Source organism: Medicago truncatula, chromosome 7 (genome assembly GCF_003473485.1).
Source record: "Medicago truncatula cultivar Jemalong A17 chromosome 7, MtrunA17r5.0-ANR, whole genome shotgun sequence".
Taxonomy (NCBI): Eukaryota; Viridiplantae; Streptophyta; class Magnoliopsida; order Fabales; family Fabaceae; genus Medicago; species Medicago truncatula.
In genome coordinates, this window is record NC_053048.1 from 36,213,958 (window position 1) to 36,357,267 (window position 143,310).

Genomic DNA, 143,310 nt, shown 5'->3' on the forward strand with positions numbered 1-143,310 from the left:
ATAGTGACTGTTCAGTAAATCCGAAATCTTGACTTTTTAAAAACGGAGTAATACGTGATCCGTTTCAAAAAACTGAAGACAAAATATATTAGGAAATTTCAAAATAATTCAGTACATAGTCATCGATTTTGACTGCCCACTTTTTATCAATTTATAATGCAATTTTTTCATACTCCCTCCGTCCCATATTATATCAACCAGTTGATTTTGTCACGTATGTCAATGCATAAATGAGTTTAAGAAAATAATCCTAATAAATCAAATATAAAAATACATGATTTGATTTTAAATTAAATATTTAGTAGTAAGTAATTAAATAAAAGTAACAATAGTAAAGGATACAATTTTGTTCAATTTAAATTTTACCAAAATAAATATTGGTCTTCATTCAACAAAAAAAAAACAAGAAGAAGCAGACAGAGATATGTACGGTAGTGAAATATAAAAGAAATAATTAATGTATATTACAACCCCTAAAAAAATCAATGTATATCACAATTTGATTTGATTAATTTTTTAACGTAATCTTGTCAATTTTTGAGGAAAAAGGAGATGCTCCTCAAAGAGAAATTTATAATGCAGACAATGATTTGCCATTTTTTATAATTGATTGTGCGACGGCTAATTGGGACAGCACCTTGGACTCTACTTAGATTCGATGGCCAATACCAAATGCATTGAACTTAACCATATTAGTTACTACCAACTTTTTTTTACTGGTGCAGTATCTTGGAGAAAATATACTCTTAATTTATCCATGTTTTTTTTATCATGAGTAGTAATAGAGTCGGGTCAGATTTTGGTTCCATATTTACACGCAAAACAATTGTGATCCAGACAATCTAATCATAAATTCATAGAAAAGATCCACTCTTATTCTAACTTATTTTACATGCAATTTACTTTCAACCATAGTCAATTTTATAAAATCAATTTTATAAAATCAAATTTTATTACCACTTAAAACCTTTTTGGTGGCTTTTTCAGCTAATATTGGTGTAACTTCTTTTATGTTGAAATTTATGTTATGTTATTGAAGTTGTTCATGCTAGAGGCCGGATAAATTTATGACTTGAGTGTGACTCCCTCCTCATCGTTCTAGCTTTTTACTAATGTAAATTTGCTTTGATTCCTTCAAAGCTTAAGGTTAAATAGAAAAATTGTATTCATATAATTAAGAATTTCCGTTTTAGATTTTATGATATTTACAAAGAGGAGAATACTTTTGTAGACAGACTAACCCATGTTGGCTTCTTTGTTGATGATTTAGTCTTATGGAATCACTTACTTAGTTGTTATAAAAAATAAAAAAAAATTAAAGACAGTGTTGACTTACTTTCTTATCGTTTTTGTTTATCTTGTTTTGATGAGTTTGGTTTATGTCAGCCCACCTTTGTTTTCTTTTTTCATTTTAATAATATATTTAAAGAGATCGTATAGGATTATGATGAATTTTGTCAAAAAAAAAAAAAAAAGGAATTATAATGCATTGTAGTGTCAACATAGTTTCGGTCGACATGTCACCGCGATGCAACTATCTCCAATTTTATAAAAAAAAAAAAAAAAAGAAGTTATTTTAAATTATTAACATGAGACTAATTTTAGTATATTTTTTATTTTTTTTGGTAATAAAGAGGGCCAGATGCCTTAATTAATTGTAGTCCTATAATAGAAGTTCTATATTTCCTTTAACAAATGGAAAGAAAGAAGCCGCCTTCAATCTACTTCCTAAAATCGAAACACAACTTTAATGATAATTATTGTTACTGCCTAAAATATGTTTTTCTTTGTTGGAGAAAAGGTGTTTTTATGTTCTTTTCAAATGAGAAATCCAATCTGTCACAATTTTAAAATGTGGAAAAGCTAAAAGGGATACGACAAAATCTTTATTATAAACATTTGCCTTAATTTTTTTGAAGAGTACATGTGGTATCTTCACATTCTTCATCTTATTTAATGCTTTCTTATCATCCAATCAAATTGAATTATGACTCATTCATTTTTTTATTAGCCAATCAAGATGAATCATGACTCATTTAGTTTTCATCAACCAATCAAAATTGATCATGCCTTATTTTTTCCCTATATATAGACAATTTGTTTTTCATTATTTTCATTTGTCTCTTCCCCCATAATTTTTGTTTTGTTTTGTAATAACAATTATTTTATGTGTTTTAAAAGCATATAAGTTTAATCATTTGGTTGTAGATTATAGGATTGATTTTCTTTTTTATTTGTATCTAATTGTTAATTGTTGATGCTACTTTTTCAGGGTCCCATTGGAGAGCATGTGTCTACATTCTACGACTTCAAGACGTTCAACATCAACAATATAATTTTTAGTCAAGACAATGTTTTTTATTTGATATAAAATCAAGATGTTAGAGTTTAGATATCTTAGGTTGATCGAATATTTTTAATGAATTGATATGTCGAAAAACTAATCTCAATAAATTGATTTAGTCTTTATCTATATTTATTTTATGAACTTTTGTCTTCCCCAAGGATATATTACACATGAACTTTTATTTGATGTATTCTAATTGATACTTTTAAACACATCTCCGGACATGTTAAACATCATCCTAAAGGTTGCATACAATTGGTTCAAATCATCTAATTTGGACAAACCTTTTCTTATAAGAAGACATGTTAACTTCATCATATTTTACTATGACGGATTTTCACTTAACATAGTTTCTTCAATATAATGTTTCAAAAGCTTCAATCAACAATTGTTCAATAATCATGGTTTATTTTTTATTTCTTTTGACAATATAGGACATAATCCTTTAAGTGTCATTTCATCTCATTTATTTGACAATCAATATATGACTTTTTTTCTCCTTTGATTTGTCAATTAGATAGTTACTATTAAATAATTTTTTCAAGGACTATTAAAAATATTGTTGATTTCGCTATCTACACTGTATTATAAATAACATCCATTTGCAAGCAATTCCACGCATAATTTCAATAAAAAATTGTATTCTTCTCAATCTTTTGTCTCAATGTCGTGTCTTTTTTCTTTTTGTTTTCTTTTTTTCTTTCTAAGTTTCACGTATTTGGTATTATTAAAAAGTCAAAATGAATTATATTAACACGAAAATTTCATATATTTGTAAACTTAATAATTTTATATAGTTCATAAATATTCTTTTTTTCCTTTTATTAAGGATAATAATGATAAAGCAATTTAAGAATAATTAATATGTCATTTAATTTAAATTAGAATGAATTCATAAAGGTTAAAATGTCTCATTTAAATTTAGAATAAAATGACCTCATTTGATGGATGAGAAGGAAAAAGAAAACAAATTAAATAACAGCGTTAATTATAACCCTTAATTAAAGGAAACAATTAAACCAAAAAAAGATGAAAATAAACAAATATTGAAGTATATTATATCAAATAAATGAAAGATGTTTAAAATTCAAAAAGTTCAATTTTTATATCCGTATTAAAAAACTGAATTATTTGAATCTTTTAACTTTTTTTATTAATGTATTACCTTCATTTCTTTTGAGTAACTATTTAATTTACAAACAAAAAAATTTGTCAATAATTTTGAAATATTATATTTTTATAATTTATAATAATTATGGTTTATGCGTCATTTTAATTGGATTAATCCTATAAATATCAAATTGTGTTGTCTAATAGGCCAAACATTTTTTTAAAGAGGTCAACCAAAAAATTAAAATGTTCTTTAAATAATATCCTTAATTGTAGCCATTAATAAAAATATTTTTTGTTTTTTGGGAATATTTCATGAATTTGAAAAAATTATTGTTAAATTTTCAAAAAAAAAAATCTCTAAATTTCAAGTACTTTAATTTGAATAATTTAACATATTTTATTTTTTTGTGATTTTTTTTCATTTTAAATTGATGTGGTCATTTAAATTAAAATGATTCTATTAAAGGTCTCATTTATTGGATTAGAGGAAAAGAAATGTTATTTAAATGATATCATTATATGGTAACATCTTTTGATTCACTATTTTTGCTATTAGTACTAATAATAGCATTCATAATCAAGGTTGGCTCAACTAATAATGAGTTGACTCAATCTTATGGGCGATGATTCAATTCCCGCTACTAGCGTGATAATCTCTTTGACAGGGGATCTCTGGGTAACTTTGTAAGTGTCCACTGAGTCATGTGACGTATCCTGACCTTGATGCGTTCTCCAGAATATAACTCACCTAAATATTTTATAACAAAAAAAAAACACAATTTTGTTTAAATTGTAGATACCGACAGTAGTCGTTAAAAAGCCTCAATTTTTTTATTAAAAATTAAAGTTTGTTCGGCGTATTCTAAAATATTTTTTTTAAAGAAATCTTTATCTTAATTGAGCATCGAATGCTATTTTTTCGATCAAACATTCCATATTTATCGGTGCACCATCTCCTCTTAATGATTTTGTTTTCAATGTTGCTGTAAATGTGTAATAATCGACCACATTCAAAATCAATAATAAACTCAATTAAGACACATACTTATTACAATTAATTATTTTTAGGGATTATATTACTATAAACTTGAACAAAGAAATTCACTACACCTTTACACCAAAATCGCAATCACTTATATCGTAGTAGTTCATATATAAAAGTTCATATTAAAATAAGATATTTATAGGCAAATTGTACACATTTTTAAACGACACACCAATTTTTTAAGCTTAATTATATTCTTTATTCTTTATAGTGTAAGTTTTTTTTTTTTGAAGGGGATTTATAGTGTAAGTTTAATTGTTACAAACGACACTCCCACAAATCTTATCCTCCTTCATCTTACCATTAATGTGATTTAAAAAAAAAAAGGATCATAAGACACATGTTATTTTTTTTCCTTAGTATCATTAATTGCATCCACATATCAACACAAATTTAGTTTCTTACTTTGATCATCTTAATTTTTCATAGCATATCACGTTGAATCAATTTTTCTTATTTTACGGTCAATTTTTTTAGTGGATCAAATCAATTTATTTTGGTTATTTGAGACGTTTGATTGTTTCATACGAAGAAAAACTATAAAAGATTGATGCAAGTGATGATGAATCAAAAGTACACATGTCAATTTAAAATTCTAATAACGAGCATTAATATCTTTTCCATCTCATAAAAATATGTACACATGTGATCCATATTTCAAGTCAATGTACATGTAATCATGTCTGTGTTGCACGACAATCTCTGTTAATCTGCTACCGTAATGGTTGTTTTTAATTCTACCTTATTCAATGCCAAAAAAATCATATAGTTAAAATCATACATATTATGAGTATTTAAAAAATTCATAATAAAAAATTAATATTTGCATCTTTATAATAAACAAATTACTTGGACAATTTTTCACGTAAACATGGTACTCCTTATTTCTAAAACAAATGACTTGCACAGTTTTTTAAGTGCAAATGGTACTCTTGATTTCTAATGAGCATTAAATTCTACTCCACCTCATAAAATATATTCCTATCTCCGTTTCTTTTTAATTATCACATTTTGACATTTTACACAAACCAGGACAATCAACAATTGATACTACTTTTTATGCCATAAGCTATACTTTTACTATAATGACCTTATTCATTTAATATCTTATTTCATATATTTCTCTCTCCGCAATAAATAACGAAGAACAATATTGATAAAACAACATTTAATGTTGCATTGAACTTTGAAAGTGACAGTTAAATAGGAATAAAATTTTTCTCAAAAAGTGACAGTTAAATAGGAATAAAATTTTTCTTAAATAAATAATTAAGGTAATAAATTATCACTTTTATAGAGATGAAGAAAAATTCTGGAGACCGTGTTCAAAAATTATGTAAATTAAAAGATGTGATGTTAATGAAAGAAAATGTCAACTCTATTATGTTTATCCCCTGTAAAAAAAAAAACTATGTTATGTTTAAGAAAGGAAAATGTCTTTTATTGATATTCCAAAAAGAAAATGATATTTATTGTGACGGAGCTTTCAGAATTAATTATAATTTAACTCAATCTAACCAATTTGCATCATTAGACAATTAAAATAAAAGTTTCTCATACGGAGTCTTTGAGTCATGACATAGTCACCTTTTAATATTTAAATCAATTATAGTGTAACATGTGTCCTATTTATATAGATCAGATTTTACCGTTTAGTTTATTTGTATAGTATTTTTTTTCAAATTGTAATTTACTTCTATCAGCATTGATTTTTTTACAAAATAACAAAAAAGATGGTTTGCTTATTTTTTTACTACTATAGATATTTTTTTCCAAATGTATTATACAAATAAGTAAACAAATCAAATTTTATGACTTTGTCATCTTTTAATATGTAAACCAATGTCCCCGTAAACAAAGCTTTGTTGGCAGAGACAATGCATTGTTATATGCAGTAGACACCTCAGTTGTTCATATTATCTATATTTGACCAAAAAGTAAGGTGTGTAAAGGTCGCTCTAAAAAAATGTAAATGTCAAATAAATAAATCAATATTATAAAATCGTGGTTTTTGTTTCTAAGTTGATATGTATGAATGAATGAACATTAAAATATTGTATTGTTTTTCATTTATTACATCATGAATAAAATGAATGGTTATTTTGATTATGATGTCTTTGACTATAAAATATTGGTTTTTGCTCCCATACTTTTCACAAATGAAATAAGAGAATTAGGTAAAGAAATGACAATGTAACAATAACAGAAAATAGAATTTTAGAGAAAACTTTCAACAATAAACCCTCCGATCAATAATATAAGCAAAAATCCACATTTTAGATATATTCAATTAATGATGTATGTGGTCTTTATTATATGTCACATACATAATTAATTAAATGTATCTAAAAAATGGATTTTTGCTTATATTAATGACCGGAGAGTTTATTGTTGAAAGTTTTCTCTAAAATTCTATTTTCTGTTATTGTACATTGTCATTTCTTTACCTAATTCTCTTATTTCGTTTGGTTATTGTTTTTCTTTGATTTAAGTAGGAACTGCCCATATTTTTCATTTCTCTATTATCTACACTTCATTTACATTTTAACTTATAACCACTGCTTATTTTGACTTATATTTTTATTTAGCTTTATTATAGAAAATTTCATCTCCATCATGTGTTCCCTTAATTGTTTTTGAATCACCAGTAATTGATATAGTACTTAATATTGTGGTTTATGTCATTTTGTTGCATTCATTGATTTAGTGATTATTTTTTAGTGAGGAAATCATGGATACTACACGTGATCAACCACATATACCCCTTGATTAACCAAATATACTCCCTTAACCAAATCTATTTTTGAGAAGATGATACAAGGTTATAGATATGTATAGTTACTATCATTAGTCACTGAGAAATACATTATTAAGTGAATGAAATAGTACTTTATTATCGGTTCTTTCTTTCTTTTCTTTTTTCAATTTATGTATGAGGGCAAAGTAAGTTTTTGCACACCTTGATTTTGTAATTTGTTACCAATCTATGTTTGACTTTGAGTTTTCAATCTAAGAAAGATAATGCATACATTTTTAATCTTTTTGTGCCACTAATGCTAATGTTAAGCCTCTTTTTGTACAAGTGAAGTAGCGTAAACAAATACAATAGTGCATTAAACATCCTCTTAAAAAATGCACTGGACATTGTTTGTTGCGATGCATTCTATAATTTGGACTTTATTGTTTCATGAGTAACAAATATTATGTTGATGGGAACCTCTTTCATCGAATACCTACGTAAAATAAAATAAGCAATTTCAAAATCTTCATTTAAATTGATTCATTGAATTTATTTACATGCATTAAACCAAACCATATTACAGTTGTAATTATAATCAAAATTGATACTATTGTTGATAAATTTTATTAGATCATAGAGTTGAAGATCAAAATAGATTTTTATAGTAAAAAGTTAGGATAATGGGAAATTACTATTTTTAATAACAATGTCGTTGATTGTCATTTTTCTGTTACATTATATATTAATCGTCATTTTACAATTCTTAAATAATGAATTTATAGTCAAATTTATACTACTGCATTGACACTTCATGAACAAAAACTAGAACCGATGTACGCTATTTTCTTTTTCGGTTAAATCAACATTTTTTTGGGTGAATTCCTATATCTATATCTATGTATTTATGATAAACATTTGTCTTAATTCAAATCAAAAGTATATGCAACATATTCACATTCCCCATCTCAATTAATGCATTTTTTTTTTATTTAATTTCTTATATAGATAGAAAAATTTCAAAAAAATGATATACCTAAAGAAAATCAGCAAACTGTATTGGCTACAATTAGATTATTCTATATCTCATTTCCATTTATGTGAAAATAAATTACTGACATAACTTCCATGTTTATTTTTCCACATATACTTCCAAAAATTTATTTTTCTACTCAAATTAAAATAATTAGTCTTATAAACAAACTTTAAAATTAGTAATCAGTACTTAACTAATAACAACCGATTTATAGAGAAATTTTTTGCTCCACTTATTCATTTCACCTTTCTGGTATTTTTTCCTTCGGTTTTCGGTTTTGATAGGAAAATATTGATTATTAGTAGGTTGTTCGGGGAGGGAAAATGTTAGTTTTCATGGATCAAACGTGGAACTTGTGACTTTAATATTTTTTATTTGAAATAATAACCATTATTTTCTTTATTTGCCTTTCTACATATTTCATCTACTGAAGACAATTTTTTTTCCGTACACGCCCATCAAATTATTTTCCTAATTTAACAATCATTAAGATGTCTAATAACCATTCATTTTGTCGACCCAGCATAACAAATTAACATTTTTCATGGTTATATCACAGCAAAAGACCAAATGCGAAGTAATTTAAAATAATTTGTGTATATTTAATAAAAAAAATTAAGCAAATGTAATTCAAAAACCAACAAATTAGTCCATCACAAAGTTCGGAGCTCTCAGGGAGTCTACAATTGGTTGGTCATTGTATTTAGCTAAGAGAAACCCCGTTAATTAGACTGGCAACACATCTTCATCCAAAAACTTAACACATTTGATTTATTGGTCATCTCACTTATATGTCGCTCAATATGTACTATTCTATCTAATAAAGAATTTTAAATTACATATAACACATTTACACCTCTCCCTTAAATGTGAGATTCTTTGTGTTTATGATTTGGTGAAATATCTGAATAAGGTGTCGTAGGTACAAATGGTAAAAAAAAAAAGGGTTGGTGGCGGTTTCATAGAAGGATGTTTTTGTTCTTTTCTTTTATAAGAAAAGAGAAAGAAAATTAGAAAAGAAAATAAAATGAAAAAGGAATTTGAACATTCAAGAAATGATAAGGGAAAAGAGTGAGTTACTGATAATTTATGGATTTGTTGATGGAGTTGTAGATTGTTGGATAATTATGATACCAAAATATAAGACTCATTAAACAAACGTGACATCAAATTCAAATGTCTAATAAAGATGTATTTTGTTGACTCTACATAACACATATTTTGTCAAATTTCATATTGACATCACATTTTCATTTAAATTCTTTATGTACATGTATATGATCATCTCACCTATATGTGAGTCAACTTACTTATATGTTTTTCAACATCTACTCTTCATACACTATTATTTTAACTCACTTGAAACACTAACATCTCTCTATTAAGTGTCGAACTCTTCGTGGTCGTGATCCACCAACAAGCAGTGGCGGAGCCAGAAAAAAAAGCTCGGGTCGGCCACTAAAATTAATTACAATATATAAACACAAATTAAAGTTGTAATTAACATTAAGTACGAAGTCGAAATGACAGAGTTAGTATGGATACTTAAATAATTACATATTTAACAACTACTATAAATTATGAAACTTTTTTTGTACATTACAACTGTTAACAGAGAATTTTCAGTTGACAGGACAATGTACGGGAGATTTGAAACTCATGCAAAATCGAAGGTGTATAAGTCTCCGCTAACATGCCAAGTATAAGCATCACAAAAATCACGTATGCCACTTTTAAAACCGTGGAAAACTATAACCGTTGAAAAATAGTTTAAAGTCTCACAAAATAGACCTATAATTCAATTATTTAAATTTTTCGGATGGGCCACTACACCACTTTGCGGGAATTTGGATCTGTCGAAACCTAAAACCAACACAAAATTGAATAAAATCTTGCAAAATATACCTATTATCGTTAATTTTTTAAATTTTTCGGGTGGGCTGTGGCCCACCCTAGCCCATGAAGGGCTCCGCCGCTGCCACCAAGAGCCAATTATGCTGCCCCACAATGTTAAACCGGGACATCATACACCTGTTGGGCCTTAGGGAGCCAACAGTGTGGATTGACACATTTGAGAAAGAACAACCACATAATTAAGAGTGATACCACATCTTCATCCACAATTTTAAGACTTAAGTATGTATTAATATTGAGCTTTAAATGAAATTTGATACATCACAATATCATTTCCCTTAAGTATGACGAAATTCTAGCCCGTGCTTGGCACGGGTGTCCATACTAGTATGAATAAAATATAAAACGTAAGTTTAGTATATTTTATTAAATTTAATTTGTCATCCAATCAAATTACATCTCTGCAGATATATATTTTTTAAAAAATAATCTCTACAAATATTTATGTGGTGAGATTTGATGTGATGCGGATATAAAATTAATCAATATTTTCGCTTCAAAAATAATTAGGAAATGACGAAACCCATTATAAATCTATTCATATAATAGACGTCATAATTTTTTTTTTAATAGGATATCCTATGCGCGTGCAACTGCGAAAATTAATTGCAAGACTAATCCACTTATATAAATAGTGGTCCCAATTCTAAATCTCGATTATGGCGTCGGTCTCGTAATATTAGCAATTGTTATGAGTTGAGTTAAGATGTGTGGACAAACTGGTTTATATTTTATTTTCTATAGAAGATTAGTATATTATATTAGCTAATGTAATATATAAATATAACTAATTTAAATGTGATTAACTTTCACACAGTCCTTCAAAAAATAAACTTTCGCACAGTAATAATGTAATTTTTCTTACGTATTTATCAAATCAAATCACAGACTAAACAGTTCCAATTTCCAAACATATTTTAAAAACTAATCTAAACAAAGAGATATTATTGTGTAATTTGACTTTTATAAAAAAGTTCCAATTTCCAAACATATTTTAAAAACTAATCTAAACAAAGAGACTAAACAGTTCCAATTTCCAAACATATTTTCCAAACATATTTCTAAAAAAGTTTTATAATTTGACCTTTATAAATTAAATTCAATTTTAATTCTAAGACGGTTCATAGAATATATGTATAGTAAGGACACCAGAAATGGGATCACCACCTAATTTCTAGATTCTTGCATTGCAAGTGGGAGGAAAAAAAAAATAGTAACATATTGATATTAGTCTATATAAGTAGCACACAGTCTTAGATATTCAATCCAAATTCTCCTTCTTCTTCTTCTTCAATGGCTTCTCTAATGAGTTTCCTCAAGAGAACCTCTTCTTCATCATCATCATCATTAGCAGTTGCATGCCAGCATCCAATGATGATGAGGAGATTGATGACAACAACAGCAACCAGTGCTGATTCTTCATCTTTTGCTCAGAGAATCAGAGATTTGCCTAAAGATCTTCCTGGTACCAACATCAAAAAACATGTTTCACAGGTACATAAAACATGTTTTTTCATTACAAATACTTTGTTTCTTAATTGGTGACTGTGATGCTGTAACTGTTTTGCATTGGCTGGCTTTCTTGTTTCTAGTGTTCACTCATATCATGCCACGTGTATGGCCAAAATATTTCTCTATCCAACTTCATTACCCAAAATTCAAGAAATTTTTTTGTACAGATGCTAGTAGATCTAAATGATTATATCATAATTTTGTTTTAGCAAAATTTTAAAGTTATTATGTATCCAATTTTGTTGATGTTCTGCTACATGTTATGTTAATAGAATCATTAGATGTATACAAAAGGAAATGTTAAAAGAGAATTTAATTTCAGCTTTTACTGAACTTTTTCTGTCAGTTCACTTTTTATCAAAAGGAACCAAAGTTTGAAGAACAAACATTTTATGAAATAATAATCAATGTTTCTATTTTTGTTTTTTAAACCTTTTTTTTATTGGAGTATATTTTCACTTGTTCAATGAAAATCTGAATTAGAACAATTTATTTTTCAGCTTATTGGTAGGACCCCACTGGTTTATCTTAACAAAGTAACTGAAGGATGTGGAGCTTATATTGCTGTTAAGCAAGAGATGATGCAGCCTACTGCTAGCATCAAAGACAGGTTACCTTGTCACCTTTCTATTTCAATTTCCTTTTCTTGATTCCACTTTAAATTTGACCAATCAAGTAAATCACATGAATTAAGTTGCTGTAGTTGTGATAAATTTGCTGATAATTGATATTGTTTTATAAGTTTACTCTTCGTGAGCGATAATTAGTTTAAGTTTTCATCATAGTATTTATTGTTGTAAAAATATGTAACATAATTACGTGTATGTTGGTAAAGAAATAACCGATGCAATTTGAAAGGTCTTAAAAAATGTACAAGAAAAAATCTCAAGAAGTAGGGACGAGTTCAAGTTTGTAACATTAACTTTTGTGAATTTCTTTTATTTCGACAGACCGGCACTTGCTATGATGGAAGATGCTGAGAAAAAGAATTTGATTACTCCTGGAAAGGTTAGTTGAATCGAATCATGCCATGTTACCAATTTTGCTCGCTTGTTTACATATAGATTGATGCTGATTCATGTTTGTGTTAATTGATGGTGTAGACAATTCTGATAGAGCCGACATCAGGCAACATGGGTATCAGTTTGGCATTTATGGCTGCCATGAAGGGATATAAGATGGTTTTGACTATGCCATCTTACACAAGCTTGGAAAGAAGGGTTTGCATGAGAGCATTTGGAGCTGAATTGATTCTCACTGATCCAACGAAAGGAATGGGAGGAACAGTGAAAAAGGCTTATGACCTTTTGGAGTCCACACCAAATGCTTTTATGCTACAACAATTTTCCAACCCAGCCAATACTAAGGTAAGGTTAACATAACTTGAATTAGTACTATTTATGTTCGAAACAGGGTTGTTAGATAGTAGCTATGACGGTGCTATGACGCTATATTTCGGTCTTCCGTCAACTAGTGACTAGAGTGGTGCTATGGTACTATTGCGTATCAGAATTTGAGCCAACTACTATTTTTCGCGATCTGCGGTTGACAACACTGATTTGAAATCTTTGAATAAGAAAAAACATCTATGAAACTATGCTTATGCTGTACTTGTGTTTATGCATAACCTACTTTAAAATGGGCAAACAGGTGCATTTCGAAACAACAGGTCCTGAGATATGGGAGGATACAAATGGACAAGTTGACATATTTGTTATGGGAATAGGTAGCGGAGGCACGGTTTCCGGGGTCGGACAATATCTTAAATCACAAAACCCTAATGTTAAGGTGATTTTCTCCTAAAATTACAATTCATATTACTAACTAAAAAGTGTTCTGTTAGATAATTTCATTGAATCCTTTTAAAAAATTTCAATCTTATTAGATATATGGAGTGGAGCCATCTGAAAGTAATGTGCTGAATGGTGGTAAACCCGGTAAGCATCATTTTGTTTCTTTGATATTATTTCACTTTTTTATGTGATAAAATTTGTACAAGTCTCTTACTGCAAAATCGGATGTTGTCCATATACAGGTCCTCATCAAATAACTGGAAATGGTGTTGGATTCAAACCAGACATATTGGACATGGATGTGATGGAAAAAGTCCTAGAAGTAAGTATATGTATATGTATTACGTTTTGCGACATAGAGATTCAGCTTGAAAGCCTTGTGTTTATCCTAACTGCCACAAACTTATGTTGTTGTAGGTTAGCAGTGAAGATGCAGTTAACATGGCTAGAACATTGGCCTTGAAAGAAGGACTCATGGTAATCTTCAAATGACAGTTTTGTACACTTTTTGAAACACAAAATGCATGAGAAACTTCAATTTGACCATGATTTTCACCTTAATATTGAATTGCATGTGAAAGTTTGATATTTTAACTATTTTTTCTTCTAATTTTTCTAGGTTGGTATATCGTCTGGAGCAAACACAGTCGCAGCACTCAGATTGGCTAGTCTTCCTGAGAACAAAGGCAAACTTATTGTGGTAAGAACAATTTTCCTTAAAATATGCAAGCAAATGACACTTCTGTCTTTTTTATCGTAATTGAATTTGAGACGCTGTAAATAAAAATATGCTTCGCACTGTGATTTTAGGCATCAAATTTCTCTATTTTTGTTGCTAATGTGATGACTTGAATTTCAGACTGTTCATCCAAGTTTCGGGGAGCGATACCTGTCATCTGTCTTGTTCCAAGACCTTCGGACAGAAGCTGAGAACATGCAGCCAGTCTCGGTCGATTAATGTCTTCCATGAGTTCTCATACAACTAGAAAGCTTTGTTGTGGAGTTACATGGATCAACTTGGTTGTTGATATTGTAACAAAAAATTGTGATGTTCAGCTTACAGTTCTTCCATATAAAAAAATTGTCAGTCAAAGCTATGTTTTTCACACATCTTATAAAAGTTCTTGTCTTACTGCTTTGTAATGTTCTGTTTGGTTTTAAATTGAAGTATATAATTTTTATGTAACCAAAATATGTTCTAAAATTTAAATACCGAATTTATGAGTATGATGTAAATTGTGTCTTCTTTTGGCACATGGTGTGTGCTCTCAAATTTCTTCTTTAAAGTAGACCAATCCAAGTGGCATGCATTGTCAAATTTCTATCTAAAGGATATTTAGGTGCATACGGCATTTTGATTTTAATGCTATATTCAGTGACTATGATTTTAATATAGTTATTTATTTTAATCATCGTTAGTTTGTGGTTTCCCTAAAGTCTTCCTTCTCAAAAAATAATATTGGGCTAAATTAGATTCATTAGAATGTTATTGATTAATTCAAATTATGAAATTGTTATGTAAAATGACTAAACATGAGTTGTTTATCGGTTAAAATGAGTTGTTATTGACACGTAGGCTGAACTCATCATCATTTTGGCCTAAAATTGTATAAGACTAATATGAGTAACAAAAGTAAAGTTAAGGGATTAGAACAGAACAACAAATAGTTATAAATGAAAGTTAAACCACATAACAAGTCAATGGATCAAATATGAAATTTAGCCTAACTTTTATAGTGGAGAAAAATATTAGACGCATAATTTATATTTGTGTATACTTACGATTCTTATAATACAACTCTAAAAGAAATCTTATGATACAAATTTTATTTTTACTGCATTTTTTTAAAATATTTTTTTGCTTCTTGTATGTCACAAGTTTTATTAATTTAATTTTTGTTAAAAAAAAATTTATATGGTATTTATGTAATATTTTATATATGAACGGTCAAAATAATTTTAATTAAATGTCTCTAGATTAAAAAGTATAACCTAAAAATTTAAAAATATTAGAGAACAAAATTAATTACTTTATTTAAATTAATCACTTTAAAAAGCAAGAGAAATTATGACAAAAGAAATTAAATAATTGCTCTAAAATATAAAAGAAATCATGAGGGAAGAATTTCAATTAATGAATGGATTCAATTGCTTTGTCCAAACAAAGAAAAAATTATAAATGAAGGGAATTCAATTACTTGATTCAAACAACAAATTTTGGCAATGAAAGAAATTAAATGAAATTTCAATTTTTTGGATTTTCCAATTACCTCAAGAGAGAGTGTGTAATCACTTGAGTGAACCAATGAAAGTTAATTCTCTCTTCAATCGATATTTTTTTATATAAGGCTAGAGCAAAATGACTTGTAAGGAATAGAGGACGTCTCAACTAGAGCTGTCAAAACGGGTCGGCCCGTTTAGCCCGAATAAATATAGGGTTTGGGCCTAAAATATTGAGCTAGAATTTTAATAGGGCTTTTTAGTCCGGCCCTTAAAAATTCGGTACCCGTTAGGGCTAGCCCGAATGGGCCGCGGGTAGCCCGTTAGCCCGCATAACAAAAAAAAAACTATAAATTATATATATTTTTCAAATAATTATTTACTTAGTTGATTATCAAAGTAAAAAACAAAAGTGAAAATTCAATGAATTAACACAAATATAAATGTAATATAAAATTATATTTATTCATTTCGTTATTTATAGTTTTAAAGATCGAATATATAAATATCTATAACCATAACATATCTAATTTATTTAAAATCATTTTTCGCGTCGTTTTAGTTTACGACGTTTGTACGAAAATGTTTACAATTTACTTTTGTGCTAGACATTATTTAAACATATTAAAAATATTATTTATAAAAAAAATTATAGTAGTGTTTTATAGTATTTTTTTAAAATAAAATATATATATATATATATATATATATATATATATATAATTTTTAATACGGGCTGGCCCGTTTAGCCCGCGGCCCGTGTAGGGCCGGGCTCGAGTAGTATATTTCAAGCCCGTTTTGTCAACCGGGAGCGGGTCGGGCCGCCCGTTTTGAAAGCTCTAGTCTCAACGAAGTTGAAACCCCACTCTAAGCCTACGTTTGTCAAATGCTTATATATATTATTAAAAAAAAAAAACATAAAAATTGGGGGGGACATAAAACCTAACCCAGTGAATCCAAGTGTGTCAACCCTAAAGGGAAATACAGCCAAGAACAACAATACACTCAATTCAAACCTAGTCAACTTTAACAAACGATGTTTGCCAGCACCAACCGGATCTATAAGTTGGTGAATGAACCGACTGTCAAAACAGAGCGGATCATGTACCATCAACTTCATGCGCCATCCGCAACAAGCATTATCGACTCTTTCGAGTCCAAAACAATCTGAACTCCAACAAAACGGATTTAAGACTCATATAGGTTGACAAGCATCAGACCAAAAAGATTCTTCACTTCTCAATACGTCGAATGAATTGACCTCCATCACGATCAAATTCACGTTCCACCACCCCCTGTTAGCAACTTACAGCAGGCATCAACGCCCTTTCAAGCTTAACAATTATGAACCATAGCAAAGATCGTTCCTTTGTAACAACACTGGTAAATGAAATTGTCCGCCAACATGAAAACAACCCAATTTCATGTACAAAACCACTTACTGCGACAAAAACCACAACAAGTTTATGGCCACGAATCAACCTGAAGCAGGCCACGATCACAAAGACATCGCCCTTTAGAGCATTACAGTTCAAATCACAACCCAATAGATAAGGACAATTTTCGACAACCGCAACCACCACAGACTGGCCGCATCAGTTTTCGAGACCATCGTGGGGGCGCCGGCGGTGGTTTAAGATAACAGATCTGCAACAATCTAGGGCGATTGCATAACCAGTAAAAGGCGGAGGACCAACCCTTGAAGGGTTTCAAAAAATTCATGTTCTCCTAGATCCGGAAGATTGGAAGAAGAGCTAATCTGAGAAGTTGAAACAGAGCCGCCTGCGGCGGTGAAAGGCCACCAGAAGTACTCAATCTGAATGGCACCTATGGACGTGTGGAGGTGGTGCGACAGTGAGATCGATCATGTTTTTTCTCTCTCACCACAAATTGAAACCACCTTTCTAATTCCAGGTTTAGGATTGATTACAATGAAAGAACAAGCATTCAAGAAAAGGAATAGAAATCGTGAATTGAGTAGAAATCAGAACATTATGTGTTGTTGTTGTTATGTTGTTGATATTATGTTGCTGAGTTTAAAATTCTAACAACAAGCATTGATCTTTATGAATGAAGAGAGAACTGGAAGAAAAGGAAAATTTGTTCTTGTTGGGCTTTTTATGAATGTTGTTGTTGGATTGGGGTTGAACGTTGTTGTTTTGGTTGAAAAATAAATAAGAAACAATTCAATTATTATTAATTAATTTAAAAAATATTTAAAAAATAATGAAATGCCACGTATTTGCCACATGGATGAGTTGGTACCGTCAGCAAGTGACACATAAGCAAAACTGAGCCCAACTCATCTAGAAGGTGGAGTCAGGGACCATTTTAAAAAATAACTTTTTTTGCAAGGACGCATTTCAAAAATAAAAATTACAAGTACCAAAAGCCAAATGCGAGATATTTGCAAGGACCAATCATATATTTAAACCTATTTTATATGTACAAAATACATATATTAGTTTTCTTCAACACAACCATTCTCAAAAGTATTTTAGGGTTCTAGCCTCCCAGATCCCCACAATAGCCGCAGCCGTGAAAACTCATCTGATAGTTTTTTTTGTGGCTTTAGCACACAATCGACTAATCAATTGGGTCGAAGCATCACATTTATCGACAACATTGCGAACCATCCTTGATTGATAGCTTGACCAGATTGTTTTGTCATATTGTGTTGGCCGATCGAAGATTCAAATATTCGAGTTCTCCCCGATCCGGTAATCCTTGCCTTCATTTAATAATTTCTTGAATGTCTTTAAGTTTTTTGGTTGTTTTATCTATCTTCTACATTTGTGTTTGTTGTGATGAAATAAAACAATTGTGTTGAAGTGTCACACTCGTGGACAACATTGTGAACCATCCTTGATCGATAGCATGAGCGGATCGTTGTGTCATATAACTTTGTGGGTCGATCAAAGATTCAGATATTTGAGTCTTCCCAGATCCGATAATCATTTATTTTCATTTAATAATTTATTGAATGTCTTTACATTTTTTGGTTGTTTTGTTTGTCTTCTAGATCTGTGTTTGTTGTGATTAAATAAAACAATTGTCTTCTACATATAATTTTTTTTTTTTTTAATTTCGGCAAAAGATTTAGTTACAATACTATAGCTTGCACACCACCGAAGGACAATGAGTTATTTACTTTAAGAGCATTACATAATATTTAAAAGGAACAATTTATACAAATTAAATTTTATTATTAAAAAAATACAATTTAAATTTTACAATCTTGATCATTTGAAAAAAAAAACATGATAACATATATGAAGTAAGATATTGACAATATAAGAAGGGAACTAAGTTATGTTATGAATGATTTCGGAAACAGTTCGTTGCATGGACGATTTCAGAAATTAATTATGTTTGATCGTCTAATTAAAAAGTTATCTTGATTCATCCATCAAGAGAGAGAGTTAATCTGTGTTTTTAGTTTTTTGAAAGGTTGTGTTTTTAGTTTGTTGTTGACTATTAAAAAATATGTAAAATAAATAAGAGTAAGAAAGATTAATCTTCTATAATACGACGAATCAGCGACTATAAAAATTAGGTGGCATTTAGGGTGGGTGAGGGAAAGAATTTCTCACCATGGAAAAGTAAATTTTAAAAATAAACCCTTAAATATTATTTAGGAGCAAAACGCAGACAAAGTAAGAAAAAGTGTAAGATTCGCAAAGTTTTTTTTTTTTGGAGGTAAAAATCTACACAAGTTATGCCACCGAAATTTACTCTTCATTTCTCTCTATAAATTGATTTTTTTTGCAAACTCAGATTCCATAAACATGTATATTGTCTTTTTTGCTGGATTTTATTTGGAGTGATGGGTATGAAAGGATATTGAGGAATATGCTTCATATGATGATGATGATGTTGTTTCCACACTCTTGATGATGTTGAACAATCTAGTTGATTTTTTTTTTGGAAGAAATTTAGTGTAGTGTTGAGGCTCAATGATAAAATTGTGCTCTCTATTTGTTGTTGTTGGTAGTGTTTGGTGGTGGTGGTTGTAGTGGGTGAGTGAGTGAGTAGAGACATAGAGGGAAGAGAGAAAGATGATGGAAGATGATGTAAAAATAATCTAATGTTGAGAGACTATGATATTATTATGATTCTTTTTTATCTAATAGTTAAAAAATATCTTTCTGAAAATTCTTTCACTCACCCATCCTAAATGACACTTGAAAAGTCATTTGAAATTCAATTAATAAACCACGTGTGTTTGAAAAATTGTGTCCTATACCTTGATGTTGACGTTGTCATAGTCAGATCGAACTCTGTTGACTTCCTGTGTTGACTCTATCAACTTTCATTCCATTAGTAATATTTTTTCCTTTGCTTGCTCCTATGCGATTTCTTCCACTAAGGCTATGACATCACACTAGTTTTCCTATAAGCACCTCAATAATTCTTGGGAAATACTATATGACCCTATATTAGCATCAAATCTACTACTGTGCCACTTTTTCATTCTTGCTCTCTCTAATTCTTTCATTGATTTTGCTCCAATAATAGAGTACAAGTATGTCTAATTTATATATCTTGATTATTTGGTTTTAAAAAATCTGGATTATTTTGTATGGATTTGGAACCAAATATATTATTGTGAAGTAATGTCAATTGTCACATCACATGCATGCTAAAAAAATCAATGTTGCTAAAGCATGTGGTCTTGAAAACTGAATCAGAAGAAACAAACAATAATCATTGAATAGACTTGGTGATGGTGATGGTGATTGTGATAGAAATAGTATAATTCTAGGTAGGACAGGGGGTTTGCAAATATTAGGAAAACCATAAAATAGATCAAATAAAAAAATAGTTTTCCTTTTTATTTTATAAAATTGCAAAAACGGCAGTTTTTTTTTTTTTTTTTTTTGAGAAAGTAATATCATCGTACATAAATTTTCCTCCCTTCAATTTTTCTACACACATTTGGTTATTGATTTTTACTGTAATTAGCTTTAAAAAAAATTCCCAGCAAAGTAGCACTTTTGTTGTAGTATTCATTAGCTGTTTATTCATAATTATCATAGAGAAATTTAATTGTTTTGAAAGGAGATAATTTTCCCTTTATGTGATGTTATTTGTGCAAAAAGTAAGATAAAACAAAGAGGGAAAGAATCATCCCAGTGCCACTGTTTTGAAGTTATGCAAACCACCATTTTGTACGGCTCATCCAATCATCAAAATTCAGTAAAAAAATCACCAAAAAATACAAATTGTTAAGAGAATCCATTATAACAAACCTAAGTATATAGAGTAAATTATAATATATATTTGTTTCATCTTCAATTGAGTCCCACCAATGAACAATAAAATTAATTTGAATTAATTGATCATTGTGTTAGAAGTTCATTCTTCGAGTCATGAGGTACAAAGTTTGGCTCAGAGAAAAATATATATATAAAACCTCAAAAACTTATATAAAATATTTGAATAACTTATATTCTAAGAAAATTACATTATAGCGTCAATGTATACTATACAAATTAAATTTTTAAAATATTTATGAATAAGATCAAACGTTTTTATTAATCTGATGGTTATGATAACATATAGAAATTAAATTTAATCAATAAAACCTAAAAAAAAAAGAGAAAAAATTGTACGAGTAAAAAAAAATTCTCATATATTAAATATCACGGTAATTATTTTTTACCGGTAATAAAGTTTCATAAAAGTTTGGATATGTAATTTTCATAACAAAGAGGGGTAAATCTTAATTACTACTTTAGGTAAATCTTTAACCGAAATTTGTAGCTGAATTTCATGGCCTCGTACATAAACAACAACACAGATCACTGAAAAAAAGATGAAGTAAGAAAACCCTTTTCTTCACCCAATCTCAGAACCAAAAAAAGAAACATTTTTGGTGAAGAAAAACGAAAATTGAAAAAAAAATTGCCCCTTAGGGTTTGACTGTGAAATTGCGAAATCGCGTGTGAAATAATCGTTTCCGTCAAATTCGGTGAAAGATTCTTCCTCAATTGCACCCGAAAGTCGCGGTTTTGGATTCTAGAGAGAGAAAAAGCTGGTGTCAGTGTCAGAAGTTAGAGAGAGAAAATGAAAATGAGGGTTGTTGTCATGAATTTTTGAATTTTGTGATCAGAGGGAAAAAAATGTGTTTTTTATTGAAATTAAGAGAGATTCTAAGGTTATTGCATTTATGGGTGATTTTAATTTGTTCAAAGTTTGAATTTTTAATTTTACAGTGGGAGTGATCTCAATTTTGGTGAATTTTGGTAATGTAGGTGGTGAATTTTGTGTGACTTAATGCAATCTAACGGCGGCGCCGGCGATGGGCCTGGCCGGAACTCGGCGGGGCGGGCAGCGTCGACGTCGTCAGCGGCTGCGTCGCCGACTTCTTCGTCTTCGGCGGCTTCCCACATGGGATTGGACTCATTGCAGCAGCAACAGCAGATGATAGGTGGTTCTAGACAGGTGTGGATTTTGAATTGTTTGAGCTGAATTTCTGTGATAATTTTGGTAGAATGTGAGTTACTGTGATGACAAATTCTTCTGCATGTTGTTCTGGTAATTCAGTTGTGTCAGTATTTTGGATCACATGATTGGCTTTGGAAAAGAGAATGTTATGCATTTATTTTAATACATATTGGTTGGTAGGGTTTTTGTATTTTTGTATTTTTTTTGAACCTATTGTTTTATAGGTATTGATACTATGGAAATTGATGGAATCATTAAACAGAACTTGGAAATAATTGGTTGGAATTTTAGTTCTAGACTACCTTTTAATCACACTCAGCAGTTTGCACCCTTCTGTTGACTTCAAATTTCTTAGGAATTTACTTGATCTTTGGTTTTAATTTCTGTTCATATCTGATGTTATATTATAGGCAAGTATAACTATTCTGCTTATTTTATTTTATTTTTCTGCATTTTTAAGGAATTTCCTTTTTGAAGTCTTGTAACATCAGGGTAATAAAACTTGGGTTTGTGTTTGAGTTTAATGAACTCCTTTTTTTAGTCTCTCTCTCTCTGCAGGTGCTATTGTTGACATTTTAATACACTGTTCAATTTTGGATTTTGGATCCCCATTTTCCTTTTATTTATCTCTTAAGTATATAGGTTGGACACCATTGATTAGTTGTGAATTGTAACCAAACAAGACATTCTTGCAATTTGCTAAAGTGTTGTTTCGTCATCTTGTGTGAATTGTCAATTCGTCTTAATTGTTTTTGCTGCTTCTGTCTTCTGTTACTTTCTGTAATTATTAGTAAAAATGTTTGATGCCAATAATTGAGATCGTCTGTTTCTTGTTTGACTCATAGTTTTCTATCAAATGCAGTCTTCTCAATATGGTGTGATCATTAATACATTGCTGATTTCTGTATGTTCTGTAGGTTTTAGGAACCAAATTAGCTTCTGTTATAATTGAAAGTATTTGTCAACTTGTGTTTGTCTTGAGATCTACGAAACTTGCACTGCGCTCTAAGTTATAGTAATAGTAATTTTATGGTTTTTTTTTTTGCAACCTTGAATCTTATTACTTTTTCTGTGGAATGATGACATTTTCTCAACTGGTATATATATACAGTCATTTCAACAGCAACTGCTTAGAAAATCTGAAGGGAGTGAAGCGGTGCTGGCGTATCAAGCAGGGCATCAAGGATTATTTGGGAATAACAATTACTCATCTTCCACTGCCATGCAATTGCCTCCGCAGTCTCGAAATTTTTTTGCTTTAGCTCAGCATGGACCTAACCAGGGTCAAGGCATTGAGCAGCAGAGGCTAAATCCTGTCCGACAGGCGTACTCTCAGTATGCTCTCCAGAGTTTTCAACAAAGACCTGCTTTGGCAATGCAGTCTCAGCAGCAACCTAAAATGGAGATGTTAGGCCCCACATCTGTTAAGGATCAAGAAATGCGAATGGGAAATTTTAAGTTGCAGGACCTTATGTCTATGCAGGCAGTGAATCATGGCCAAGGATCGTCATCTTCTAGGAATTCATCTGAACATTTTTCACATGGTGAAAAGCGGGTAGAGCAAGGACAGCAGCTAGCTTCTGATAAGAAGAATGAAGGAAAGTCCTCAACTCAGGGACTAGGCATTGGACACTTGATGCCCGGGAATAATATAAGGCCTGTGCAAGCACTGCCGACTCAACAGAGCATCCCAATTGCTATGAACAATCAGATTGCAACCTCTGATCAACTCCGAGCTATGCAGGCATGGGCACATGAACGGAATATTGATCTATCACAACCTGCAAATGCTAACTTTGCGGCTCAGCTCAACTTGATGCAAACAAGGATGGTTCAACAATCAAAGGAAAGTGGTGCTCAGTCATCTTCTGTCCCAGTTTCAAAGCAGCAGGCTACTTCTCCGGCAGTTTCAAGTGAGGGCTCTGCTCATGCTAATTCATCTACTGATGTTTCTGCACTGGTAGGTTCTGTGAAAGCCAGGCAGACAGCTCCACCCAGCCATTTGGGCTTACCCATCAATGCTGGTGTGGCTGGAAACTCCAGTGACACGGCAGTGCAGCAATTCAGTCTTCATGGTAGAGATGCTCAAGGATCTTTGAAGCAATTGATTGTAGGTGTAAATGGAATGCCTTCTATGCATCCACAACAGTCTTCTGCAAACAAGAGCTTAGGCGCAGATAGTTCTTTGAATGCAAAAGCTTCATCATCTAGATCTGATCCAGAACCTGCAAAAATGCAGTATGTCAGGCAATTAAGCCAACATGCTTCCCTGGATGGAGGGTCGACAAAGGAAGTGGGCTCTGGAAATTACGCCAAACCTCAAGGGGGACCATCTCAGATGCCTCAAAAACTAAATGGCTTTACCAAAAATCAGCTTCATGTTCTTAAAGCACAAATACTAGCATTTAGGCGGCTGAAGGTTAATCTCTGCCTTAATTTTTATCCCTTTATTTCTCAATGTCTATGGTTGTCTTCTGCTGCTTGCCTACTTTTTGTTTTTATATAAGCCCAGTGAAGATATACTCCATAACATCTGATCCTTTGCAAAAAAACTATATAATATAATATATGACCCTTTGCAAAAAAAAAAAAAAAAACTATACAATATTATATCTGATGACAATTGTGCTCAATAATATTCTTTTTCTGTTGGTTGATAGAAAGGTGATGGTATACTTCCCCAAGAACTTCTTGAGGCCATTAGTCCACCACCTCTTGATTTGCATGTGCAGCAGCCAATTCACTCTGCAGGAGCACAGAATCAAGATAAATCTATGGGAAATAGTGTGACAGAACAACCAAGGCAGAACGAACCCAAGGCCAAGGATTCACAACCCATCGTATCTTTTGATGGAAATTCTTCAGAGCAGGAAACTTTTGTAAGAGATCAAAAGTCAACTGGAGCAGAAGTTCATATGCAAGCTATGCTTCCTGTGACAAAGGTCTCTGCTGGAAAGGAAGACCAGCAATCCGCTGGATTCTCTGCTAAGTCAGACAAGAAAAGTGAACATGTGATTAACAGAGCTCCTGTTATAAATGATTTGGCATTAGATAAGGGAAAGGCTGTCGCTTCCCAGGCTTTGGTAACTGACACTGCACAGATTAATAAACCTGCACAGTCAAGCACTGTTGTTGGCCTGCCAAAGGATGCAGGACCCGCAAAAAAATATTATGGGCCCCTATTTGATTTTCCTTTCTTCACTAGGAAACAAGATTCCTTTGGATCATCAATGATGGCAAACAACAACAACAATTTGTCTCTGGCATATGATGTAAAAGAGCTTCTTTATGAGGAAGGCACAGAAGTCTTTAACAAGAGAAGAACTGAGAATTTAAAGAAGATTGAAGGATTACTTGCGGTAAACTTAGAGAGGAAAAGAATTAGGCCAGATCTTGTGTTGAAGTTGCAAATTGAAGAGAAAAAGCTTCGCCTTTTAGATCTCCAGGCACGTTTAAGAGGTGAGATTGATCAACAGCAACAGGAGATAATGGCAATGCCAGACAGGCCATATCGCAAGTTTGTTAAGCTGTGTGAACGTCAGCGTGTGGAACTCGCTAGACAAGTGCAGACATCTCAGAAAGCTTTAAGGGAGAAGCAACTGAAATCTATATTCCAATGGCGCAAGAAGCTTCTTGAAGTTCACTGGGCCATTCGTGATGCTCGTACTGCTCGCAATAGAGGGGTGGCCAAATATCACGAGAAGATGTTGAAAGAATTCTCAAAAAATAAGGATGATGACAGGAATAAGAGAATGGAAGCCTTAAAAAACAATGATGTTGACAGATATAGGGAGATGTTGCTGGAGCAACAGACTAGCCTTCCAGGGGATGCTGCGGAGAGATACAATGTACTTTCAACTTTCTTAACCCAGACTGAAGAGTATCTACAAAAATTAGGAAGTAAGATAACTTCTGCCAAAAATCAACAGGAAGTAGAGGAGTCGGCAAAAGCCGCAGCAGCTGCTGCACGATTGCAGGTATGGTTCATTTCTCTCCCCTCTCCCTAAAATTTTAAAAGAAAAGGAAAACTCCTATGGCCTGGGAGAAAACTTTTACATTTGAGTGCCTTTTGATTTCTTTTTCCTTACCATTCATTTTTTAACTTTCTATTATAGATGTTTTCTAATGTAAGATTTATAATGTCTTTCTGAAATCATGTATTTATCATTGATCCATTATTTATTTTATGATTAAAGGGTCTTTCTGAAGAAGAAGTCAGAGCTGCAGCAGCTTGTGCTGGAGAGGAAGTGATGATTAGAAATCGTTTTATGGAGATGAATGCTCCAAAAGATGGCTCGTCTTCTGTCAGCAAGTGAGTTTTATTCAATTTTTGTGTATCTCTAGTTTTGGGCTTTCGGCACAAGAATTCTTGTGGTCAGGTTTATTGTAGTACTGGCTTTTGGCTTGGAATTTACCAATACCTTTTTATAATTTTTTAGTGTTGCACTATTGTTTATCTAAATGTAATTTTTTAAAACATTTTATTTTTTATATAATTAATATGTCTGATGCCTACTGGTGACAATCATTGGCCAAATACCAGGTATTACAACCTTGCTCATGCCGTGAATGAAAAAGTTTTAAGGCAACCATCGATGTTGCGGGCTGGAACACTGAGAGAGTATCAGCTCGTAGGTTTCTCCAGTTAGTGAAGTTGTTTGTAATTTCTTATCGTCTGAGTAAGTTTTTAAGTATATGGCATGTTATTTTTGAAGGTTGGATTGCAATGGATGCTTTCTTTGTATAACAACAAATTAAATGGAATTTTGGCTGATGAGATGGGTCTTGGCAAAACAGTCCAGGTTAGTCTAATGTTTTGCTGTGTCCGCCTCCCTTAAAATTGGAGTGACCTCTATTAAGTGTTTTTTGAACCGAGTGTTTTTTACACTTAATATTGAAATTCATTATGTCTTACGTGGAAGATGCAGCTGTCAACTAAAATATTTCTTCCTTGACCAGGTTATGGCGTTAATTGCCTACTTAATGGAATTTAAAGGAAACTATGGCCCACATCTTATAATAGTTCCAAATGCTGTTTTGGTTAACTGGAAGGTGAGCTTCAACTCATTTGTTTCAACGATATTCCTTTTCTTTGTGATTAAGTGTGCCTTTAACCCAGAAAATTGTATTGACCATGCAGAGTGAATTGCATACATGGTTACCATCGGTGTCATGCATTTTTTATGTTGGATCGAAGGATCATCGGTCAAAATTATTTTCTCAAGTAAGTATGCCACAACGTATTGATGTATACTGTTGAGAGTAATTCAATCAGCGCTAAGTGTTTTTTTTTTTTTTGCAGGAGGTTATGGCTATGAAATTTAATGTCCTTGTGACTACTTATGAGTTCATCATGTATGACCGTTCAAAGCTTTCTAAAATTGATTGGAGGTATGTCATAATTGATGAAGCTCAGAGAATGAAGGATAGAGAGTCAGTTTTAGCTCGTGATCTTGATAGATATCGGTGTCACAGACGCCTGCTTCTGACAGGAACACCTTTACAGGTCTGTTCTGTTCTGCTTTGATATGATATGCACTGTTGCTGTGATTTCCTTTAAACTCAGATAATGTTTTATAGCCCAACTGAACCAATCATTACCATATCTTAAAATTTCAAGGTTTCTGTTATGTTGTGCAGCTTGTTCTTCCCTCGATAACTAATAGCAATATTTAAATCATTCATGTCTTCACCATATAGCTTAAGTTTTTTATGGAGAATTGGTTCTTGACACATGATATCAAATCCTTTATTGCCAAGGGGTCATACGATTGACATTTTGCTACTTCTGTTCTTCTAAATAAAGTTTCAGCACTAAATAGAATGGGCCTGTGTATTGTCCACATTTGATGTCCAAAGAGCTCTTCTGCGAGCGGTCGTATCAAAGATATTTGTTGGTTCTTTTTTGAGTGAGAGGAGTAAAAACTTAAATCATCCACATAAGGCCAGACTCAGCTTTTGCCGAGCTCAAGTCCTAGTCTTGCCATGCCTGCCTGATTGCTGATGCAAAGATGTAGTTTGAGGCTTTTAGCCAATTAGTAGTTCTTATGGTTTGTTTGGTTACGGTCAGATGTTACTTCAATGAATAATGTCAATGAAGATTATTGAAGCTTGAGTGACACTTTAATTATAAATAATCTCGAAACAGGTTTCCTGTTGTCACCATGAGTTTGGGGTCAAATATGCATATCATATTATGGGAATGACAATTGTAGCTGTTTAGTTGTTACTGGAATGTAGTCAAAGCGCTCTGGCTAGTAATTCGTAATTTTGATGACTCTTTAAAATATGTAGTAAATGTTTAAAATATTAACTCTTGTTCTATATCTTAATTTCATGTATATGTCATTTTGCCGATCAATTGATTAGAGGTTTTTTGTGATGTTCATATCTTGATGAAATTGTTAATGGTTTAATTTTCTCTGCAGAATGATTTGAAGGAGCTTTGGTCACTTTTAAATCTACTTCTTCCTGAGGTTTTTGACAATAAGAAAGCCTTCAATGATTGGTTCTCGAAACCATTTCAAAAGGAAGATCCCAACCAAAATGCAGAGAATGATTGGCTTGAAACAGAGAAGAAAGTTATCATTATCCATCGGCTTCATCAGATTCTTGAGCCTTTCATGCTCAGGCGTCGTGTTGAAGAGGTTGAAGGCTCGCTACCACCAAAGGTTTGACTACGACTCTTAACCTTTTACTCTACAGTGTGGCATAATTCTGTTTTTTTTAATGAACGGAATAATCCTGATACCAGTGCTGCATTGCAGGTATCTATAGTTTTACGGTGTAGAATGTCAGCCTTCCAGAGTGCCATTTATGACTGGATTAAATCCACTGGAACTCTTCGTCTTAATCCTGAGGAGGAGCAAAGTCGGATGGAAAAAAGTCCACTCTACCAGGCAAAGCAGTATAAAACTTTAAATAACAGATGCATGGAGCTGCGTAAAACTTGCAACCATCCATTGCTTAATTACCCATTCTTTAGTGATTTATCTAAAGATTTTATGGTAAAATGTTGTGGGAAATTGTGGATGCTGGATAGAATTCTCATAAAACTTCAAAGAACAGGACATCGAGTTCTTCTGTTTAGTACCATGACAAAACTCCTAGACATATTGGAAGAGTACCTGCAATGGCGAAGACTTGTTTACAGAAGAATTGATGGGACAACAGCTTTGGAAGACCGCGAATCAGCTATAGTGGACTTCAATAGCCCTAATTCAGACTGTTTCATCTTCCTTCTTAGTATTCGGGCTGCTGGGAGAGGCCTTAACCTTCAGTCAGCTGACACAGTTGTTATTTATGACCCCGACCCAAACCCTAAAAATGAGGAGCAGGCTGTGGCCAGAGCTCATCGCATTGGACAAAAAAGAGAAGTCAAAGTCATCTACATGGAAGCTGTTGTTGACAAAATCTCTAGTCATCAGAAGGAGGATGAAATGAGAATTGGAGGCACTATTGATATGGAGGATGAGCTTGCAGGTAAGGATCGATATATAGGATCCATTGAGAGCCTCATAAGGAGCAATATTCAGCAATATAAGATAGATATGGCTGATGAGGTTATTAATGCTGGACGTTTTGATCAAAGGACAACACATGAAGAGAGACGTTTGACTTTGGAGACATTATTGCATGATGAAGAAAGGTGCCAAGAAACTGTCCACGATGTTCCTTCGTTGCAGGAGGTAAATCGCATGATTGCTAGGAATGAAGAGGAAGTTGAATTGTTTGATCAAATGGATGAAGAAGAGGATTGGCTTGAGGAGATGACTCGGTATGATCAGGTACCTGATTGGATTCGAGCCAGTACAAGAGAAGTGAATGCTGCTATTGCTGCTTCATCAAAAAGACCATCAAAGAAGAATGCTTTATCGGGTGGTAATGTTGTCTTGGACTCCACTGAAATTGGTTCTGAAAGGAGAAGGGGACGACCAAAGGGAAAAAAGAATCCAAGTTATAAAGAGTTGGAAGATTCCTCTGAAGAAATATCTGAAGACAGAAATGAAGATTCTGCACATGATGAAGGGGAGATAGGAGAGTTTGAAGATGATGGGTATAGTGGGGCTGGTATAGCGCAACCCGTAGATAAAGATAAGTTGGATGATGTTACTCCTTCTGATGCTGAATATGAATGTCCCAGGTCTTCTTCAGAAAGTGCTAGAAATAATAATGTGGTTGAAGGTGGTTCCTCAGCATCATCCGCAGGCGTTCAAAGATTGACACAAGCAGTGTCGCCATCAGTTTCTTCTCAGAAATTTGCTTCCCTGTCTGCGCTGGATGCCAAGCCAAGTTCGATCTCAAAAAAGATGGTACATGGCTTCATTTTGTATTTTGAATATTTTATTCTTTTGCCAGGTGGTTTTTATTCTATTGCATTCTTGTTAATATCTTCTGATAAAATTTACCAGGGAGATGAGTTAGAGGAAGGGGAAATTGCAGTATCTGGTGAATCTCACATGTATCATCAACAGTCGGGAAGTTGGATTCATGATCGTGATGAAGGTGAGGAAGAACAAGTTTTGCAGAAACCCAAGATTAAACGTAAACGTAGTCTTCGTGTTCGGCCTCGTCACACCATGGAAAAGCCTGAGGATAAGTCTGGCAGTGAGATGGCATCTCTTCAACGTGGACAATCATTTCTTTTACCAGACAAAAAATATCCATTGCAATCAAGGATCAACCAAGAATCAAAAACATTTGGAGATTCCAGTTCCAACAAGCATGACAAGAATGAACCAATATTAAAAAATAAGCGAAATTTACCTGCAAGGAAAGTAGCTAATGCATCCAAATTACATGTCTCACCGAAGTCCAGTCGTTTGAATTGCACATCCGCTCCTTCAGAAGACAATGATGAGCACTCTAGAGAAAGATTGAAGGGGAAGCCTAACAATTTACGTGGATCTTCAGCTCATGTCACTAATATGACTGAAATTATCCAGAGACGGGTATGCATATCATTAAGTAATCAATGTTGTGTTTACTTTTTTTCAATTATCTTATTTTTTCCTGAATAGAATTGATCTTATTGAATGTTTTTAAGGACTTCCAACAGAAACCCTTACTAATCTTACACAAAATTATAATAAAATATAAATATATTTGAAATAAGTTGTTTGGGCATCTGATCACAGGTTTCTTTACCACATGGTCACGTAACCCTGACAATATTACTTAATTTGCTCTGTTTTTTCACCAAAACTTTCTGTTGGCTGTGCAAACTGTAATCTCGCCTTCTTTTTGTTAACCTTTATGTTGAATAATCTATTTGGATATGTTTCCTGTCATTGTTTGTTTGCCTGCTCACTAAGTGGAAGTATACAAACTCATATAACTTTTGTACTTGCAGTGCAAAAGTGTAATTAGCAAGCTCCAAAGGAGAATAGACAAGGAAGGCCATCAAATTGTACCTTTGCTGACAGATTTATGGAAGAGGATTGAGAATTCTGGGTTCGCTGGTGGTTCTGGGAACAATCTCTTGGATTTAAGAAAGATTGACCAGCGAATCAATAGATTGGAGTACAGTGGAGTAATGGAGTTTGTTTTTGATGTGCAATTCATGTTGAAGAGTGCAATGCAGTTCTATGGGTACTCGTACGAGGTCAGATTTCTTATCATTGTTCTAAGTGGCTTTTCCAGAAACATAAACTGATTAATTGTACTTTGCATGATTAAGGTGGCTGTCGAATGAAATTGATAATGACCCTAGGATTGTTTATATATGGTCTCTATTTTTGCAAAGGTTAAAATTTGAGTGATCATTATTTACAGGTAAGAACTGAAGCAAGGAAAGTTCATGATCTCTTCTTTGACATCTTGAAAACCACATTTTCCGACATTGACTTCGGAGAAGCGAAAAGTGCACTTTCCTTTACTAGTCAAATTTCTGCCAATGCTGGAGCATCCTCAAAGCAAGCGACTGTTTTTCCAAGTAAGAGGAAGAGAGGGAAAAATGATATGGAGACTGATCCAACCCCTACACAAAAGCCACTGCAACGTGGATCCACTTCCAACAGCGAAAGTGGCAGGATCAAAGTCCAATTGCCTCAGAAGGCATCAAGAACTGGAAGTGGTAGCGGCAGTGCCAGGGAGCAACTTCAACAGGATAGTCCTTCACTGCTTACTCACCCAGGTGACCTAGTTGTATGCAAGAAGAAAAGGAATGAGAGGGGGGATAAATCATCGGTGAAGCATAGGATCGGTTCAGCTGGTCCTGTTTCACCACCTAAGATTGTTGTTCATACTGTACTTGCTGAGAGAAGTCCAACTCCAGGGTCAGGTTCTACCCCTAGGGCTGGCCATGCACATACATCAAATGGGTCTGGCGGGTCAGTTGGATGGGCGAACCCCGTGAAGCGGATGAGAACAGATTCAGGGAAAAGGAGACCAAGCCATATGTAGATTTTTTCAAGTGATACAAAGGATGGTATATAATTGGCAACATTGCTGTTAGTTTCAGGAAGGAAAAGAAAATTAGTGGCCCTTATTATCCATTGATAGAGTTGTTCAGCCTAAACTGTTAATAATATAGAGTTAGGTCCTCCTGTGTATTTTAGAGCTACCTTCAATGGGGTTATATTACAGGCGATTAAATTTTTTCATTGGGTATATGCTGCATCTTGCAGGAACTGATTTTACCTTAGACATGTCTGCTGAATCTCTTGTGTATAGTGAGTGACTTGCTGGTTCATATTAGTCCATTCAAGATTTCAAGGATTAATAATTAGTTTCTACATGGTATTGTTTTCCCCCCATTGACAACAAATCCTTCCAAATTATTGTTATAGATAGTAAAGTTATGAATTTTTCATTTGAACCAACCGAAAATTAATTTACTATGGATTATATACTCTGAAAGTTTATTTATTTTTTATACAATTGAAAAGGGGAGGGATATATTGACTCCAAGAGTAACTCTAAAGAGTTACTCCACATCCTCGCCCTCCATTTTATCAAAGTTTAATGGACTAGATTTAAGTCTTACTAATAATCATGTGATCTCATCTACCTAATCATTCACACAATATTAATTACGATTGTTTTTTTTAAAGAATATTAATTACGATTATGATTTCCTTCTTTTGACTCTAAATATTAATAATCATCCCCTAAAAAACATATTAATGATTAGGTGATGAGATTTTTGGTTCTAACTTTCTCCTTTTTCAATGTTAACTTACGACACTCGACTATTATCAGCAATTCACAAGTTAAATCATGTCTAAAAACATCTTCAACAAAGAAAAAAAATGTCTAACAAAATTAAATCTATGACAATTCAACTTCACGATTGAAATATACAAACGTCTAACTAAAAATTTAAAATCCAATGATCAATCAATACACTTGTCAAAAAGAATAAAATCAATACTAAGCATTTCTAAAAAGGATCTATGGATAATCCAAAAAAAAAACTATGGAAGCATCTACTCCTTCTAAATAATAAGGGGTATTAGGAAAAATATATGTAATTTGAATTGTGAATCTTGAAATAGTTGCAGGATATTTTTATTTTTTAAAAAAAAAAAATTCAATGAACAAGTCGAAGAAGAGAGGAGTTTGAAACTCCTCAATATTCAATGAACATTTTTATTTTTATTTTGAATACTCCTCTATATTCTCAAGTACAAACTGATAGTTTGCTCTGGAAGGTCGAGAAGAATGGTTGTTACTCGGTCAAAAGTGCTTATCGCGTTTGTGTTGAAGATGTTGTAAATAATGCTCATCTGCGGAAACCAGGGTATTGGAGTGGTATATGGAGATTGAAGGTACCCCCAAGAGTGAAGAAATTAGTATGGAGAGTGTGTAGAGAATGCTTTCCTACAAGGGTAAGGTTGATAAGCAGAGGAGTAAATTGCCCATCAGCCTGTGTTAAGTGTGAGGATCCACATGAAGATTGCTACCACATATTTTTTCATTGCAGGACCGCCATAGATGTTTGGAACACTGCAAATGTCTGGCATTTGATTGCACCATCCCTGAGTCAGTTTGATAATGCACCAGACATTATATTCAACCTATTGCAAAAATTGTCAGCAAGTCAAATGGAGAGTATTGTTACAATAATGTGGAGTATATGGAAATCTCGCAATCTAAAGTTGTGGCAACAGGTGTCAGAGTCGTCAGTCACAATTCTGGAAAGAGCAAAACATCTCCTAGAAGGATGGAGGAAAGCGAACCACAAGCAGGGCCTTTTAGGCCAAGTTCACTCACCTACAAACTCAAGACCCCAAACTCATGATAGTCAGAATACGGACAACAGGTATGGTAACATCCGATGGAGGAAGCCAAAGAGTGGAAGACTCAAATGCAATGTTGATGCCTCTTTTTCTACATCCAGCAATAAAGTAGGTATTGGTATGTGCATTCGCGATTCGGAAGGAAATCACGTCCGGTCAAAAACCATGTGGTTTTCACCACTGTGTCCAGTTAACATTGGAGAAGCTTTAGGACTTTATCATGCAACTCGGTGGATCAATGAACTTCAGCTCACAAATGTTGATTTTGAGGTAGATTCGAAAACAATAGCTGATTATTTCAACAAAGCAAGAGGAGATAACACCGAATTTGGGTCCATTATGGAGAATACTATCCAGTTTTGTAATATCTTTTTAACAAACTCTCATGTCGAGTTTACTAGGAGGCAAGCAAATGAGGTTGCTCATGAATTAGCTAAGGCAGCCACATTAGGTCCTAGCTTCCACATCTTTGATGAAAGTCCAACATGTATTTCTGATTTAATTTTTAATGAAATGATATAAGTTTATTTTCCCTCAAAAAAAAAAAAAAAGAGTTTGAAAAAATAAAATAAAATTAGAGATTATGTTTTTTGTACCAATAATCAATTGTGTTTATAAAAAGGAAATATTGATCAAGTCAAAAGTAGAAAACCATAATTAATACTGCGAGAATTGTTAAAGTAAATGAGGTCACATGATTGGTAATAAAAATTAAATCTAGTCCATTAAATTTTAATAAAATGGAGGGTGACGATGTGGAGTAACTCTTTAGAGTTACTTTTGGAGTCTATATATATATATATATATATATATATATCAAGTAAAACGATATTAAGGGGTGTAACATTATACCGGTGTAATTTGATATATATATATATATATATATATAAGCCTACTCATGATCCAAACAAGTCGAGTTATATATATATAGTTCAAGTTTAGCTCATTTAATTAACGAACTTAATTTACAGCTGAAGTTCAACCAACTCATTTGGTTAATGAATCAAGTTCAACGAGTTAATTGTTATGTTTCGAACTATTTTCGGGTTAGCTCGATACATTGTCAACCTTACTTCTTTTATTTCATAAAATGAGTAAGATTTATAGAACTATAGTTAAAAGTAACTTAATGGGCTCTGATAAATTAAAATGACACATAATATTATTGACAATGCTATTGAGCAAATTCAAAGTTACGACATGTTGGTTGGTGTGGGAATCATTTCAATTCTAATTTATATTGGTTGGTTGAAGTTTTTGCGTTTTGGATCTTGTTTGGTTCTTTTGCGACCTGGTGGATTCAAATGTATAGAACTGGCTCCGTTGTGCCGGTGGATTTGGGGTCGCTTAGGTAAGTGGTGGTGCCACCACCACACTACCTTGTTGGTGGTGGTGATGTCTCAAACCGATTTGTGATTTGGCACCAGCAGTGGTTTGATCGATGTATGGGTGTTCTCTCGCTCATAGATATGGTATTATAGGTTCCATCTCAACACGAATAGTTACACTACCATTGTCAGTCTTATCCACGTAATTCGTTCAGTTTGACTCCAGTCTATTTGGCTCAAAAGAGTAGCGTGACACATAATATTATTGACAATGCTACTGAGCAAATTCAAAGTTACGATTGTTGGTTGGTGTGGGAATCAATTTCGATTCTAATTTATATTGGTTGGTTGAAGTTTTTGCGTTTTGGATCTTGTTTGGTTCTTTTGCGATCTGGTGGGTTCAAATGTATAGAACTGGCTCCGTTGTGCCGGTGGATTTGGGGTCGCTTAGGTAAGTGGTGGTGCCACCACCACACTACCTTGTTGTTGGTGGTGTTGTCTCAAACCGATTTGTGATTTGGCACCAGCAGTGGTTTGATCGATGTATGGATGTTCTATCGCTCATAGATATGGTATTACAGGTTCTATCTCAACACGGATGGTTACACTACCATTGTCAGTCTTCCACGTAATTCGTTCAGTTTGACTCCAGTCTATTTGGCTCAAAAGAGTAGTTAATGGTTGTTGTTGTTTGTCGCATGGAGTTTATGGTACCCGAATCATTTTCACGGTGGTGGTCGGTTCATTTGTTGGCTTTTATGCTATGAACAAACACATGCCGCTCCTTTTTACAATATGATTTCACGCCCGTACATGAGTTCTCTTGGTTGTGCCCCTGGAGGGTGTTTGTTATGGGTTCTACTGTTTACGTGTTTAGTGGGTGTTTGTTTTGGGTTCAGTTTTTACCCATTTAAGGTTTTTTTGTTTGTTAGGTTGTTCCAATTTTATGTTGTTAGTGTTTGTATTACGCATTAAATTTGATTATGTGAATATATCGGGTCAGGTTCTTTGCCTCCGATTTTTGTATTTCTTTTTTATATTTAATCTAATTTCACATTTGCTTAAAAAAAATAGGCATAAGGAGTAATAATAGAACGTGCAAACATGACAGAAGTATATTCATTTTTTAAGGTTTTTTCAACATGGTCAATAAACTAATAGGTATACTTATTTTCTTAAGGTTTCTTTCCACACGGTCAATAAATTAATGGATTTATCATCTCTTTGTCTTTCTTTCTCATCTCTTAGCCAACCTGTTTATAGATTTTTCTCCCTTCTTGATGTTTAAGGATTTGTATAACCTGTCAAAAGCCGAGTTATTGCTTTGCTCACCTTCTTCTTGGTCTCTTTCTTAACTCTTTTATAATTTTTTCAAATTTTGGTAATTTTACACCAAGGTAAATCTTTAAAACATTTCATTTTGATTTTAATTTTACTATTAACTAGTAAAAGATCCGTGTAAAATTGCGCTAATTATATAAAAAAAAATTGTTAATATTGTAGAATATTTATAGATAGTAAATGAAAATTATGAGTATTAATGTAATATTTCTGTTAAATATTTTTCTCTTATATACAAAAATTTGTTAAATAGTTGAGTCACGCTAGTTATAGATTTTATTTGCTTATATAAGCGAAAACAAATTTTTATGTAAATATATGAGAAAGTTGATATGATAAAATTTTGAAAAATCATGACTATTTTCAAAATCAAAATTAATGTAGCGTTTCTACCAAAAAATTGTTCAATGTTCAATGTTTGCATCGCATCGTTGTAGATTTTATGTATTTATATATGCATAAACAAATTTTCATATCCATATATGAGAAAGTCGATATGATACAATTTTAAAAACTCATCACTATTTTCAAAATCAAAATTAATGTAGTGTTTCTATTAAATAACTTTTTATTTTATATGCAAAACACTGTTTAATGTTTGCACCGCACCTGTTGTAGATTTTATGTCCTTAAATATGCATAAATAAATTTTAATATACATATATGAGAAAGTCGATATGATAAAATTTTGAAAACTCGTTACTATTTTCAAAAATCAACATTAATGCATTGTTTCTATTAACTAAATTTTTACATGCAAACATCGTTTAATGTTTGCACTGTTCTCGTTGCAGATTTTAAATGTTTATATCTACTACAAAAAAAAAGTGTATATCTACATAAACAAAATTTTATATACATATATGAGAAAGTCGATATGATAAAATTTTGGACACTCATGACTATTTTTAATATATCAACATTAATTAATGTAGTGTGTCTATTAAATAAATTTTTACTTTATATTTAAAACACCGTTAAATATTTAAACCGCACTCGTTGAGGATTTTATATGGTTATATATGCAGAAGATTATTTTTATGTAATCGATATGTGATAGTTGATACGATAAAATTTTGAAAATCTGTAACTATTTTCAAAATATCAATATTAATGCGGTGTTTCTAGTAATTAAATTTTTATTTTATATGCAAAGCACCGTTCATTGTTTGCACTGTTTCCATTGCAGATTTTAAATGTTTATATCTACATAAACAAATTTTGTATACACATATGAGGAAGTCGATATGATAAAATATTTTAAATGTTTTGCATATAATTTTTTTTGTTTATATGCAAAACATCATCCAATATTTGCTGAACGATTATAAAATTAAAGAGATCATGGGTTTTAATAATGACAATTATGAAATTTTTTTGGACTTAGATTTTTGTATATTGTTAGTAGATATGATCATTATCAGTGATTAATTTTTTAAAAAACAAATAAATTAAATTTTGCAAAATGACCATTACGCACGTAAAATTAAGGAGATCATGAGTTTTAATAAGGACGATTATGAAATTTTGCTTTACTTTGATTTTTATATATTGTTAGTAGACACTTTCGTTCTATCGGTATATCCTGATGTAAACATTCTAACTTATCCCAAAACTTTACTTTAAGTTGTTCTAATCCAACTTGAGGTGCAAAAGCACTAATAACATCAAAGGTATTTTGTTCTGTTACAAATTTTAAGGCTATGATTCAATCTCATACTCCCTTCGTTTTAAAATGAGTGTCGATTTAGCCAATTGCACACAGATTAAGGAATAAAATAAAGTAGTCAAATGTCATAGCAATTTTACCAAATCATCCTAATCAACTATTGATTTGTTTTTTATTGAAGAAAAAATAATACTTTGAAAGTGGTGTAACATAATATTAATTGAAGGGTACAATTGAAAAGAAAAAATTATTATTGCATTGAAAACTGAAAATGACATTCATTTCAAAACAATTTTTTTTTTTTTGCTAAAACGACACTCATTTTAAATAAATCGGATGGAGTACCATCTTTACATCCACAATATCCTTGTCCTACTCCTTGTCAACGACAATGCCCAACCATTTCTCGACCTAATAATACACCAAGATCCTACAAAATATCTCTGATTAATTTACTTCTAATTTTGAGGGTATTATAAAAACATAAACAATTTGTCCAAACACACCAAGATCCTACAAAATACAGTTTGAGTTCTCATATTATGGATAATTTTGTTAGGAAGAAGAGTATGATATTTTAAGTTGGAAGACTGTCCTACCCTTTCTCTTTCATCTTCCTACTTCCCGCAACTCTTTTTTATCTCCCCTTCTAAACTCTCAAAACATAGCGATGATAACCTTGTCTATATGAATCAACAATGACGCAAATTATGGTTATCAAAAGCTATCTTAGTTTGGATGTTTTCTATGAAAGGAGTTAAATGGTAAATGAAAGTTAACACTACAAAAAAGACCTTCAAGAAAATATCCATGCAAAGACGAAACAAGCAAACCAAATACAATTGACTCCTCCCATATAACCTTATTGAAAGGGTCAATTTAATATCTTAGATCCATGTAGAAAGTAGAATTACTTGCCAGTTGGCATATTGAAAAGGTAATTGACAAACTTGCAGAAACCTGAGCCTAAAATAATTTCCACATTGTATTGAAAAACATCCGTATAGAAACTCAGATAAGCTGAAGTTCAATTTAATTTTTGATGCATTTGTTTCATGACCATCTACAATAAAAATGTTGTGTATTCCTGACGCAGTTGTTTTAACAGTGATGCAACCCTTGTCACAACCTGGTGAAAATGTGTAACTAAGGGAATATGTGGCTGCAATGCATCACTGTAAAGTCTCAAAATTGAATGCATATGAACAAAAGCAACTTTAACTTGTAACAAGTCAGATCTTCAAAGTTACTAGTTAGCTGCTTCCACCACCAAAGGCAACATCTTTTACCTCATAGCTGACCCTACACCAAAACAATCTTTAGTCCTTAATAGGAATGATGATTTTATATTCTATGCAAGGAGAGAGATCCATTATTTAATACAGAAAAATTGTTAAAGTGAAGAGAGAAAATTTTCAAAATGTTCACTTACAGCTCATGATTTGAGGCCATTCACTAGCTGTCTTCCTTTTGTATGTGGCGTTGGCTGTGGCTTCTTAGGGGATAATAAGGTGAAGCTGTTTGATTTGTCAGTTTGATGTCCAAAAGAACCCTTCAATGGTGTAAATTCCGATTCTTCATCATCACTGTCAATGTTATCAGGAGTATGCCTGTTCTGGTATCCTCTGCGCTGCAAAAGAAAGACATTGAAGTAGTAGCTGACTAAACTTTCCCTGCTCTTCTTAGGAAATGTTGTGAAAATATCGTCCCAGAAACATCTATCAAGCGAAGCAGGGTTCGATTTCACTACATCTTTGAACTTTTTCTCTTCTTCAGCCGTCCAGCATCGCCTCACTTCTTCCCCTGCTTTGTCTAAATTCCACTGGTAAAAGGCCACACCTATTTCCAGCTTGAGTTTAGCGCTTTTCTCAGCAATGTGAAATCGAACACACTCGACAGAACCCTGTACTTGGCAACGGCATGAATCTTGTCTTCCCTTTCCGACAGGTTCCCCTTCCAAAAGTTTGGATTTTACAATTTGTAGTGGCCATATTTGAGTTCCCAGCCACTTAGAATCACTCTTATGAGTTGTGCCAGTCCATTCGGGCACTTCAGCTTGATGGTTTGGCCCGAGAGGGATATTCACTGTGGGAGGTGCATCAAGAATTGATTCTGGAACACAGGAGTCGAGTAACTTTTCCTTAGCTTCGGAATCAGGTGTTCTTTGCAAGATAGATGCAGATTTTCCAACTAAAACTCCATTGTCACGTTTGATCCGTTGTCTAAGATTGTAATTTACCCCAAGGTTAACATCATACATGGAAGGATGCATCCTCTGAGCCTAAAAATGGTAGAAGAAAGTTTCAATTCTTGATACAATGATACCAGGTGGCAATATTTAGACAAATATTCAAGTTATATCTCAAGAACCCCCTACGAAAAAGACCTCTATCACCCAAAATCAAAGCAATTTCTTCAATGAAAAACTTATCTATAAATTTTAAGTACTTACTAGACACTTGTAAGATAATGAATAACAAGTGAACCCTCTGTTGTTTCAAGGTGACATCAGAAAAAGGGTTCATTAATCTATTTATATTATTCACGCCTTCAATAAGACAGGAACATAAATTTGGAGAATCTTATCCTATCACATGAAATGCAATTGTGTTACATGTTTTAAATTAATATACTAAATAGTCTCAAATTATTTTCAAAGAATACACACATTCAAGTTGAGGGAGTACATAAGTATTATAGAAGACCAAGTATGAGCCGAACTTTTATTGATTTTTCTGGCTTGTTTGTTGAGCTTGGCTTTCAACAAAACTAGATTTATACCAATGTGATGGACAGAATAATTTAATCGATGATACAGCACACAATCCTGAATCAATCTATTGAATCTAACATTAAATTAGCAATAGTTTCATAAGCAAATAGAACTTTAAACCAGAAAATTAAAATAAGAAAATGTGAACTATGTAACAAAATTTAATAATTTCTCTCCTCAAATAAATTAGCAAAGGTTCAAAATTCAATTTCCTGCGAATGTGATAAATTCAAAATTTTGAATTGTGGAACAATGAATTCTCATCATAAATAGAATATCAATGAAGTATTTAATTTGGTGTTGTATATAATAAGAATAGTGTTCCGACCTCAAGTCACATCACTGTGATTTCGAGGTATAATCCACTTTGGGTCTTGTGTGAGCTCCCATGGTTTTGTCCGCCTCGTTGGATTGAGGAGTGTGTGTTGTTTATAAAATACATTTGGCCTCAATTCCCATACAATGTGAGACTTTTAGGTGTACCGAAACAATAGCCCTCAATCGAGGCTAAGGGATTAAAGGGTCTGTCAGCCATCAAACGTGGCATGGAACCTTGATTCCCATAGACGGCACCAATGTTCTGACCTCAATCAGTCACAGAATACCTCGAAAGGTGGTGTGGTGGACTTGAGGTCAGAACATTGGCGCCATTTGTGGGAACGGGGTTTAAGCCATGCACAATGGTTGACAGACCCTTTACTCCCTTAGCCTCAATAGGGCCTGCTGTTCAAGCACACCGAAAAGTTTCATATTACTTGGGGATCGGGTTTAAGGTAACTTATTAAGAACACTCTAATGAAGTGCCTTTTATAAAGGATAAAACTGCAAATGGCTTACACCCAAAGCAGACAATACCTCATAAGGTGGTGTGACAAACTTGAAGTCAGAGCAAATAGAGAATTTAAATTTTAAATTTTACACGGTAATTTATAGTGCTTATTATGTGGCACAAAAACTTATGGCACATCGCGGAACTTTTGATGAAAAATTAGAGTCACAAGGTAAATAGAATTGCATCACATATGAAAAGAAAATAAACAATACTAAGGAAATATTATAAATGAAATAAAGAGAATAATAGTTTTACCAAATTAACATTTTTTCATAACCATCGCATCACGTATGTTTTTATTTTATAACCATGTTATAGGTACGAAGTATCCACTACCGTGACCAATCTCTGTTGGGTACAAGATGAATTTTCCACACCCAACTGGGTATTCTCCTTATGCAAGAGCCAAGGGTCAAACCCCCTTACCATTTGCTTAAGGTTCTCGAGTCCCTTACCACTCGATCAACCCCATGTTGGTAGTTCTATCAATCAACCTTATCAAGTATTGATTTTTTCATCATTATCAAATGCATAATACATGTTGAGTTGGAAGTGATGAATGTAATTAGATCATACAATAGGAAAAGAAATAATAAATATTACATTGAAAATTGAACGGTACATCTATTTTGGGGGATATTATTTTTGCAAATGGGTCACTCATTATTGAACGGAGAGAGTAAAATTACAGGATTAAGTTATGGAAGCACACCATAAATAAATAAAAGATAAAGTGGCCCTCAAAAAACCATTCAACAAGGTAAAACCAAACAGAAGAGAAACACAACATCCATGATTACAGATACAAATACAATAATTATAAATTATAATGCTTATGACAAAAGGACCGACATCAAATAATATTGGCAATATTTTCCATGATGCATGATCTCAGCACAAAAGGTGACATACAACCCTACATTATAATTCAAACATCGGCAATGACAAACAAAGAGCGTATAGTTGTTTTCTACTTACCAGCCAGCTGAGTTTTTCGCAGTCTGATCCAAAATCTTTTTTCAAAAAGGCAGCTTCTCGAAACAACAAAACCTTCTTCCAGATCTCTTGATTACCGTAAGACTTCCACTTTGACTTTTCAGGCATTGAACCTAACACAGGATCACAAGGATTCTTTGCAGTTCTAATAACCCAACTTTGCATTTCTGACATCAAGTCGTCTCTCTTCCTTTTACGACCAAAGCTCTCTCTATTAACACTAGATGGGTCCAACATCAAGACATCATCGCCACTGTCATTGGCGTCATCATTAGCACAACTCTTGCTTCCATCTGACAATCCAGGCATGCTGTTTGCTACATCGGATACATCATCCATTATTTCCATTGCAGCATTTTGGTTAACCAACTTTCTGAGACTAGTCTCATTCGTCTTACAATCCTGCATAAGCACGTCAACTAGTCCTTCACTCTCAACTTTCTTGGCCATATTAGACACAAGATTCGTGTCCTTCATTTTATTAGTACCACACGACTTCCTCCCATCTATATACTCATATACCTTTTCGAGTTCAGACGCATTCAACTCTGGATTCACAACCTTCACTCTATTAGTATCACACAACTTCTTCCTACATCCGTATACACTCTTGACTTCATCCCCGACATCTCCCTCACCATAATCATCCAACACCAACTCCGCCTGCAACTCCGTTAAACGCTCCCCAAACTTAACTCTATCGCCCACTAAATCACGCTTCGGGAACTCACCATCAACGACATTCTTCAAAGGCGTCTCTAAACCACTCAAATACTTACTATAAACAAGTTTAACCGAAGAACCAACTTTCACACCCAACCCATATTCTTCCCCAACCAAATCCCACAACTCATTCTTACAAACAACATCATAACCACCTTTGTCCTTCACCACCATGAACAGCTTATACAAATCCAAAGTTTGCTCACTACCCAACATTTTCTAGATCTCTTTCAAAAGAAAAAACCACCAATGAACTTAACTAACACTTAACAAAACAACATATAAATCTACAAAAACAACCGCATCATCTTCATCTCCAAAACTTCCTCTAGGGTTTCACCTAGCTCCACAACAACCCTGTCATGCATATAAAAAACATCATTAACAAAAAAAATCAAAAACAAAACCAAGCTATAAAGTTTCAATTTTGAACCCGACCCACATCCCAAAAACTAACAAAAACCACGAAAAAAAGCTGAAAACGAAAAAGCAAAACTGGGTTTTGAAGCATTTAGCGTAAGAAATGTGAAAAGGTACCGGATGAAAATCAAGGGTTGTTTTGCTTGTAGTTTTCGGAGAGAGAAAGCTTTGTGCTTACACTTTCTCTCTCTATATAGAAGAGAGAGAGTGAGGAAAATTTTTGGGTATCCCGCGCATTGTTTCTATGTCAGATGATTGGTGTTTTTGATGAAAAAAATTGAGGGGTCAAAGTTCAAGTTTTGAACAGATACAAACCCTATTCTTCAAAATCTAAGAGGGTTTTTTGCAAATCTGAAAAAATGATATTATTGAAAAGAAAAAATGATTTGATCTAGGTTTATAGGTCTATGGAAATCTGAAAATATTGTTTCAGAAAATAAAATTAATTTTCTACCCAAACAGATCCTAGATTTTGAATAAGAGTAAAAAATTATAATCTATTTTTGATTGGAGATGAAAAATAAAATTTGAGAGAGAGACATACCATGGAAGTGTGGGAATAAGAGGTGGAGGAGAGAATAGTTGCTTTCAAGATAAATCTTGTGGTGAGTTTTGTTTCGGTACCCACTTTTTTTTTCTAATTTCTCAAAACTTTTTTTTAATTTAAGCCCTAGCCCAAACCTTTTTTATTTTGTTTATTTCTCTCAAGGGAAAAAGAAAGGAGGAGAGAATTTGAAGAGGTGAGAATTTGAGATGGGAGGAGAGATGAAACTTTTTGATAGGGATTGTGGTTAGGGATGAGAAAGTTCACCCTTTTATTGTGGTATTGATTGTTTTATAGGAGGGTTTGTTAACCATGGTTAGGATTTAACCATGGTTGGGTGGTTGAGTTAGGCTTTTGGATAGGTTCATAGTGGGTTGGGTTAGGAAATATTAAAAACAAATGGATAATAGGTTTGTGTGTTAAAAGGAAGAAGAAAATTGTTGTTCTCACTTCAATGTTGGCTAAGAAACACCTGTATTTTACGAAAATAAATTCATCGGTAGTCGTTGAGCTTTAAATCTGAAATTTTTCACTATCTTCGGACTTTTGTCATTTTCATCTCCAACCTTTATATCTTCATCATCTCCAACCTCTCAAAACGCACACATTACACAATTCTTTTTCTTCTTTTCCTGTAACAACAACACTCATTTCTCCCATTACAACTTCAATACAATTGTCCATCCAAACAACAACAACATTTTTTGGGTTTTCATTTATTCTAATTCTATTTGAAATCAACTTCAGTAGGTTTTAAAAAATTAGCAAAACAATTTCTGAATTTTAATTTGGGTTCATGACATAGTAATATATTCACATATTCACTTCGCAATCTTTAAACAAAAAAACAAAAACTACCCATAGTTCATTTTTGTGTGTAACAAAAAACACAAATAAAACAAAATAAAAACTCAACATTACAACAAAGTTACATCTACGGTATAACAAATAGCTTCTAAGGCTCAACACTGTTAGATTTCAGGTTTCAAGCTTCACGAGAGTTAACTGCCGATGAAAAATAACCACATCGAAAGTTAACTACTGTTAGTTACTCCCCGCGATAGTTAACTGTCGATGGGGTTATTTTTGTAAAATACTGGTGTTTTTTAGCCAACATTAAAGTGGAACAACAATTTTCAAGGAAGAATAGGTCATGAGAGTCAGCATCACATCATATGGAGGTATCATTGGAAAGGATGTCTCTCATTCTTTTTTTTTTTGTTACAAGAATGTCTCTCATTCATTTAAAGATTTATGTTCCCTAATTTTTAGAAAATATTGGTAGTACAAAATCAATCAAATTCATTGTAAATCCAACGTCTTTTTATTGTATTTAATTTTTTAGAAATGGGTAATTTAATTTTTGTTTTGGAATAAAGAATTTGGTGAGAGGATGATGCTTTAATTTCAGGTAGAGAAAACCTTATGACATTTTTTTTAAGATGCTAAACTAACTCACTCAAATTGGCATCAGGGAGAATCGAACTTGAGACCTTGAGAAGGAGTATACTCCAATGTCTCAAGTCAACACCACAATGCCAACCCAAGTGGGTTAAATCTTAGGACTTAAAGAGCAATCTTAAAGAGACTTATATTTACCTCTCTTCAAAGGCATTTCTTTTTAGCACTAGACCAAACCCTTGAAGTTGGGGAAGATGTATTATAGATATTAAAACAAAACAAAAAAGTTTTTTCAATCTAAAAAGCTTAGCAGCGAAATGATGAGACCTCATCGTATGATAATTTTAGTTATGCTTTGGAGTCTTTTTTAAAGCATTTGAAAACAATATTGAGGATTTAGAGTGAGTTGCTCATGGTTTTGGAAATGTTTTGTAATGTTTTGGTTTAAGTCGTCGTACTCTTATTTCTTCCTTAACCAGATAATTTCATAGGTGTTTTCAGTCTTTTATGATTTAAATCATGTAATTCAGCAAGACAATACTTCTTTTGGAAGTTATGGAAGCTAGATAATCAAGTGCGACGAAGGTTTGAAGACAATACAACTTGGGGAAGTTATGTCCCCAGTTCCAATAACATATCAAAGAGGACAAAAACACTTGAAGGAATGACAAAAAAGTTGGAAAAAATTGTTTGGGCCCCGCGCACAACCCCTTGCGCCATGCACATTACTACTCTTGAAATGTTGATTTTCTATCTACCTCATGCACCTCGCGCATAATGAGCGTGAAAAATCAGCATTTTACTTGTGTTGGGCCCATGCATGTTGTGTGCGCACTTTTACCTATTTAAAGCCCCTTTTCACCCAGAAGTATTCATTCAGCAACTTGGCAGTTCAAAGGCAAAGGAGGGCTACCAAAGCTTCAATGACGGGTCTTTTCAAATCTCTCTTCCACTTGTTCTAGTGTTTGTTCCATTTTTCTTTCATTTGATATTATTCAGTTACCATGAGTAGTTAAACACCTAAGGATTGGTGTTCTATAATGAACCTCTATTATTTGTTGGAATTTTATATCAATGCCTGACTTTCTTTATTCAATATTATTTAGGTTATATTTAATTTACATATATATCATGGTTAATGCTTTTCAACTAGGGTTTAAATTGACCTTAGGTTAGGGTTTATAGATTCGCATCTTGCTTTAACCAGAATGGTTATAATGTATTTCGCTCGAGAGTGTCTCTAAGAAATTAAATATTCCTTTTTAGCGGGATGATTAGACTTCGAAGACATTTGTGTGAGTATAAGTTTTGGCCTTAGGAGCAATACGACATCTAACATCTCCTACGTCTGTGAGAATATAAGTCCCTAAAATAGTTAAGGAGAAACATGACATATGAAGTTAATTTTCTGTGAGATTATAAGTCCCAACATTCTGATGTGGAGTAATACGACATTTGGAGGTCCTAGACTATTATGCCCACGTTGTCAACCGACGTTTATATAAACCTTAGATAGTAATTGATCTAGAAACATGCACTAATTCAACAAAAAAGTAGAGAGGATTCAAAGAATTATAATCGCCGTTAAAACTCTAAACAAAACCTTTTTAATTTTGTCGCTATCTTGCAAACTCCCCCTAATTGATTTTTTAATTATAAGTTTAGTAAATTGTCTAGTAGAAAACGACAATCATTATGCAGGTGATAACATATTACTTTATTACTTGAAACATTTTGATGCACTTGCCAAATTTATCATCAAGTTTTTGGTGTCGTTCCCTAGGATCGTTGATCTTTTCAACAAGATAATTTGCTTTAATTATTTTATTTTTAGTTTATTTAATTCTATTTTATTTTATTTTACGTTATATATATATATATCAAAAACAACAGAAATATTTGATTCTCAGTTAGTTAGTTTTATGTTTTTAGTCATATTTTTCTTTTATTTGTTTTGTTTCTAATTCTAAAAAAACATTCTATTTTATTTTATTGTTATAAATAAACAAAAAATTAATCGAGCTATTGCGTTTGTTTTCTTACATGGCTCTACTAAAGGTATTTTTGAGTTTATTCTATGTGTGTAGTGCGAATTCAAGTATCTTACTCTTTGACTCATAATTTGAAAGAACTGTCGAGACCATCTGAAAATCCGTCTGACCAACCAGGGAAGAAGCAACAACTATTTAACTCGCAGAAGACAATAATTTCTCATCTGATGCTGGGTTTATTAATGATAGGGTGTGGAGGAAAATTAATTATTGAAAAGGAAGGTCGTTGTCTAAATCTAGTAGGGATGTTATGATTAAGTCAATGTTGCAAATATCCCTATATATTTTATGAATGCTAGTGGGAAAAGGAAGGTCGTTATCTAAATTTATCCGCTCTTTTTACCATGCTAATGTGTGTATATTTTATTATGTTTGTTTGTATAATTTTGATTACAATTTTTAAATATTAATAGAAATTATTTGTACATCGGGTTATCTACAAATTATTGTCAAAGTATATAATGAAATTATTTATCAACTTGTCATATTTTGGTTTATCTGTATATAAAATAAACTTTATCTGAGAGAACTTGCAATGTTCTGTCGTGCAACAGAGATGACCTTTGAGTTTCTTATAATAAAAATAATTAAAAAATATGAAATAAACTTTCTCAACTTTCAAAGCTGGTAAACAGGTACAAGTTAAAATATCTGACATGTGGCACCATACATTGAGAGAGTATTTAAGAGAGAGTGTATGAGCAACTGTCCTTAGCATTCCTCTTAGAGAAAATATGGTAAGTGGAATATGACTATGTGGCCTACATGTGTGGTGTCTTTCAAAATCCTATGAGTATTTTTAAGGTGGAAAAATTGAGTGCAAGTATACACTGTGTAAGTTATAGTATAAAAAGATATCGGTCTCACAGAGACTAGGGAGTTATAGCTCCCTATAGCTTTCCAATAGAAAATTTGTTTACAAGAAAATAAAATAAATCATCTTTCACAACACTAAAATAAAGTTGAAGGTTTGGGAAAACAATTAAAAAGACTTTGCAATTCTCAAAGTTAAAAGTGTGGTTTAAACAAAGATTCAATTATGAGAGAGCTTTACTACGATCTATAGAGCTATAGCTTTCTCTGGCTTCCTGGAAACTGGTTGCCTTTGGGAGTATATAACAACTCAGCCTTCATGTTAAGCACGTGAAGATGTCCAATGGGAGTGCAATCACATAATCTTAACATGCTATGTTGCTAGATTAGGTCATCAACAGTTCCCTATAAAGTGTTATTTTATTGAGCCTTTGGCCTATGACAATAGTCCTAGTTAGACATCATCGCTTAAGAGGCTTCTCCGAGATCTAGTACTCGTGCAAATTAGTCTCTCTTGTTCCATTCACCTTCTGATGCATAGGGACTAACTCATATCAAACAAACATTTTCCATTTCCTTACCCAATCGGTGTCAGTAAGAGATCAAGTTTTACTTTTAAAGATTTTGAGTTAAAACAGTTTGTTTGAAAGAAGTGTGAAGCCATAGCTTTATAAATCTTAAGAATAGAATATCATAACCTCATCATGTCTAAACCACAAGAAGAGGTTTAGCTCATGATGAGTTGAACCTCAGAGATGAAGATGAAATGAAACATAGATGAAAACATGAAAAATTAAATTGATAGATAAAATAGAGCTAGTACGATATTACAATCCTTGGAGGAGAGAGGCGAGCTAAAAGCATCACCAAGTTATCTTAACTCTAATTCAATCAGAAATAGCACTCATGCTCATATATGGAGAAGATGAGATGAAGTGAGAACTCTAGTGCAACTAACTCTAGCTGGAACTTGGCCTTTAAATTCACCATGTAAAATTTCGAACCTTTGGCACTAACATGTGGTTGCCCTTTTATATTACAAGGCCTACGACTATAAGTTGTACCCTTTGGTCATTTCCCTTACGAGCTTTCCTTGTCTTATCCTACCTACTACATGCATATTCGTTTTATTCCTTGTACTACCAACCATTGGCACCAGCTCATAAAACTTAACCATTAAGCAATGATAAGAAGAGGTCCCATGGGTTCATACTATTGTATGACCCGGTTGACAGTCCAGGGCCACATCTTTCCATATCCTCAACTATGACAAATGTGACAAAACCTACAAATATGACAAAATTAAAGTGTCTCGAATATCCTACCTCCATATTTGTAATGGATGCCAAATATATTAACTTAATCTGCTTTGTATCGAAACTAATATGTTAATTTGAACTGAACGAACACCATGGAAAATCGAAATAATGTCGCACCAAGATAAAGTACAAATCAATTGAGTTGCACTAAAACAACGACGAAATCATGAAAACCAATAAAAATGAAGAAAAATAACGATTTAGTGGGGGTGTTTTAGGATGAAAAATTGGTCGTAAACCACCCCTTATAGGTGGATGAGGAAGATCTAAAGAGAAAAAGGTATGGAGCGGGTTCTTGGTTTTCACCCTTACAGAAAAACAATTATTTTAGAAATAAATCGATATATAGTTTATTAAATTTTGTATGCAAAACCTTCAATGAAAAAAAGTAATGGACACAAAGACTACTAATAATTACCTTGAATTTTTTACTACCTAGAATTATTACATTTGTTACTTTTTTTTACCCTATTAATTATTTTAATACAATAAAATAACATAAACATATAAATAGGTTCAGTATTACACTCTCCATAAACCTAATCATATATCTGTCTCTTTGTGTTCGCCGTACCCTCATCATATATCTCTCTGCCTGTTTTCATTTTCAAATCAATGGCTTTCAACTTCTCCTCCAAACTTGAATGCCAGATGTATGAAAACAGAATTGATTTGCTACGTTTCGCGGTTGAACAAGCAATGAACATTGCCAATTTCATCTCTATATACTATCATAATAGACGTACGTCTTTGTTGTGGATATATCTTGCGAATGATTGTTTAACATGTTGCTTCTGTTTCTCAACATATTGGTATCTTTGTAAATTGTTGGAACTATTAACTCAAAATAATTCATTCTCTATTGTTAATGAAAATATAAATTTTAAGATTTTACATCTGATTGAAAATCTAAAATGTTATTTTGAGGGAGCATGGTGGTATGAACTCGAAACATTCTTACTCGACCATGAGAAGTATAACAAAACATTTTGATTGAAAAATCGTTTGTTGTACTTATCATGGTTAAGTAAGAATGCTTTGAGTTCATACCACCATGCTCCCTCAAACTATCATTTGAGAATTTAAATCAAATGTAAAATCTCAAAAGATAGATTTTCATCAACAACATAGAATGGAGTATTATGAGGTAATAGCTCCTACAATTTAAAGGTAATAATATGCTGACAAACTAAAGAAATATGTTAAACAATCATTCCACAAGACAAATCCACAACGAAGACGCATGTTGTGAGAGTATGTGAAGATGAAGTTGGAAATGTTCATTACCTGTTCAACTTTGAAACATAGCAAATCAATTTTGTCTTCATACATCTGACATTTGAGATCAAAGGAGAAGATGAAAGTCATTGATTTGAAAATGAAAATTAAGGGAGATACATGTTGAGGATACGATGGAGAGAGAGAGAGAGAGAGAGAGAGAGAGAGAGAGGGAGGGAGGAGTAGGTTCATGGATAGCGTAATACTGCACCTATTTATATGCTTATGTTATTTATTATTATAATAAAATAATTATTAAGGTCAAAAAAATAAAATAAATAATAAATGTAATAATTTAATGTAGTCAACAAAAAAAATCAAGTCAGTGATTTCTAGTCTTTTAGTCCATTACTTTTTTTCTTTGAAGGTTTTGTTATCAATTCATTCATTCCTCAAATAATTGTTTTTTGGTGTCTTTTGTTTTAAATGTTTCAGATTGGTCCAAAACGTTTGCAAAGTTGGAATAAGTTTGTTTGTCTGTAAGTTTTCCGTTTCAACCTGACATGATGAAGGAGCATCATATGATATTTTTGGCTATGTTTTTATTAATTTTCTTTGCATTTGAAGACAAATAAGATGAGAGTTAGAGGAGTTGTCAATAGTTTGAGGAACATATTGTATTGTTTTCACTCGAGTCGTTGTAATTCACTTTTCTCCTAAATTGTGCAATTCCATAAGTGTTTTGAGTGTTTTTTAGTAAGGAATCATGTAAATCGACAAACCAAGACATCACATGAAGGATCAAAGATATGAAGATTGAAGATCAATGATTCTTAGAAGGTTTTTGAAGACAATACAAAGTGAAGAAAATTCATTTCAAGTTCCTAGGAGTTTTCAGACGGAAGAACGATCAAAAACGCAAGAATTCACACGTGAGGGGCTGCCTCATGCGCCACTGCGCATGGGACAGTGTTTGCCATGCCTCATGCGCATCCTGCACGTCAGGGATGCGCAACTGCGTTTTTCTGCGGGTTAAAGTCACTCTTTGCTTGCTTTTCAAGTTGGATCGGTGGAAAAAACCCGAACATATCAGGAGATAGGATATTCATTACAGTTCCAGATGGAGTTTCTCTTTTTTTCTATTTGTTCTCAATTGATGTAGTTTACCAATTTGAATGAATGAATGTCGTTGTGTTAGTCAAAAAACTAACTCATAGAATATATTATCTTCTATACCTATATATATATAAAGGGATTACATGATTTTTTTCTTTCAATTATACCCTTAGTTTAAACTATTGTATTTTTTTCTAATAAAAGGTTTGTGTGAGTTTGCCTAGTGCCAGTCATATTGTTTTCTTTGAGTTTGCCTAGACAAAAGGCATGTTGATATTAGTAATTCAAGTGTATATGTAGTAAATAGCTTAGTTTAGTTAGTTATGTGTTATGTAACTATCTTTCCTTGTTTATAGGCTTAGATTGTTAAGATCAAGGCTATTACATGTGTTGGATATTTGTATTGGTTGTATTGTTGCTAAAATAAATATTCTTGTTTGTGTTGTTGGAACTAATGTTCCAACATGTGTTTAGGCATCTCTGTAAGATGTTGGATACAATGTTCCAACATCCTAGCATGGTTCAGTGTGTCTGGGTTCATGCCTATTTGTACGCGCGCCCTTTATTGTTTAAGGAAACAATATTTCCGTATCTTATTGATCAAGCAACGTGCATATCTTTACAGAATCAGTTGTGGAATATTCCTAAAGTAGTATTTATATTTTAGGAAATATTTGTTATTGTTTTGGACGATCCTAAAGATGTTCCGACATTTTAGGACTTTCCATATTTGTTTCTGATTTCTGTTTTGCAGATTAGCTGAACCGATCTGCTTTGTTCTAAAGCCCAACTAAATTATTTGGCCCAAGCTGCTTCAGTATATAAGGGAGACTTCAAAACCTAATTGATCATCCGTCATTCTAAAAAGTTTAGATTTTTAGAGTTTTGAGTCTACATGTGCTCTACTCTTGTATTGATTGTGATGCAAGTTTAGAACCTTTATTGTGAGCCTTTCTTGTATCGTTTGTGATACATGTTTAGGACTGTGTGTTGAGTTTGATACTCTTGTATACTACACCGAAGTTGTGTAACAAGGTGCTAGTTGTTTGTTTGAAGGTAACTTCATCTTTAAGTTTGTGTTTAGGTCTGATAGGTCACAGAGGCTGTGACTGGCCATAGGATAGTGAGATGAGATCTCAGATCTAGGAGTTCCTAGGCTAAAGTCTATACGGGTAGGTCCTAGGTCTTTAGTGTAAACGAGAAGTTTGCTGAGAGTTATAGAATAAGGACTACAGTAGTGGATTTCCTTCCTGGCTTGGTAGCCCCGAGAGTAGGTGTACTGAATTGGGTCAACAAACTCACTGTGTTCTTTACTTTCTTGTCATTTATTTTTTTGTTTTTATTTCTGTTTATTTTGTGATGTTGGAACATTGAACGGAACATTATAAACGTTGAAACATCTTACAAACATATTAAAACAAATGTGCTAGAATTTCAATTTGCTTTGGAAGTAACTGCACATCACTTGTATATATATACGCCTCATCTTTGTGAATAATCAAATAGTTTTCATTCAATATTCAATCCTCTTTCAATCTCTATTATTCTCCCAAATTCTATACACTTTTCATCCCCAACAGATATTAGCATTTGGTAGAACAAAAGTGATGGAAAGCTTGAGGAATTTGTTGATAGTGGTTGAGTTGGATTTGTGATGACTCCGAGAGCAAAATCAAATATGATTTTTCTCTTGGTAATATTTTGATGGAACTCGAAAAAGTAAGATGTTGTAGTTGTTCAATCTTCAACTATAATTGAGTACATTGTTGCAACCGCTGCTTTGAATCAAACTATTTGAATTAAAAAGATATTGATCGATCTGCATCATGCACAAAACGGAACCAATTGTGCAATTATATTTATCTCTCTTTTCCAATCGAACAATTATATTTGTACACTCCCTACTTTTCATACGCACATTAAACATCTTATTTTTATCTTTATCTCTCTTTTCTATCACATCAACGTGTAGAATTCAACCTGTGGAGATTCTACCACTTAGTGGATCCGTCTATTGAGTTGAGCTCTTCTTATGAGTAGAATTCATAACATAAAGATAGCGTTATTAATTTCCCGCGCTCATTGTTACAGTTTATTGCATGATCAAGAAAATTTTCTGTACAAAAAAAATTACACTGTATAACATTATTAAGAAGAAAGTTCTACTGTGGCTAACAAATGCACATTTTAGTCACCTAAGAATACACAACATATGTAATGACTTGAATCTTCTTGATTTCTACATGTCACTCAGTTCTAATTCCTGTCCTGTCCATTGCTTCATTCTTTCTGATGCTTGTTCAACCTGAAAATTTTATAATTATTAGACCTGAGAGGGAGAAGATCCGGTATATATTCTCACTTTCTTAAGCTACTTTGATGATTAATCAGAAAAGCACTTAATCTCACCTCTTTGTTCCAATTTGTTTTATAGATAATATACACTAGGATAGCTGTCTGCAAAACTGTCCCACATATCATTCCAATCCAAATACCCTGAAACAATATTTTCTATCAGCAAAATTTTATAATCGAGTTTAGTGACATGCATCGACAATTTAGCAAAATTTTACTCCGCTACTCAATCATGTCTCGCCATATAGATATTTGTTAAAATATCTTAGAAAATAATATAACAAAGAGTCATTAAGGTACGATATATGTTTGAATGATTGTCGTGTCAGTACATTACCTGTACTCGGTAGCCCCCTTTGTAACCTAGTAAAAAACCAAGTGGGAGTCCCATAAGGTAATAACAAAATAGATTAATGTAAGCTACCAAAGCCTGCCATCCTCCTCCTACAGCAACACCTGCAATAATACAAAAGCTTTCGTGATTTCCTTATTGCACAATAGCGTGTGCACGCACATAAGCATTTATCATATCACTGCTTATGTATAAGTTATTTCTATAACAAGATTTGATAAAGTCAAACAATTTTCATACAAGTTGTAAGCTATTTTCATAAGCTGAAAACAACTTATCGACACTTCATGACTCGTTTTCATAAGCTCTTCCAAATAGTTTCGCAAGAAAAACTAAAACGAGTCAATCCAAACAGACATTTATATCTTCTATTAGGGTTTCTCTTACCTGATAGAACTGGTTGAACACTATTTAGAATCATGGTTATGCCAAGAAGAGATGCTAACTTAGAAACTGCCTTTTGCATTTCTACACTGTCGGTGAAAATGACAGCAAAGTGGTCTTTTGTAGCTAAAATAATGCCTGCAGACACTATTCCAATGATGAGAGACTCAACAACTGTGACAACAACAGAATATTTTGCAGCTCTTGGGTGTCCTGATCCAAGTGCATTGGAAACTCTTACACTGATAGAAGTAAAACAAACAAATTATTCATAGAAGTTGTAAAAAAATCTTACACTGAAATGGAACAACAATAATCACAAATCAAGAGTTTACCTGACAGCTGCATTGACCCCTATAAACAATATGCCTTCCCACCCATTCACATTCATGCTGATAGAGGGAAAACAAAACTATATAAGTAATTTAAGAGTAGATAAGAGAAAACAAGTAACTTAATTATAAAATATATTTTCATTTTTTCTTTTTCCCTTGATATAAGACTCTTTTCAAAATTCTACATGTATTGGTTATTTCTTTACAAATACTCGTGAACTTTGTCGGAGGGGTCCTATAATAAGGGACAGAGAGAAAGTATGATTTATGTGTCATGTTAGAATATTTTATCGTTGCAACTATTAGGAAAAATTTAAGTTGCACAATATTGAATACAGATGAGAATTGGAATAATTTCATAAAAGAGTGACATTCACCACCTTACATAAAAATTTAATATAGTATCAGAACTAAGTCCTAAGCGTGTATTAGGAGAAAACCTAGTGTTGAGTGTGAGGTGTATATTGGAAATATTGAAGTGAGTTATGCCAAATATAAAAACCTAATAACTACTTTATATTAGTTACACCTAACTCAAGCTACAATAAAAATATTGGCCAATTTTTAGAGGGCGGATTCTTGGCGAATTCGACAAAACTCAAGGTAGTGATTTTACAAGAGCTACACTTTAGAGGTTCAACAAAATCATGATGCCGTTGTAATTTTGTCATGTTGACCGTGTTTCCAAACCTACCCGAGAGTACAATCGAGTATCATTAATACTATGAATCATAGGGTAGAATAGAGATGTTTAGGTGTGATCTTACCATATTGAAAGTGAGCCAACAGCAATAATTGGATTATCCAAGTGTCCAGTGAGAACAATCAAGGTCATAAAATACCAAACCTCTAAACAAAGCATAATAGCTGAAGCAAAAGACAATTTAGTAAAACCCCAAAGATCCTTAAAAGCCAACCAAGACAAACCCCTCCAACCTTCTTTACACCAACCAACAACATAAAACATTTGAGCCAAAGCAATTCCCCAAGCTGATAAATCATAAGCTGCAGCAGCACCAGCTGTACCCCAACCAAGCACTTTAATAAAAAGAATCAGAATCAGAATATGAACAATAAGGAATATGAAACCCAACCATGCCAAAACTCCAACTTTGCTTTGTGCTTGTAAGAATTTTTGTGCTGGAAAATTTATGGCTAATGAAAATAACTGAGGTATAGATTGGACTGTGAATACTCCAGCTAGCTCTGCTATATCAGCTTCTTGCCCAAGGAGTTTTAAGATTGGTGTTGCATAAAGATATAGTGGTAAGATGAGAAAACATGAACCAAATAAGATTAGAATCGAACGTTGCATGTAAACACCAAGCATGTCTACTTGTCCTGCACCATATGCTTGTCCACATAGTGTCTCTAGTGCACTTGCCATTCCAAGCTGCATATTTAATGCAAAAATATCAAGGCCTCATTTATAAGCAACTTAAGCAAAAAAACATTTTTAAAAGCTTTCAGTCGTTTGTTACATATTTTGAAAAAGATGAGACGCTGTTTCGAGTAGCTTCTTTTGATAATCATTTTCAGATAGATGGTTTTTTTGGAAAAAGTGATTTTTGTTATGGTCAACAAATGCAAGTTTTTCTTATTTTATTTTAAGAATCTCTAAAAATCAATCTCTAAATTATTGAATATAAAAATTGCTTTTTGTTTTCGTAAATCAAAGTTCAGTTTTAATTAAATAAAGGAGCATATAATGCAAATATATGATAACAAATGAATCAAAAAGATAATAGAATTACTAACCATGAAGCCAAAAGAGAAGTTTGAAACAACAGACAAAGAGATTGAAACTGATGTAAGTTCTAAATCTCCAATATGTCCAACAAAAATATTTGTAAAGGTATTGATTGCATAATTGCATAATATTCCAAAACAAATAGGGCTTGCAATTGCCCAAAGCCTCGCCGATTCAACAATGACTACATTTGTTAAATCTTCAAAGCTATTTATTCCAGAATAGTCTCCAACATTGGTCTGAATGAGACCTTCAGGAGCATGGTGAAGTTCTGTTGTTTCGATAGAATTAGAGAACACTTTTCCTTGGATAAGTGGTGTTTCTCCCTTGGAAATGGTTCTATCAAGTGTTTCCCCAGCAGAGGATAAGCTATTGCTTCCCCCTGCAATGTTTCCGTCATTTTCGATACCTATTTTTGCGGTTTTCTATGAAACCTTTTTGTTTCTAAGATGTTGGAGAATGAAATGAAGCATTTGCATGCAAAAGTTAAAAACTCATGCAAAAGAAAGAAGAATAACAATAGTTTTTTTATGTGCATTTGCTTCTATGAACTAGTTTCAATCATTGTTTCTTTAGTGAGAGAAAAGATGAAGAATTTTATTATTCTATAATGTAGGATAGCCTTATAGAGTGAAATCATTTAAGCCATTGAAACTTATGACCAAGTCTCCTCCATTACAAACTCACCAAACCGTTATATACAGTTATTACTGTTAAATCCATTTATCTCTATTTTTTATTTTATCCAAACACCGTTGCTAAATGCATCATATCACGCGCGCGCGCACATATATACGAGGGATTAACTTACTCCGGAAACAACTAAGTTACTCCGTTATTACTAATTATAAACATTAGATTTAATCAATTTAACCTTTGAATTAAAATTTCTTATTGAGTAGATCAACTTCAGAGATTTCTATAAAAATTCGTCAATTTTGGAATATATTTAGAATCATGTTTTAGAATCTTATTTGAAATTTGTGTCAACATGTATTAAAAATAAGGAGATTTATTTTGACATGAAAACAGTCATTTTGTTGTCAAATAAAAAAGCTAGACTCTTTCGATTAACTTACTGCATGGTGCATGATCGGAGACTTCAACAACATTTTATCCAATGCGGAGAAATGGGGGTGTAATGATCACCTCAATCGGAGAATCTCAGGTTTTCGCAATGCGGTTATTGATGACAGTCTCACTAATATTAAGTTAGAGGGATATCCATATAATCGGTCCAAGGGTTTGCAAACAGACAAAACAGTTGAAGAGTGCCTTGACATGGCCATGGCCAGGACTGAATGGTTACAAATATTTCCAAATCACAAGTTCATCACTATTGCAACCATGTTGTATTGCAAATGATGGCATTATCCATTCATATATACCTTGAGAATTCATGGCTCCAGGCTCCATGCAGAAGACATCAAAGGGGTATCATATCATGGAGAGAATCCAGCTTTGTGCACAACACTTAAAAGCAATATTATCTATAAGACCGTAGATAAGTAAATGGCAAATTCTATGGTACATCCAACAATTTGAGTGTATTGGTACACCAAATCCTTAAATTAATAGTTAAATGAGTTATTTTTTGTAGGAAAAAATATTTTCCATCACCTATAATTATAATAACTAAATCTTATTTACCAAAAACATCAACACAATAAAATTTGATTTTTCTGAATTCCTATTACTCATAGTAGATAATTTTGATTATTTTTTACAATAAAATGTAGAAAAATTTAGTATGATTTTTCTAAAAAATGAAATGATGTTTTTTCTTATAAAATGATATTTTCTAAAATATATATGTCAACAAACACCTATTTCTTTCATAAAAAATGATAGTTAATTTATAAAAATGTAAGCGAAAGTACCGGTACACCTTAAATTGCGGGTGTACCGTAGAAGTTCCCTTAAATAAATGTGTAACAGATCAAATTGGTTCAATTTTTGAGAGAAAATAAATCCCAATCAATTCTAAATTTTTTTTGATAAATTTCATTTAAAAAAAACAATCAATTATAAATAGTTTGTTTGATTTGGTTCGGTTCATCGTATTCACATTTCAAACAAAATTCATAAAGTTATTTGAAGCACTATGAATTTTTTTATACTATTAAAATAAGTACATAAGGTAAAATAAAAAATATATATATAATGTTTAAGTAGACACATCATGAACACAATATGTTGTGAATTCCGGACTCAAATTTCACACCAATACAAACTATGATGTGTGGAGCAAGTATCAATGGCAACCAATTACCAAATGTAAATAACCACAAGCAATAACAACAAGTTCATAGCAAAACCACAATTCAACCAAGGAATAAACAAGATAAAGAGAGTAAAGAAAAGATAACAACACCAAGAAATGTTCACCCAGTTCGGTCCAACTTGACCTACTCTCGAGGAGAGATTGATCTCTCCAATCCACTATCAATGAATTCTTACAAAGAGATACAAATGCGTTACAAAAAATTAGTTTCAACAAGCTCACAAAGAACAACCCTAATTTCTACCCATTTTACCAATCTCACCAATGAACAAGACGCTCATGATTTTCACTCTCCCAAGGTTTTTACAATTTTTTTCCCAACTCTAGAATCTAATCCCCAAAAGAGAACCAACCCTTAGCCTTTGACTTCATTAAGGATCTTCTCTTTTGGTTTTACAAGACTCACCCAAGTTGTTCACAAAAGACTCTCCACTCATGTGTTTTCCAACCCCATGAATCTTCCTCAAAAGGCACCAACCCTTTTCACAAGAGCCCCCTCTTTTGGTTCTCCAAGATTCACATCTTGAAGCTTTGAACCTCACCCAAAGACCCTCAACCTTTAGTATCTAAAACCCTAAAAGTTCCCTCCTTTGGTTTTCATGAGATTCACCAAGCTTACTCAACAAATGGGTCAAAGAATGCTTATATTGTGTTCAGATCCGGACAAAATTGTGTCACGATTTCCCAAATCGTGACACGTTTGGTGCGTACGACCCAAGGTACGACCAACCTTATCCTGAAAACGTGCCCAGCAAACTGAAAATCGTGTTACGTTTTCCCAAAATCGTGTCACGATTGGACACCCTGAAAACCATACTCACTGCCTAGAAAATTGTGACACGTTTGCCAAATCGTGTCACGATTCTTCACTTTCACAATATTCATTTTTGAGGCACTTTGCAACACAATATATATTTTAAAGATAACACTATTAATATAGTGTGAAATAATAATAATAATAATAATAATAATAATAATAATAATAAATATATTACTTTGGTTCGAGTCTCGGGTGATAGTTTTTGATTGGTTTTATTTGATTTACAAACGAACATGGAAAGAAAAAACAACCAATTAAATCAGTAGATTTTTTAGTTCATCAGATCATTAGTTTGCTTCTTTCACCCTTAACTTAGGTTTGCTTCTTTCACCCTTAACTTAGAGATGTATAATGAGGGAGAATATAGGGTGGGGTGTACTAAAACGAAAGATAGTGTTAATACCATCCGCAATGAAAATATCCTAACTACATAAGTTATAGTGCCTAAGAGCATCCGAATCATGACACCCATTTTAGTTGCTTAAATGGATCCTTCAATTATATATTTTAGGTTTAATTGCACTTTTGGACCCCTATCTTTCCAAAAGTTGCGGTTATGACCCCCTAACTAATTTAAATACAAAACAGTCCCCTATGTTTTAATTCTTTGACAGTTTTGGACCCCCAGTCCATTAGTGAGGTGCCACGTGGCCCCCTAAATAATACATGTGGCACCTCACTAATGGACTGGGGGTCCAAAACTGCCAGAGAATCAAAACATAGGGGGCTGTTTTGTATTTAAATTAGTTAGGGGGCCATAACCACAACTTTTGAAAAGATAGGGGTCCAAAAGTGCAATTAAACCTATATTTTAAATATCAATACAACTCATCCAAAAATCTAAAATGGAACCTCCTCAAAATAAACTCACTCTCAAACAATTATAAAATTGGGTCCCACTGTGTTGACATCGTTGCCTTGCAGAGGACCGGTTCTAACTTTAGCTACTCATGTTGAAAGTCAATTATCGATAATCACTTACAAATTTTATTTTTATTAGCCAATTATCGATAATCACTTACACATTTTTACTGCCATTTGTAAAGACATTCTAAAAAAGTGATTGCTAATCAGACTCTAATAGGTACTTTTATTGTAGAGAAAAGAATATGATTACTCAATGGAAAGAGTTGCTCATTTAAACTCTCTTTCTCTCATCGGGTCCCAAAACATTGTTTTTTGAAAAGACACCCACATCATTTTAATATTAAAATGTAATGGTATAGAATTATAGATAAATGATACTACATTCGGTCCTATTTATAAGAAACAATTGATTTTTTAGATTTATTGAGTAACTAATGTATCCGGTCTAGGGTCAAGGGAAATTTCTAACTTCTCTCTCTACCTCTCCTCCCGAGCTCTGTTTAGGGTTTCCTATTCATCTAAGTGGTGTTTTCCCCTGCACCTCTTGGCCTTCCCCAGCACCTCCTGATTTCCTGTTTCTCTCTTCTAATTGTGTTTATGTCTGGATTTAGATATAAATCTAATTTCTGATGGAGGTTTGGAAAACGGGTGATGTGTCAAGTAGATAAAATAGTCACAAGGAAGGGGAGTTTTGAATTGTGACCCTTTAAAAATTATCCTGAAACTTAAAAGTGATTCTCAAGTAGTTTACTTGGAATAGTTAAGTTAACATTCTGACTTCAGAACGTTCTGAAGTTCATACACAAAAACAGTTTAATAAAGTAAATGTGTAAGTGTGTGTTGTGTATACTGTAATTAAAGAGTATAGAGAAGAAGGAAAGAACACATAGAGAATTATAGTGGTTCATCCAACGTGGGCTAGTCCACTCCTCACAATCTTGTGAGAGTTTCCACTATGATGCTTGAGATAACCTCTCAAGTCCTGCACCTTACAATCTTTGTTCACCTGAACAATTACAACTCTGTATTCTCTAAGCCTCAGCAGGCTTGCACCTTGTTGCTAAGTTAACCACTTAGAATTTTACAACCTTTGCTCAAACTAACACTTTAGTACCCCTAAAGCTAGATGAGACTTTGTTACAATTTGTATGGAGGTTGAATGTTTGTGAATCAAACAAAAGAGGAAGAGGAAGAAGTTATCTTTAAGATAAAAGAGAGTATTGATTTGCACTAAGGAAACAAAAGTCTTAGAGATTGATCAATTTCAATTTGCAAGAGTTTCAAACAAAATCAAGTTGTTTTCTTGTATGCTTGCAATGGTGCAAGTTTTGCTAAGGCCTTGATCTCTATTTATAGAGTCTTTGGGCTCATATAGCCGTTGTAGGGTGTCCAGTGGTGTTATGCCATGTGTCCTGAATCCCACAAGCTTTAACTTGAAATTCTGGGCAAACATTCTGATCTCTGATGAACATCAGAATGTTGTTGTGTTCATGATGATCTTCATCTGGGTTCATCATATATGAATGAACACATGAATTTTTGGGCGTGTCATATGCTTTTCATATGGATTTTTGGGCAACAACCAAAGTATGGGCTTTTCCACATACATCAGAATGTTCCTTTCCCATATTTGCCTTGGGACCAGTGCAGGAAAGATCTAGTGGGATTCTGCATCTTCATGCTCATGCTTTGAGGGATTGTTTGGTCCTTGTACTGTACCAACTCCCATACGTGTCTATTTCTTGTTGATCAAGACATATTTTCTTTTGCTTTTGCTTTTTGCTTTTCACCTACTGTACTGTTCAGCATGTGCTGAGCTGAACATTCTGACCATCAGAATGTTCCCTCTGTTTCACTTAGGATGATTTGTAAAAAACTACCATTTGATGTAATCAAATCCTAATAGTGAAATAGTAATGAAGAGCAGTGATATTAACATCTAGGATGATATTCCCTTGTGGAATATTCCTAGTACATCAATGTTCATAGTCTTAAATGAACATTGAATATCCTTTTTGACATAATCCTTGTATATGACTTTATTTCTTGATTGATCCATGCAAATGTACTTTCCTGGACATATATTCATGTCACACGTGTCTTGCATGACCTTGATCAAAGTTCTTGAGATTCTTGGCTTGTATTAGAACAACCTTCTGATCTCTGCTTGAACATTCTGATCTTCGAGCAACATGTTGATCTAACTTTCTGACCTCAGTGTTAGATCATGAATTTAAATGTCCTTTGATTTCTTGATTCCTGGTTTGATTTAAACCTTGTTCCTGTCTTAGTAAAACACTCAAGAGCACAAGTTAAATACCAAGGAATTAATCAAAGTCCATTAATTCTATAATCATATTTGTTTATTATCTTTAAAATTAATTAGGGATTTTGCCTCAACAATGTGTTGCTGTTGATGTATCCACAACCCTTCACTGCCATAACTTCTCCTCCCTTGACACGCCCACCGATAGCTCCTCCACCAGCAAACGTGTTCGCGAAGAGAGCTCCACCAAAGCCACCATGGATGCTCGACATATTTTAGAACTCAAGGGTGACAATTTCAAAATTGGTTAACTGTGTCTCTTTGGATGTTTCCTTGTTTTTCATGTTCTACTTATGTTGCTGTGTCTTTGTGTTTAACTTAAAGTGTGTTGTTGTGTGTTTGTTTTCTTTGTTTTACTTGTGTTGTTGCATTTTTTTTTGTAAGTGCCTTTACAATTTCCCTTTTGGGTAACTTGTGTTTCCAAGATGTTAATAGTAAAGTTGCACTCTACATGTTTGTTAAAATTCCCCAAACGAGATCGATGTTATCAGGTAAGAAGGACTGGACAGTCTCATATGATGTTGTTAATACCAACTTGTGCAACTCTTCCTTGTTTCATTTCTCTTCCAAGCGTGGGATCAATCTTGACATAATAGAGACCACTTATAGTCGAATTGAGCTTGCAGTCGTAGCCAATTTGATATGTAACTGGATAGATATAAAGATTGTGGATTCTCTCATTCTTATTGTCATGGACCGTGTACGAAAGACTTTGCAAGCAAGGTTGTTAGTCTGTAGATGTTGTGTTAACAAAACCAGTTTGGCTGCTAGTCAATCTTTGTTTATTGATGATTATCATATCTTGTTAGGCTTTATCTGTAATGATTTTCTTTTATCTTGGTGGAGATGTTCCAAACAATTTGTTCACTCCAGATGTAGCCCTTGTGGCATTTGCTTTGATTGAATAAATTTGCTTTTACCGTAAAAAAGAATGTATACGATTTTGAATATAGATCAAATACATCAATTATTCAATGAATTTAAAAAGTCAATTGTTTCTTATAAATATAATAGAAAGGAGTATAAAGTTATTGGCGTGACCCATTTAAAAAATTCTTAAATATACTGAGTTTGAGTGATTGAGTACTTACTTGATATTATTATTTAAAATTTGTGAATTAATGAAATGTTCATATGAAACCCACTTAAATACCCAAATGGATACCTCTAATGTGATGCTCACAGAAGAAATTAATTATAAATTTAATTAGTATATTTTGTTAGTGTATAATTACTTTACACATGCATCCAATAATGTGTTGTCACGTCAATTAATAAATATGAAAATATATAAGTTGTCATATTCATTAGTAGACATAACAATACATCGTTAAATGCATTTGTAAAATAATTGAACACAGTGACAGCCCGGTAGTAGGATGATGGTGTAAAACTGGGAATGAGTAAGCTTTAGTTTAAGTGAATTAGAAGCATAGTGGTCAGCACTTAAAAAAAACAACAACAAACTAATCTTTAAATTCAATCTCAAACAAAAGAGTAAATATTAATGTAAGTCCTAACATTCATCATTCAAAAGTCAAAACAAACAAAAAACAATTATTCAATGAATAAAGTAAAAAAAAATTCTTATATTAGGATTAGGATTCGGAGTGAGTATAAAAAAAAGTTTAGGTTTATGTCCCCAAGGACTCATTGAGGTCAGAGCAGCCTCACAACTCAGAACACTCACAAAATACCTACGATATATAATTATAGATTAATTTATTATACAATAAACTATGGACTCTTTCCAAGAACAATTTCAGACGATAGAAATAAAAAAATAGCTACTGGTTTGATGAACATCTATTATATTCTTGAAATGCCTGAGATATATACAAAGAAAACATAAAACAGACATTATTTACAAGTGCAATATGCTCCCCCCACCCCACTTCCACCCCCAAATAAAAAGAAAATAGCATAGAAAAAAAAATATATTGATAAATTTTTGAAAAACAAAATGTAAAACAGAAAATCAAAACAAGGAAATGGACAAAAAGCCATCTGTGAGCATGAATTGTGGCATCTAAGAACAAGCTATATGGTATAGCTGTAGCATTCTGTCAAAATCTCATTCATCTTCTCAAGAGATATACCGATGATTGAGCCTTAAATAATGATGCGTCGATGTATCACGAATCGAATATGAATCTGCAGCTACCATCATCTAACCAGTTATCATACATTGAACTTCTTCATCTATCTTTCATATATCTAGCAAACTTTGATTTTAAGACAATCAAACTAATTCATTGTCTGGTCAAAATATCATCTCCTGCAATATCAAATCGAAAATAATAAGCATTTCACTAAAGCTCAGCATAATAAATTTATAAAAAGAAAACTACAAAGCACTAACACAAACACCGACACAACACTAACACGTCGACCTTGGTAATAGTTTGAGAAAACAAAATGATTGAATGTAACCACATGTGTCGGTTTCGTATCGATGTCAGACACTGGTGACACCTTCAATCTGAAGTGTGGTGCTCCATAAGATAAAAATGGACAGTTAAGACCAAAGGGTTGAGGTGGGGGGACAATTTTTCTCGTATTCAATGAAAACAAGTTTAAGGCTCTACTTTTTCAGTTATTATAGTGAATATGGAATTAATGCAATAGCCATACCTGGTCACATATAGGACAAGAGTCACTTCTTTCCATCCACTCAAGAATGCAAGATAGGTGAAAATGATGTTCACATTTCGTCAGATTTTTCGGATTATCGTCATCGTATTCTGCATCAAAAATGAAAAAATCTCAAATGATTGCTTTCAACATACTAAGAAAGAAAAAAAAAAGCTTACTCCTCCTTGCGTAATAGGCTGAAACATAAAAAATCTAACACTTAATATCCGTCTTTTAGTTACACAAGCAACCGTACCTTCAAGACAAATAGGGCAGCCATCCTCTTCTTCTGTTGCCAATACTTGAATTCCATTTGATTTTGATAGTTCTACCTTCCTTGGAGATAGAGATGCAGATTTTTCTTGAGTTTTACAATCTGATTCTTCAATATCATCGTGTGTAATTGAGGTTTCGAAGCTACTAAAACTGACAGTTTCTTTGCAAGACTCGGAATCAGGTGATGCAGAACCCCCGAAGACAATGTCATAAGGAAGAGGCACGGGAGGAGACCGGAATGTATCAGGTATGGATGCTTCCAGGTTCAAGCCAACCAGAAATCCAGCAGAGATCGAAGCAGTGGTAGCGTCATTGGAGGTTAAAGACTCACGTTCTTCAAAAGTTGGCGGGCACTGAAACCAGAGTTTTCATGTTTTAGATCATAAACACATAACAAGATATAAATAAACAGTTTAGTTAAGCACTTGTAGGCTTATTGCAGAAACACTTATCACATAAATACTTATGAATAAGCTGTTTCTATAACAAAGGATAAAATGAAGTCAAATTGTTTTCATATAAGCTATAAAATATTTTCATAAGTTGTCTTGGAGAGCTAATAGAAATAACCCGAAAACAACTTCTAGACGTGTCAATAGCAGTTTCCAAAAGTTCTACCAAACAATAATCCTTAAACTATAATCTAAAACAATAAACTTGTAGCCAGACCAGATTATTCTTTCAGAAGTACTTAAATTTGAAGAGAACGGCAAAAACAATCCATGTCACTCTGCATCTTGTTAACGCAGTCATTGCTAATGCTAATATGAAATAGTTGGAACTTTCCTTCATCAAATGGTTCCTCACACAATCATTGCTAATGCTAATGATTAAAATGATAAAAAGGTGACTAATGTTGGAGATGAAAATAATGGAGCAAGATTACTTGATATATTGTTAAAAGAGAGGATAGAAAAAAATACTAACATAGTAATAAACTGGTGTTCCTTGCAAATGATGTTTTCTGGCAGAACAACAGCAACCTCCCATTTTTTTACTAGTTCTTTTTGTTACTCGATCAAAAATATCATCGACAGTTTCATTCTCTTTTGTCCATTCTGCTATCACAAGCCTAAAAATAACATTGATGGTTAATTCACAATTTCACATTAGAAACAAAATCAAATATTTCAAAAAAGTTACAATGACATGAAAGGAAACTTTAAAATATGCAATCAAATACAAAGTATACAATTAGAGGGTCACTAGCAGAAAAGTTCTAAATTTTAAAAAATGAAATAAATTGGTTTGGTGTAAACTTTAAATAACAGAGGGAAAAAAATGTTTTATTCATTTCTAATCCTTAGTAAATTTGGGTTTGAGAAACCTCCCTGTTCACTTCTTTGAAGTTCATCTTGACTCAATTATTTTAAGAGGCTTCCTATATCACTCATCACTTCAATGTTATTTCTTTAAAATCATTGGCAAATTAGCCAATCAGAGGATTTCAATCTATGAATCTACGACACTTCAGATTAAAGGTGTGTCTGGTGTCCAACACACGTGAGTGTCTGACACTGAATACATACATGTGATTATTAATCTGTGTCTGTGTTTCATATATAGCTAATAGATTATAGCAGTTTCAATAGACACAAAACTTCTTAAACAAAATTTTCAGTTTTCATATCTATTACTATTTCTTTAACATCCTATTTACATGTTACAAGAATTAGCATATCAATTTTAACAAAAAAAAAAAACTTTACAGACATAAACCAATCCACAAAACCAACAACATCCAACAAGTTAAAGAACAAAGAAGAACATAGAAACAATCATACAACAAGAACCACCCTCCACTACAAGACAAAAAAAAAACAGAGGAAACATCTTGAACCAAAACACCCCAACAACAAAAAACAATAACCCTTTTGAGAGAACAAGAATTGCGTGAGGAAACCAAAACAAACACAATCAAATTCAGAACACAAAACCCTATGCAAAGCCCAAAAGGATAGCCAAAAAACACAAGTTGGTGAACAGTTACAATCCATGAAAACTGATAAAACTAAGAGTGAAGAACACAAAAAACTTACCTTTATGGAAGCAAAAGAAGAGATGAAGAGAAAGGTGGGAAATTTGTTGGTTTGTTGTGGAATTTGGTTGCTTGAAGGTGGCTATGGTTATGGCTATGACTATGTATCTTTCTTTCTTTATATTAAAAATTAAAAAGATTACATTATAATATAAACTTTTCATTAGTTCCATAAACACACAAAAACATAATGATAATGTAAAATAGTTCTACACAATCATCCAATAAAAATGCATCATATTGACATGTAAACATAAATTGTAATAATTTAAAAAAAAAAATTATCTTTAAATTTATGGTTTTTATTAGACGTCGGTGTAAAAACTAGTTTACACCGATAATATATAACTTATTTTCTTTAGTTAAAGTTACTTTACATCGACATATATTCAGGATAAAGTTTAATTATAAATATACTAAAAAGTGAGTGGATATGAGTATTATTAAGAAGCATTTAATATATTTTATTAATAACTATATAAATAAGAAGTAAATTATATTTTTTATGGGAAGAATCCAATTATTTTGTGTTTGAATATTGTAAATGTATATTTTAGAAATAGTTTCACTGAGAAACAAGTCAAACAAATTTCTATAAAAATAATTTTACTAAAGAGTAATTTTTGTTTGATGATGTTTATTACAATCATTTTTTTTTTTGGGAACTTATATTCATTTTATTTATTTAATATTTGATAGGTGTTGAGTTATAGAAGATGATAAGAATGCATTAATTTTCAATATACCGACTCAATAATGTTTTAAAAATGTTCTGCTTCATAACTGGATGATGTAGGGTTATGTTATAGTTCTGTTTCTCTTGTCTTCTTCCAACGTGGATATCAAAATAATAATGCATGAAAATGACATAGGTGGTTAGGCTTTTTCTAAATCAAATTAGTTTATATTTAAACTTATAAAAATATCATTTGGTTAGACGTGGAGTGTAAAGCTTTTAGGAATTTTTATGACTCATCTTTCAATTTTGTTCTCCATTACGTAACACTTTAATCTTATTATTAAGACTTGCATACCTCATATATGCTTTGGGAAAAATATTATCCCTTTAGTATATAGTTTAGGTTCTCCACTAAGCTGAATTGGTAATGTACTAATGGTGTGTGCTCTTTTTGCTGCCTTTGTTTTTTTACCACTTTTTCTTCCATGCAACTTGAGAAATTACCACAAATTTAGAAAGTCGATTTGAAGCTGCTTCTAGCTTAAGCTTTTGGGCCAGGGCTGCTAAAAGAGGTCAAAGACAAAGAAGTGAATGTGGAATTCAATTCAAATTACAATAAATACTAGCAAAGTGACCAAATAAGAAAAAAAGTGTTCCACTATTAACATATTTTTATATCATTTGCTTTTGACATTTTTTGCTTCCTAGCATCAGATATTGTTGACTTTGTACATAGAGTTCAAATGGTCATGCTAAGCAATATCATGACTCATAGATTCATGAATGTTGCGTTTACGAGGATTAGTTTTGCTATCCAAAAATATCTAGCGGCGCAGCTTGTTGTCCGTTTGTCTTCTATATCATGTATAATTAATCATTGATATATAAATATAATCATCACTAATTAGATAAAAAAAAAAAATCAAAATCTTCTATTTGATAGTTCTATGCTATAAAAAAATATTGAGTTGAAATTGTTTTTTACAAGGAAAATGCCACTTTTTATCTTCATGTTAAAAATTACCGTGGTTTTTGCACTGCTTGAATGAAATGAAATAGAATAATGCATGGTAATAGAGACCCTACAGAAACATATTTTTTAATGAACTCAATACTCACAAGTAACCTAATTTAATTACAGTTTCTTCATAAAAAGTAAAATAATAGTTTTGTTTTTATGACAAAATAATACTAGTTTTGTTTTCGTTTATATCATATTTGGTTTGGTTTTGTGGTTGAGAAGAAAAAGTCGCTCAACTCCCATGGATTTTGGTTGGTCTGTGTCTAACGTCCTTTGCAATGGTTTGAAATCTGTAGGGTCTCCCAAATTTAATGTTTATGTAGAAAAATGGAAATTAAATTATATCATATATTTTAAGAAACATGCTGAGATATTAAAAAGGGATAAAAATATGTTTGGCACCAACCACATCTAAATGACATCCTCATTAAACGTTTACTATAAAAAAAGTACAAAATATCTTTTGCACTTTAACATTGGTATTCATGATATATATAGTTTTGTAAATATTGATTTTTCCTTTTGCAAAAAGAAAGTTGGTTTTTCCATAGCTATTATTATTTGCATTTATTTTACACTTCTCTATATTTAATCATATATTTCTATTATTTTTTTATGAGAGCATTTATTTCCTGAAATTTAAAAGAAGTTTGAAAGAATTGTTTTAGACAAAATTAGAAGTTCGTTCCTTTAAGTTTAATCTTTACTTTGGATTGGTCCTTTATGATACATTTTGTTTGCATTATTAGACTTTAAATCAATCATCTTCTTGTTGCATTGTAGTTTATATTTTGTGATTGTGTGAATCACAAGTTTTGTTGCACAATTAGATATGAAGAACATTCATGTGTCAATTCATCACACTTCACACTAGAGATAAATGACTCGTTATAAAAGATTTATAAATTTTAACCACTACTGATGAATGCAGACGTTATTGTGAACAATGAGATATTTTGATTTTAAAGTCTTCAGAATCTAGATTTAAATAAGAAGTGAGAGGAAAAATGATATGGACATATATGATGTATCTATGTAAATTTTCTCAATATTAAATTATCACACATACTTTATTTTAACGGAACTCGTTAAAAAAGCTAACACTAAAAGTATAATGTAACATAAATAATCAATTCGATAAAATAAAAATTTAAAGAATCAATCCACAAAAAGGTCAAACTTAAAGGACAGTGGAGGTAATTTGTCAAATTTTTTATTACACTATTGGAAGTGTGAAAGAGTTTTTTCATATAAATTAATTCCAATAATTTCTCAGCTAGTTGTTGAGTTTTGTTAAGGTGCAATGCCAAAATTGGGTATATAACCTTATCATCACAACTTCACAAGGATGATAATTAAATAAAGCAAATAAGACAATAGTTAAATGACACACAACTCGCACATAATATAATAACATTTTATTTCCTAAAAAAAAATATATTACATTTTATATACGCACATAATAACATTCATAAGCTCTTTTCCCCTAAAAAAACACTCATAAGCTCTTTTCCCCTAAAACAGACATTCATAAGCTCTTTTATATAAAAAATAATAATAATAAATAACATTCATAAGCTCCACAAAAAAAAAAAAGTTTAAGAACATTTCATAAATTATTTTGTTTTGGATATTTGGGTAAGTATTTTATGTTGCATGATAAGCACAAGAACTGTACACAAACTCTCCAAAATACCATACCATAAAATGGAATAAAACCAAAAGTAGGTATAAGCCTTCACATCAATGATTATTTCATTAAACTATATTCAACACAATACAAAACTTGATCACTACATGGTTAATAATAGAACCATAGAGTGACATCACTCTTGCTTAGTAGACACCTTTTTTAATGTTTTCATGTCAACCTTATAAATTATGTTTGTGTAATGCAAATTCCTTCATTGTTTATTTTTTATAAAATATACCCATCTTAGTACCAATGGGAAGCGAGTGAGGCTGCTAGATTCCCAAAAGTGAGAGAACTAAGGTTCGATTTTCGACTAAGAGAGATATCCACATTTAGTGTCTAACACGTCTCGAATAAAATTACCTCCAACAGAGAAAAACTATTTTGAGAAAGAAAAAAAATAGCCATCTAAGTTATAAAGAAGCTACTGAAGTACATAAGATCCATTATGAAGATTGAAGAGCAGCTTTTATCACAACATCTCTAGATATGATACAGTTCAAAGGCAGACAAATATTACTCTAAACTATAATTACATAAGACAAGCCTCTTTATCCCCTCACCAAAAATTATCCCTAGTTTGATTCTCTTGAGAGTAAATTATCCTATAAAGAATGGCATAAACAAACCTTGTGCTGAAAATAATTTACAAGAGACTGCTTTGCTTTGTCACTTCACTATTTTCGGCCTCAAAATTGACTCCTAGGATGACTTCTTATCCAATTCAGCAGCCAGTATGCTTCGATTTCCATTGCGATTGTATGTTTTGTCTCAGAGGAACTCCATAGATGCTTTGAGCCTAAATGTACCTTAGCGGATTCTTAACTATAAACCGAACATACACCAATTCACATCCAATACCGTTAGCCACACATTTTTGTGCCACCTTCACATCACATGAACTCGCCTTAAACACAAAAATAGAGAAATCCAAAATGATTCACCTCTGTATCCCCTCTTTACACCAACCTATTCCATTTATATTGTTCTATATCTAACCACTTCTTGGAAGTGAGTCCTGATGGGTTAGTTCATAGTTTGCATTTGCAGGTAGCTGATTCTCACTATCCACAATATTTACTTTCGAACAAAGGAAGAAGAAAGAAGATGTGTATATTGAAATATGCCAAAAGCTGTAAAAACATTTCAAAAGAAATCAAACATGAGAGAATAGAGATCGAGAAGGTAAAAATTGAGAGAGGAAAAGGATAGTAATATTTAATACCTATGCCAAAACCAGTAAGTTTCACTGGTTTCAAGTGTCCAGCTTACTATTGCCATTGACAGTGCAGAAAAACCAGCTAAGGCAAAAGGCCAGTGGTACCGTCTTAGAAGTGACCCAACAAGATTACAGAGCCATCGCTTTATCACTTGTAAACTGCAGGTAAAAGTCATCACTGATAAGTTATATTGAGGAACAACCTCGTTAGTAGTTACCTATGAAGCACTCACACATACACAGACACCTGGTACGACACTACACTGACACGTCGACACCAAAAATAATTTGAGAAAATTAAATATTTAAATGTAATTATATTATATGTGTCGGTGTCGTGTCGGAAACCAACATGTGTCTGACACGGACACGCCTTTGATGCGAAGTGTCAGTGATGCATAGGCAGTTACATGAGATCATACGGTGATCGGCCATGAAACTTTTGTTGGTTGGAGAGAATGAGGGTTGATTGACAACAATGGATAAACATGAATAGGCAATGAATCCATGAATACAAAATATGAAAATAAAGTGTAGTGCCATCGATTGCTACTATGTTGCATGTAAACCAATACAATATTGTATTCAGCAAATTTACTATTCATGTACAGAAAACTTACCAGTGAGAGAAATCAAGTGAGAATCTAACTGAAAAGGAAAGGGACCTATACTTTGTTGACAACTCTATAACCCATCCAATAAGGAGACCAAGCGCACCAATCACTATCACAAGAACAACATTGGAAGACCTGCATGATTCACGATCAATAAATATGAAAAAGACACATTTTTTATGGTGAGTATATGTGCGTATGTGTCCATGCACGCACGCATACGTGTGTGAATATTCAGTCTATTTGTTCATTTACCTAGTTGCATTTGTTACAGCCATTAGGGCAGTAAGGATAGCAACAGCTGTGTGGATTGCCCTCTTCAATACTTCATCAATAGTAGCTAGATAAAGAAAAGTGCTAATTATAGCCATGAAAGAGAGCCAGAAGTCCATGAACTGTAAGACATTATAGTTCAATGCACACCAGGCACCTACGTCACAGGCATGATATAGTCCACTCGCAATTCCACTGGATGTGAACAAAACCCATTCTGCTAATGCCTGCATAATAAAAGATATTATGGAGTTTCTAAACCAAAAAACGGTAAACTATGGGTTGCATACAAAAATCTATATAATAAAATAATAAGTTAGAAAGAGTAACAAAAGTAAAGAGAAAGAACGACCTTCTGCCGAAGGGCCCAATAGGCAGGAAGTATGGCCGCAACATTGGATACAATGAGAAAAAATGATTGTCGTACATGCCCTGCACCAATTTTCAATAACTAGATTTGAGAATAAAATATTATGTAATTTGTCTTGCATGCCATGTTGTGAATACATATTCAATAGAGAATGCATACATTTGACAAATGAATCGAAAATGAGGAGTACATAATCTTTGGATTTTAACTGTATATATTTAGAATGAAATTGTCGAACACTCTTGAAGGGTTGAATTTAACTTATAAGTGCGCCATTAATAAGTAATTAATAAATAACTAATAAACACAAACAGATACGTTTGTAACAGAAATTACTACAAAATGTATCATAGTTCAAAAAGAATCAAAAGCACTAATACCCACGTTCATAAATAATAAATGGGCAAAATTGCACTTTTGATCCTTGACCTTAATTTATTTTAACACTTTAGGCATTTATCTTTGTTGTGTCAAAATTAGTCATTTATGTGTTTACACCGTTGGATCAAACCGCACTATCAATATTATTTTTTTCAAGAATTTTTCAAACTCATGGATTTTTTTAATCTATACATCAAGAATTTTCCGAGTTTTCATGCGATTTCATGAACTGAAGAGAGTTTTGTGTTGAAATTCAAGCACCCTGAAATGTCTCTCACTCAAATCATCTCTAGATGAACCATCTTCTATAAACTGACTAAGAGATTCTATTCAAATAATCATTGCGATCAGAACCCCTTAATAATTACAAAATTTCATTGAGTAAACTTGGAGAATTTTGTGTTCAAATTTAAAAAAAAATTAAAAGTAGTATAAAGGACTAACTTGACAAAGAAAAATAAAGAATCTGAGTTAAAAAGTAAATTAAGATAAAGGACCAAAAGACAATTTTTCCTAATAATAAGTTACACAACAGGAATAATAAAAGTCATGCTTTATATAAGTAAATAAAATACACTACAAAGCAATAAAATCACAAACTTCATCAATCTCAAAAATTAACAAGCACCTTGATGTGTTACAATTTCAACGCTACAGTCAATGCCTCCATGGTTTCGATCACAAGAGCAAAAGCTGAGGACAACAAAGTAAACGTTTAAAATGAAGAATTCCTTAATACATCAGGAAATAAATGGAAAACATACATAACCTAGTCTCAACAAAAAATTAATCCATTTCAGAAACTCTATAACATTCCATCTGAATTGTATTCCCCACAAAAATCTCAATCACTACAAAGGACTTCTAGGTAACATTTGGCACACAGATAGGACAAAATGAAACAGCCTGCTCTGTTATATTCTACATGGTTCCACCCCGTTTATTAGAAGAAAAAAATATACTATTTATTACTTTATGTCCTGTTCTGCTTTACTTTTAATATGCACCAAGTATAGAACAAAACTCATGTTGTGTTATGTTCCTGTGTATCAAATGTTACATTATGGCTCTTGTCTAGCAATTTAAAGGAAAGGAAACGGATGGAATGTAAATGGAACAAGCAAAGGGTTTAAAATAAACCTGTATGATGTCAAGCCACTTGCATCAAAAGAAAATTTACAGTCCCCATGAGAGGAACAATGTTTTGGGCATCGTTCAAGTGAAAGAGACATGACAGTTGTCCCTTTAGAAGGATCGCTTCTGCTGGTATTAAGATGTCTAAGACCAAAACCCCAAGTTCCTTCTCTAGCATACATAATATAGAAATTGATCTTGCCATCACTTGAATCATATAGCATGAAAAACATAGATGTATCGCTTCTCCTTGTCTTGTTAGCATAATAATAGTCCCAGCTAATAAGAGACGGCAATCCACCAAATCTAGCATAAACTTCATAATTGATCTTCACATCTGAGGATAGTTGCACATGAATATTTCCTCCGGCAGCACCACGAGGAATGTCCAAAAGTAAGTAAGTCCAAATGTTACCAGGTTCTCCATTGTACGATGAGTTACTCAAAAGCGTTTCAATGGGGAAATTGGCAGAAGTATAAGATGCTCCAGAACCAACCGGTAAATAATATGATTCAAAGGGAGTTGGTCCTCTCCGTACAAATGTCTACACAAAACCATTTTCGTCATGTTAATAATTTATATCAGTGTATTTACCTTCAATAATTGGCAGAATAAATCTTGCAAAGAATACTACCTGAAGCGTGTAGATATCCATTGTACAATTTGGTCCAGCCTTCCCAAGCGAACATTGAAGCATGTGGGATTCCACCGAATAGCAAGCCGTAACATTACTATCCTGAGTGTTTACAAGATTGATCGGTACGATAGTAATGTACCAACGACCAATTAATGGTGAATGAATAACCAGCGGTGCTTTATTTAAATCACTGGAGTAATCGTATACAGTCGCTGAAGGCATTGCACCATGGCGAACAAAACACATTAAACCAACATCATTTGCACCAGTTGTTTTGTTTGAAGATGTACCACTGAATTTGACATCACTTGCCATAACTGTAAATTCTTCTGCCACATTTATTATATCCAAGGAGAAGATGTTTGGTACACCTTCGTGAGCACAGAAAGTTTTCAAATTACTTTTGCAGGTCATCAAATTTTCCAACATTGTGTTGTTTTCTGTAGCCTTCAAAGCATTATTGACATCAGATGGTGTGCATGAGAACGGATAAACTGGACTGTTACAGAAATTTCCTGTCATCATTGAATTTGTGCATGCTTCCACGGTTATATTGGCACCAAAGGAGTACGCTGGGCCTCGGACAATCTGCAGAGGTGGAAATATTATTAGTTATAAGCTAACATTTCTAGAAATAGCAGTCTACTCTTTTGGCAATTAATCCACTTTCTAAGTTTACAACGCTCAACTATTTATACTAGCTTTATATGAAAGTTGGTTGGTATATAGAAATGATGTGTTAAACTAGATATACTGAACAATTTCTTATCTGAATTGGACAACGAATTTAGTTCAAATGTCAAGCCCTCGGCATATAGGACAGAGAAAACTCCTTACGGAAAAAAAAAAATGCAAGTATTACGATAACCAAATAATAATGACAATACACCTGTAGATTAGAAATCATTGGCTAAAAATCTTAGTATTACGATAATCAAATAATAATGACAATACACCTGCCAATAATGGTTCAACATTTAATTTAATTTGGAATAGTATTATTTCCAGAAAACTTCAATTAGTTGTGTATCAAATTGTGTATATAATAAGAATAGTATTACTTTGGAAAACTTCTTGAATAATGGGGAAAGGTTATGATAAAATCTACCAACAAAATCCGGATTCTAAAGAAACAACAACTATCTTTTGTATGCACAGTGACATGAAATAGAAATGATAAAAATTGTTCCAATGATGGAGCGTACATGGAAAATTCAGAACTAATTAAATATAATATTTGCATAATAGACCTTACCATCTTCGACTGTGTCCTTGTAGGTCCAATGCCATTGAAAAGACCAATGAACCAAACACCTGGAGATATCTGAACAGTAATTTGTTATGTTTGCTGTCTAAGAAATTAAAAAAGAACAAAAAAAAACTCGCAACTAACCGCTCCCCAAGCAACATAGATGTTAGATATATAAAAGAAATTATGGACCGAACAGCTTAAGCTTTTAAAAGGATTGGTCCTAGACATATTGCATATCAAAGCCCCTGTGACCAAGTGGTTAGGCGATTGAATCTTTCTATCCCCATTCTTTATAACAAAAGTTGAACTTCAGCATAAGGCAGAGTGGACATTTGCTTTGTTTATGCTTCAAGTCTAATATGCCTTAAGATGTAAAAACTCGTGTTGCCAATAACTTAACTTTTAATTGAACTGAATCTTGACTTTAGGAGTTTAATTTTTAAGCAATTATTTCTATGTCATTATAACCATAAGGAGACATTGAGCTAGATGAAGCGAAGCCAATATAAACAAATAAAAACAATATTGTTTATCGTGGCAAATAGTAGTTTGTGCAAATTCTGCTATGGTACAGTATTATAGCGTTGCTGCCACTATTTGACAACACTTTGTACTAAATAACTTATCATGGAACGAAGTCAACTATGGTTTAGAGTTATAGAGCTGTTATACTTATAACCACTATTTGACAACACTGAGTAAAAGATGATGCTTCCAGCGCAAAAAAAGACCTAAAACAATACCTGATTGTTTGTCAGTTTCAAAGTGATGTTTTTCTGCATAGGAAAGCACTGCTCCACATCTAAACCATTTATCCCTGAAGAAAATGGGGAACAGAGAGTAATCATAATAGGAAACTGAAAACAAACAGTCAAAAAGGAAATCATGTCTCTTCATTCTTGTCAAGAAGGGATAATGAGAAGGAGAATAAGCGAATGAGGGATAAGAATCTTAGACTGCAGACATTAAAAACAAAATTTGTATAAATATTATAAAATACAAATATTAAATTAAAAGAGTGAGTGGATACTCTTTTAAAAAACAATTGTTCGCGTAGTATCCAACATAAATACATGTCCAACTCAGAAATAAACAACATGGCTTCCTTGGTCTCCTACCTGAGACAGCTGAATCTTTCAAAGTTATGTTTAAGGGATCTGGCTGTGGAGGACCTCCATCTCTAAAGCATATTATTGGCAGTGTGCTCATTGGAACCTTTTCAATTTTAGACACGTCCTGAAAACAGCATATGCATGAAGTATGAACAAAAGAAGGCAAACAAATAACAGAAAGATAAGATTGTGATCGGAACTCCGTGGAACTTTTATGCAGCATAATCGGTAAAGACAATTTTCATCAGAACAAATTTTACATTAAGGGAGAATATTATAAAAGGACGTATAAACAAATATTTTTTCTCAGATAAATAGAGAACTATATCATTTTCAATTATACCTTATGTAATATGAGCTGTTTTAAAACAAGAGATATCAAAGTAGAAGAATCAGATATACTTACAAGGTCTACATCTGAGTTCAGTGATATAGATATTGCAGAAAACCATGGCGGCAAATCAACTGAAGCAATAGAAAACATAAACAAACAAGTAAGATCATCCACAACTCCAAAACTCCAAAAAATATCAGAAAATGATATTTTTGTGAAAACATATATGTAATAATTTTCAAAATAACAGAACTCGCAATGGAATCACCAAAGCATAAGGAAAAATAAAATTATCTTATTCTATGATATCATCTCACACTTGTTTCCATCTGAACTTTTTTACACACCTGATTATTATTCCTTTCTTGCTTATATAAGGATTCTGGTCATATTAGTTAAATGTAACAAATTATCACATCACAGATTAGAGAATAAGGCTCTGCTTGGTAAAAAGAAGCGGATAGCTGATAAGCTAACTAATAGCAGATTAGCTTATAGTGGATAGAAATAAGCTATCAAATTGACTTTATTAGTCTTTGGTAAAATTAGCAATTGAACTAACAGATAAACATGAAATGACATAAAAATATATTTTTAATATTTAATATACTTCAACTAAGATAACAAGGGTAAAATTGAGAGAAAAAATGAAAAGCTATACACTATAAGCTTATAAGGAGTAGGTTATCCGCTATAAGCTTGAAAATTGGCTTTGCCAAACAAAGCCTAAATTACAAACACCACTCAAAAAAGATTACATCATATGCTTAAAGTCAAAATATGGTTAACCCCCATGGATTGACCCTGGTGGTGAAGGCTCGAGACCTAAAACTGTGTTCCTCTCTGGGTCTCAGGTTTGAGTCCTCCAGGTGACAACAATTCTTGTGTTCGCCCAATCCATACAGAGTTTTGCTCTGACTTGGGTCGGGCCCCCAGCTAGTGGACGGTGGGATTGATCCCCAAATAAGTCGATTCTTGGGCCGGATACCAAGTTTCCAAGAAGGGAAGGAAAAAGAAAAGAAAAGAAAAAAAAAAGACAATATATGGTGCTTCGAATTGTTATGCACTTATGCTTAAAAGCCTAGAGTGATAAACTATAGCAAGATAACCTACTTATCAATCTCAGAAAGTCCTTTAAAAGCATAATTAACATTAAACACAAGATTCATAATTCCAATAACCATCATAGCCAAATATTATACTATAATCAATCTCTTAGATTTCCCCTAAACATAAAAACAGACTAATTGTGCAATCCTCATAGACTTTGCAGATGAAGCAAGTAAGATCAAATCCAATTCCAACTCAATAAAATTCACACTAAAATCATGCTTCTTCACAAACAACAACAACAACAATAAATGAGTAAAAGACAAAAGGGTCACAGTAAATTGAGTTACAAACCTCTTATATAGCGCAAATCAAAGGGTCTGAGTCTAGTATGAGGGTAGCTGAAGCTGGAAACAATAAAGGTTTCACCTTTAATGCTGGATTCACCATTTGCAGAGAGTAGAAGCACAACAAGAGTGAGAATCAAATTGAAAAAACTCATCTTTTTACTCACACAGTTTTTCTCAGATCATTTCATGAGATTGACGCAGATGAGTATTACTTCATTAATTAAATAATAAAAAAAAAAACATTTTTCTTTTGTTGCGATGAAAAGAACATGAGAAACATTTGTCACTGAGAATGTTTTAGACCCTGTTGACTCATTTTGAGTTGACTTTCGTCTAGTTAATGCGGTCGAATAATACAAATAAATGGATGTTCAATAACACAATTCATTTAATTAATCAAGATAATTATTTTTTATAATAAGAATCGGAAGAATTATTATCTATTTTTATTTATGAAATTATAGTACATTCTTATATTTAAAATATTTTTGACGAATTTTTCGATTTTATTATATGATGTACTTCCTCCGTCCTGCAATAGATTACCCATCTTAAAATGTGTAATTTTGACCTAACTTATTTTGATCATATTTTTCTACTAATATACAAAGATAAATAATATTATAAGATGTCGTTAGATTTGTCTCGATGAGTATTTTCAAAATATCAAATTTTCATAATTTTTTATAATATATTATTCAAGATATTTAAGCTCAAAATTATGCATTGGCATACGTAATATGATCAACTGTGTCAAATATTATGGGACAGAGGAAGTAAATTTTAAAGGAGAATGTTAATGAGTATCATTGGTTAAAATGTTAAAATAAGTAAGTTTGCATTAAAAGGTGTTGTAATTATTACTAAAACAATAGTAAAAACTTACATTTTTAAGATAAAGTTTAGACTTAATTACTCTTTTGGTCATCGTGTTTTGGCCTACTCATTAAAATTGGTCCTGCCCTTTTAAAACAGAACAAAACGATCCTTCAATTATCATTTTTGTTGCATTTTTCGTCCTACCTCCTATTTTCAAACTCCAGAAACGCAGAGAAATGACAGTTTTATGCGGTTTTAGACCTACCCCTATGCTCAACCATGAAATCAACAATGAATAAAACATGTGGGCACGAGGAATCTATTATATTCAGCACACTAACCAAAAAAAACCTAATTTGAAACATATCTTAGAAATTAAGGTTTTTTTTTGTTAGTGTGTTGAATAAAGTGGATTCTTTGTACCCACATGTTTTATTCCTTGTTTATTTCATGGTTGAACATAGGGGGTAGGTCTAAAACTGTCATTTCTCTGCGTTTTTGGAGAATAAAATGGGGGGTAGGACGAAAAATGCAACAAAAATGATAATTGAATGACCGTTTTGTTTTGTTTTAAAATGGCAGGACCATTTTCGTGAGTAGGCCAAAACACGAGGACCAAAAGTGTAATTAAACCTAAAGTTTATATTAAAAGATTCTTTAACCAATGTCTTAGGTCTTAAGGCACTCGTTAACCGAACCAATTTTAAAAGTACTTGTAATGAAAGAAAATCAACAAATCATTATCACCTTCTAAAATGAAATTAGGGTGCACTCAAAAATGGAATGGTACCATTACCAACATCAAGTATTTTAAAGGAACACACCAACCTCAAGTATTTAAAAGTAACACGGATATTATTTTTAGCAAAATGTAAAGTAGCACGTATATTTCTTTATTTAAGATAAAGTGCAGAGATGGTTTCATTATATATCTTTTTCTCTTTTGTAGTTTTGTGTGTCTTTTTGAATAAATAAAGTAGTTTTCATATTTTTTTTCTCTTTATTTTCTTCTTTCATATTTTAGGCATGTAACTATTTGAATTTGTCCTCATGAGCTTAGCTCATTTGGTAAGGGATAATGCACAATTTGTGCAGAGGTTGGGGTTCGAACCCCAAACACCCCACTCATTCATCTTAAAGGTGAATTTCTCTGGTCATTAGACTACTTGACAAAAAAAAAAAAAAAAAATTGAATTTTGCATTCATATAAGAGAAAATTTTAATTTTCATGTTTATATTTATAGTAATGATTTGATAAAATAATAAAACATTGACTAATCAATTTGAATTCCAGTAAAGGAAGGGGGGAGAAGACTTATGCGTATCCTACTTCTGTTTGAGACTATAAATAAAAAATAAACAAAAAACTTAAAAGGTGTAACCATATGAAAATTAGTACACAATATTAGTATAGTATTACGAAATAAATTCAAGTGCTAAATTGTCCTAAAATGTTGTTACCCTATATCATGAACCCTTTCAGATACCATGATATGATTCTCATTGTCCCCTTCTTCATCATCAAAAAGTACTCCTTGAGTCCGCATTTATGATAATTGCTGGAATTTAACTGCATCTCTCTTTTTCTTGCTGAACAATGCAAAATCTGCAACGCAAAATCTTAATTTGTAAGCTTATAAGCTCTAACTCGCTAGTGAGAGGAAGAAGTAAGAGAGATAATGTCTTGAAATGGTTGGAAGAGAACAATCAACACTTCCTTTCCAAAGCATTGAGCATTATGGAAACAAAAAATTTGACCGTAGTGTACTCTAGTTTGCTCACAATTCGCATGGCTAGCTTGGGTCATATTTTTGTCATTTACAAGTCTCATGCTCTTTTTGGATCAGTTGTGAATTTCTGATGTCAGTGAGATGTTTTGTAGTTGGTTTACTCTTTTACTCTCGACGACGGTTAAATATTATTCGCTAACTATCTAGTGGAAGTTAATTGTCGTTGTGTTATGATCATATAGCAGAAGAGAAAAATACAACCAACCTCCATTTAATTTCTTCAAAGTCAAGCAACTCATCAATCTAATAACAAATGTCCATAATCCCTTAGCATTTGTTGTAAATTTGGTCATATGTTCGTTTTTAACCATCATTGATGTTCTAATAGAACTAATAGGGTTGTATTCACATCATGTCACCTTACATCGGTTGCTACCTGATGTGAAAAGTAGTTTCTAACTGATGTGAAACTTATTTATGTAGTAGGTACACTTCATTGTATAGTAGATAAATAAATTTAAGAAATATCAAAACAAACACACAAGATAATTCCACAAACCATTTTTCTCATAAGTGAGCAAGCCACAACCCCAATAAAAAAATCAAATTTATTCTTTTTGCTTATATGAAATGACCAAAAAAGTAATCAACTTAAATCTTATTAAGAAATTAATCATTACAACACTTGATGTCAATTGCTTCACAACTTGCTTGAATTAATTAATAAAAAAATTATTAATGACATAAATGATACTACTTTGTCCCTAAATATAAGAACATTTTAGTAAAATTATAAGAATTAAGAAAGTTGATACTATTTGTATTAAATTTATTTGTAATTACTATTGTTTTTACAATTTTATCCTTTTAGAGAAATGATTAGTTTATATTTTCAACATGTTATTTATTGTTGATTGTAGAAAAAGATGTATAATAAATTGGGGAATGTAAGTAATAAAAAAAATAATTAATGTAATTGGAAATAGCAAAAGGGTCTTATAAAAATGAACAAATTTTTTTTTAAAAGGGTCTTATAATTTAGGGAGAAAGGTAGTAAAAAAAATGGATATGTTATTTTAAATGAAAAAAAGGGAAACATTTTATACCAAAAAATAGATATTATATGTATTGGAAATTGTACCATTTCATTTTTCAAAAACTTGATCATTGATTAATACTCCCTCTATTTTTAAATATAAGTAAAATTGATTTTTTAAGTTCATTTATTTAATGATGTATGTGGTCCATATTATGAACCACATACATCATTAAATGAATGAACTTAAAAAATCAATTTTGTTTATATTTAATGACGGAGGAGTAAATTATATCATTAATTTTTTAAATCAAAAAAATAATTTTGAGTGTTAGATAAATGGGTGTCCTTAATATGTGTGCAATTGGTTAAAGGTGACTAAGTAATAAGACCTGAATTGTATTTCTTGTTTGCTTCAAGCAACCATTAACTTGTGCGATTCCAGGGATACAAATTGTTTACAGATTGGAGACTATCTCTTGCATTTCATAAAGCAAACAATTTACCATTTGCATGTAGACAGAAAAGGTGAATCACTCAATCCAAGTTGTAGCCTTGTCGTTGTAGTACATGAAGTATTGTCGACCATCCATATCAATCTCTCTCTCAACTAAAAAAATTGTTGTATTCCGTTTTTGCTCTATTGGGGATAGGTTGAGCTGAACTAGATTTTGCATAAATAGATGTGGCCTGCATTTTTTGCTCTATTATCTATCATAGCTATACGCCTATACTATATGTGATTGCATGCCACCATTTTTATTAAGCAGAACCATATAAAAATTATTACAAAATATATTGTACATTCTAGTGCTAATGAGACCCTGTAAAAACTTGTCCTAACATGTTGCTCACTAAATATGTGAGATATCGCCACGAACCCTTTCAGATACCATGCCGTGATTTTCATTGTCCTCTTCGTCGCCGTCATCAAGAAGTGCTCCTTGAGTCTGCATTTGAGATAATTGTTGAAATTTAACTGCATCTCTCTTTTTCTTGCTACATAGTTTCTTGCCATTGCACCAGCACCAACTGCGCCCACCGAAGAAAATGCCAAGACAGCCGGTGTTTTCTGTACTTGACAGACATTATATCACATAGTCATCAAATTGAAAAAATGGAATAAAAAGAATGATTTCATCTAAGGAAAGGAACTCACATTGGTATCAATATTGCTGCTTGCTCTAGGAAATTCAGTGGCAGTTGTTGAATTTGAGTAAAAATCTGCAGTACAAAATCTAATGTGAAACAACATTTTTAAGACGTTTCGAATACGATACGATGAGTTCTTAAAAAATTACCGTGGTTTCAGCTGATGACTTTAACAAACCGTTTCTGTTTACGGGTAGCCACTTCAAACGTTGGCAGCAAAAGATGTTGTTCTTCTTGACCATTAAAAATGTTGCCTACGTTTTGAAGGAAGCTATGCCTGTAGCACCTACGAGTTCGACTCCTACTGGAGCGAATAATAACGGTAAGGCAGCAACCCTACTGCTGCTGAGAAAGCTGACCCAGATAAACAGCAAGCCATAGATATTGCTCTATGGAAGGAAAATGACTACCTATGTAAGAATTATATTCTTAATAGACTCACAGACCCTCTGTATGATTATTATAGACTCTGTGATACTGCTAAACAATTATGGGAAGCACTTCAGAAGAAATATGATACTGAAGAGGCTGGTGTTAAGAAATACGCCGTAAGCCGCTATCTGAATTTCAAAATGAGTAATGATAAGTCCGTTAAGGCACAATCACATGAGCTGCAACAAATTGCTCACGAGATCATAGCTGAAGGGATGGCACTTCCCGAACAGTTCCAAATAGCTGTGATTATTGATAAGCTGCCTCCTGCCTGGAAGGACTTCAAGAGTCTTCTTAGACACAAAACTAAGGAGTTCTCTCTTGAAAGTCTGATCACTCGCCTTCGTATTGAAGAAGAAGCGAGAAAGCAGCACCAGAATGAAGAGGTGTTTGCTGTTTCTAACAACAACACTAAAAAGAAATTTGTAGGTGCTGTTCTGAAGCCTGCTGGCAAACCATTTAAGAATCAGAACCGCTCTATGAATAAGAATTCCAACAGGAATAAGACTGGGAACAATCCAAGACCCCAGATTCAACAGCCACCAAAGAATGATGCTGCTCCACCTTTCAATTGTTACAATTGTGGACTTATCATCACTCGTGAGCAAGTGCAGAAACAGAACCAACCGACCAGCACAGGCTCACATGGCTACTGCTGCTGCACCTGATGAGCCCTATGTGGCTATGATTACTGAGATAAATATTATTGCAGGTTCTGATGGCTGGTGGGTGGACATTGGTGCTTCTCGCCATGTCTGCTATGATAGAGATATGTTTAACTATTACCGGTGAGCCCTAATCAGTGTCTACCCACCAGCCATCAAAACCTGCAATCATATTAATCTCAGTAATCATAGCCACATAGGGCTCATCAGGTGTAGCAGCAGTAGCCATGTGAGCCTGTGCTGGTCGGTTGGTTCTGTTTCTGCACTTGCATGTCATATGACCTGCTTGCCCACAATTGTAACAGTTGAAAGGTGGAGCAGCATCATTCTTTGGTCGCTGTTGAATCTGGGGTCTTGGATTGTTCCCAGTCTTATTCCTGTTGGAATTCTTATTCATAAGGCGGTTCTGATTCTTAAATGGTTTGCCAGCAGGCTTCAGAACAGCACCTACAAATTTCTTTTTAGTGTTGTTGTTAGAAACAGCAAACACCTCTTCATTCTGGTCCTGCTTTCTCGCTTCTTCTTCAATACGAAGGCGTGTGATCAGACTTTCAAGAGAGAACTCCTTAGTTTTGTGTCTAAGAAGACTCTTGAAGTCCTTCCAGGCAAGAGGTAGCTTATCAATAATCACAGCTATTTGGAACTGTTCGGGAAGTGCCATCCCTTCAGCTATGATCTCGTGAGCAATTTGTTGCAGCTCTGTGATTGTGCCTCAACGGACTTATCATCACTCATTTTGAAATTCAGATAGCGGCTTACGACGTATTTCTTAACACCAGCCTCTTTAGTATCATATTTCTTCTGAAGTGCTTCCCATAATTGTTTAGCAGTATCACAAAATCTATAATAATCATACAGAGGGTCTATGAGTCTATTAAGAATATAATTCTTACAGAGGTAGTCATTTTTCTTCCATAGAGCAATATCTATGGCTAGCTGTTTATCTGGGTCAGCTTTCTCAGCAGCAGTAGGGTCTGCTGCCTTACCGTTATTATTCGCTCCAGTAGGAGTCGAACTCGTAGGTGCTACAGGCATAGCTTCCTTCAAAACGTAGGCAACCTTTTTAGTGGTCAAGAAGAACAGCATCTTTTGCTGCCAACGTTTGAAGTGGCTACCCGTAAACAGAAACGGTTTGTTAAAGTCATCAGCTGAAACCGCGGTAATTTTTTCAGAACTCATCGTATCGTATTCGAAACGTCTTAAAAATGTTGTTTTTGTAATTTGAAAATTACAACAGAGCTTTGAAACTATTACCGGGGTGAGTCACGACCAGGTCGCTTTCTTTAAGACGTTTCGCGGCACTACCTAAGTGGTGCAAGGTAGACTAGCAACCGCGCCGTCTCCAGGATAAAACAGTCCAGATTCTAACTGTACGATTAAAGGCTGCACTGCCAGAAATCGCTCGAGAATAACACCTCAATATGGTTTTCGAAAAGTTTCGAAAAACCACTCTAATATGGTACGTAGACCACTCGATAAACCAAAGAAGGAGGAAAGAAAGAACGGTTCGTCAACACAAACCGCGGGAGGGAGAAGAGAGGAGAGAAAACCAGAGAAGAGTATTCGATTCTCAGTTTTGGAGTGAAGAATACTATTCCCGAGCTCTCAATTTATAAGGAGGATTTCTATTAAAGTGTGTGATCTACCCGATGTGGGACATAAAATTTTCAATTCACACTTTACACTAGTTTCTCCATCCTTGTGTTTACATTCCAAAGGCTCCACAAACTCACTAGTATACTCCAAGTTTTTTTCCATTATACACTAGTGTTCCAACAGAAAGCCTATAATATAAGTTGATTTTTTTCTAAATCACTAGCTTTGTCATGTTGTTTCATTAGCAATCCTAGAGAGCTTATACAAAAAAGCTGAAAACAGCTTATCAACATGCCATAAGCCGTTCTTATAAGTTCTCCCAGACAATCTCACAAGTGTTTATGTCAGTAAATAAAATCAAATAAGTCAATTTAAAAAGACCCTATTTCTGAAAGAATACTTTTCAAAAGCAATAAGCATCAAAACTGAGTTGTGAGTAGTGAGAATTAAGGAATAGGAACCTGTTGAAGTGGTTGGTATAGAACAATCATCGCTTCCTTTCCAATCCGATGGACACTGGCAAACATAACCTGCTTCATCCAAGCATTGAGCATGATGGAAACAGAAAATCTGACCACATGGTACTCCAGCTTGCTCACAATGTTCTCCAGCAAATCCAGAGGGACATTTGCATGAATACTTCTCTCCTTGAACAATTTCCTCACAAATAGCACCATGCTCACACGAAAAGGAGTTTGTCCCATCACACATTATCATTTCTTCATCACAAAATTTTCCCCTATGGCATCAAGCCCAAAATAATACAAAATTTCATTGAGAAAATTCACAACATCCATATTGAATAAAAAAATACTAAGTCAATTTGGATAACCTCTTCCACAAACACTCATGAGAAAATAAATATTAAACTTAGCTTCACTTGTAAATTGAATTTAGCGCAATTGTATGAATGCTTGGAAGAATTTAATAATAGTTGTGCACAAAAAAAATAATCTGATTTGATGTATTGTTTACCCGAGAAAACTTCGATCGCCATCTAAGATAGTGGAAGGATCAGGGAATTTGCAAATGCAAGCACCAGTGGTGTTGCACAACCCAGTTTTGCAGCGATCATGCATCTTCACATTCTAAGGAATACACTTTGAGTGATCCCAAAAGCAATAAAATTGCAACAAAATAGCATATTCCTGTTGTAATTGACATAATTTCAAGGCTCTCTTTTTGAGGGTGTAGTGGTGTTTGAGAGTGATAGACTTCACTTTTTTTTTTTCTTTCTATGACACAATGTTTAAGATCATTGATTGAGCAATAACTTAAGATTCAAGCAAAGGTTGGAAAGAGTGTGACGATGGGTTGGTAGTGAGCTGAAACTTGTAAAAGAAGTTAAATGGGCGAAAGGGTATTTTGAACTGAGTTTACCAATATTAAGATTCACAATGTCCTTTAATTCTTGAAGACTAATTGTTAGAACTTGTGTAACTTTCAAGGTCAATAATGGTATTTATTATCAAATAAGTTTGCATGTGGTTTTTGTTATTAGGTCAAACGAGGTGGTGTTCTACTTTATATGGAGTCTGTTCTAAGAAACTAAGGGCATAGATTAATCTTTTTTGTTTGTTTCTCTAGTAATAGTCCAAGTGTACATGTACAACTATATAGATTCAATAAAATTTGTTTGAGCTTCTATTTTTTTACTACTTTTCCACAGACCTTGTGTGAAATGAGCAAGTTGGCCATAGTTAAATTAGTAACTCTTGGAATATTTCTACCTGGTGCATAGTACGTAAGAGTGGATACATTATTCTCCAAATATTGTTTACCTTGTCTCATAATCAAGGACAACTTATTTACCGTATTTCACATATACTAAGGAAGTATTGATGTATTCGTTATTATAGTAAATATAAAGTTAAAGGTATTAATTTGGGAATGCTGCTTATGATGTTAAATATGTTAAATTAAATAGAGGACACAATTGAAAGAAGAAGAAAACAATTAAAAGTGACTTGAATTTTAGGATAGTTATTTTACAAATTTATCACTCATTAGGAGATGGAGGGATAAATTTTTTTTGAAGAAATATCAAATTATTGTGACAATCATAAATATAGTAAATATTTATTAAAATTAAATAATTACCTAAACTCACCACAAAAAAAAAAAAAAAAACTAAACTAAATATGTGTAAATACATAATACATTTATTTTAAGGAAGAAAAAAATGTGTAAATACATAATACATGTGAATAGGCAATGTGCCACATCATATATAAGAATGACTTTGACTAATAGATTGCATAGATATGACCAACTTACATTAAAAATATAATTTAAAGGAATAAATTGAACTATTTTATAGTCAATGGACACACATGTGCCTCAAAAGTAAATTAAGAGACAAAATGTATTTAACCAAAAATAAATTATATTTTTAGAAGTACACATGTGAACTTCATAAATTTTCTAAAAGTATGAATTTCAATGATATTTGTACGATTATTTTGTAACAATTTTTGAACAAATTTATCTCTTATATTTAAATAATGTTCTTATCATCTCTCTTCTTTTTTTTTTCTCTATTATTTTTACCAATAAAAAAAAAAGAAAAATAAATAAAGATATCACAAAAGTTATCATCAAATAGTTGTACAAATATAATTACTCTTTCAACTTGTATTTTAGAAGTGAAATGTTGAAGATTCTTTCAGATGTAGACACCTAGAATTATGAATTGATATTGTACATCATTGAGGGGAGAAAAAGTAGTTTCCCAAGCCAACGTCTAGGCCAACCTCAAATGGGTCTAAGTACATGTTTATTTTAAGGTAATTTCTTTTTTCATTTACGTGTCCTACTGAGTTCCAAAAATACATTATTATATAATCTAAACTCTTTTTTGGAGATTTTCCTCCCATTTCAAAACAAAGTAAAAATGATAAAAATTGTCAAATAAAATCAAAGGGTATAAAACACACCATGGAAAAATGAGTGTAAACGTTAAAATTTTGGATTTTGAGAAGCAGAGTCTTGTTCTTTGATTTTTTTTTTTTAATTTTTTGGACAAGTTTCAAAGCAATCCGTTCAAGTAGCCTGTAAATCGGATGTTCCACTTGGACACGACGGGAAAAACTAACATCAACCTAAAACACAAGGATGGGAGGTTATGATTGTTAGTATGGTTGTTAAAATGGTTGTCTCAATCACAAACAAACTCGGACTTTGTGCTAATATATATATAATCCGAACATGTTTTGCCCTTGAATTCTTAGCACATAGGTGTATATGGATGCTCGGATTTTATAAACCCAAAAAAAAACACGAAACCCGTCCCATACATGCTTGGAAGTAATGTCTATTGAGGTATTCGGATTATAAAATCCGAAGTATTTGTTTTTTTTCGGATTTTAAAATACAAATTGATAAAAAAAAAAAAATGCATATTCCACAAAAATATAGAGGGAAACCTCACTTTAGATTATATAGTTAGAACAAGAGATTTTTGAAATTCAATAGACACATGGAAAGAGAATATAGTGAAAAAAGAATGACGCTTTCTTTTTCTACCTTAATAATTTCTCATGCGCCTTACATAATTCACAATGGCAAAACCACTGATGGCATTATAAGTAGTGAGTACATTCAAACTCGTTCCAAAAAGGGTGTAACCAAAAGCAATCCCAAATATGTTTCACTGTCATGAGATATGTTGTCTGGCAGATTATGGTTTAAGAAGTCTGGCAGATTATGGTTTAAGAACATAGATTTAGCCATCAGTTTTTTTTGCTTCTTAGCATATATGTTGTTTCAGTTGAGATGGTCATAGTTGACCTGCTTTTTTGTTGTAATAAGATTCAGACCTACTCCTGCTTTGCATTTTAATTTCTCTAGCTTTGATAAAAAAATTATAAAAAAAAAATAAAAACCTCCAACACACGTTAAAATATTTTAAATTTAAAAATCCAAATAAAATGCGCGAGAAAATCAATCAGCTGATAAAAGTCGTGGCCAAAACGAATTTGCCTTGTTTTGCTTGTCAAACTCATCTCTGAAATACAGGGCCAATGTGAAGTTATACGGTCCATATACTGTTCTCACCGTCCAGTCATGACTAGTACTGGCACCTTGACTTTTAAAAATATTAAATTATATTTGAAGTAGTAACACTAACATATAGTGCATGGTTTACGAAAGTAGTGCTTGTATTAAATCGATTTAGATTAATCGCTAAACAAATAAAATAAATTACGACGGATATACCATGACGTATGTACTATCTAAATTCTTAAATATAATAAATTAATTCCTTCAAATAATTTAATAATAGCTTCTATATAACAGTATCAGTATGTATGTATGTAGTGTAGAATTAGAAACGTAGCTGTCTAGTTCACTGAAAGGCCATGGCCTGCACTCTGCAGGCTTAGAGTCACCTGTAGTACCCTGGTGTATATGTACGCATACTAGTATACTATTACATTCTAGACAACACACACGAGTCACGACAAGGATAAATTGTCAACACCGTTGTACCAAAATATATAAAAATAAATTGTCAACAACAAAAAAACTAATGCATTGACAAAATTATTCTAGCAAATCCCTTAATTTAATTTTAGAAAAGCTAGGTGCAGATGCTTCATTATTGATGAAGTAGTCGTTTGCTGCACTTTTAGCCATCCTAACTGCTTTGTTGTCGGCGGGTGTAGGTCTTTCACGATTAATCCTCCTTCACAACTCCTAGATCGTTGTCGTCGTATGGATCGTGGTGGCTTGTGGTTGTCTAACCGAGGGTTGGGGTGTGCGCCGGTTTATTCAGGTGGTGGTGATGCAGGTTGTTTTGGTGGCTTGTTTTGATTCATTTGTGTTTCGAGTTGGTTCGTTATGCGCTATTGTTCCGCCTTTTCTCTGTCTTTGAATTTTTGCATCGAGTTTTTGGTGGGTCGAGGTCTTAGACAGGTTAAGATGTTTGCTCTTGTGGTTCGTGAGTTAAGGGGCGCTTTTTTGACTTGTGTCGAGAGACTTGTGGGCCGATCTCTTTTGATTCGAGGTCGGGAGCAAGTTTGTGACTCAGGTCCTTTAAGGTTGTTGTTCCTCCGTTAGACCAGAACTTGAGTGGTGGTTGAAAATGAACATTTGAAGCATAATCACTTCAGGTGCCTTATTGATCACTATTGACGGTGTTGGTTCTTTGAGGAGTTGTTGTTAGGAGTTTCAGCATTTTGTGGATGCTGGTTGTTTTTCTTTGGGGGGTTTTGGTGTTTTTATTTTCTCTTTTTGGTGTAATACTTGAAATTTTATCCTTTTATATATATAATATATTTTGCCATTAAAAAAAAAAATAATTTAGACCTTCATTTTTACTGTTTGTTTACGTTTTAAAATGTCAACTATTAACGGTTAATTTCTTTTTCGTGACGTTTACATCTCTAGTAAAAAACAAAAAGATTTGTCAATAAGTTATAACTCAACAAGCAAAAATATTAAAATTATTAAGTTAAACGTCGTGATCAGAGTTAGAATCCCGACCCATTCACTTATGTGTGCATGTTTTCAATAACTTTTATCATTTAGTTTATAAAAAAACACTAAGTTCCAAAAAAATTATCTTCATATTGAAAGAAACTCAAATCGTTATCAAAGCTAGAACTAAGATCTTCAATTAAATTAAATTATTTATCTCCAACTACATACATTTTATATGATTTTAAAATAAACAACATACATTTTATATCTTATTGTACAATATTTATTGAAAATTAACTTTATGGGTTTTTTGTTTTTTTTTAACGGAGGTATAGTATACTCTATACTAATAGTGTCAACATTTTAAACATGCAAACAACCAAATTGGGAAGAAAAAAAGTTACATGACTAAATTGTTATTTTATTTTTTTTGAAAGGGACTAAATTGTTATTATTAAAACTAGCGAAAAAATTATTGAAATTAAGTTAAAAGATTGTGTGAGTAATTTTATCTTGAAATATTATGAGTTGTTAGTCGAACACAATTGAGTTAAAGGGTTCATCAAATTAAGATGAGGCAAATATTTCTGAGCTAAAAATCTACAATTAAAGTTACTTAATCATATTATTCCAAAAACAAACTTGGATTCAAAGCAATCAAATAATTCGATCGAACGAGTCATTTGATTTTATCTTTAAATTAGATTAATTTCAAAGAAGATATAAGTGTGTGAAAGCTATTTTCAAAGAACCACAATTAGAGAAAGAAGCTACTACGCCTCAAGTATAATACTAAAAATCAAGGAGGTTATGGGTTACATACCACTTCCATGGCATAATGTTAACAATACTAAAATTGCGTTTAATATAAATACCTCAAGTACAGGGTCATCCGAATAATAACTAATTGATCGTATAACTGTAGTCATCCAAAGTAATAGTTCCTCTTCTTCAATAAGTTGATCTTAGTTTTCTCTTTCTTGGATTTCTCTTTTATTTTCTTCTTCAATTTCGGGTGGTTTTTGTTCAAATTTTTTGACTCAAAACACCATTCTTCACCTTTCTCTCTCTTTATTTCAGTCAAAATAAGTGAATTTCACATGGATCTAGGTATTTTTCTTTGTGATTTTGTCGTTTAAGTGTGATGATATGTTGTTCAATGTTTTGTGCGGCGTTGTTTGATTTCCTGTTGTGTTGCGATGTTCTTTTGGTTCCTATTGAAAAATTGGTTGTTCAATTCTTGATTTGAGTGTCAATGTTCCAGATCTAAAAGCAATGGTATTATGGTCACTTTAATTTTATCATATTATTTGTAGACATTTTGTTGTTGTGCGTTATTAACTTTGATAACGTAAGTTTGTTTGCAGATTTATCTTTTATGTTTTTAGCGATGTTGAATGATGTTCTCTATCAATTTGAAAGAACGAATATCATTTTGTTTTTGTGAAAAAAAATCCAAAGGAAAACCTCTTTTATTATAGAGTATACTATACAAAAAAATTGAGTGTGAAAATCGGTTAACTATAAAAAACTTCAATTTTTAGTTTCTAATAAATTTTAAAGAGAAGATTAATGTTAATAATAAAAGAGGGTTCATCTACATTAAACAGTAGTGAATTATAATTTTTATGACGTGATGTATTTATTTACTTAGGATATGACAATGCTTATTAAACAATTTTTTGTTGATATAGATATTAAGGGTGGCCTAATAAATTTCGCTATATCATAAATGAATAAACCAAATCATAAAAAAAGCCACCAAAAAATAATACTACAAGGGACCAAAACCTAGAGAAAAAGTTAAATTGAGGGATCCAAAAATTGATTTTTAAAATAAGAGAATCAAAATATCATTTTTTTAAAAAAGTAGAGGAATTAAAGGTGCATTTAAACTAAACTTTTTTAGAAAATGTCTACCCACTACAAAGATTATAAAGTACTTCATCTCTTCCAAATTATATGACGTATTGTGTGGAAAAAAATATATTATGAGAACTATAAATTAAAGAATTGAAAGAAGAGAAAATAATAAATATTGAAAAATATAAGGCTTAATTGCACTTTTGATCCCTATCTTTTCAAAAGTTGCGATTTTGGCCTCCTAACTAATTAAAATACAAAACAGCCCCCCTATGTATTGGATCTTTGGTAGTTTTGGCCCTCAATGCCACTTTTTGACTTAGTCTTCGCTGACGTGGCACCCACATTCCTTAAGTGAGGTGCCACGTGTCGACTGTTGTGGGTGGCACATCAGTCAAGACTAAGTCAAAAGTGGCATTGTGGGCCAAAACTGCCAAAATTCCAATACATAGGGGGACTGTTTTGTATTTTAATTAGTTAGTGTACCAAAACCGCAACTTTTGGAAAGATAGGGGACCAAAAGTACAATTAAGCCAAAATATAATTGAAAAAGTAACGTTAATGTTTCATTGATATCGTAAAACAAAATATAATTTGGAATAAATTTGTTTTTCAAAATGACGTGCAGTTTATAGGGTTATGCTAGGGCACTTATTAAAGATTTAAAAGAGAAAATAATTTATAAATTTTATGTAAAAAATGTTTCATTTTGAATTTTCAATGTGGTGAAAACACAAGTTTCAATTAAAAAAACCAAAAAGACCAGAAGAAGTATTTAAAAGGTACTTCACTAGAATATACGTTACATGTTTACTAGTATAGTATAATAAAAAGAAGTCTACTACTAATGATGAGAGAGGGCCGGCACCCCGTTAAACAATCATTTAAGATCGGATGCTTTTTATTTTTTTATTTTTGACCATAGAGAAAGCAAACTCGTATTCATACAAAATAGAAAAGCATACTCTTATCCAGAAGTCCTAGCTCAACTGGTAAAATGTCGAAATTGTTAAGCCAGATGCCATGATCGGGGTTCGAACTCTGGTACCTCCACTTGTGTGTGTGAGTTTATAATGGTTTTGCCATTTCGTCTATCTACCAACAAAAAAAAAAAAAACATACTCTTGTCCATGTCAGTTGGTATTTGCTAGCTATCAAGGATACTATATGTAGGGATCAAAATTTGAATGTTGAATTTTCTATTATTCCATGTAATATAATATGTGTGAATCTAGCCATAGAATACTTGATAAAAAATGGGTTAATGGTGTTTTACCCTTTATAATATAGGTCATTTTCAGGTTTATCTTCTATAAAATATTTTTTTTATTTAACCCCTGCAAAAGTCTTTTTTTCTTCAGAATATCTGCCTAATAAGTCATACAACAACCAAAAATTTTGTAAAATAAAAATAAAAATTCGTTTTTGTATGGTCTATTAAGGGGTATTCTGAAGAAATTTTTTTTTACAGAAGGGTAAATCAAAAAAATATTTTACAAGAGGTAAACTCGAAAATGACTTATATTACAAGGGGTAAAACACTAATAACCAAAAAAAAAATACATATTCTTAGTTAATTATTGTAAACAAAACTCTTAATTAATAGAAATGTTACAAAAAATTACTATATAAAGAGTCTGAACAAAGTCTGAAATTAAGTCTGGATTGAAATAAAGTTTAGGGAGTTGAAAGTATGATCTAGTGAAAATAAATAATACCTTGAAGCACTGGTTAGTAAAATCCAATAAATAAATGTTAAGAGCGACGAATAATTGTTGGTAGTGCACAACCAAAATTTTGGATAGTATTGTACCAAAAAAAAAATTGCAATGTGCTCAATTTACAAATCCTCAAGCCTTACACTCAAATCTACTTTCATAGTTGATTGAGTGGTAAAGAATCAAACATCTTAAACAAACACCCAAAGAGGTTAATTATAGAGATTATCTATTTGTGAGAAGAAAATCCACCTATCTTACTTACATGATGTCCAAAAACCGTACACATTAGTTCAAAACTTAAAATTTCTCTCTTTTTATCCATACATTTATAGTTTTGGTTTAATATATACAAATTCACCAACCCAAAAACTCTATGAAAAAAAGAAAGAAACTCATAATGAAGCATTAGCAATGTAATAATAATCATGACGATGAGAAAAAAGAGAAACATCGTCATCAATATCATCTTCAGAAGCAGCATCATTCCATAACCGTTGATTATAATCTTCCATTTTATGATAAGGCACAAAATGGGTCCTACAAAGTGGACATGTTTTCTGATCATGATCAATCCAACGGTCCACACACGTCCGATGAAACATATGTCTACAGTTCGCCATACATCTGATCTCTTCTTCTCCGGCGAATTCGTTTAAACACACAGCACAACCCACCGGCGGTGAAGAATCTCCTTCGGCGAGGTCATTGAAAGTGATGATTGGGAGAAACTGACGGATGAGGATTGCAGAGAGAGTGGGACGGTGGATGTGGGAGTCAGGTAGGGTGGTGGTGGAGAAGTCGGTGTCGAGGAGGTCGGAGAGATGGAGGAGAGAGAGGAAGGAGATGGTGAGAGAACGGAGGAAGGAGAGGAGAGAGAGAGTGTAGAGAAAGATGTTAGGGACGGAGACTTCAGGGTACCCTACGGGGAATCCCATTGTTGAATTCTAGAGAGAGAAAGAAGGAGAAGGAGTGAAGGAAGGTTTTTGTTTGGTGTGTGGTGTTTGGAGAAAGGGAGGTATATATATTGGAGTTAGAGGCCGGTGGAGTGGAACAAAATATGTGATAGTGATAGAAATTGGACCAAATTTTTCAATATTTTTCAAATTATTTCTATGAGTCAATCAATCAATCAATCATCTTCTAAACTTGTGGTCATTATGGACAAACAATGAAGATATTGAGTTTTTAAGGACGGAAAAGAAAATTTCAGTATGAAATCAAAATTAGTTCATAAATACTCATCTATTCATGTCACATTCTCGCAAGAAAAAATGTCATACTAGCACATGGATTAAGAAATGTATTGTATAAAAAAGAGAAGTGGTGAGATGTTTTACAAAAATATCTTACACACTAAAAATGAAAGACCAACACAAGAATGCAAAAGTTTACGTAAACATAATAACTATGTCGTTAAAGATATTATAATATGATTGAGATTTAAGATTAAGGTTTTTTATTTATTCCATTCACACGTGTAAATTATATCTAATATTTTATTATGAAATTTTGTTTTTATTTAAAATTATATGCATAGATGTTTGTGACCTTTAAATAGTAAAAAGTTATGTTTATTTTCACTAGATAAATACAATAGGAATATTTATCCTTTTCAATAATATCAACAATATGACATCCTTAAGAACAAATTTTATAAGAGTATAATTTAAATAATGAAAAATTCAACCAAAAAAATATATTCACTTTATATATTGTTATAGATTAATCTATCTTTTTTCAATTCTTTTAAAGTTATATTTCACGTACTATTAATGATTAATATTTTTGTAAAGTAACGTATCATTTCTCTTTTTTTACACATTATTAACTATATTTTTTTAATTTATGTGAAATTAACATATAATTTGGGATGGATGGAGTACATAAATTAGAACGATAGAGTTTTCATTTGTCCACAATTCCACACTCATGATAATGGACAAAACCATTCCAACATTCTACAAGATATAATTTGATCTTTGAAGCCAAATGATAGCTTCCAAATAATTGGCTAGCTTCTATTTGATTAATTTAGAAAGCTCGCTTTTTTACAAACAAGGAAATTAGTACTAATGTTTTTTTAAAAAAACTAAAATAAAATTTATTAAAATCGCAATGAATCTTAACCGGTATAAAGAGTGTTTCGCTAGGAGTCTTAAAGTAGCAACATATAAAGGATAGATGGAGAGCCCCAATGAAAAGTCCATACACGCATGAATCAAAGAAAAAATTCAAAAAAATATATAGAAAACGCCTCATAACAAAGGGCTATCTCCGAAATCAATAAATAGAAACACCAAAATAAAGCTAACACCACGATCAACGAAACAACATAAACAAACTGTCAACTACCACAAAAACAACTTTTACCATCCACATTCCGCTGCTCGCACACAACCCTTGAACATCAACTTAAAAACCTACCCAATAACCAACAACTTAAAATTAATACTAATGTTATTGTTGAACAAATTAAGATTCATGCTTTGTGGTAGCTTAAACTTAAAGTAAAGGTGAAGTGCTTCAACTACAACTTAAATCTACGGTGGCACAATCTGTTGAATGTCTTGGTTACATCATAAATTATAGATTTTTGAAAGTTAAGTTATTTAAAAAATATTATTAATTAAAAACCATTTTATAACCGAGGTAGATTTGAATTATGATATTTGAGATTATATACATCATCAAACTCTTTTTATAGATTTTTATTATTAAAATAATTTAATATACCTAAAAGAGATGACACATATTTTGTGCTGAATAATTTTGTGGATCAACCATGAGATGTATATATCACTTTTTTTTTACTTTTATCATCACAATTTTTTTTTTCTAATCATGCAATTGCTAGATGATCAATATTTAAATATTTCCTCAAAAAGAAATATTTTTTTAAGGAAAAGAAAAATATAAATATGTCTAAATGAACAGTTTTATATTAATCAACATTACCGATGGATAAGGATAAGAATAGTTTTGGTTCTGGTACGTTTTGTTTAGTAAAGGCTTAGTTCATAGTATTTCACAAAACTTGTGTCACTAAAATACTTGACAAGTCCAATATGCTTCAGTAGGGAAAGAGTGGAAATATATGATAGTAGTGGGCAACCTAACCATTCATCGTTATCATCTTCTCATGCTGCAAATTAATCATCACAATTTATTTATTTATTTATTATATAAAGAGCACGAACAATAGGTGATTATGAAGAACATAAACAATTCATGATTGATCCTCATCTAAGAAATGAACAACCTCATTTGTTCGTGTAACTTAATTGGTAACTATCATGGAGATTATGTGTAAGAGTTAAAGTTCGAACTTCAAATTTCGAAGTTTCCACTTCTCCATACATAATGTGTGCGAATCTAGCTACTAGACTAATTGAAAAAAACTATATTTAAGGATCGTAACACTACCCCCGATAATTACTTCCCTTACTCAATACGTGAGCATATATTTAAAATATCAACTATATAAAATTAATATTTATCTGATCTTATATATAAGAAAATGTTGAGTAAATTGATTAATTTAGTCTAAATTTTAAATCATATACATCAATTTTTAGTGATCAAATTTTAGAATAAAAATGAATAGTCGGTTTTAAAAATTTAAGATGCGTAGTTACATTTACAACTATACGTTTCTCTTTGAGAATTGATAATATCATTGTTTCAAGAGTTCAACTTAAGTAACCAATCAAGACACACCCATTGAATATATTTTTTTTAGGTAATAACATCAACTTTTAATTTCATTCACCAAACTATATATAATTCAATCCCAATAAGCTTAAACAGTGATATAAAAATGTTTTTCAATATAAGTAATCATTTTTTTTTACAATTTACATAAATAAATCATGTTAGTGCTTTACTTTAACATGAAGAAAGTGGGGGTCCAAATCCTACTATTGACTCTTGCATAACATTGGTATCTCTATCAAGATAACATAAGGAGACATGATTTCCACTTACATATAGTTCTGATTTTGAAACATGGCCTACCTTGTGAAATGTCATTTTATAATGGATTCAACACTGTTTGACCATATGGAAATATAGATAAGGGGGGATGGATTAACCTTACTATCATACACATGATAGATAAGAGGGGGGGCCAATTAGTAAAAAGTGTAGGGCATATCAATTTCAAACGACAAAGGAATCCAAAAGAAGAAGAAAAATATGGACCATTAGTGATGCCTACATGACCAAATTCCGTAGCTGAATCTTTTTCAGAATGCGTTGTGTTTTTTTCTGGTGCTTTCTTTTGTCATGTCATTTTTATTTGTATTTGTTTCTTTTTTATCACATGTCTTACTTATCTATGGAAAATGATTTTTCAGAAAAACTATATATACAAAGTAGCTTCTTATTTAAAGAGATTATTTAAAAAAAAATCACAAAAAGTTGTAACAAACGGGTTGAGTATTGAAAGAAAAATATCAAATTAAAAACAATAGGCCGATTTAAACAACGATTGAGTATTTGGAGGAATATATCTATATATGATCACTAAAAGTTGATGCATCTGAATTAAAATTAATTAATTTCTCCAACATAGCATATGGGTGTGGGTTAGGAAGACATCATCTTGATGAAAAAGAAAGAACCTTAAATGGGTGCACAATAATTCAAGAATCATATGATGATCAACTCACAGCTTACAATTTGAGGTTTGATTGAATGCCAGGTTTTGGCATTGCTAGGCTATGCAGAGACATCAATGGCCCAACGGTAGGCAACACCATATTACTTGGTCTTATAACTTTTTTAATAGTGCTATTCTTGCATACACTAATATGAAAAATGAACTGAAAAAATACTATTGGCCATAGATAGGTGAGACATGACTGTCAATGATATGACCAAATTTGCTTCAAACAGCTGGTTATATTTTTTCGTGATTCAACCATATTAGTTTGAATGTCACTGATGTAGATGTCATAAGGAATAATAATTGATATATTTTGTTAAGATTAACTTGAGCCCTTTACATCACATTCAAATAAATAAAATAAAACACTAAGTTTTATTTAAAAGGGTTAAATATGATTTTGGTCCCTATAAATATACCAACTTTTCGTTTAGATCTCTCTAAAACTTCCCTTCAACTTTTAGTCTCTATGATAAGAATTTTTAGTTGTAAAAAATATATAAATTCATGTTTTATTAAAAAAAATCTTTTTTTTTTTGAGTGATTCTTATAATATTATGATTTTTTTTTGAAAATTTTTATTCAAAATATGAATTGAACCAAAAGTGAAGATGGAAATTTTTTGAAAAACTAAAAGGTAAAGAAATTTTTTAGAAGAATTAAAACAAAAAATTAACATATTTATAGAGATCAAAAACATATTTAACTTATTTAAAATTCAAGTAAAAATATAAGTAGTCTTCATATTCTCTTAGCATTCCATTCTTACTCCATTCCACAAAACTAACTTACAAGGAGACCACGTGTAAAAAAAAAAACTTGTAAGGACACCAAAAATTCATGATTGTGTAAACTTTATAAATCTATTTAGATCATATCTATAATCAATATGGGACTAGAGTCACGAATCACACCAAGGACTATTTGGTCTAATGCCCAAACAATAATGTAGCCAAATCACATATCTATAATAAGTTCTAAGACCAACTAGGATATATAGATCACCAACGAGAATTTGCAATTGTTTTATAAAATATCAAAAAAAAAAATCCATTTTTATCGGAAAGTCATAAGATTACGGTTTTTTCGAGCATTTTTAGATGCAAAATTATTTCAAATGTCTTCAATCAATTCCTCAAATCTATTTTTCACAAAAGAAATTGTCATATAAACAACAATAAGAAATAGTTGATTCTTATGAATTTTTGATCAAATAATAAAATGTGTACAATTTTTAATAATTTGTATTATGCCTCTTTAAATTTTCATTTTCATTTAAATCCCTATTTTGAGAAAACTAGTTAGTCACAATTTAGATTATAAAATCCGAAATACAACAAAGTTTCGAATTATAAAATTCAAACGAAAAAAAAATATCAATTTGAAGGCGCTTGACAAGTGAGTAGAGTAAGAAAAGAAATTCCCAAAAAAAAATAAAATTGAAGATCAGTTAGGCTTAAGTCCGTTAGTGTTTGAGACCTTTTAAAGTAGTTTTGAAGAGAAAAAAAGAAAGAGAAGAGTTGTTGGACTTAAGTCTAATGGAACTTATTATGTACACCCCTCCATACAGTTTTGTAAGGCCCCTGGTGGGCTGGACCTTAGGCAGTTGCACCCCTGGCCTATGCCTAGGGCTGACCCTGCCCAAGAGACTCGTAACTAAAAAAAGAAATGTTTTTCTTTTTACAAAAAAAATGTTGATAACACATAAATTCAACCATCATAAGATCTGTTTTAAGTTTTAAGCATGAGAAGATCTTAAATAATAGTAACAAGGGTTATTTATGATTTTTATTCTTAACATTTAAGTGAACTTTGATTTCGGTCCCTAATGAAAATTAGATTATGTCTACGACATTGCAGATTTCTTTGATTTTGGTCCTCTAGGTATTCTGGCACTCAAAAGTGTCAAGGCGGACAAAATTTTGTCACAAATATTTTTTTGATGTCGTGATAAAAAAAAAATTACTAATGTTAACCGAGGGATTGCAGTAAAAAATTATGGGCTCCAAAATTATAAGTAATTATTTTTTTAATTAATTTTATTTGTATTCTTCATGTCTTAAACTCAATGATCTCCCATCTTTATCACTTCGATTCAATATTCATTATCTTCAATTTAATAATTCAGAAATTTATCAAACAATCAATGTCATTAATTATTTCATTTCTTCAACCACAAACTCACACCCTCGCCGCCATTTCTAATTATCCAGTCACATAAACAATCCAATCCCAGTGTATGATGATGAAGATGTAGCTTCTCTTGATTGACATATTCTAAGAACAGGGGTTGATGAGAGACTCCTCATTTGATACTCATAGTGTCTGCCTTCCTCTTGAACCGCTTTCTTCTGGATGGAAATTTGTGAGCAAGAGGTCTTGTATTTATAAACATATTTACATATGGGTTTAGGTTGAAAAACTAGGGTTTTTCCAAACCCCGAATGGGAAAAAACAACAAAATGTTGTCATTTTCTGAAACCACAAGCGCCTCGCATGTGGGCTGATGTGGCTTGCATATGGTGCCTAAAACAATTCTTTTCAGCATCGTTTTGCACATATGAGGAGTGTGACACCTTTTTCCAATGCGCTTTTGTCTTTTCTTTGTCTTTTTGAGTGCTTTCTTTCTTCAAACTTGCATTAGGACTTGAGATAGAATTTTTCAACTTGTAATGTCCTTAGAGACCTCTTGAATCTTCATTCTATGTCGTCCTAATTCTTTATATCTTGCTTTGCCGAATTACATGATTTTTCAATAAAATTCATCAAAAACACCTAAGAATTGGTTGGTTTAGGGAAGAACTAGAATTGCATGACTCGATGAAAAAAACATTACAAAATGTCCCTTAAACCATAAACAACTGTTCTAAAACTCCTCTTATTTGGGTCAAATCAAATCTTTACTAAAATGTCTAAACCATAAATATGTTGAAAATAACGTAAAATGACCTCTCATCACAACCCCAAACTTAAACAGTTGCTTGCCTTCAAGGAACAAAAATAATTTGAATTATAAATTTGCATAAATTTTTTTATGACATACATTTCTGAAGAGGTTGCTTATATCAGTATTCTTTCCATTTCCAAACTTAAATGACTTACCATTTTCATGCAAGCGGAACATACTTAGAGAAGATATTTCATGCATTCAACCACATGTTTTCCCCTAGATACACGTAAGGTGACTATTTTATTTTAGAAAAATATTAACAAGTGTCCTTAGAGATTGTTTTAAACATTCAAAAATAGTGATTTTTATATGGAAAACTGTGTGCATTGACTTTTACATGTGTTTGACTTCTGTTTTTAAGATGAAATTTCTTTTTGCGAGTTCCTTAAACAATGCTCTTAGGACACTTGTTAGCAATACCCTTTATTTTAAATATGCGTCCATGCCAGGGGCGGTTCTATGGCCCAGCGACCCTGGGCACTCGCCCGGCCTCCGGGCCAATTTTTTGACAATTTCTTGTGTAAATTCCTATGAATTTCTTATATAAACCCCTATAAATTGGACAATTTCTTTACATTTTTTATTATTTGCTTGCAATTTCTTATGTACGCCCTATAAATGTGTTGCAAATTTTTTTTTGCCTGGGCTTTACAATATTCCTGGCTCCGCCACTGGTCCATGCTATGTCCGTTTATTATGTTTGACATTTATATGGTCATATTATATTTAAAAAATGCCAAGAACATGTCAAAATTATATCTATTAGTGACCAAAAATAAAAAGAATTTTTTCTTGAGGATAAAAATATATCATTTTATCAAAATTTGTTATAATTATATAGACGAAAAAACTTATTTAACCCTATTAAAATTTTAATTTCAAGGGATTGTTTAATAGATTGAATTTTATGGATTTTGTTTTGTGAATTCATGAAAAATCTTTTAAGAAAACATGAAATTTTTATGGATTGTTGTTTAGTTTTAAAATTTACCCTATCTCTTTTAAAACACAAACAAAAAAGTGTGTATGAAGAATATTGTGAAAGAGACTATGCTATAATAATTTCTTTTCAATGATTCCTTTAAAAAAATTTATAAAGTTATTTCAAGTTCTTTAAAATATTTTGATATGAATCATTCAAATTTACATTATAAATCTTAATAGTCTTTTAGAATCATAGTACAATACACCCTTTAAAATTGAAAATTGATATATTTAAAAGGAAAAAAAAATATTTGACCTTTTTTGAAATTAATTGTTTAACATATCAATGAATTTTTTTTGAACAATCTAAAATGAATTATATTAACACTACTATAGTAGTCTCCTCAGCACAAGGCGTATCAAAGAGGCCACTAAAAAGAGTACAAGCAGTTCAGAGAATACACAATGTGGACTAGCCAATGGCTAAACACAACAAAAGGCTCGCCAACCACAAATATTCACCGAATAAACACAATCTTTTTTGCTTTCAGCCACCACAACGATTGTGACCTGACTTTAACTAATAGCTGAAATATAGAGCTTTCTTTGTTATTAAATAGCCTATTATTTTGCTCATTCCACAAAGTCCAAACAGTAAGGAGCCAAACAAGTTGGAGGAAAGACTTCTGTGATTTCAGAGTACTTGTAGAGAAAGTAAACTGAGTAAAATGATCTGATGATCTGCACCGTAAAATCCAATTCACGACCGCAATAATGGCCATATGGACACAAAGAATGTACATGACAATAAGAAATGTCGAGCATCCTCCACTTGACCACAACCAGACACGCACAAACACGTCCTAGAGGAGATAACACCGCGAGTCGCCAAATTTGGTTTTGTATGGAGTCGGTCACGAAGTAGCCGCCAAGCAAAAATGAAAACCTTGAGCGGAACATGTTTGTGCCAAATCAAATTCAAATCATGCCAAACCTGTGTCGGTTCCTGAAAAGTGAGCATGTCATAAGCGCCAGAAACAGAGTAACCTCCCGAAATGTTCGGAAGCCATTGCCAAACATCAGAAAGATTCTGCAAAGAAACATCAAGTAGTAACATCCTACACTCCTCTAATAACGCCACTTCAACGCCTCCCCCTTCCTCCCAACTGTGCAAAAACATACTTCTAACCGTAACTGATTTATCCACCACTAAATCATATAAACGGCTACAATGAGAACGAAACGAAACCTCACCACACCATCGATCACGCCAAAAAGACGTGTCTGCTCCATCACCCAACCGCCGCACCACACACCCTTCAAACCACCCTGCCACGCCATCACCTACCCCATCCCAAATTTTAACTACCTCCTTCCACCAATCTGAACAATTCCATCCCCCATCCTCTAACCTCCTGTCCTCCTCACCATATCTAGCTACCATCACTCTTTACCGCAAACCCCCACTATCCACTAAAAGTCTCCATCACCACTTTCCCAACAACGCCTCGTTAAATTCCCTCAATTGCCTAACCCCAAACCCACCATACTCGTTCCTCATACAAACAGACCTCCATTCTACCCAAGAGATTTTCCTATGATCCTCACTCCCCAAAATATTTTATTTAAAAGATACTTTTTTTTTCTTTGTGAAAGATAAAAAATGATAGATGTTATTAGATAACAATTTTAAATTTGTTTGCATCATGAGTAAAATGTCCATTAAACTCTAATATATAAATTAAAATTTAAAATTTACTCTGATTTATTTTTTGAGCTTTTAATATTTTTTTTTGAAGGATTACACTCTGAATGAAGAATAACATTCTGTTTTTTGTAAAAAAAATATTTTATTAGATGGTAAATTCTTTTTTTATCCAATTTTTTATTTTATTTTTAAAAAGTTTAACAAAAAAAAAATAATTTAATTTTCCAGTGTGATGTTGTTGGGTTGGGGCCATGTAGTTGAACTTGGTTCATCTTCTTCCCAATTCCCAATCCCAAATCCAAATCGCAGATCAAACCTCAAAATCCCACATTTCCATCAATCTTCAATCCCCTCTACAAATTCTCGATCTATGATCTCAATTACAGTAATCTGAAACAAATCTAAGAAGAAGATGTATATGGCATATGGATGGCCTCAGGTCATTCCTCTAGACCAAGGACTGTCTCCTTCTGAGCACAAGGTTGTTTATTTCAAACTCATCAATCGTTTGTTGTTAATTGTTTCCCCTACTCACTTTGAACTTTGGAGCTCTTCCCAGGTACTTGGATTCGATCCGTTCCTTTTTTTGTTTAAAAGGTTGGATTTTTAGGATAATTCTGATATGGGTTTGGGTTTAATTGATGTGGGTCATTGGAATTTTGTATCTTTATTCAATTGTAGGAGTTTTTGTATAATTTTTAAAAAAAAAATATGAACTTGATTTTGATAATGAGTTGAGTTTTTGTAATGTATTTGAATTTTGTGGAAAATGTTAAAGTGGGTTATATAGGGGTGGATTTGATGTAATGTGGATATAGTTTGGGCTTAACAGTGTATTTTGATTTTTGTGTCGGTTGATTCAGCATAGAGTGAGATTGGGGAAGTACAAGAGAGATTCAGATTCATTGCAGAGAGAAGGAGAAAACTTGCAGGCTGTGTGGAGTCCTGATGCTAAATTAATTGCTATTCTTGTAAGTGTCCTGCTGTCTGATTAACAATGCAGTTCAACTTTTTCCCTAATATCATTAGGGAAATGCTAACAAGTGCCTTTAAGGCAGTGGTTTAGAAGTTTAAAGTGGAAATTGTATATTGGAAATTGTGCATTCAAGACATTAAAATAACAAAAATACCTTTTTATCCATAAAATTTATCAATTATTTATATTTTTGAATCCTTAACAAGTGCCCTAATAATAACAAGGGCACTTGTTAGCGTAACCCTTATAATATGCTTGTGAGTTTTATGTTTGATTACCTGTTTTTTTGGTTTAAAAAATGGAATATGAGGTTTTTAGATGTTTGCATATATGAAATACTATTACTCATGTTTGCAAGATGCACATTACGCCATTCAATTGACATTTACTACCTCCGATCCTTATTATAAGAAACAATTGACTTTTTAGGTTCATCGTGTAAGTAATGTATCTAGTCTATATTTATAACGAAATACATTAATTATTCAATGAATCTAAAAAGTCAATTGTTTCTTGTAATAAGGACCAGAAGGGGTAGATGTTTTTTTTTATTTATTCAAATCAATATACCAATTTTCATTTTTAGTCCCTCTAAAAATTTTCTTCAAACAATGGTCCTCCAAATGTTTTCTGTCAGCAAATTCGGCCGACGCTGTTAAATACAGGACACATCGCACTGTATTGCAGGACTAAAACCGAAAGATGATATATTTATAGGAAACAAAAACTTATGTTAAAATAAGTTTTTGGTCCCTATACATATACCATCTTTCATTTTTAGTTCCTCTGTTCAGTATCACGTTTAACTTACTTTAACAACAAGGACCAAATTTGCTGATGGAAAACATTTGGGGGACCATTATTTGAAGAGGTTTTTCAGACTAAAAACGAAAAATGATATATTCATAGGGACCAAAAATTTATTCAAGCCAACTTTTTATTTCAATATTTTCTAGCTTTATCACAATATTTGTTTATTATCTCTAAGATATTCTACCTTCAATTTCGTTTCAGATCTTTATTTTGTTCATGTTGCAATTAACTAATTCCTTGAAGTTAATGTAGTATTTTAAGTATCTTGTGTTATATTCCTAATTCACCTGCATTCTCTATTTGCAGACATCTTCTTTCTATCTTCACATTTTCAAGGTCCAATTTTTGGATAAAAAAATATACATTGGTGGGAAACAACCTTCTGCTTTGTGCCTAGCTACCATATCTCTTCTTCTTTCTGAGCAAGTTCCTTTTGCAGAAAAGGATTTGTCAGTGTAGGTTTCCTGCTAGTATTGATTTTATAACTTCCCTTGTCTATGTGAATAGTACAATTGAACAAAACTGCTATTAGTATGGATTGTGGAATATGAGTTGGAATTTGAAGTCCTATATTGGAATAATATTTTGGATTTATAAGTATGGTATATACAAGATAGCATATTTTCCATTTGATGAAAGATTTATTGATTTTTTGGTTTCTGTCATCAATCAACCATCCTAGCTTTTATACGAAGACATATAATGTTTTTATGTTATATATCTCCAACATGCCCCCTCATGCAAGTGTCCTTTGAGCTCAAATGAAAGGTTTTATTAGAGGAATGAGGGTGGAAAGGATTGAACTCTTAGTCACTTGCTCATAGAGGCTTTGATAAAATGTTATGAATCAACTACCCAAAAATTGCAAGAGCTTCAACTTTCCTCCGCAAATCTGAAACCTTATCTCCCAAAGGAAATTCAGGAGATTGTACCAAGTTCATAAAATCTTGAACCTTTGTTCCTGAGACCAAACCTTTGGCTTCAAGACTTATCTGCACACCTTCATTAATTAAGTCTGCAATTAGTTCAAATTCTTTCTCACCAACTCCTCTTGTTGTCATTGCTGGTGAGCCGATATGAATGACCCCAGGAACTAGGGCACTCTTGTCACCTTTTGTAATAATTATCACATGTCAACAATAATCACAAAGAATAAGCAAAAATGCCAAGCCTACCTTGTGCTGATATGCAACTTTTTATTAGAGGAACCAGTGTGGAAAGGATTGAACTCTTAGTCACTCGCTCATAAGGCTTTCATAAAATGTTATGAATCAACTACCCAAAAACTTAAACTATGAAGTGAAAAAAAAGCTTATTTTATATCAATTTTCATAAATTTTGTTTCCACGATGCTACTTATCTCCAAGATTTCTGATGTAGAATTGTAGAAAATGCGAATAGAAGTAGAGGAGTTTGGTATTTTATAAATCAAAAGTCGAAGAAAATAGATATATTATATAAGCTCTGAAGATTATGTTCCTTAGAAAAGTCTGCACTCTGCATCCATTTGAGTTATGCGCCAAGATGCCAATGTTTTACAACATGTTATTGGTATTTATCATAATATGCGACATTAATTATAGTGACAATTTAGTGTCTACATGTTTCTTTTAACTCATTGGCATTCTTTTAAGAGATATGTAATTCATCAAACTGTCATTCCCCAATAAGTGTCAAATTTTTCCTGTATATAATAATCAATAGTTGAAAGCATTTTCTATGTGATCTTGACACTACTCTTTGCACAACTCTTTTGTCAGGAGCAATATTGTTTGTGATAACAAACATATGCTGCTTGGACTTTCCGATGGAACTTTGTACAGTATGTCTTGGAAGGGGGAGGTAATTTAAATATAGAACGGTCAACAATTTTGGCCATTGCATCCTAGTTTAGCTTATTTTTTATGGTCAATTGATCACTGATTTACCGAAAATATTCTACTCAGTTTTCATCTTTCTTTTTTGTTTCGATGTATAACAATATTACTACCATTTTATGATCTCCTGCACAGTTCTATGGAGCTTTTCAATTCGAATCACATCCTCCTGCTAGCTTTGACGATTCTCAATTACCACATCCATTAGAGAATGGTCTTTCTCCTAAAGGCCTCCCAAAGGTTCCTACGCTCAATCACATTCTTCCCAGAAATTCTGAAATCAAGCATCTAGAACTCTGCCTTTCACTGAGGTTGCTATTTGTCTTGTACTCTGATGGGCAACTTGTGTCATGTTCCATTAGTAAGAAAGGGTTAAAGCAAGTTGACTGTATTAAAGCAGAAAAGAGATTGGCTTGTGGAGATGCTGTATGCGCTTCAGCAGCTCTTGAGCAGGAAATTCTTGCCGTCGGTACCAGAAGAGGAACAGTGGAGTTGTATGATTTGGCTGAATCAACATCGCTTATTCGCACAGTTTCTTTGTATGACTGGGGGTAAGTTTTATTGAATAATAAATATGCATCTAGCTAATCGGTGTCGAGTTGAAGAATTTTGTCATTTACTTCAAGTTTCAATGCTCAAATTCTCCAGCTGATTGTGTGTCAATACTCTGACTTAATATCGTCTCACCGTTTCTTCAATCTCAATGGCGTCTCCTTTATATTTATTTGTTAGTTTTGGAAGTCTTTCATCGCAACTTAGCTACTCAAGAAAGAGCAGAACGCTAAAAGTTTTTCCAGCATCATTCATCGTAATAAAATTACATTTCTCTTCTGTCTAGTGAATCCATGCAATTTCAGTGTCAGATGTAACTGTAGTCATAAACTTTCTCCATCTTATCAGTATGTTGGGAATTTTTTTCAATGTTATGTAGATGGACTTTGGTTCTATGTCATGAAGTATGCTACTTTTTGCAGATTTTCGATGGATGACACTGGCCCTGTTAGTTGCATTGCATGGACACCTGATAATTCTGCTTTTGCCGTTGGGTGGAAGTTAAGGGGGCTTACAGTTTGGTCTGTTTCTGGGTGTCGCTTGATGTCAACAATCCGTCAAATAGGTTTAAGTTCTGTATCTTCTCCAATTGCTAAGCCAAACCATGATTGTAAGTATGAGCCATTAATGGGTGGCACCTCACTGATGCAATGGGATGAACATGGATATAGACTTTATGCTATTGAGGAGAGATCTTCAGAGAGAATTATTTCATTCTCTTTTGGAAAATGCTGTCTTAGCAGAGGTGTTTCTGGCACTACATACACCCGACAAGTGATTTATGGCGAAGACAGGTTGCTCATCGTGCAGTCGGAAGAGATTGACGAGCTTAAAATGCTGCATCTTAAGCTTCCAGTTATGTGTTTGATTGCCAAACTTTTAACATGTAGTCTTAAATGAATGAACATCACTTCTAAAATTTTAAAATTTCCACAGGTTTCTTATATTTCCCAAAACTGGCCTGTTCAATATGTGGCAGCTAGTCAGGATGGAATGTACTTGGCGGTTGCTGGTCTTCATGGTTTGATATTGTATGATATACGAATGAAAAGATGGAGAGTCTTTGGAGATGTTACCCAGGAACAAAAGATTCAGTGTAAGGGCTTGCTATGGCTGGGAAAGATTGTCGTTGTCTGCAACTATATTGATTCTTCCAACACGTGAGATACTTTTATTTGCTTACGTATTTCATGTGGTTGGTTCTTGCAAATTATATTGTTTGTCAAAAATAATTTTTTTAGCTGATTGTTGTTTAACAATGTACATGCCTGGAAAAGCCTGATTTAAAGGATGTTCAGTTTTTTACCCACTTAATTTGCTTTTCAAAGTCTAGGTCTGATTGAACTTAAAACTATAATTTTTGCAACATTAACTGTATCATTCTGCAACATACGAAACATTTTATTCTACATTCAATGGTCTCTTATGTCTCCTTATTTATCTCAGGTATGAATTGCTCTTTTACCCAAGATATCACCTTGATCAAAGCTCATTGCTCTGTCGAAAACCATTGTTTGCGAAACCAATTGTGATGGATGTGTACCAAGATTATATACTTGTTACGTATAGACCATTTGATGTCCATATATTCCATGTGAAATTATTTGGTGAATTAACTCCTTCAGGAAATCCTGATTTACAGGTAAATGCACACTCATAAAATTTATTTCCTCCTTTTTTGTTTTTGTTTTCAATGATACTACTATTCAACATGCTCATTTTTTGTTTTTCGAATTTTTTTCTATTAAAAATTGTTTGTTATACATTTTTAAGTGATAACATGACAAACAGCTTTCTGCAGTACGAGAACTTTCAATTATGACTGCCAAGAGCCATCCTGCTGCAATGCGATTCATTCCTGATCAACTCCCAAGAGAACTGATTTCAAAAAATTACATTTCATCTTCATCAGATTCATCAACAGCAGAACCAGCCAGGTAATGTCCTTTTGAACAGCATGTAATCTCTTTCTCCAGTTTATTTTACCACTTCTTTAATCGAAATGATCCAAGGTAAAATGTCACAATCTGTAAAATTCAGAATGCTGTATTCTTTGTATAGCATTACTTATGAAAATGATTTGTTCTAGATGTTTGATATTGAGGTCAAATGGGGAGCTTTCGCTTCTTGATTTGGATGATGGACGGGAGAGAAATCTTACTGATTCAGTTGAGCTTTTTTGGGTCACCTGTGGCCAGTCTGAGGATAAAACAAATTTAATTGAGGAAGTTTCATGGTTAGATTATGGCCATCGGGGTATGCAGGTAATTAGCTGTTAAGATCTTTCTTACTACCTTATGTACATCCTTAAATTTTGTTAGGTTTAATGACTTTTGATTCACCCTCTAGTATATTTCCTTTTTTACTTCTCTGATAGTTTTTATATGGAAGTTCATTGTTGCAGGTTTGGTATCCATCTCCAGGTCCCAATTCTTTTAAGCAGGAGGATTTCTTGCAGGTATGGATATTTATTAGGATGTTGTAGGCTGCATTGAACATAACACGACTATTTTCTAGTTCATTGTTTTAAAATTTCTTTCCCTAACATTAAATTTTGTAATTCATTCCCTCGATACTTTTTGTTAATATGTTTATAGAATCACATGAAACTGTAGGTCCTTATACTGTTGATTGGCTTCATATTGCATCATCTTACTTTTATCTGCTAGGTATATAGAAATTGTTAAAAAAAAAAGGCTATTTGAAGCAACTTCAATAAATTTACTCATTCCTTTATCCAGGAATCGGTTAATTTACTGATTTGTCCTTAATTGATTTTTCAGTTGGATCCAGAACTAGAGTTTGATCGTGAAGTATACCCTCTGGGACTTCTTCCGAATGCCGGTGTAGTTGTTGGTGTTTCCCAGAGAATGTCATTTCCATCAAGTGCAGAATTCCCATGTTTTGAGCCATCTCCTCAAGCACAAACTATACTGCACTGCCTACTGCGCCATCTTCTTCAGGTATTTATTACATTGAGTAAAATTGAAGTGGTTAGAATTGCTTGAACTCTTGATCCATATTTTATTTCTGAGGCATCGTTGATTTCTTTTTTTGCTTTTGCATTTATTGCTTAAAAAGGATATCTTGTCAGTGTGGCATATTTTTCTCTATATGGTCCAATATATTTCTATGTGTCTATTTTTTTGTATTTTTTCAAATTTTGTTTTCCTAAACCCTTAGAAAGATAATCTTTGTGATTCTTATTATTTATGTGTCTGCCAGAGGGACAAAATTGAGGAAGCTTTAAGGCTGGCAGAACTATCAGCAGAAAAACCTCATTTTTCTCATTGTCTAGAGTGGCTTCTTTTTACAGTATTTGAAGCAGATATATCCAGGTACTTAATTTGGAAACATTAATAGTTTCAGACTTTTGAGTTTAATATGTGAGTTTCAACCCATGCTTATATGCCACTACAGGCAACATTTCTGCCAAATATTATAAGGAGAATCTTTAGTTCTTACTGTATAATTTATCAAACTCTTGGCATATGATAAGTGTTGGTAGGCTGCTCTTAAAGATGGACAGTTATAAAATGAACTCGTCATCATGGGAAACCGGGTTCCCTCCTAACTTGATATGGCTTAAAATGGGGGCATTTTGGGAAAATATTAGGAGAAATTCTTCTCCATAAAAACGTTTAGTTTAAGGGGCAGAGAGGCCTGCCTTAGGTGGTGACATAAAGCCAACTATTTGGACAAAAGGGTCGTGAGTTTCAGCAAACAGTTTGAAGAATAAAGAGAAGACAAAGTAGTTGGTTTACACAGAATAGTTTATTGGTTTGTTAGAGGGGATTCGTCAAATAAATGAATAGGGAGAAGTAAGGAGTACGGGATTCTAAAACACGGTATTACTTTGATGCTAAGGCAATTTGGTAGTTGGCTATAGTTTCTTGTGATTTTCCTTTGATTGAGCATGAGTGTAAAAATTTCTTGATACAAAACATAGCTGCCAATTGGTTTTTCTTTTGATTGGTTATTTTCATGCCAACTATTCCAGGCCAAATGTAAACAAGAACCAGGTTTCAGTTCTTAAATATGCAAAAACTCTTTTGGAGAAGACCTGTGATCTTATCCGAAATTTTCCAGAGTACCTAGATGTTGTTGTCAGTGTTGCAAGAAAAACAGATGGTCGTCATTGGGCAGATTTGTTCTCTGCTGCTGGAAGATCAACAGAGTATGTCTTTCAAACATCTATGCTCTTCATTTTGATTTCATCGTTGATTAATATTGGGTATGTGCTAAAATCTTTCAAATTATGGAATCCCTTAGAAAAATCCTTGATGGACGAACTTGGTAATACCATTTGGCATTGTGCTAGATGCCAATTTTGTATGGCTTGCAAGAATATCACAATAATGTTGCAACATTTCATTTATTAAATTTCTACCTTTGTTCAACTAAATGCTTCATATTTTTTTCATGCTTCTGGATGTTAGGTAGCTTAAATAAACAAATCAAAATGAACGAGACATATTTTCTCGTGTGAAATTTAGCTTAAAGAAACAAAGAAAAGAATCATACAATGAATAAAAGTTTTACCTTTTATTTTGAACATGATTGCTATGCCGTTTTTCCCCTGCAAAGTCATCTGACTTTTGTTGCCTTTTTGGCTTGTTAACACTCGATACAAATTCCTTAAAAAAAAAAAATTGATACAAATTACATTTTTTTTTTCATTGCTGTATTTTAATGTGTGAATGATTCATTTTTGGCTTCTATATAGATTGTTTGAGGAATGTTTTCAACGTAGATGGTACCGCACTGCAGCTTGCTATATACTTGTAAGAGTCACCTGCCTTTCTCAATATATTTCTTTATCTGTAGAAAGTAGAAAGATTATCATTCTGAATGCCAAATAGTGGGTAGAATCTAAATATAGATATACTCACATGATCAATTTCATTTCATCTCCAATGTAACAGGTAATTGCCAAACTTGAGGGTCCTGCTGTGAGCCAGTACTGTGCTTTACGGTTATTACAGGTTTGGGCTTCGCTGCTTTAATCATTTTATTTAATTTTATTTCCTTATTTTAAGCTCAAGTCACATCAATGATGTGAATTATCGAACTTATGCAGGCAACACTCGTTGATTCATTATACGAGCTTGCTGGGGAGCTGGTAATTTCTTGAAACGCTATCAGATTATTCACTTTAGCTGGTCAAGTAATAATATATCATACAAGAGATTATGACCTCTTGCATAAATATTTTGTTTTGGGTCCTCAGGTGAGGTTCTTACTAAGATCTGGTAGGGAGTATGACCAAGCATCATCAGCCGATTCAGATAAACTGTCTCCTCGATTTTTAGGCTATTTTCTTTTTCGTTCTGCTGAGCGAAAGCAAGCATTGGATAAAAGGTTCATGTACAATTTAGTGAATTTTTTTTCTCTTTTCCTAGCATCAAAGTTACCAAATCATACTAACAAATATTTTTCTTTGGAGCAGCACCTCATTCAAGGAACAAAGTGCTCATGTCACCTCAGTTAAGAATATTTTAGAAAACCATGCTAGTTACTTGATGGCTGGGAAAGAGCTCTCCAAGCTTGTTGCATTTGTAAAAGGCACTCAGTTTGATTTAGTGGTAAGAAGATCTTGCTGATTGACTTGTTCTAATCCCCTTAAAATAATTTTCCTTCATTTTGAAGTTTGTAAATCGTTCAATGATAACCAATCACAGGAATACCTACAACGTGAAAGGTATGGAAGTGCTCGGCTGGAGAATTTTGCTTCCGGGCTCGAACTAATAAGCCAAAAGGTTTGAGATTTTAACATTTTGAAATCAAAACTTATTTTCTGATTGTTCCTGTTCCCTGTGCTTCATTTCATTGGTCTTAAATTTCATCGGCCCAATAATATATTGCTTTCCCTGTACTTCCTTAGTATTTTATTTACTGAAGTCTTAATTCTTTGCTCTGTGGTGATACTAAGCTACTTATAAAAGTATAACCTAATAAATGCGATCAGACTTATGCTCTAAGTGCTCTCATGTGATATAGGAGGATACTTTATCCTCCTGATATTCCCTTTTTTGAAAACATTGTAAGAAAAAAAATCTCATCAAAATCGAAATATACTACAATTCTACAAATTATCTTCAGGATCTTAGATGCAAGAACACTGATCATTTACTGCTGTAGCCTATCTTAAATACTGCAATGATGCACTCTTTGCTCATCTGGCAGAAGCTTGTGTAGATTTATCATAAATTTTTTCCTTAGACCTATTTCTTCGCTCTGTTAATGAATACTGTTGTGTGTTATCAGCTTCAAATGGAAACATTACAGAGCCGATTGGATGCGGACTTTCTCCTGGCTCATATGTGCTCTGTCAAATTTAAGGAATGGATAGTTGTCCTGGCTACTCTCTTGAGACGTTCCGAGGTATGTTTAGGTTCATTGTGTACTAGACATTGACACCGAGATATGAAATTATGGTGACAGGATAGTATAGTATCAACAGTAGTGTTAAGATTTTAGAAAAAAGATGGAAAGGAGAGAATGAGATTACGGAAACTTCTTAATTAAAATAAATTTATGGTTGACTCACAAAAAAAGTCTTTATAATCTATAAACTTATGTGTATCAAGAAGTTAAAAAAGAGTTTATTAAAAGATTGAGATACAAAAGCTAATTTAATTTATACAAGAAGCTATTGTTTAAAAAATTCATAGTTACTGCAAGATTGTTTTAGTATTTTATTTTTCGGAAGTGTTTGTTGAGAAGTTAATCACAACGGACTTTTAGATTTTTCAGCGAATAGGTTGTGCTTACTGTTTAGACTTTGTTGCTGGAAATATGTCGCAATATCCCTAATAACTTTTTTCTCTCCTTCTCCTTCTCCTTTTGAAGAGATGACTAAACGCGTCAAAGGGATATACTTTTACATATATTCATCACTTATGGGTCTTTTGCTATTTTGTGAAAGGGTTCACTTTGATGATTAGCGTATTCTTTTGTTGATCTTCTACAGGTCCTTTTTGACTTATTCCGCCATGATTTTCGGTTATGGAAAGCCTACAGCAGCACCCTGCAGGTATAACTATCTTAGTTTTTATGATGTATATGATAGTAACTATCTTAGTTTTTATGATGTATATGATAGTAACTGCAGAATGTATACTTAATGAACAAAATTGTGCTTCCTGCTGGTTTTTCTGTGCACTACAGTCACACCCAGCATTCATTGAATATCAAGATTTATTGGAAGACCTGGAAGATAAACTTTCATCTGTTGCAAATGAGGAAGAAAAATGAAAGCAATCATAGATTTCACATCTGTACTGTGGTCCTCATCGGTTTCCTGCTAAAGTAGTTTGCTTGGGAGGCTTCTAACCTCGGCCGACATCATAGTTCGATGAATCATACCACACTGAAAGGACTATGCATCCTTTCCCTTGGATTTGATCTTGCGGGGACCAGAAAATAATGTTGATGTGCTGGTTAAATTAAGATGATATTTGCATCACCATTTTTGTGGTTTTCTATTCCATTGAATTCGCACCGGAATAGTACTTGTAGATAGAGGTTAGAAATATCTGTAGGAAGGCTTGTTCATGTATGAGGATTTCACTATTCTTTTTACTTTTAAATTATCCACACTTTGTAACATGCAATTTTTGTACAAGCATGAACATATCCATCTGTATATATATTGGTTATATGCTCTTGATCAGTTCAACATTATTTAAGAGTGGATTTTAATTATGCACTTGATTTTTTCTCCCTTGAGAATGCCAAAGATTTTTCCATGTTTCATGTCTACCATTTTTTTACGAGTTTAGACATTGTACTTTCCAACATACACAGTCTATCTTATTGAGATGAGATTTATGTGGATTTCACCAAATCATGAGACCCTATTCCCTATTTATAGGACTAACTTTCAAAGTGATGAAATCGATATGAATCCCGTTCAATAGGATTTCACACAATCACGAGACCGTATATTCCCTATTTATAGTATATAAAATAGTATTATTTGATATCGATAAAAGAAAGGGATGAATCCGCATTGTTTATCGAATTTGTACACTTTTACTAAGTAATAACTTCATGTATAATGTAAATAATTGTCACATTGGGATGTTGAGTGATGTGATATTTTTTTTGGGGGGTTTTAATGTGATATTATCTATACATGCATTTTAAATTTCAAGGCAACTTGAAAATGTTTTTTTTTTTATCCAATAGTGAAAACTAATTTGCGCATGATGCAATATTTGTCTCGCTTATACGCTGTATAATTGATCTAAATATACTACTTGTGTCAAACAAAAAAGTGTAAACATAGTGCTAAGTCAGCAAACTAGCTTCCACTCTCCTTCTCTGGTAGGCCATACTTGTAAAGTGGTCTTTGTTTATCTTATTCTATGTTAAATATACTTCATCTTTCTCCTCACTCCTTTCTTTCTCACTAGAATCTACCATTCGACCTTCCACTTAATTTCTTTTCCAACAAAGCCAACATTTTCTTTAAAAGCTTGTATTCACTGCCAATAAACTTGTATAACACACAGCTTTTGCTACAAGACATAGAATAACTCAGCACAATACGAGCTACAAAGTTGTAGCAATTGTTGAACAAATGGAAGCCTCTTCTTCTTCTTCTTGCAGATCAAGTTCAACCACAAGTTTATGCACCTACCATGTCTTTTTGAGTTTTCGAGGAGAAGATACACGCAAAGGATTCACCGATCATTTATGTGCTGCCCTTGAAAGAAAAGGGATCACAACTTTTAAAGATGACAAAGACCTTGAGAGAGGGCAAGTCATTTCAGAAAAGCTAATCAATGCAATAAAAGATTCTATGTTTGCCATCACTATTCTCTCACCAGACTATGCTTCTTCCACTTGGTGTTTGGATGAGCTTCAAATGATCATGGAGTGCAGCAGCAAAAACAACCTGCATGTTTTGCCAGTCTTCTATGGTGTGGATCCATCTGATGTAAGGCATCAAAGAGGATGCTTTGAGGAAGCTTTCAGAAAACATCAAGAGAAATTCGGTCAACACAGTGACAGGGTTGATAGATGGAGAGATGCTTTCACACAAGTTGCCAGTTACTCTGGATGGGACTCCAAGGGCCAGTAAGTTAGCTACCTCTTCAATAGATATATTTGTATGAGTTTAACTGTGTTAAAAATTCAAAATCAGACTCATGTGCTTGAGTTTACCTTGTAATTATCTGAAGGGGTATGTTAAACATACAAAATCATTTCCATAATTTCATTTTATTTGCTTATGATTTGGTTGTTTGTTGGCCTCTTCTTTCCTTCTGTCTCAACAGGCATGAGGCGTCACTAGTCGAAAACATTGCTCAACACATACATAGAAAGTTGGTTCCTAAATTGCCATCTTGTACAGAGAACCTTGTTGGGATTGTTTCAAAGGTGGAGGAAGTAAACAAGTTCTTAGGTATGGGGTTGAATGACGTTCGCTTTATAGGCATATGGGGTATGGGTGGCATAGGCAAGTCAACTATTGCTAGAGCGGTCTATGAAACAATCCGATGTGAATTTGAACTTACTTGCTTTCTAGAAAATGTTAGAGAGATATCTGAGACAAATGGTTTAGTTCACTTACAAAGACAACTTCTTTCTCATCTGAGTATAAGTAGGAATGATTTTCATGATTTGTATGATGGGAAAAAAACAATACAAAACTCTTTATGCAGAAAAAAGGTTCTACTTGTTCTTGATGATGTGAATGAACTAAACCAGTTGGAGAATTTGGTTGGGAAACAAGATTGGTTTGGTCCGGGAAGTAGAGTAATAATCACAACAAGAGACAAGCACTTGCTAATGACACATGGAGTACATAAAACCTATAAAACTGGAATGTTATGCAAACATGATGCCCTTGTTCTCTTTTGTTTGAAAGCCTTTAAAGGAGATAAACCACAAGAAGGGTATTTGGACTTATCCAAAGAAGTGGTGGACTATTGTGGTGGTCTTCCATTGGCACTTGAGGTGTTAGGTTCCTATCTGTATGGAAGAAATATTGATGTTTGGCATAGTGCTGTTAAAAAATTAAGAAGTTTTCCCCACCCTAGAGTCCAAGATAACCTGAAAATAAGTTATGATAGTTTAGATACCATGGAGAAGGATATTTTTCTAGATATTGCTTGTTTCTTTAAGGGAATGAAGGGAGATAAAGTTATAGATATATTAGAAAGTTGTGGCTATTTCCCTCAAATTGGAATTCAAATTTTGATTGAAAGATCATTGATAACTCTAGATTCTGTGAATAATAAATTGGGAATGCATGATTTGCTTCAAGAAATGGGCAGGGATATTGTATTTCAGGAATCTCCAAATGATCCTTGTAGACGTAGCAGGTTGTGGTCTCAAGAGGACATTGATCGCGTCTTGACAAAAAACAAGGTACTAGTAGGAGCTAATATTTCTGCAACTGTCGGATAATTGGTTTTATATGAAATAACTAGCAAGTATAGATTAACTGATATGCACTGTTAGTGTAAATATCTCTTACAATGTCAATTAATAACAAATAATTTGATGAGATTTTAAGGTAGTTAGGACAAAAGTAATCGTTTATAATCATCATTGATTACCATTTTGTTTGCTTAAGTTTGTGTTTTCCTTGATTCTATAAGATCATGTATTTGTTATTATGGTTTTGTAGGGAACTGAAGCAATTAACAGTATTGATATGAAATTACTTCAACCATATGAAGCACATTGGAACACTGAAGCATTCTCAAAGACAAGTCAGCTAAAATTTCTCAGTTTATGTGAGATGCAACTTCCTCTTGGCCTCAGTTGCCTTCCTAGTTCATTAAAAGTTCTTCACTGGAGAGGGTGTCCTTTAAAAACTCTCCCTATAACAACTCAACTTGATGAACTTGTTGACATTACATTATCTCATAGCAAAATTGAACAACTCTGGCAAGGAGTAAAGGTAATAGACTCTTTGACCAAGAACTCTATTAAAGCTTACCATTATGACATTTGATGCTGATAACTTGTTCACATTTTTACAACTTTGAGCAGTTTATGGAAAAGATGAAGTACTTGAATTTGGCTTTTTCCAAGAACCTAAAGAGATTGCCTGATTTTTCTGGTGTTCCAAATCTTGAAAAATTGATTCTTGAAGGCTGTGAAGGCCTAATTGAGGTTCATCCATCCCTTGCACACCACAAGAAAGTTGTTCTGGTGAATTTGAAAGACTGCAAAAGTCTTAAATCTCTTTCAGGGAAGTTGGAGATGAGTTCCCTGAAGAAGTTAATTCTTTCAGGCAGCAGTAAATTTAAATTCCTTCCAGAGTTTGGGGAAAAAATGGAAAATTTATCAATGCTTGCTTTAGAAGGAACAGATATAAGAAAACTGCCCTTATCACTTGGAAGACTAGTCGGACTTACTAATTTGAACTTAAAGGACTGCAAAAGCCTGGTTTGTCTTCCAGATACCATTCATGGATTGAATTCCCTCATAACTCTGGACATTTCAGGATGCTCAAAACTTTGTAGACTGCCAGATGGTTTAAAGGAAATCAAGTGTTTGGAGGAACTCCATGCCAATGATACTGCTATTGATGAACTACCTTCCTCCATTTTTTATCTAGATAGTCTTAAAGTTTTATCATTTGCTGGTTGCCAAGGGCCATCGACAACGTCAATGAACTGGTTTCTTCCCTTCAATTTGATGTTTGGGAGTCAACCAGCTTCCAATGGATTCAGATTACCAAGTTCTGTCATGGGATTACCTTCTTTGGAATATTTAAACCTAAGTTATTGTAATCTTTCTGAAGAATCATTCCCGAATTATTTTCACCACCTATCATCTTTGAAGTCTTTGGATCTGACTGGTAACAATTTTGTTATCATACCAAGTAGCATTTCTAAACTTTCAAGGCTTAGATTTCTTTGTCTAAATTGGTGCCAAAAGCTTCAATTGTTGCCAGAGCTTCCATTAACCATGACACAGTTGAATGCAAGCAATTGTGATTCACTGGACACTATGAAATTTAATCCAGCAAAGCTATGCAGTCTCTTTGCATCACCTAGAAAACTGTCCTACGTTCAAGAACTTTACAAGAGATTTGAGGTATGTATCTCCTCATTATCTGTAACTGTGTAAAAATTCTTGAAGTACTTTGATGGTGATACATTAAGCCATTCAATGCATAATAAATAGGACACAAATAGAATATGATATCTAAGATTAAGGGCCTATTCCGATTGACTTATTCGTGCTTCTTTACCGGCATAAGCAGTTGTGAGACTGTTTCGGAGAACTTATGGAATTATTTGTGCTTCTCTACCGACATAACACTTGTGAGACTGTTTCGGAGAACTTATGGAAACAGCTTATGACATGTCCATAACCTCTCCATGATAGCATATGAAAACAACTTTTAAGTTGTATGAAAAGTTCTTGACTTTATTTCATCTTTTGTCATAAAAATAGCTTATACATAAGCATTTATATGATAAACGCTTAATTAAACTGTTTAGTCAAACAAGGCTTAACTTTGTAATAATAATGTGTATTATGCATTACTCTCATAGTATATAAGCATTTCGTGTGTTAGTTTACTTGAGGATGGCTATGACATAATCTCTCATAGTTGTATGAAAAGTTTCACAATTATGTGTAGCACAATGATACAAATAGAATATGAGCTGTAAGATTAACTTTGTAGTAAAAGTTTCACAATTATGTGTTGCAGGATCGTTGTCTCCCCACAACAAGATTTGACATGCTTATCCCAGGGGATGAAATTCCATCTTGGTTTGTTCCTCAAAGATCCGTTTCCTGGGCAAAAGTACATATCCCTAATAATTTCCCTCAAGATGAATGGGTAGGATTTGCATTGTGTTTCCTATTAGTGAGTTATGCTGACCCACCTGAATTGTGTAAGCATGAGATTGATTGTTATTTGTTTGCATCTAATGGTAAGAAGTTAATCACCACCAGGAGTTTACCTCCTATGGACCCATGTTATCCTCATCTTTATATTCTCTACATGTCCATCGATGAATTTCGCGATGAAATTCTCAAAGATGATTACTGGAGTGAGAGTGGCATTGAATTTGTATTGAAATGTTACTGCTGTCAATCATTGCAAGTAGTGAGTTGTGGTTCCCGTTTGGTTTGTAAGCAAGATGTTGAAGATTGGAGCAAAATGAGTCATTTCAACGAGAGTTGAAGATATTTGCAGATCATATAGTTGGTACTTGTCAATAACATCATTCCTTGAGATGCAAGTAACATGATATTACAAATTGGACCATCAAGATGCTGCACATGCATCTTGAAACAGTATCAGATGCAGAAGAAATCTTAAATATTAGAAAGTTTGAAACCTGTTTTAGTGGTCTTTGTTTAAAGAAGATGGTAAAGAGTCCAAGATAATCAGCAACTTGATGTGGTTTAAATTTGAACTTGATTTATATGATAACGATTAATTAGTTCTGACTGACTCATGTAATATTTCATCTATATTTAGGTAAAATTGAAACGAACACTTTATTTTTCCTGTCTTTGATGTCGTCAATGGCATATCTTATAGTCTAAATTCTATACACCATTTTCTTTTGACTATTGTCTGGAATATTTTATTATTTGATTATATTCCAATGTACTTATGGAGACAAATATCTTTATAATAATTATCCTCTAAAAAAAAATCTTTATAATAATTATATTTCAAATTGAATAATAATTAATTAAATAATATTTGATTAATTGATATTGGCTTAATACGAGTGAAAATCAGCACGGCTCATTAAAAGAATAATAGGAAACCCTAATTGACCACAGTATAAAAGAAAGACTATGGTCTTCAATATATCAGATTGACAATTTTTTTTTTTAAGGAATACCAGACTGACAATATTATTGCCTCTTTCCTTCAAAAAAAATAAAATTATGGCAACTTCTCCCTCTTCTCATCTGAAGAGTGCAATTGCAATACGAGTTTAGGTTGAAGAAGAACCATAAGAGCAGCTGCTAACTGTTTTAGATCGTTGCTTGTAGGGAGGCTACCATCAAAGGTTATTCCTAATACCTAATTCCTAGTATAGTTTATATGCATGCTCATCTGTTTATTCTGCTCTAAACTATAATTATGATTTTAATCTGTATAGAGCATGTCATTGATGAATTATGAAATTAATTCCAACAGTACTAGCTCTCATGAATGCATCAACTAGTGATTATGACCTAGTTTTTTGTTTTGTTTAGGCAAATAGTATTAGTTATCAAGTAAACTAGTGCTTATTTTAATTTGTAGCATCTGAATTTTGGACGTCATGGTTAAAATTGCTGTCACGTCTGTCAAGTCATCGATTGAGCTGTTCATTAGGACCTAAATATTGTTGAATAACCTACATTAGTATTGAAAAATTGTCTGAATTTAAATAATTTTATATATACATTTAAAACACATTAATTTGTGACTTCCAATTTCTAAACAGATATACTAAATGTGACTTCCAACTACCGAGGAAGAATAAAAATTCATAGTTTCTGATAGGCAAATATAAATTCATTTTATGGAATATTAAGCAATGCTTTATCTCTTTCTCTTCCAAATTCTGAATTCAGATCCTCTCTGGAACAGTTTTCTTCACTTGAAACAGAATGGCCAAAAAATATGAAGGACCTGCCATTGGAATCGACCTTGGCACGACCTATTCATGCGTAGCAGTTTGGCAGCAGCGTAACAATCGAGCTGAGATCATCCACAATGATCAAGGCAATAGAACCACACCTTCTGTTGTAGCTTTCACTGATTCACTAAGGTTAATTGGTAATGCTGCTAAAAATCAGGCTGCCTCAAACCCAACCAACACTATCTTCGGTAGTAATTGATATTTCTTTCTTTCTTTCTGTTCACGTTGTTTTATAAATTAATTTATAGTTGTTAATATGCTTTCACTAAAAAAGAGAAAATTATATATCACAGCCATTTTATTTATTTATGCAGATGCGAAGAGGTTAATTGGAAGGAAATTCAGTGATTCCATTATTCGGAAAGATATAAAGTTGTGGCCCTTTAAGGTCATTCCTGGAGCTGATGACAATCCCAAGATCCTTGTTAAGTACAAGGGCAAAGAGAAGTGCTTTGTTGCTGAGGAAATATCGTCTATGATCCTCTCAAAGATGCAGGAGATTGCAGAGAAATTTTTGGAGTTACCCGTAAAGAATGCAGTGATCACAGTGCCAGCTTATTTCAATGATTCTCAGCGAAAAGCCACCAAAGATGCCGGCATTATTGCTGGCCTCAATGTAATGCGGATAATCAATGAACCAACTGCTGCTGCACTTGCATATGGAATTCAAAAGAGAGGTAATTTTGTTGTTGGAAAGCGAAATGTATTCATCTTTGATCTTGGTGGTGGCACCTTTGATGTGTCTCTTCTCACACTTAAGGATGATAGTTTTGAAGTAAAGGCCACTGCTGGTGATACTCACCTAGGAGGAGAGGACTTCGATAATAAAATGGTGAGCCACTTTGTGAATGAGTTGAAGAGGAAGAACAATGTGGACATTAGTTTGAACCCAAAAGCTTTAAGGAAGCTGAGAACTGCTTGTGAGAGGGCAAAGAGGGCACTTTCATATGACATTGAGGCCACAATTGACATAGATGCTATATGTCAGGGTATTGACTTCTGCTCATCAATTACTCGGGCGAAATTTGAGCGACTCAACATGGACCTCTTTGAAAAATGTATGGAGATTGTTCGGAGTTGTCTACGTGATGCTTACATGGACCAGAGTATGGTACATGAAATTGTCCTTGTTGGAGGTTCATCTAGAATTCCCAAAGTGCGGAAACTATTGCAAGACTTTTTCAAGGGTAGGGATTTGTGCATGAGCATAAACCCTGACGAGGCTGTTGCTTATGGTGCAGCTGTGCAGGCTGCTTTGTTGATTGATGGCATTAAGAATGTTCCAAATTTGGTCTTGCGAGATATTACACCCTTGTCGCTTGGTATATGGACAAAAGGAGATGTCATGAGTGTAGTGATTCCTAAGAACACTCCAATTCCTATTAAGATGACTGAGGATAGATGTAAGACAAGTGTAGATAACCAACTTGGTGTATCCATCCATGTTTATGAGGGTGAGAGAATAAAAGCCAGTGAGAACAACTTGTTGGGTTTGTTTCGTCTCTTTGTTCCTCCTGCTCCCCGTGGCCTTTGCATCAAAGTATGTTTTGCTATCGATGCAGATGGTATATTAAATGTCACTGCTGAGGAAGAAACAACTGGAAATAAGAGTGAGATCACAATAACAAATGATAATAGAAGACTTTCAACTCAAGAAATTGAGCGAATGATCCAAGAAGCTGAGAAATTCAAGGTTGAAGATATGAAGTTTCAAGAGAAAGCTAGAGCGGTAAATGCTTTGGAAGATTATCTTTACAAAACGAGTAAAGTAATGGAGGATAACAGTGTTAGTTCCATGCTGGCTCCTGCAGACAAAATGAAGATCGATTCTGCGATTATGAATGGAAAGAGTTTGATTGATAATCATGGCAACCAGCACAATGAAACATACGTGTTTGTAGACTTTTTAAAGGAGCTTGAAATCATCTTTGAATCCTCGTTGAATAAAATAAACAAAGGTTTCAAGAGAAAGTTTGAGCAATGAATTTACAGCATGAGTTAAGTAATGAAGGATAACAGTGTTAGTTCCATATCGACTCTTGGAGACAAAGTAGTGCAAAAAGAAACATGTGTTTATGGACTTTATGAAGGAGCTTGAAAGATCAACAAAAGTTACATGCTCTGATGACGAAATTGATTTGGAATATTTTAGTTTTTTATCATTTTCTTATCAATTTCAGTTTCCTCATGTACTTGATGAAGCTGTTTGTGTTGCGACTCATTCTCGAAATGATATGACTCAGAGACACACACAGATATATATATTTCATTCAATAAGAGAGTAAGTGTTAGAAATAATATGTTAAAATATGCGTTGCTAATATTTCACAATAAAATTCACACCAATAACATCCGGCACTCTCTATCAAAAAATAAAATAAAATCCGGCACTATCACTAGAAGATTAACTAAATTGCTTCTAATGGTTCTTAAAAAAAAGATTACTTTCTAATGTATCTCATGAAAACAACTATTTAGAAAGAAATGATTACTCTTGTGATTCCTTAACTTAATTTCAAATAATGATTTCTTCCTTTATCTTTTTTTCACGTCATTTTTATCCTTTTAATTAATTTGAATGAAAGAAAATTGTTCAAGTTATAATAGAAAATGCTATAGAGTGCTCTTAGAGCATTGGTTATAGAAACAAAAATAAAAACATTGTGTTGGAAAATGGTAAAAAAAATTATCAATTAAATTTGTAAAAAGTTTAAAATGTGGTTTTTCTAAATTACTAATTTTGATTTCCTTAACCTTAACCGGTTACTTCTACCCAATTATAGTTATAAAAGTTGAGTATGTCATATCTTTCTTGTTATGACTATCAACTAAACCCTTACCGTTGTATTATGTATAAGTTCAAACAGCTCATACAAAACATAATTTAGAGAATCAGTAAACTCATATTATCATTTACTGCTCAATATGGTTACATAATTATCAAGGTTCAAACAGTTATAACGATGAAAGCTACAATATTAAAACAGTGCAAAACAAAAAATGATAAACAAAAATAATGTAATGGCAAAAGGTATGCCTTAATATTATGATATAAACAAGTAAAAACAACTTAGATACATTACAACAATCCAGTGGTATTAGTCAGCCTTTCGAACTCTTGGTTCTTCATGGTTTGATCAACAAAATGTTCTTTCAGCATCGACAACAAAGTCAGCATAAAATGGGGAAGCCAGCGAATATGTAAACATGTAATCAAAGAGAGATCCAAATATTCAAAAGCCAAATAACCATTCACATAAACATTGAAATATAACAACCGCATCAAAATGCTAGCAATATCACAGAAATGCAACCTAACAAGGTACTTATATCCACGCACAACCAGAAGCACCCAATTCATAGTTTAAGCTAAAGGATTAAAAATGACAGCTTTTATTGTCTAAGTTCTATACATTTTTTATATATTTTTTTTATATAAGAAATAAGCAAGAGTGCAGGACTACTTAGAAGCAGTTACTCTGATGGATATCAACTAGGACCTAATTTTTTATTTCGTTTAGGCTAATATTAATTGTTAATTCTCAGGATTTGAACTCTAGACCTCATGGTTACAAGTCCTACCGTCTCCGCCAAATCATCAATTGAGTTTCCCAGTAGGACCTAGATGCAGAACTCGGTTAACATTTTACATATTTTTTGAGACAATACAAGTAAAACAACAAGCAAAAGCTAAAGTACTAAAAAATGCATGGTTTAAGCTAAACTATAAACAGAAATTCCTACATTTGATTTTAAGCTAAAGGATTCAAATGGTTACAACCTCCTGCCTTTTCTTCTGAGTATATTTTCAAAAAGAAGATTAAATTTTTTAAGACTAATCAATAACCTATTCAGAGTAGAAGTTTAATAGCCTTTTGAAACAGTAATTCATATGCATTGTCCAACTCCAAACGTTTCCATGTGGTTTTTGAAATTAATTACTAGTAGTATTGAATTTTTTTTTGAATTTTTTAAATAACTTATATGCATTTAAAACACATTAATTTGTGACTTCCAATTTCTAAACAGATATACTAATGTGCACCAACTACCGAGGGAGTCTGTTTAGTGCATACATGTATCTCTTTCTCTTCCAAAAGTCTAAATTAAAATCCTCTCTAAAACAGTTTTATTCACTTAGAGAATGGCCAAAAAATATGAAGGACCTGCTATCGGAATCGACCTCGGCACAACCTATTCATGTGTAGCAGTTTGGCAGGAGAATATCAACCGAGCTGAGATCATCCACAATGATCAAGGCAATGGAACCACACCTTCTGTTGTAGCTTTCACTGACTCACTGAGGTTGATTAGTAATGCTGCTAAAAATCAGGCTGCCGCAAACCCAACAAACACTATCTTTGGTAATTGATATTTTTTTTCTTTCTTTCTGTTCTTGCATTGCTTTATAAATTAATTTATAGTTGTTAATAATATCCTTTCAGTAGAAAAGAGAAAATTGTACATCAACATTTTATTTATGCAGATGCAAAGAGGTTAATCGGAAGAAAATATAGTGATTCTATTATTCAGGATGATATAAATTTGTGGCCCTTTAAGGTAGTTGCTGGCACTGATGACAATCCCATGATCCTTGTTAAGTACAAGGGTGAAGAGAAGAGGTTTGTTGCTGAGGAAATATCATCTATGATCCTCTCAAAGATGCATGATATTGCAGAGAAATTTTTGGAATTGCCTGTAAAGAATGCAGTGATTACCGTGCCTGCTTATTTCAATGATTCTCAGCGAAAAGCCACCAAAGATGCTGGCATTATAGCTGGCCTCAATGTAATGAGGATAATCAACGAACCAACTGCTGCTGCACTTGCATATGGTATTCAAAAGGGAGGTAATTTTGTTGGAAAACGAAATATATTCATCTTTGATCTTGGTGGTGGCACTTTTGATGTGTCTCTTCTCACACTCAAGGATGATAAGTTTGAAGTGAAGGCCACTGCTGGCGATACTCACCTAGGAGGAGAGGACTTTGATAACCGAATGGTGAATTACTTTGCGAATGAGTTGAAGAGGAAGAACAATTTGGACATTAGTGGGAACCCAAAAGCTTTAAGGAAGCTGAGAACAGCTTGTGAGAGGGCAAAGAGGACACTTTCATTTGACATTGAGACCACAATTGACGTAGATGCCATTTGTCAAGGTATTGATTTCTGCTCACCAGTTACTCGGGCCAAGTTTGAGCAAATCAACATCGACCTCTTTGAAAAATGTATGGAGATTGTTGGGAGTTGTCTACGTGATGCTAACATGGTCAAGAGTAGTGTAGATGATATCGTCCTTATTGGTGGCTCTTCTAGAATTCCCAAAGTGCATCAGCTATTGCAAGAATTTTTCAAGGGGAAGGATTTGTGCATGAGCATCAACCCTGATGAGGCTGTTGCTTATGGTGCAGCTGTGCAGGCTGCTTTGCTGATTGAAGGCATTGAGAATGTTCCAGATTTTATCTTGCAAGATATTACACCCTTGTCACTTGGTATATCAACAAAAGGAGATATCATGAGTGTGGTGATTCCTAGGAACACTCCCATTCCTGCCAAGATGACAGAAGAAAGATGTAAGACAAGTGTAGATAACCAATTTGGTGTCTCAATTAATGTTTATGAGGGTGAGAGAATAAAAGCCAGTGAGAACAACTTGCTGGGTTTGTTTAGTCTCTTAATTCCTCGTGCTCCTCGCGGCCTTCGTATCAAAGTATGCTTTGCTATAGATGCAGATGGTATACTAAATGTCACTGCTGAGGAAGAAACCACTGGAAATAAAAAAGAGATTACAATAACAAATGTAAATGGAAGATTGTCAACTGAAGAAATTGAGAGAATGATCCAAGAAGCAGAGAATTTCAAGGTTGAAGATCTGAAGTTCCAAATGAGAGCTAGAGCAATGAATGCTTTGGACGACTATCTTTACAAAATGAGTAAAGTAATGGAGGATAACAACGTTAGTTCCATGGTGACTCCTGCAGACAAAACAAAGATCAATTCTGCAATTATGAACGGAAAAAGTTTGATTGATAATCATGGCAACCAGCACAAAGAAGCATGCGTGTTTGTGGACTTTTTGAAGGAGCTTCAAGGCATCTTTGAGGCAATGTTAAACAAGATCAACAAAGGTTCCAAGATTAAGTTAGAGCAATGAATTCTTTAGACGACTACATTTACAACATGAGTTAAGTAATGAAGGATAACAGTGTTGGTTCTATTCTGAGTCTTGGAGACAAAATAGTGCTTAATTATGCAACTATAAGGTCCACTTAATCTTATGAGGGAAGTGATTTGTAATATTTTAGTCTTTTTAGTTGCGTTTATCAATTTCAGTTTCTTCATGTATAATGTTGAAGTAGCATGTTTTGCTTCTTTGATTACATATTTTGATAATATATGCTATGCTGGCCTTGTTATAAAATTAACATGTCTTACCATGTTGTCTTTCTTCTTATCAAATAGAATCTCGCTATAGTTTCAAAGTGCTCATACCAGAACATATAAATTGGGCCATCAGCAAACTCATTACTACTCTCAATATGAAGGTTACATAATCATTTTCACACTTCAAACCATTACAAATTTACAATGATGAAAGCTACAACATTAGAAAAACAGAGCATAACGAAAAATGATTGAAATACAAAATGTAATGGCCAAAGGTATGGCTTAATATTATTATATAAACAAGTAAGACAACTTAGATACATTACAACAATCCCTAAAAAGTGGTATTAGTCAGCCTTTCAAATCCTTGGTACTGATATTTTACAAACAACTTATTTACTTGCAGATTAAAAATATTGCCAAATCGCATTTTTCATTTAACAAAACTATATGTTGCTGGTCTAACCCTTTACACTGTCCTCCGATAAATTCACAGGCAACCTTGACCATGATACAGTTTCCCTTGACTCAACAATCCTCCTGCGAATCACTATGGATAAACTTAGCACAATGCAAGCAGCAGCAGCCAAAGTAAGCAAAATACCCGTATTTCCACTTGACCGGTGACTATTGAGAACAAAATTAGCACAAACGTTTCCATCAAGACTCTTGTGAGTATTGTTCAACTTCATAACCTCGACTGCATTCAACATACCATCAACGACATGTGCAAGGCTGCTCTTTGAAGGACCTATACTAACATTCAAAGCCCCAACACTACTATCTCCATCAACAACAAAGTCAGCGTAAAACGGGGAAGCCAGCGCATTTGTTACTAAAGAGAGATCGAAATCTTCTAAAGCCAAATAACCATTCACATAAACATTGAAATACAACAACCGCATCGAAATACTAGCAATATCACAAAAATGCAACCTAACAAGATACTTATATCCACCCACAACTGGAAACACCCAAGTCATATTAACATTCGGCACATAATCATTCCTACTTTTAATCAACCTAGCCGTATTATAAATATTATCCGGTCCAACCTCACGACTCGCTCCTCCAACACGATAATTAATCCTACCCCCAAAATAAAACCTCTCGGACCCATCACTTGATTTCAGAAACTCATCATCAGTAACCCAAGTCCTCGACAAGGAATCATTAAAAGGCGTAACTTTAGGACCGCCAACCGTAACCCTATAAACAACTTCAAAAGCTTGTTTATTCAAATCATCAAAACTCTTCAAACCCTCTTCACTCAAAAACTGTGCTGTTTCAAGAACAAGGTCATTAGGTGCAGAAACCACCTCAATAGCATTCACAAACCCAAAATTCAAATCTTTTTCCGGTACAAATACAATCTCCACCTTTTCATAATCAACCCAAATAAGATATTCAACTACCCTAGGGTTTTTTACACAATCACTAAGAAAACGTGTAAAATTGCTTAAAACAACATACCCATTAACCAAGATTTGAAATTTAGCATGACCCAGATCAAGATTCGATGAATTAAAGGCGTGGAAATGAAAACGGACAAAGTGGGTCCCTTTAGTTTTAACAGGGAAAGTGTATTTGGTTGATTTGGTGAAAACCCTAGCGGTGTGGTAGATGGAAGGTGAATTGGGAAATGGGTTTTGGTTTGTGATGGAGATGGAATGGGGGGAGGTGGAAAAAGAAGAGTGTTCAGGGGTGAAAAGACGGTTGTTGAAGGTGGTGGAGAGGGTGGAGCCGGTGTTGATGAGGTAGTTGTCGAGGGGTGAGAAGAGGTGGGAGGAGATGGAGATGGTGGTGAAGGAGAGGAAGACGAGGAGAGAGAAAGGGTTGAAGATTTTCATGGTTGGGTTTGTGATTGTGTTGTGGAAAATGGTGATGAGAAGGAAGAAGATGAAGAGGAGAAGACTGAGGTGGTATGAAGAGTCAAGTGGGACCCACACGTTATGCTCTTACAGCCTGTGTGAGGTGGGATCAAGCACTTTCTGTCTTTGTAGTTGATTCATTCAAACCCACCTTCACTCTCTTCATCACCATTTCCGGGAACTTATCTTAATATTTGGTTTCTATTTTGAAAGGTCCAAAATTGATCTTAGTAATTGAAAGTTACATTTAGGGGATTTATTGAATTATGATTCTACGAGATTTTAAAAGATTTTTTAATTATGAAAAAGTTTTGTGGTATTCAATCAAGATTCTTTGTCATTTTAAAAAAGTCTTGAGGTATTCAATCAAAACTTTTATCACTTAAAAAAAGTCTTCTGGTATTCAAAATCATTCAAATTTTGAAGGATTGTTTAATAATTTGGATTTTGATGGATTTTGTAGTGTAATTTTAACAAGAAAAAGTCTTTCATAAAAAGATGAAATTTCTTGAGATTGTTTTTCTTTTAAAAGTTACTGTATCTTTCTTCTCCTTTCTTTCTCTCCCTCCCCCTCCCTCTCCATATTCTCTCTCTCTCTCTCTCTCTCTCTCTCTCTCTCTCTCTCTCTCTCTCTCTCTCTCTCTCTCTCTCATCCCCCTCTCTCCCTCTCTATCTCATAAAAAAAATAAAATGATGTATTGAGAATATTATGATAGAGAGTATGTCGTAGTCAATGTTCCGCAGATTGAGTGTTAACTCTCTGAGATTACCGAGTTTACGTTTTTAGGTACAAAAATCGTGTTAACTCTGAGGTAAAGTCGGTTTCGGGTAAAATCGGAAGGTTTAATGAGTTTGACTGAGTTAACACTCGGTAAACTCGTGTAAACTCGATCGATTTGTAATGACTGACACAATATTTTTTTTAACAGATTTGTAAGTGCTGGCATAATTTTAAATATCTACAATTGAATTTTGTGGGAATAACATTTTTAACAAATAAAAAATGTGTATTGAAATAATGTGTTATAGTGTTTTTTAGTCCCTTAACATCTTATAAAATCCATAAAATTCTTAAAATTTAAAAATCAATAGTAAAAGAATTTTTTATTGGTTTTATTTTTCTTTATTTAAACGCTAGAATTTATTTGTTCATTATTTTTATCATTCACGCTTGTAAGTTTGTTCTTTTTTCCTTAAAATTCATTGAATCCTTTGAAAATTTAAAATCATATAAAATCTTTTAAAATCCTTAAAAGTCAGTGTGATAAATTCTTTAAAATCTTGAGTGTATAATGTAACATCCCGGTATTTTTATACATTATATATATGTCATTAGTAATATTTTTCTTGATTTATAATTTATTCTACAACTTATTTTATGCGTAAAATATTTAAGAAAATATTGACATTTCCTACTTTGGTTAATTAATTTGAATTTTATTCCATCTATTTTACTTTTATTAATAAACTTGATGTCACAAAATAGGATAAGTATTTCTGGTTTATTTTTATTCTACTCCTTCCTTTTGGTATTTTATTTGGGCGTTATTTTAAGATTAATTCTGTATTATATTAATTAGTTTTTATTTGACATGGTCATAGTATTATTAAAACTAAAGCTACACGTTTTGCTTGTGCCTTGCTCAGTCACATAGGTTGCACAATATACTTCCTAATTATTTGGCTTAGTGGCTGCACTTGAGAGAAAATAATAGCAACATTAGTATTCAATCCACTATCAACATAACTTCCCTTATTTTTGGTAATTAGAAACAAAAACTGCATCAGCTAGAGTCATAGAAGAATAAGCCGTCGTAAATTGAATTGGAAAAGCATTAAGCATGTAAGTTCTCCTCTCTCCCCTCAAATCATATATCACACGATTGAGAAGTTTCAAGATACCCAAATTCATGTCTCAAATTATACTACAGAGGCCAATTAATGTTCCTTATCAATTCTCTACAAGTCTTCCTTTGTTCAATTACAATTTTGATTACAATATTCAATTACTTGTCTCATTATAATTATGATCAACTTCTCCTTAATTTCCTCCTCTTTTTCCCTCGACCCCTATTTTCTCATGGTGACCCACATGCCACTTATAGGTTCAAATACTCTACAATATTTTCTATGTTCACGAAAGTTATTTTCTGCCGTGAGCAACCACTAGAAATCATGCCACTCCCTCACATTCATACCAACCCCTTATGTTGTAATAGTAAACCTCTTTGTTCGAAGAATATTTATCATCTTGGAACCGTAAGCAAAACCACCCATCTGCAACATACTCAATTTCGTGCAAGCCTAAAGAAACATGAAGTGTTAGTTCGTGCGTTTGAAGATTCTCTAAAAGCACTAAGTTGAAAGGGGAGAAAAGCGTCTAAGGTAAGGGCTCTAGTCTTGACCATGATTTGAATGAAAATGATAGATTATGATGTTGAATTTGATATGCTTCTTGATTTAATGGATGAGTGAAAAAGATTTATTATGTTTTATTAATTTTCTTGTAGTTGATAATTATATGAATTGGTGAGTTGCAATTTTGTTAAAGTATGTGATTTGATGAATGTGTAAAGTAAAGTGATCTTCGTTGTATATGTGATTTTGTGTCAAGAAAAGTTTATAGAAAAGTGCATAGCATGCATATAATTGCATTTGAAGGATTTTAAGTGCCAAATGGGGCGATTATTATTGTTTTAATGGATTTATAAGTGCCAAATGGGACGATGACGATGACGATGACGATGACGATGATTATGATTATGATTATGATTATGATTATGATTATGATTATGATTATTATTATTATTATTATTATTATTATTATTATTATTATTGCACGACTCCTAGATGATGGTCTATAGTGGAATACAAACAATATTGGTCTACCATAGACCTTATTAATTCTTTTAATTCTAACGGTTGGATCTTTTTTATCAAAAAAAAGATTGTTGGATAGGTCCATTATATCTTATGATATGTCATCAATAACTTTTTTTTGCCCATTTCTTCATCTTCTACCTCATCTTCATTATCAACCATCCTCATAAAAAATCCAGAAAAAAACCAAAAAAAAAGCAAAAAAACATAAATCTAAACATTCAAACTCTAATCAAACACCTAAACATAAATCCAATCCCAATCCATAATCAATCACTTATCCATTTTATTTGTTCTTTAAACTAATTCTCACTTATTGAAAATTCATTCTCGTAATGAGAATTTATTCTCCTCACACCACTAATAATCAATTATCCACTTTTTCTTCTCATCCCTTCGTACCCACAAATGTTTTCATTGTTTAACACCACATTTTTCTCTCAAACAAACCAATAAACAACCCATTAGAATCAATAACACTAACTCATCTCTTTTAAAGAGTTTGTTTAATCCAAAAAGTGAAGAAGATGATGATGATGATGTTGATAAGAAAAAGAAGAAGAAAATAGAATTTGCGTGTGATAAAGGGAAGGAAGAGGAGGATTTATTGTAAGAAAAGAGTTTGTTTTGTTGGTTGGTTTTGTTCATTACCATTTCAGTTAAGCTTTTTCTGGATTAACAGTAAAATTTATTGTAAGAATTAGGGGAAGATTCAAGATCCAAAATAGAGGTCAAGATCGATCTTTCTGGCACCAGAAGCAATGAAACAGATGGGAGAGATAACGAAGCAGGAGTGAGAAGGAGAATGAAGTTCGAGAGCGAGGATTGGTGGAAGAGGAGATGAGCGTGTGGATTGAAAAGTTTGAATGTGTGTGGTTCAGATCTGAAAAATGGGTTTTATAGAGGAGATGAGAGTTTTGCGACGGTGACTGCGTTGGTGGTTACGGTGGCCATGGAAGAAATTTTGAGAAGTGGAACGAACGTGTTTGATTTGACAAGAGGATCTATGAATTTAATTAGTTTTTGTTTTTTTTCGCTTTCAAATTCTGGAAAAGGTTGATGAAGATTTAAGAAAGAAGAAGGGAGAAATGATGAAAAGTAAAAAAATTAAGTGATGACGATTCACTATAAATATAATGGATATGAAATCAAATGGTTAAAATCAAATCAAAAATTTTAAACATTAAAAAACTAACTGTGGCGACCAAATTAAATAACGGAGCAAAAGTTGAGGGAGCAAAATGATGATTTTAAGACTTATTGGACCAAAATGAAAACTGGGAATTAGTTGAGGGACTATTGTGAAGGTGAGAAAAACATAAGAAAGGGGGGGGGGGTTAATTGTGTTTTCTTTTTCTCTAAAAATTCTTCTTCTAGTATCACTTCAGAAGCTGGTTAGGAATGCTTCTGATGTGATGTTCAGAATCAGATATGCAGCGGAATAAAAACAGAGAAAAGAAAGAGAGACACAAGCAATTATCCTGGTTCCTTCCACAAACCGGAAGTAGTCCAGTCCCCCTTGCACTTCCAAGGAGATTTCCACTAAGAAATAATCACACAGATCACAAATGCTCAATACTATCTAGTATGAGACTTCTCAAATGCTCAAGCACGCAGGCGAGAGACTTCCAATGCTCAAGCACTAAAGCAAGAGTCTTCTAATGCTCAAGCACGCAGGCGAGAGACTTCTAATCAAACAGAATTACACAGAAAATTGTTTGACTTTGAACACTTGATATACAATAAGTGGTGTTCACATTACAATGCAATAAAGACTCTAGACTTAAGAATTTCTAAGATATATCAAATCAGTGCAGAAATTCAAAGTGCTTTTTAGAATCAAATTTGGCAGAGTTTTGGCGCTTTTAACTTGTGTTGATATCTCTTACAAATCTTCAAGTCTTCACTCCTTTATATAGTGGTGAGTAGAGAGACGTTGAGATTTTTAGCACGTCTAAAGAGTCGTTGAGTTCCTTTGATCATCCACCAGTAATCTTTTGCCTGATTTGGGTGTAGTCATATGAAGGATCAACTTCAAATTCATTCCTATCTTGAAGGAACATTTCTGCAGGCAGAGCTGTTGTCTTGTCTTGTAGCGTAGACAAAAACAGAGTAGTGAAGGTAGTGGTTGTACACTTGTACTTTGTCAACTCTTCAATGAAGGACAAGCACCCAGTGCTTTTCAAATGAACGTTGGTACCTCCCTTTTAATCCTTCGTTCTTTTAGACGAGATTAAAACGAAAAACAACTCCTTTGAAACTTCAGTTTAAATGTCCTGATCAACTGTAGCTTCTGGTGATGATATAGCTTCTGATGAAATCTTGCTTCTGATGGACTTCTGCTTCTGATGACGTCATTACTTCAGAGGCACTTGTTACTTCAGAAGCACTTCATAGCTTCATATGCAGTTTTCTTCAGATGCAGTTTTCTTCAGATGCTTTAGATTCATTTGCTCTCTATTGTTCTTCCAAGACCTATTGAAATTGATTAACTTTGCCTATGGTACTGTACACTTGAACAATTATTAGCAATAACCAATTGACAATTTTTAATACCTTGTTATCATCAAAACTCATTAAGGTTTATTGTGAAATACATTTTGTTCCAACATATTGGATTAATTTAGACATTAGTTTTTAAGTTTCAAAAGTTTTAAATATGTCATTTTAGTTGGTAAGCTATTTCACCGTTACCCTACTGTTAGTTAATAATTAATTGATAAACATTGCCTTTTAAAAGTTTTAGGGTGTCAAAAGATTACGTTTAATAGTCATAAATATCATTTTGGCACTATAAATGTCATTTAATAGTGCTAGAAAGACATTTGTTGTTGTAAATAGTTGCCTTTCTAGCACTACAAATTATCATTTGTGACTATTAAACCTAGTGTTTTGAGTTTTGACATCCTGGAGCTTTTAAAAAGCATCATTTTGATTCAAGTCAACAACTTAACAAATACATCAACATCAGTTAAAATGACTTATTTAAAACTTTTGAAACTTAAAGGATTATAACTTGCGGATTTTGTCAAACTAAAATGACCTAATTAAAACTTTTGAAACTTAAAGGACTAACTTGATAATTATATCAAACTAATAAGACAAAAGTGGTATTTGACCTTTATTTTTTATTTTTTTTTTAAATTTAAGAAAAGTCATTTTCAGTTTAATATTTCCTTTTTTTTTTTTTTTTTTTTTTTTTTTGTCTTCTTTAATCAATTGGTTAACGTTTAATTTTGAATATATGTTCATTTTAATATGGACTATTCTCACAAGTGACATAAGTGCGTTAATATTTGACAAATGTTAAAAAATAGAGACAATATGTCCTCTTTTGATAGTAGACGTCAATGATTATCTTTATTTGTACGATGAAAATAATGACTTAATTGATATCAGATTGATTCAAATAACATAAAATAAATATGTACATCGTATTAAACCGACATCAATCAAATCACCATCTTAACCACACATATGAGAAATGCCAAAACTTTAAGTTTATGAATAGTAGTGTTGACTTTTGTTTGCATATTTTAAAATTTTAACCAATTGGTCTGCGGTGGATCATTTATGAAGGTGATTTTTCTTAAAAAAAATAAAAATTATGAAGGTGATCTACTAAAGAACTCACCTTGAGTTTATTCATAAACACTTATGATATTGTTTGAGAAAGCTTATAAAAACATTTTATGAGGTTACATAACTTGTTTTCAGTTTATTTCTATAATCTTTTAAAGATAACTTGTAAAAAGAGTTTATAAATTATACAAAAGCAATTTAACTTTTTTTAAAAGAAAAAACAATATAATTTTAAAAAAAGTTAATGATTTTTAAAATGTGTAAACACAGCTTGACGAATAGGTTGAACACCCTACACCACAACCCCATCCACCGAAATCGAAGACAACGAATTAAGTCTTCTTCTAGCGGTTAAGATAGAGTGAAATTTTTTGGAATTAGCGTCACCATCCCGGAGCCAATTTAATCTTGATTGCTGCCAACAAATACTTGTATTAAGACGAGACAGAGAATGAATATCCGTCGAAATACCATGAAGTTCATCGAGTTCGCCGATGAACTTCATATTATTACAAAACTTAATTTATAAACAATATATTAATCTGTAAAATTTTAGAAATTTTAGAATCCAAAACTTATTATTATGTTGAGATTCATAAGTCGTAGGTGATATGTGATACTAACATAACAAGTAACAAATGTATCTACAAGGCTTCCAACAACGGTTTGTATTCAATCAAATTATAATAACTTATGCTAGAAAATAGTCAGCGAGCCATCCCTTCCTCGTTCCGATGGTATAAATGGAAATTTCAGAGATTAGGCCTCTTCTATGTTTGAAATTGAAATTAGTTTCAAAATTCAAACAATTCATACACAAGAGAATTGCTGTTTACACTTTACATAAGGCTGTACCACATGGATATTTTACTCTTTTGCCCCCTTGGCAGTTAACTGTCGAGGAATTTGAAATCCGACTGCAATTAACTGCCGATGAAAACTTCGGTAGTTAACTGTCGAAGAAAACTGATTATGCAGACAGTGGATTCTGCATAATTTTAAACATTTCCAAACCATTTTTTCGGCCAGTTTTTACCTGTAATTAAACCAGAGCATTTCCAAAGGAAAAATAATTCATACAAGATTGAAACTCGGACATAAACAAGATAAATACAATATTTTTTACAATTGTCCATAATTAAATTAAACCGACATTTGGTTCAAATTACACAAACTTTTGAAATTACACATCATTAAATTAAATCCCTACTTACATTCAACGCAATTGCATATGGAACGAACATACATATATAATGTATTATCTTCCACCATATTCCGAAACATAAATCTGACGTCGCTATCGTTGCGAATAAGCCAAGGCATATAACTTGCCGTTTTCCATGCGTATTCATCTCTATCTTCTCCTAGGTCTATGCATGACATTTGACCAAACAAGTGACGTGTATATTGATTTTCACCAAGATGCTCAAAATAAGTGTTAAGTTGTGCCTTCAAATCGTCAAGAGAGTCCGTCGGAGTTATCATAACCTTAACCGTGTTTTTAAAATGTTCAATACCTATTTTTTTACGTCAAAAGTGTGTTGATACCTCCTA

At 32.8% G+C, this 143,310-nt stretch overlaps 13 protein-coding genes across 15 annotated transcripts; 6 read left to right on the forward strand and 7 right to left on the reverse strand.

Annotated features, from left to right (window-relative positions):
* The first annotated feature begins 11,367 nt into the window (after positions 1-11,367).
* Positions 11,368-14,866, forward strand: LOC11436945 (bifunctional L-3-cyanoalanine synthase/cysteine synthase 1, mitochondrial). The gene is made up of 10 exons (NM_001426403.1): positions 11,368-11,686; positions 12,205-12,314; positions 12,655-12,712; positions 12,808-13,071; positions 13,355-13,492; positions 13,590-13,641; positions 13,740-13,819; positions 13,915-13,974; positions 14,117-14,197; positions 14,357-14,866. Exons 1-10 carry the CDS (start codon positions 11,486-11,488, stop codon positions 14,453-14,455), a joined length of 1,143 nt encoding a protein of 380 aa, NP_001413332.1. The 5' UTR covers positions 11,368-11,485; the 3' UTR covers positions 14,456-14,866.
* Positions 14,867-21,467: 6,601 nt separating this feature from the next.
* LOC11428961 (ATP-dependent helicase BRM) lies at positions 21,468-32,980 on the forward strand. The gene is made up of 15 exons (XM_003623951.4): positions 21,468-21,877; positions 21,975-22,164; positions 23,279-24,586; positions 24,828-26,144; positions 26,364-26,479; positions 26,711-26,798; positions 26,883-26,969; positions 27,127-27,219; positions 27,308-27,391; positions 27,470-27,673; positions 28,596-28,838; positions 28,935-30,479; positions 30,579-31,118; positions 31,520-31,771; positions 31,942-32,980. The coding sequence occupies exons 2-15, from the start codon at positions 21,997-21,999 to the stop codon at positions 32,569-32,571; spliced, it is 6,675 nt and encodes a 2,224-aa protein (XP_003623999.2). The 5' UTR covers positions 21,468-21,877; positions 21,975-21,996; the 3' UTR covers positions 32,572-32,980.
* Positions 32,981-39,522: 6,542 nt separating this feature from the next.
* On the reverse strand, positions 39,523-45,285 carry LOC11435600 (AT-rich interactive domain-containing protein 2). 3 transcript variants are annotated; one of them, XM_024770404.2, is made up of 4 exons: positions 45,036-45,285; positions 43,331-44,428; positions 40,180-41,028; positions 39,523-40,049 (listed from the first exon to the last, which is right to left on the reverse strand). In XM_024770404.2, the coding sequence occupies exons 2-3, from the start codon at positions 44,285-44,287 to the stop codon at positions 40,183-40,185; spliced, it is 1,803 nt and encodes a 600-aa protein (XP_024626172.1). In that variant the 5' UTR covers positions 44,288-44,428; positions 45,036-45,285; the 3' UTR covers positions 39,523-40,049; positions 40,180-40,182. The 3 variants fall into 3 exon arrangements, with proteins under 3 accessions (XP_024626172.1, XP_024626173.1, XP_013449346.1); XM_024770405.2 differs by lacking the exon at positions 45,036-45,285 and adding an exon at positions 44,609-44,976 and having other exon boundaries at positions 39,523-40,043; XM_013593892.3 differs by lacking the exon at positions 45,036-45,285 and adding an exon at positions 44,609-44,974.
* A 9,907-nt stretch (positions 45,286-55,192) lies between these two features.
* Positions 55,193-64,638, reverse strand: LOC120577066 (protein DETOXIFICATION 34). The gene is made up of 8 exons (XM_039827980.1): positions 64,496-64,638; positions 58,138-58,468; positions 57,147-57,772; positions 56,380-56,436; positions 56,048-56,286; positions 55,646-55,764; positions 55,363-55,449; positions 55,193-55,258 (listed from the first exon to the last, which is right to left on the reverse strand). The coding sequence occupies exons 1-8, from the start codon at positions 64,636-64,638 to the stop codon at positions 55,193-55,195; spliced, it is 1,668 nt and encodes a 555-aa protein (XP_039683914.1).
* A 1,566-nt stretch (positions 64,639-66,204) lies between these two features.
* LOC120577136 (probable E3 ubiquitin-protein ligase RHB1A) lies at positions 66,205-69,533 on the reverse strand. The gene is made up of 5 exons (XM_039828169.1): positions 69,376-69,533; positions 68,264-68,408; positions 67,317-67,689; positions 67,061-67,170; positions 66,205-66,704 (listed from the first exon to the last, which is right to left on the reverse strand). The coding sequence occupies exons 2-5, from the start codon at positions 68,324-68,326 to the stop codon at positions 66,690-66,692; spliced, it is 561 nt and encodes a 186-aa protein (XP_039684103.1). The 5' UTR covers positions 68,327-68,408; positions 69,376-69,533; the 3' UTR covers positions 66,205-66,689.
* A 3,647-nt stretch (positions 69,534-73,180) lies between these two features.
* On the reverse strand, positions 73,181-81,818 carry LOC120576922 (uncharacterized). The gene is made up of 13 exons (XM_039827631.1): positions 81,499-81,818; positions 80,167-80,225; positions 79,767-79,884; positions 79,392-79,465; positions 78,652-78,720; positions 77,394-77,984; positions 76,765-77,303; positions 76,253-76,317; positions 75,226-75,305; positions 74,856-75,100; positions 74,607-74,735; positions 73,993-74,145; positions 73,181-73,900 (listed from the first exon to the last, which is right to left on the reverse strand). Exons 1-13 carry the CDS (start codon positions 81,644-81,646, stop codon positions 73,762-73,764), a joined length of 2,409 nt encoding a protein of 802 aa, XP_039683565.1. The 5' UTR covers positions 81,647-81,818; the 3' UTR covers positions 73,181-73,761.
* Positions 81,819-88,587: 6,769 nt separating this feature from the next.
* LOC120577178 (delta-like protein A) lies at positions 88,588-90,149 on the reverse strand. Its single transcript, XM_039828280.1, has 2 exons — positions 89,900-90,149; positions 88,588-89,663 (listed from the first exon to the last, which is right to left on the reverse strand). Exons 1-2 carry the CDS (start codon positions 90,001-90,003, stop codon positions 89,291-89,293), a joined length of 477 nt encoding a protein of 158 aa, XP_039684214.1. The 5' UTR covers positions 90,004-90,149; the 3' UTR covers positions 88,588-89,290.
* Positions 90,150-97,990: 7,841 nt separating this feature from the next.
* Positions 97,991-98,935, reverse strand: LOC11438429 (brassinosteroid-responsive RING protein 1). The gene has a single exon (XM_003623956.4). It carries the CDS (start codon positions 98,865-98,867, stop codon positions 98,325-98,327), a length of 543 nt encoding a protein of 180 aa, XP_003624004.2. The 5' UTR covers positions 98,868-98,935; the 3' UTR covers positions 97,991-98,324.
* Positions 98,936-108,404: 9,469 nt separating this feature from the next.
* On the forward strand, positions 108,405-120,109 carry LOC11439404 (guanine nucleotide exchange factor subunit RIC1). The gene is made up of 23 exons (XM_003623957.4): positions 108,405-108,739; positions 109,044-109,151; positions 110,276-110,424; positions 111,730-111,811; positions 111,982-112,397; positions 112,821-113,253; positions 113,335-113,558; positions 113,845-114,040; positions 114,190-114,335; positions 114,488-114,662; positions 114,803-114,856; positions 115,182-115,361; positions 115,624-115,736; positions 116,399-116,575; positions 117,125-117,182; positions 117,324-117,383; positions 117,479-117,520; positions 117,629-117,759; positions 117,848-117,983; positions 118,080-118,157; positions 118,666-118,782; positions 119,372-119,434; positions 119,569-120,109. Exons 1-23 carry the CDS (start codon positions 108,593-108,595, stop codon positions 119,653-119,655), a joined length of 3,372 nt encoding a protein of 1,123 aa, XP_003624005.2. The 5' UTR covers positions 108,405-108,592; the 3' UTR covers positions 119,656-120,109.
* A 627-nt stretch (positions 120,110-120,736) lies between these two features.
* LOC11438430 (TMV resistance protein N) lies at positions 120,737-125,964 on the forward strand. Its single transcript, XM_003623958.4, has 5 exons — positions 120,737-121,485; positions 121,686-122,781; positions 123,044-123,319; positions 123,412-124,464; positions 125,090-125,964. Exons 1-5 carry the CDS (start codon positions 120,986-120,988, stop codon positions 125,567-125,569), a joined length of 3,405 nt encoding a protein of 1,134 aa, XP_003624006.1. The 5' UTR covers positions 120,737-120,985; the 3' UTR covers positions 125,570-125,964.
* A 1,012-nt stretch (positions 125,965-126,976) lies between these two features.
* LOC11432624 (heat shock cognate 70 kDa protein) lies at positions 126,977-129,138 on the forward strand. Its single transcript, XM_003623959.4, has 2 exons — positions 126,977-127,225; positions 127,352-129,138. The coding sequence occupies exons 1-2, from the start codon at positions 127,006-127,008 to the stop codon at positions 129,019-129,021; spliced, it is 1,890 nt and encodes a 629-aa protein (XP_003624007.2). The 5' UTR covers positions 126,977-127,005; the 3' UTR covers positions 129,022-129,138.
* Positions 129,139-130,816: 1,678 nt separating this feature from the next.
* Positions 130,817-133,457, forward strand: LOC11430131 (heat shock cognate 70 kDa protein). The gene is made up of 2 exons (XM_003623961.3): positions 130,817-131,401; positions 131,524-133,457. The coding sequence occupies exons 1-2, from the start codon at positions 131,182-131,184 to the stop codon at positions 133,188-133,190; spliced, it is 1,887 nt and encodes a 628-aa protein (XP_003624009.1). The 5' UTR covers positions 130,817-131,181; the 3' UTR covers positions 133,191-133,457.
* An 84-nt stretch (positions 133,458-133,541) lies between these two features.
* On the reverse strand, positions 133,542-135,455 carry LOC11426934 (probable receptor-like protein kinase At5g24010). Its single transcript, XM_003623962.4, has one exon. It carries the CDS (start codon positions 135,271-135,273, stop codon positions 133,885-133,887), a length of 1,389 nt encoding a protein of 462 aa, XP_003624010.1. The 5' UTR covers positions 135,274-135,455; the 3' UTR covers positions 133,542-133,884.
* Positions 135,456-143,310: the final 7,855 nt, after the last annotated feature.

What these genes read in the sequence shown, in the direction of transcription:
- LOC11438430 (XM_003623958.4), top strand. Translation starts at nt 120,986, where the DNA reads ATGGAAGCCTCTTCTTCTTCTTCTTGCAGATCAAGTTCAACCACAAGT. An exon ending in AACTCTGGCAAGGAGTAAAG is followed by an intron (nt 123,320 to 123,411) that starts GTAATAGACTCT and finishes AACTTTGAGCAG; the next exon opens with TTTATGGAAAAGATGAAGTA. An exon ending in AACTTTACAAGAGATTTGAG is followed by an intron (nt 124,465 to 125,089) that starts GTATGTATCTCC and finishes TATGTGTTGCAG; the next exon opens with GATCGTTGTCTCCCCACAAC.
- LOC120577178 (XM_039828280.1), bottom strand. Translation starts at nt 90,003, where the DNA reads ATGCATGATCGCTGCAAAACTGGGTTGTGCAACACCACTGGTGCTTGC. An exon ending in GGCGATCGAAGTTTTCTCGG is followed by an intron (nt 89,664 to 89,899) that starts GTAAACAATACA and finishes TTGATGCCATAG; the next exon opens with GGGAAAATTTTGTGATGAAG.
- LOC11435600 (XM_024770404.2), bottom strand. Translation starts at nt 44,287, where the DNA reads ATGTTGGGTAGTGAGCAAACTTTGGATTTGTATAAGCTGTTCATGGTG. An exon ending in GCGAAAAACTCAGCTGGCTG is followed by an intron (nt 41,029 to 43,330) that starts GTAAGTAGAAAA and finishes TACCATTTTTAG; the next exon opens with GCTCAGAGGATGCATCCTTC.
- LOC11432624 (XM_003623959.4), top strand. Translation starts at nt 127,006, where the DNA reads ATGGCCAAAAAATATGAAGGACCTGCCATTGGAATCGACCTTGGCACG. An exon ending in CCCAACCAACACTATCTTCG is followed by an intron (nt 127,226 to 127,351) that starts GTAGTAATTGAT and finishes TTATTTATGCAG; the next exon opens with ATGCGAAGAGGTTAATTGGA.
- LOC120577066 (XM_039827980.1), bottom strand. Translation starts at nt 64,638, where the DNA reads ATGTCGAGCATCCATGGTGGCTTTGGTGGAGCTCTCTTCGCGAACACG. An exon ending in AACAGCAACACATTGTTGAG is followed by an intron (nt 58,469 to 64,495) that starts GCAAAATCCCTA and finishes AACACTTGATAG; the next exon opens with AACCATTTCCAAGGGAGAAA. An exon ending in AAACAAATTGGAACAAAGAG is followed by an intron (nt 55,259 to 55,362) that starts GTGAGATTAAGT and finishes TAAAATTTTCAG; the next exon opens with GTTGAACAAGCATCAGAAAG.
- LOC11430131 (XM_003623961.3), top strand. Translation starts at nt 131,182, where the DNA reads ATGGCCAAAAAATATGAAGGACCTGCTATCGGAATCGACCTCGGCACA. An exon ending in CCCAACAAACACTATCTTTG is followed by an intron (nt 131,402 to 131,523) that starts GTAATTGATATT and finishes TTATTTATGCAG; the next exon opens with ATGCAAAGAGGTTAATCGGA.
- LOC11436945 (NM_001426403.1), top strand. Translation starts at nt 11,486, where the DNA reads ATGGCTTCTCTAATGAGTTTCCTCAAGAGAACCTCTTCTTCATCATCA. An exon ending in ACTGCTAGCATCAAAGACAG is followed by an intron (nt 12,315 to 12,654) that starts GTTACCTTGTCA and finishes TTATTTCGACAG; the next exon opens with ACCGGCACTTGCTATGATGG. An exon ending in GCTGAATGGTGGTAAACCCG is followed by an intron (nt 13,642 to 13,739) that starts GTAAGCATCATT and finishes GTCCATATACAG; the next exon opens with GTCCTCATCAAATAACTGGA.
- LOC11438429 (XM_003623956.4), bottom strand. Translation starts at nt 98,867, where the DNA reads ATGGGATTCCCCGTAGGGTACCCTGAAGTCTCCGTCCCTAACATCTTT.
- LOC120576922 (XM_039827631.1), bottom strand. Translation starts at nt 81,646, where the DNA reads ATGAGTTTTTTCAATTTGATTCTCACTCTTGTTGTGCTTCTACTCTCT. An exon ending in AGTGGCTTGACATCATACAG is followed by an intron (nt 76,318 to 76,764) that starts GTTTATTTTAAA and finishes TGTTGTCCTCAG; the next exon opens with CTTTTGCTCTTGTGATCGAA. An exon ending in TGAAATTGTAACACATCAAG is followed by an intron (nt 75,306 to 76,252) that starts GTGCTTGTTAAT and finishes AAATTGGTGCAG; the next exon opens with GGCATGTACGACAATCATTT.
- LOC11428961 (XM_003623951.4), top strand. Translation starts at nt 21,997, where the DNA reads ATGCAATCTAACGGCGGCGCCGGCGATGGGCCTGGCCGGAACTCGGCG. An exon ending in CTGAAATTATCCAGAGACGG is followed by an intron (nt 31,119 to 31,519) that starts GTATGCATATCA and finishes TTGTACTTGCAG; the next exon opens with TGCAAAAGTGTAATTAGCAA. An exon ending in TCTATGGGTACTCGTACGAG is followed by an intron (nt 31,772 to 31,941) that starts GTCAGATTTCTT and finishes CATTATTTACAG; the next exon opens with GTAAGAACTGAAGCAAGGAA.
- LOC120577136 (XM_039828169.1), bottom strand. Translation starts at nt 68,326, where the DNA reads ATGGGAGGTTGCTGTTGTTCTGCCAGAAAACATCATTTGCAAGGAACA. An exon ending in GAACACCAGTTTATTACTAT is followed by an intron (nt 67,690 to 68,263) that starts GTTAGTATTTTT and finishes CTCTGGTTTCAG; the next exon opens with TGCCCGCCAACTTTTGAAGA. An exon ending in CTGCCCTATTTGTCTTGAAG is followed by an intron (nt 67,171 to 67,316) that starts GTACGGTTGCTT and finishes TTTTTGATGCAG; the next exon opens with AATACGATGACGATAATCCG.
- LOC11426934 (XM_003623962.4), bottom strand. Translation starts at nt 135,273, where the DNA reads ATGAAAATCTTCAACCCTTTCTCTCTCCTCGTCTTCCTCTCCTTCACC.
- LOC11439404 (XM_003623957.4), top strand. Translation starts at nt 108,593, where the DNA reads ATGTATATGGCATATGGATGGCCTCAGGTCATTCCTCTAGACCAAGGA. An exon ending in CTCTCTTGAGACGTTCCGAG is followed by an intron (nt 118,783 to 119,371) that starts GTATGTTTAGGT and finishes GATCTTCTACAG; the next exon opens with GTCCTTTTTGACTTATTCCG. An exon ending in CCTACAGCAGCACCCTGCAG is followed by an intron (nt 119,435 to 119,568) that starts GTATAACTATCT and finishes TGTGCACTACAG; the next exon opens with TCACACCCAGCATTCATTGA.